The following is a 116,067-nucleotide window of genomic DNA, read 5'->3' as shown; positions in this document are numbered from 1 at the left end:
AGTGAGAGAGAGAGAGAGAGAGTGTGTGTGTGTGTCTGTGTGTCTGTGTCTGTGTCCCGGAAGTACTTGGAAGTAGAATGAAATCACCCTCCGCCCCTCCTGCCTTGTGGAATGATGGGAACTGGAGTCTCTAGACTTCACTTTAATCAGATCCTGTGATCACACTAATTGTCCTCTCCTTTCTGAAGCCTGAAGAAAGTCTCGTCCACTCGGTCTGTAGCCGACCGCAATTCCCAGCTGACACAAACCCCTGGGGTAGGACAGACGGTAGCGCTAAAGCCTTTTCAAACTGCATTAACCAGAGGGCAAAGCGCAGTCAGACTTCCGCTCTCTTCTCAATGAATGAGGCTGCATCACGCATAGCCCAGAGCGGATGCTTCTGGGAATTGTAGTAGTTTCTCAGTCAAGCAGTGTCTGCTGCCCTCTGGCGGCGGCTCGGAGTCCACAAGCAAAAATCCGAGTCAAGCCCCAAAGCCTGGGGAATCCTAAACTGGACCAAGAAGGTCTGCAAGGGCAGAAGAGCAGGGCGGAATAGCGGCGGTTACTTAATGGCCAGAACCCGTGGGACATGCGCAGTGGGCCGCGCGTGGGCAACCGCCAGAGGGGATTGGGGTCCATCAGAGTCTGAGGGCGTCAGTCTGAGGGAATCTTACCCGAATGTCTGTACGAGATGAGAACGTTTGTTGAGGGGTGCTAGAGCAGGTTGTAAGTGGTTACGAGGGGCCTATGGGTGTCTGGAGGTGCTCAGGGGAGTCTTTGAAGAGGTGAACTGGTCTTCCTGGAGACCAGTGAAGTCAGAGAGGACTTGGGGTGTCTGTATAAGGTCTGTGGGAAACTGAGAAACTACTGGTGACTGAGGGGATCTCTGAGGGATGGTTGAGAAGCATAAGGAAGGACCTTTGGGGGACAGTGGGAGTACTGGAGATTATCGGTAAGAAGCAGGTCTCTCATGGGGTTAATTAATTGATAAAAGTGTCTTGAGATCTATAAAGGGCTTTATACTTGGTTATCAGAGATCCCAGAGGATGTGGAAGGGAGCAAGGGTATGGTCTTGCAGAAACTGTGAATAGATTTGGGTGGGTCATTAAAGATTAGAGGAGCCGCTGGAATTTTCAAGACTGGATGCCACCTGTGACATCCCACTCAGCCAGAATTTGGGGCAGGAAGTCTGCTTGAGCTGTGGAATAACCTGGAGAGCAGTTCTGGAGCTGAGTGCTTTTAAATCCACGATAGACCCGGTTCAGAGGTGCTTTGAAGGCACTAGAATCAGGTGCTGAGACTACTAGTCAGGGTCCTCCCTCCTCCCTCCAATGATGACATCCCTCTTTCTCCATCACACCACCACCACCACCAACTCAGCTGCATCTATGTTGCCAGGAGACAGGCCTCATCCCAACTTCCAGAAATAGCCCAGCGGCCCCCACCCTAAGGGAGTGACTTACATCACCCAGGAGAGGGAGCAGTTGCCCATAGGCCGCCACGGGAGCCTCAGTTTCCTGCCAGTACCCCAACCCTGGATTGTCTCTTCACTGCCAGCGGGCATCATTTGGGACCACCCACCCTGGGCTGGCATGAAATGAGGATGAAAGGAGAGTGGGTAGGAGTTTCCAGTTCCTTCCCCCTCAGAGTTACACAGGGTGATGTTTCACGATGAAGCCAGTCCACAACAGGCCCTGAGCCCTCAATTCTCACTCTTCTCTCTTAGCAGCTGTGTGGCCTTGGGGAACTCCTTCCCCTCTCTGGGCCTCCAGCACCTCACCTGCACTGAACGGGTTGTGCTGTCCTCTGAGGGCACCTTTAGCTTGGATTCCTCCTCCTGATTCTTTCATCTCTGATTCAAGCTCTCCACCTTGGGCTTCTAGCCTTAGGAGCTCACCTCTCAGATCCTATGATCTTGAGATCCTGGTCTAGATCCAACGATCCTGGCTTTAGGAGAACTCGGTTGTTGAAAGAACATGGGCTTCAGAGACAGACTTCATTTAAAGTCCTAGCTGGGCTTAAGGTCTTGGGCAAGTGATTTAAGTGAGCCGCTTGCCCCTACCTTGCTGGATGTTGGAGATAAAGCGCTGCAGCTCCCAACTAGGTACCTGGCACACAGTAGGTAAATCAATAGCAACTACGATGAAGCCAGTCCCTTCTTTTTTTTTTTTTTTTTTGCGGTACACAGGCCTCTCACTGTTGTGGCCTCTCCTGTTGCGGAGCACAGGCTATGGACGCGCAGGCTCAGTGGCCATGGCTCACGGGCCCAGCTGCTCCACGGCATGTGGGATCTTCCCGGACCGGGCACGAACCCGTGTCCCCTGCATCGGCAGGCGGACTCTCAACCACTGCGCCACCAGGGAAGCCCTAGCAAGTCCCTCCTTAACTTGCTGGCAAAGAGTGTTTCCATGGTTTGATGAGATCACTAAGGTACCTTGCAAGGTCTACATTTCAAGAGACCCTGCAAGCCTGTTGCCAAAGGACTCCCAGATTAATTCATAAGCGCCTCTAAGGAGAGTGGTGTGTGGGAGAACACCAGATGTAGCGCAAAAGGAGCTCCATGGAGGCATGACTAGGAATTCACAAAGAAAGGCATTGTAGGCAGGAGAGCAAGGGCCATGGTGTGGTGTTGAAGAGCCTAAGGGGCTCCCAAGGATGAGCAGATCCCCCATGGAAGAGGGGAGCAGTCAGAGGGCCAGAGCATGCCCGAGACCTTCGTCATCAGGCCCAGGGGTTAAGTGCCGCCCCAGGTCAGGAGTTCATTTCCCAGGCCTGAATTTGCCCCATTCAGATGGGGTTAGGCCCTCTGGCCATAGGTCCATTTGGGGGTCCAGTCTAGGTCCCTGTCCTTAAGAACCAAGCAAAGCCTGTTGCCCTGCAGTGGCTGCACCCAGCACCCAGGACAGATCACTGCATCCAAAGGTCCAAAGTTTTATTGTTTTGAATACATTCTCCAGCAGCCCCCAACTTTCCCTCCCCCCAACCCTCCGTCCCCAATACAGAATAAGGCTTGACCACAGACCCCCAGCCCAGGGGCCCCAGCTGGGAGGCAGAGGGGGCTTCCAGTTTGGTTTCAGGGCACCCCCTTCCCACCTGCCTGCCTATGGGCTAGTCCTAGGAGCAGCTGGTGGTGAAGGGGTTGGACTGGCGCTGGGGTGGGGAGTAGGAGAGGGATAGCAGGCACTTGTAGAGATTTGTGGCCTATGGGCGGCACCCCTCACCCTCCTCCACCCCCAACCCCCCCACACAGAATTTTTGGTTCATCATACATGTTCCTCCCTCCTCTGCTGCAACCCTGTGGGGGGGTATGAGAAACCCAGGCACTCATGGCCCCTGGAGGGGCAGGGAAGGCAGGATCGGGGCTGAGGATGGCCGGGGGTGGAAAGGGAGAGAGGTACAGGAGGCAGAGAACGGGGAAGGAGACAAGGCTTTACTTCCTAAGCGATTGTAATAAAAAAGTTCCTGGGCTTTGAGGCCAGAGCCTCAGTTCAAATATAAATTCCCCAGAATGGAGGTGGCCCCCTTAACTCCCCCCTCCCCCCTACCACTCTGCCCGGAGCTTAGAAACCCACAGAGACAGGGGACAGCCCCCAGCCCTGGGCACCCACCCACCCTCACAGTTAAAAAAAAAACGAAATTAAAAGTTTTATACAAAACATGGGGGAGGGGAAAGGGAGGAGGCAGGGAAGAGACGAGAAAGCTGCCCTCACCTCCAGGGAATGGGGGGGGTTAAGGCAGCAAAAGGGGCATGGGGGGGATGGAGGGAACGGGGGTCCCCTGCCCACAGCCCTCAGGAATCTCGATGCTCCAGAGAGAGCTGGGCTGTAGCGTGCTGGAGGTCAGAACTCACCCGCCTTGGGGTGAGGGGCCCCCCAGCCTCCCCAGGCCCCTCCCCACGCACCTTCTTGTCCTCTCCCTCATCCTCGAGGCCCCCAGTGGGACCCCCACCCCCCTCCAGGCGACAGTCTTCACTCCAGCGCCGTTTAAAGCGCAACTTGAGGGGCATGCATTGGGCTGCCCCGGGTGCCTCGCCGGGGTCGGGCTTCGGGGGTGCAGGGGGGGCACGAGGTGTCTTGAACACTTCCCCGTCTTCCTCATCCTCGTCGCTGATGTCAGTCACCTCCACCTCCTCTGACTCGCCTTCCGAGATAGGCTCCACCTTGATCTGGGGTGGGAGGGGCGGGGGGGCGGGGGGGGCCAGCGCCCCGGCCCCCTCGGCCAGCCCGCCTGCGCTGCCACCACCACCGAGGGCACCGCCACTGCCCTTGTCAGCGCCCGCCAGAGCCTTCTCCCCAGCCGCCCGCTGCCGGCGTCCCAGTGGGGGCGGCTGGAGCTTAAACTTGAATGGAGAGGAGGAGGAAGAAGAGGAGGACGAAGCTGAGGAGGGGACTGGTGGGGTCTCGGGTGCCATGGGCGGCAGCGGGCACTTGTCAGCGCGCTGGGGCTGCGGCACCACCAGCCCGGGGTAGTGCAGGAAGGCGCGGGGGCTGAGGTGGTAGTTGTAGACGCTTTGGGTGTGGGCCTGCAGGTACCGTTTCATGTCCTCAGGGCTGAAGGAAAAGTGGGAGCCTCCCCCCGAGCCGCTGGGGCCCCCGCCACCACTGGGGTACATAGGGCTCAGCGTGGGTGAGGGCGTGTAGGCCAGGTGCGTGGGTGTCATGGGCAGAGCCGGTGAGAGCTGAGGGGGCAGCAGGGAGCCAGGCCCGGCTAGAGGCGACACGGGGAAAGGGCTGAGCGGCTCAGGGCCACCCCGGGGCCGGGGGTAGACACGGAAGACACCCGGGTCGTGGGGCAGGCGGGCCAGCGGGGGCCCGCGGAAGGCACCCAGCTCTGGGGGGCCAGGCGGTCGGGCCCGGGGGTCCTCTCCCAGTGGCTCTTCCAGCTCTGACGTGCCATCGCTACAGTCACTGACAGAGCCTCGGCCCAGGCGTCGGGCCACCACAGCCGAGAAGAGGGAGGATGAGGATGAAGAGCAGGCCGGTGGTGAGCGGGGGTCCTCGGTGGGAGACAGCACCTCGGAGGGCGTTGAGGGAGGGAAGCGGAAGTGGCTGCCGCCTGTCGGCACTGGCGGGGCGCTCTGGGGCACCGCACCCCCTGGCGGGAGAGGGGAGACACGATGTCAAGGCCCCCAGCCCCGCCTGGACATCCAGACAGACCCTGGCGTCCCTCTGAGGCCATGCTTACCGGCCCTTGTACTCACCAGCCAACCCCACATCGATGAAAGGGTAATTAACCAGCACCAGTTTGTTGAAGTTGAACTTGTAGGTGAACCGTTTCCCCTTAGTCTTATGCAGAATACGTTTGTTGTAATAATAGCTGTGGATGTAGAAACACCATCGGACGGTCAGTCACACGGGACCCAAGTCCAGACCCCGTACCTTGACACGTGTGAGTGCTGCTCGCAAAGGGTGACCGAGAAACATGGGCCACCCGAGAGAAATCAAGGTCCAGAGGGTGGAGACCAGCTCTCCCCTCAGTTCTGGGGCCAGACTGGAGGCCACGTCCCTGGCTGTATTCTCTCCTCAGGACACCTCGGTGTGACAAATGGTCTCAGAGAGGGGCTGGGACTTGCCCAAGGTCACGCAGCTGTGATTTGGACCCGGAAGGCAAACCCAAAGCCTATTCCCATGGGCCAGGGGCTCCCAACCAGTGGGGGGCTGTCCACATCTGCCCAGGGGCCTCTGCCCTCCTCACCGCAGGGCCCGGCTCAGCTTGTCATAATTCATCTGGGGCTTGCACTTGCGGACACCCCAGAGCCGAGCCACCTCGTCGGGGTCCTTGATGACGAACTCCCCGTAGTCCCCCTGCCAGGCGATGACACCCTGGTACTCCTCCTTCCGCAGCAGCTCCAGGATAAAGTGCCACAGCTGGATCTGCCTCGAGCCGGGGGATGACTCCGGCTTGTAGGCCCAATCCGGGAAGGCAAACCCTGGGGACAGGAGGCAGGGGTGCGGCCCCGGGTCAGGGCGCCAAGTCTGGGGCCCTGGGGCCCATCCCAGGGTCCACCCCCTACCCCACCCTTAACGTGGGGAAATCCGTCTCCCCCTGCCAAGCCAGGACCTGGTCAGAGGGAGACAGTGTGTGTCTGTCTGTGTGTGAGGGGGGCTAGACAGGAGCTGGGGGGAGGGGAAGCTGGAGCCTGCTCCAGCGACACCGGGAGAAACAGGAAACCGTCGGCGGCGGGTCCCGGGGCCAGTGCCAGGGGGCCAGGCACCAAGCCAGGCCGGCGGGCAAGGCTGCCAGTGGGGGAGGGGCAGGAAGGGGCACACGTGGCCAGACGGGTTGGGGCTAGCCCCCCCACCCAGCCCACCCGCACTCCCGTTCAGGGTCAGTCACTATCACGCCGGCCCCCCCCACCGCCACACGACCTTCTCTGTTCCCCTCCTGGGAACATACACAGTCTCCCTCCCAAGACCTACCAGAGCCCTTACTCCCACCCTAGGCCCCGAAAGGAGGATTTTTTTTTTTTCTTAAAAGGACCAGGAGGGGTGGGGTGGCTGCTTGACGATGAGGTCAGCGCTTGCACACACAGAGGCTTCTGTCTTCCCTGGAGAGTGAAACCCAGACTGTCTGAGAGAGCGCCCCCCCGCCCCCCCATCAAGCCCTGGACCCTCTGTGCTGCACTGCCCTACCCAGACCCGGGCGCACGGACCCAACCTGGCTGGAGGGCCTCAAGACTGCACAGGCACCGCTAGCTGTAGCCTGCTCCCCCTTCTGCCTTCTCATCCTCAGCTTCTTCCCTGCCCACCTACCTACCCGCCCCCAGCATTAACCTTGGGTAGAGGTTGGTGGTGGGCTGGCTGGTCCCTAGAGGTGGTGGGCAGCCTGGGGGGGAGAGTTGGGGGGGCTGCGGTTGTTGTCATTTCCCAAACCCCCGGGTAATCAGGGGTCATCAATAATTCAGCACTAGGCAGCCGGTAATGGAGGGGCGGGAGGAGGGGAAGGGAGGAAGAGAAGGGGGGAGTCAAGACAGAAGCCCTGGTGCCACTAGAGGGAGAAGGCCAAGGTGGACAGCTAAGGATGGGCGGGGTCCCAAGTCCCAATCAGGCTGCAAGGGTCAGCCTCCCTCCCCTGGCCCTGGCCCACACCCCAGCTCAAGCAGGTACCAACCAGGCCTGGGGCAACATGGAACCTCCCCCAAAGACTCCACCCAAGTCTGGAATCCAACAGGGGATCCTTCCCCATGGGGACACAGGGGATCAGCAGTCCCTACTCCCACAGGGGCCACTCACTCTAAATCAGAGCCGACTCTAACCTCTACTGGCACCCAGCTCCCTGAGCCCTGGCCTTGGGTAGACTGGGATGGCCAGCATTCCCCACCTGGTCCCTGCCTCATTCAGAAATTCCAGCCTCAAACCAGCCCCTCAGGGCTCCAGGGTTATGACCATATGACCTCCAGCTGGTCACAGACCCAGGGTACTATATGTACCAGCAGCCCCTGCTCCATTCAGAAGTGACAGCCCCTGACAACACCTTCCATGGACCCCCAGCATCCACAGCCCCATCCCTCTCTTGGGAATCCAGGTGTTCACCCCTCTATGCTCACCCTGCTAGAGAACCCAGGTCCGAGGGTCTTGTTCAGGGCCCAGAGGTCCTTGGGAACCCAAGAGTCCGCCCGCTCCATGTACCCTCCAACCTCCTCCAAACTCCTGTCTGCCTTCAGGGCACCAAGCTTTGCGCTCCCCCCCACCTAAACCCCAATCTGGCTCTCGGACTCGGGGTGGGGGCCGAAGCCCCTGAGACATCAGTCTAGAGCTGGGGTGTGTACTGATTTCCACCCTCCCCCCAAAATTAAAGCCACCCTTCCCAGCCCACCCGCCCCAGCCTCCTTGTCCCGGTAACCAGGCAACGTGTGTGCAGCGACAGTCCTGGGAGCGGGGGAGCAGGAGGCTAAAAATAAACTTTGCAGAAGAGAAGGAGTGAGAGAGACTACATGCAACACAAAGGGAAGGGAGGTGGGGGGCTCTGGAAAGGCCTCAAGCTGCATTCCCGGGACTGACCCAGGCCCCCTAGTTAAGCCCCCTCCCTGAACAAACCCCCTCCCGGGCCAGAACCCTGGCTCCCACTCGTGGCAAGGGCCCTCCCTATTCCCAGGCCCACCCCATAGCCAGCTTTCCTCATCGGACATGGCATACATGAGGGCCTGTTCCCAGCTTTGGGGGGAGAAGGAAGATGAGGGGTGACGTCAGGGTGTCTCAATGGGGCTCTGTTCCCCAGGCTTTGGAGCCAGGAGCCAGGCACGGGCAAGGGGAGCATGTGTGAGTGTGTGTTGTGTATGGGTCCACGTGCTTAAAACAGGGAACCACCCGGCCCGCACCAAGAAAGCTTGGGGGTGCAGGACCTCTGGAGCATGAGGGGACAGCAAGGCAGAAACAGAGCAGCTGACACGGAGAGAAGAGCTGAGGACATTGCCAGACAGGGTGGAGAAGAAGCAGCAGACAGGAAGGGCTGGGATGGCGGGGTCCCAGAAGGCACACCTGGGTCCCACGGAGGCGGGGTAGGGAATCTCCCAGACAGACTGTGGAAACCTGGGAGGGGGGTCTGCAGAATTCTTGGGCACCCCTCAAATTCACATAACTGCCCAAACTTTTTTTAAAAGGACTCTGGGGGTCGGAAGGGAGGGGTAGTGGTAGAGGAAGAACACGCCGGCCTCCTGGGGGGCCCCGCCACCTCCCCCAGTCCAGGCAGCCTTCGGTGGCGCCAGAGCCGGGAAGAAAACAGGAAGTGGGAAACAGCCGCGGCAGAGGAGAGAGGGGCCGGGATGGAGGATCGGATGGAGGGGCGCGCAGCGGCCAGCCAGGAGGCAGATGGACCCATGGACCGACTGGGAGACCAGTACAGGCCCCCGCCCCTTCCCCCAGCCAGAGAACACACACGGCGCGGCCCCAAGACTGGGTTGGGGGAGCGGCCCAGCCGGTCCCACCAGGCGAAGGCCCGTAGCAGGGAGGGAAGACGAGGCGGGGTTGTCTGGGTGCCTCGGCCCCCTCCTCCGGCGAGGGGAGGCTCCTGCTGCCCCCAAGGCCCAGCGGCCCTGGAGCCTTTGGGAGCCAGAGAGTATGTGGGACGCACGTGACTGACCCTACAGCACTCCGAACCCCTGCCCCACGCCCAGCCCCCTCCTCGGCCCCAATCCCCAGGCGCCGGAGCCCGGCTCGGAGCCCTTTAAGAGCCGCCCCCACCCGCCGAGCGACGGGGGGGCAGGGTGGGTGGGCCGGTCGGGGCACACACCCTCACACAGGAGCCCTAGCCGCGGCCGCCGCCGGGGGAAGGAAACAAGTTTGAACAGCGGCGCCTGGCCCCCTTCCCCCTCCCCCGTCCCCGCCCCGGGCCGGATTCCGACGGGGTAGACGGGCAGGGGGCGGCTGGGACCCCTCCCCCAGCGCGCTCGGGCGCAAAGTCCAGCCAGCGAGAGCCCGGGGGCGGCGGGGGAGGGGAAGGGGGAAAGTCCGGGGGGGGGTTAATCCTGCTGCCCCCCGCCCGCCGACCGGGGGGGGAGGGGAGCCTTGGCCCCTTAAGGAGGAGCAAGTTGGCGGGGAAGAGGGGGGCGGAGGGAAGAGACGGCCGGTTGAAAGAGAAGAGCTGGATGAGGGAGGGGGTCGAGGGGGGGAAGCCTCCGCGTCCACCCCCACCTTCCCCACCCTCCCCAACCCCGAGTCCCCGGAGGCTAGGGAGGAGGGTTCCCAGGTCTCTCCCGAGCGACCTTAAAGCCGCGCGTTCTAAGGTCGGAAACAAAAAGTTCCTTTTTCGAACGTTCGGGCTGCGCTTTGGAACTTTGCGACTCGGCGCGGGCGGGGGAGCGAGGAGCCGGCGGAGACGGGCGGGGGAGGGGCGGTGCAGCCCGGTCCCCGAGTCCCGGGCTCCCCACTCACGCCCTCCTCCTAGAGGCCATCCTGTATCCCCCTCTAAGCCGGTGCGGGGCACGCATCGCGGTGAAGGTCACGGGCCGGACCGCGCAGCGCGGAACCTGGGATAGCGGGCCCTGTGGACAGCCCCCCCGCACACACACACACCCCGCACACGTCCCGGCCCCCAGAGTGCAACGTGACAGAGCGGCGGGGAGGAACCCAGCCACCCCCGTGATCCCGGGAGTGAGGGAGAGCCCAGCTTTCGGGGTCCAGGCAAGGAGAGAACCAGGACTCGCAGCACCCATATCACTGCGCCCAGAGCCAGGAATTGGGGGTCCGGTGCACACCCCCGCTCGCGCCGCAAGAAGCAACAGGTCTGGAGTGCTTGGGGGTCCCCAGGAACTGGGGATCACTCGGGCTCCCCCAGAACCCTTCAGCCCCCCCCAAAGTTTCTCCGCCTGGTTTCCCGGGGCAACAAGTCTCCCCCACACGTGCTGCCCCCGCCCCCACCTGTGTCCGCCGGGGTCTTCATGCTGGGGGGCCCGGGGCGAGGCGCCCCGACTCCGGGCCGCAGCTCCCGGCGCCCGCGCTGCCCCGTCCCGTCCCGAGCCCGTCGGGCCGCCCTCGCCGATTCACCCGGCCTCGCCTCTCAGAGCCTCTCCCCTCCCCGCCGCCGCCTCCCGGGTTAATATCGCACTCCGGGGCCGGGACGCCCACGCCCCCCGGCCGGCGACGTCACCGCCGCGTCGCCATGGAGACACTGCGCCCGCCTCCTCCCCGCGCACTCGCACACACACACGCGCGCGCACGCACACGCACACACACACACGCACACACACACGCACACACACACACACACACACTCGTCGGCGCGCAGCCACTGAGGACCGGCCGGCTCTAGGCTTAAAGGGGCCGCGCGACGGGGGAGGAGGGAAGGAGGGGGTTGGGGTGGGATGGGGTCCGGGGGGTCATGACCCTTCTCTGAGGCTCCAAGTCTGAAGATAACTTAAGTCCTCAGGACTCGCGACCTGCCGCCCCTCCTCCTCTCCTGCCCACTGCGGGGTCCAGATTTTCTTTGGAAGCCTGTAAGAGGGGTTGGGGGGTACCTTCTGATGAGTGTCAGAAACTTTTGTGAGGAGGAGTATGGACCTTTTGGGAGGAGGCAGAATTTTCTCTGCAGGGGGGCCGGCTCAGGACCTTGGAGGATGATCCAGACCACAGCATTTCCCAGGCTGGGCTCACCATGTCCCCCCACCAACAATCCTGAGCCTGAATGGGGGCAGCTGTCCAGGGGTGGGGTGGAATGGGTGGTAAGCATTTCCCAGCATCGGAAATAGGGAGGCGGCTGTGCCCTCCGTTCCTCCAGGGATGGGGTCTTGGCCTTCCAGATAGCCCCAGTCCCAACTGGGGAGGAAGTGACCAGAGAGAATGCACGCGGTAGCCCGCCCCCCCATCCCCAGACTGCAGCTGTCCTGGGGACACGGCTGGCGCCGGAGGTACCCACACCTCCACCTCCAGGGCAGGGGGTTCCGGGGATGGGGTCAGGATGCGAGGGGGTGAGCAAAGTCGGAACAAATGTGCTCCCAAGGGGCACTGGGGGGTCGCCAGGAGAGAGGAAGGCAGGGCTTAAGGATGAAGGCCAGCGCGTAGGGCAGTGTTAAGTCTGTTCTCTGCAGCTGGGAGGAATGGATGGAGCCTGAGGCTTTGGGAAACAGGAAATCAGCAATGATCAGATGGCCAACAGTAGAGGGCAAATAGAAGCTGTATTCACAGGCTGATCCTGGAAACAGAGTCTCAGAAAAGACTCTGAGGTACCAAAGGAAACGAAGTGGGGAGGGCGGGGGGAGATGCTCAGAGAGAGTGAAATCAAGAAGACAGAGATGACCAGGCCATAGAGAGGGAAGGCCTGAAGGGTCAGGCTCTGGGTGCTTAGGGCTTCAAGCCCAGCCTCTGTTGCTGGGTTCCTAGCGGTGTTAGAGCAGAACCTCACCAGTGCCTCAGAAGTCTCAGGCCTCTTCCTCAGGGAGACCAAGGCCTCCCAGGAAGCATCACCCCCCTGGGGAATTATGTCACCTTGCCTACGGACAGTGCAGCTCCCCCATGGATATTGTAACCCTCTGGGAGAAGTGTGGTCCAGCAATGATAATCATCATCATTGTTATTATAACAGCTCCCTCCCGAATTGCTGAATTGCTCTCGCTCATGATGTGCCAGGCACTGGGCCAAGCATTGTCGGGACATCTTCTCATTCAATCCTCACAAAACCCCAAAGAAGGGAATTACTATTGTTAGCCCCATTTACAGATTAAGAAAATGAGGTTCAGGAAGTGTTGGAGCCAGGATTCAAACCCAACCTATCCAATTCAAAGTCACCACCCTTAACCACTATATTTTACCACCTCTTTTACTGCCCCCTTCCCTCAGAAAAAGACGATGCAAAGTTTAAAAGATAATAGGTCTATAACAGCTTCAGTGACCTCCATACTCCCGCCAGCAAGACAGAGGTTGGGGCGGCAACCCAAACTCTGCTATTTCCTGTACGTGACATAGAGCAAGTGAATTTATCTCTTTGAGCCTCAGCTTCCTCATCTGTAAAATGGAGATGTTAATAGGCCCTACATGATTAGGTTGTTGTGAGAAATCAGAGATTTGAGGTAAGTACACAATAAATACTGGTAATAATTATTAGCAGAGTGAACGATATACCCCGTGGATGAGGTGAGCACCCCCCACCCTACAGACTCCAACTGTTGGCAATAAACACACAGCACTGACAGTGACATTTCCTGTTTAATAGCATAATCCTACCCTGACCCAGCTGGATAATTCAATCCCACAGTTTCTGTGAAACACAATCATAGATGGTGGGTATGCCTCATGGGAGACTCTCAGCCATCCACAGAGAATGGGAGTGCCTGGTGAAAATGGTGTGTCCACAGATATTATAACCCCTCAGGGGTCTGTGTGGCTCCACCATAGAAGTGTGGACTGTCTTGGATACTTCAGTTGTCTTGTGAACACTGAAAACCACCCCCAGGGATGGTGAACCCCACCATTCCTATGTGAAACACCTAGATGTTGTGAACTTGTGATGGAAACTATCCATCACCACTGGTCATTCCTTGAACATATACCATCCAACCAAGGCCATGTGAACTCCAATGAGCAAGTTCACTATGGAAAGCCTCCACAAATGCCCCTGGGACTGGTAAAAAGCACAGCCTCTCACAGACCTAGGATGTGCCTGGGATGAATAGTGTAACACTCCATGGAGAAAACAACTCTGTCTGGACAGTGAGGACACCCCGACTCCCATGGACCTAGTAGTTGTTGTTCCAGTTTACTGTCCTGACACAGATAACATTTATCCTATTGTTGTCAGGCAAAGGCATGGATAGAACGTATCCCCACAGAAGTCACAACTCTTCACAGACTTCACACCTAGAAAGGAAACTGTGTGGACGACAAAAATCAAAATTGCAACCCACCCATTACCCATATAAGCAATAACGAACCACTACTACTCTATTGTCATTCCCTTAGAAATAGTGGGACCCACCCACACTGTTTAGAGAGCAGAGTCACCTAAACAGTGTAACCATTGCCAAACAGAAAATGTAACCCCTTTATAGTATCACCCTTCCTCATCTCCCTGACTTGAAAAGCTGAAGGGCCCCAGAGCTCAGTCCCAGGTCCTCTTCTCTTCTCCATCTACACCTATTCCTTTGACAATCTCCACCAGGACCACGGTTTCATATACCGTCTCTATGCTGATTACACCCAAATTTCTATCTCCATCTCAGGACTCTACCCTGAACTCCAATCTCACATGTTGAACTGCCTCATCAGTGTTTCCATTTGGATTTCTTGAGTTTTCCAAGTCATAATGGTCTTCTGGATCTCCCCCGGACTGTCCCCCCACCTCCAGTCCTCCCCATCTCAGGGAAATGCAGCTCCATTTTGCTGGTTGCTCAGGCTGAATACCTTGGAATCATCCTGAATTCCTTTCTCTCGTCCTACATCCAATCTGAAGGGAACTCCCATCCGCTAGCTCTTCCTTCAGCTGTTTCAGAATCAGCCACCCTCCCCTGCCACCACCATCCTGGTCTAGGGGCTCCTCACTGGTCTCCCTGCTGCCACTGGTCCCTATAGTTTGTGCTCTATCAGCAGCCAGAATGGTTTTAGTCAACCACATGACATCCCTTTGCTGCCCCAAACCCTCCAATAGCCCCTCTGCTCACTGGAAGTAAAAGCCAACGTCTTGCTTTTACAGCTCCCTGCCTGCAAGGCCCTTCCTTCCTGACCTCACTTCCCACCTTTCCCCTTCATTTCTTTTCCAACTACGCTCCAGCCTCTTTGCTGTTTCTAGAATATGCCAGGCATATTCCTCCCTCAGGGATTTTGCCCATGCTATTCCATCTGCCTTGAAGACTTTCCCCCCAGAGGTCTGCCTAGCTCTGTCCCTCATCCCTTTCAGGTTTTTATTTAAAAATCACCTTCACAGGAATTCCCTGGTGGTCCAGTGGTTAGGACTCCATGCTTTCACTGCTGAGGGCACGTTGGGGAACTGTGATCCTGCAAGCAACGCAGTGTGTGGCCAAAAATTAAAAAATAAAATAAACAAACCTCCTTCCCAATAAATTGGACTATGACCGCTCTACATACATATACATATATATATATATATATACATATATATATATATATATATATATATTTTGCCACACCACGTGGCATGTGGGAATCTCAGTTCCCTGACAAGTGATCAAACCCCTGCCCCCTGCAGTGGAAATGTGGCATCTCAACCGCTGGACCACCATGGAAGTCCCTGACCACTACATTTTATTTTATTTTATTTTATTTTTTATTTATTTATTTTTTGCGGTACGCGGGCCTCTCTCACTGTTGTGGTCTCTCCTGTTGCGGAGCACAGGCTATGGACGTGCAGGCTCAGCGGCCATGGCTCACGGGCCCAGCCGCTCCGCGGCATGTGGGATCCTCCCGGACTGGGGCACAAAGCCACGTCCCCTGCATCGGCAGGCGGACCCTCAACCACTGCGCCACCAGGGAAGCCCCACTATATTTTAAATTGGAGCCCCCTTCCTAGATCCCTGTGTCCCTCGTATGCACGATTTTTCTCCATAGCGCTTAGCATCATCTGACATAATGTATTTGCTTGTCATTTGAATCCTTCCTCCATAATATCAGCTCTAAGAGGGCACGGATTTTTGTCTGTTTTGTTGCCTATAGTATCCCCAGAGCATGGCAATCAATAATGAATGGATAAGCTCATCTTTGGACAGTGAACTCCCTTATGCCCAATGTAATACCAATAAAATGTAGCTCCGTACACACAGAGAAACCCTCCTGGACAGTCGATGCCAGTGCAACCCCCTAAAGAGTATGAATCCCGATGTGAATCTCATAAACAGGGAAACCTCCATAAAAGATGAACTTGTCCTACTCAATGTCAGTTCCACAAAGACAGGGACTTGATCCGTATTCTTCACATTCTTCATTGCTTTATCACCAGTGCCTAGACCAGGGTCTGTCATAGCGTAGGCTGGTGATATGTATTTGCTGAAGTGAACTGAGTCTGCATACAGCTGGTATAACCCCACAACCAGATCCCATACAGACAGTGTCCGTAACTGATGTAAACCCCATATACAGTGTGACTCTCACACGGATAGTGTAAACCCCCACTAGACAGTGTAATGCTTAAAAACAGTGTGAACCCCAACATAGGCAGCGTGACTCTCATAAACCTTGTCCAGATAGGCTAGCTCTCATAAATGATCTGAGCCTCATCCAAAAGTACTTCATAAACCGTGTGGACCTATATAACAGGGCAACCCACATAAACGGTGTAAACCCCACATAGGCAGTGTAACCCTCAAAAACAGTGTGAGCCTCATATAGATGGTGAGAAAGCAAATGAACGACGTGCACCCCCCCATACAAATGGCTTGTCCCCTCCTTTTTTTTTTTTTTTTTTTTTGCGGTATGTGGGCCTCTCACTGTTGTGGCCTCTCCCGCTGCGGAGCACAGGCTCCGGATGCGCAGGCCCAGCGGCCATGGCTCACGGGCCCAGCCGCTCCGCGGCATGTGGGATCCTCCCGGACCAGGGCACGAACCCGTGTCCCCTGCATTGGCAGGCGGACTCTCAACCACTGTGCCACCAGGGAAGCCCCTCCTTTTTTTTAAATAAATTTTTTTACTTTTGGCTGCATTGGGTCTTCGTTGCTACACGCAGTCTTTCTCTAGTCATGGCGAGCAGGGGCTACTCTTCGTTGCCGTGCATGGGTTTCTCATTGCGGTGGCTCCTCTTGTTGCGGAGCACGGGCTCTAGGTACGCAGGCTTCAGTAGTTGTGGCTTGCGGGCTCAGTAGTTGTGGCTCGCAGGCTCAGTAGTTGTGGCTCACGGGCTCTAGAGCACAGGCTCAGTAATTGTGGTGTACGGGCTTAGTTGCTCCGCGGCATGTGGGATCTTCCCAGACCAGGGCTCGAACCCGTGTCCCCTGCATTGGCAGGCGGATTCTTAACCACTGCGCCACTAGGGAAGCCCTTGTCCCCTCCTTAGTGTGTGCTACCACAGAGGAGGCATAACTTGTTCAACGTTGTGTTGTGTGAATTCCTCTAGCAGTAGGGTCAATTCCCACAACCGGGTAAACCTCACATGCATAGTGTAGTGCATATAAACAGGATTACCTCAATAAGCAGTGTGAGCCTTCATGGGAATAATGTAGCCCCAGAGTCAGCATGGCCTCATGCAGGACATTGTGCCCCTGCGTGGATAGTGCCACCTGCCTGGGTGGACCACTCTGTGAATAGTGTAGACTCAACCAATGGGTGTAATAAACCCCAATGTCACTGTCAGTTTTATTAAGTCATGGATAATGTAGCCCTTTCCCGTAGACAGGAAGAAATTCCCTGTTCCAGTTAAACCCTCTAGGCTCAAACTGAGGTGACCAAATACCACACCTGGCAAATAAGATGTAAGAAGTACGGACTGAGTGGGGCTTCCACAGAAGCTTCCAAAAGGTAAAAGATTCAAAGTGTCAAACCCTTATGTCCCATATCCCTGCTTGGAACTTGGAGCGGATGGCAAGAGCTCCAGCAGCCACTGAGGCAGAGGAGCTAAGTATGACTGAAAAGACCAGAAGGTGATTCAGTCTCTTCAGAGGTAAGAGAAAAGTACATCTCTATTTTATTTAAGCCACTGTTGTTTGGATTTCTATTACTTGTGTCTGAAGTGAAATCTAACTGATAATAGTTATAAAAAAATTCACTAAAGTTGAAAGACTGTTAACATTAAAAAAAAAAAACAACCCTCTGGGCTTTTGTAATTTTCATACAATTATACTAATCCCCCCCAACCCGGAAAGTCTTAACTCTCCAATAAAATGTTACCCAACTCCCCTTCAACACACACACGTATTAGGATAGCATGACTCCCTGAAGGGTGGTGTAACCCATCATCGACACTAGACCCCAAATAAAGGCCAAGAAATGGTGACTTCTTGAATGGCAGGGATTTCCCAGAGTCCAGTGCAGGATAGGGCATATAAAAATCACCGCTCCCATTTATTGAGCACTTACTATATGCAAGGCCCTAGATTCAGCATCTCATTTCATCCTTACCACAACTTTATGAGCTAGATATTCTAATGATCCCCATTTTTCAGATGAGGAGAGTGAGAATGAGAGAGGGTACAGGCCCAAGGCTACACAGCTAAAAACTGTTACAGCTGAGACATCAAGCAGTAGACCATAATGGCTCCTGATGGATTGATAAATGCCCCACAGATATGCTGAACCCTGGAATCCTTTCAAAAAGCACCACCACCAGCACCACTACAACACATACAAATGACACGGACAGGTTACCAGTAAGGTTGTGGCAGCATAGGCTCTTCAGGCAGTGATACGCACCTTCTGAGTAAGAATAATCACAGCAAGAGTTCACGTTTTTGAGGATTTACCCTGCTAGAGACACAGACCTAAATGCTTTGCACATCTTAACTCATTACGTCTTCACGACAACCCTATGCCATAGGATTAAAAAAAAAATTATCCCATTACAGATGTAGAAATTGAGGCATAGAGGGATTAAGTGATTTGCCCAAGGTCACACAACTGGGAAGAAGCCCAGCTCAGTTTGACCCTGAGCAACCTGGCTAAGCCTGTGTTATTCTTCTTCCTGAAACATCAGCCCCCACTCCACATGAAAGTGTAATTTCAATGAACTGTGTAAGTTAACTACATTTTATGTAATTCTTCCAGGGACAGGTGAAATAGGCCTGGGACAGTGTGGATTCCCACAGATGGGTCTCCTTTATGCATGGTGTAACTCGAATAGGCAGTGGGGGTTCCTCTGTGGACATTAAAAACACACCATGGGGCCTCCCTGGTGGCGCAGTGGTTGGGAGTCCGCCTGCCGGTGCAGGGGATACGGGTTCGTGCCCCGGTCTGGGAGGATCCCATATGCCGCGGAGCGGCTGGGCCCGTGAGCCGTGGCCGCTGAGCCTGCGCGTCCGGAGCCTGTGCCCCGCGACGGGAGAGGCCGCAGCGGTGAGAGGCCCGCGTACCGCAAAAAAAAAAAAAAAAAAAAAACACACCATGGCCAGAGACAATCCTGAACAGACAGTAGAGACCCTCTTTTACCCCCTGTGCTTCCTAGGCAGGGTGAATTCCTTCATGGAGAGTACAGATCTCCCCATTGAGTCTAATTCGCCCTCACACCTGACGTGAACTGACTGTGGAACACGAAACACCATCCCAATCAATGGAAATCCTCCTCCCCCCAACACAATGTAAGTTGTCAGGGCAATGTGAACTTTCATGCAGTGTGAGTCTCCCCATGGCCAGTATAATTAATCTCTTTCATATCTGTGACAATGTTAACATGGACAGTGAACATCTCCACGCATGGGGAACTTTCTGTGGCTGCTGTGAACCCCTTGTGGGACAGCACGAACCATTCTCCAAGGGTCTACCTAAGTGGGCTGCGGGAACTCTCTGACGAACATAAACTTTGTTCACACCCAACCCCTACCCAATGGGCACAGTATAAACAGCCCTGTAAAATTTCCCTCAACTCAGGGCCCACTCAACATGGAAGTGCAAACTCTCTTTTAGAATGATATTAAAATAGTAGTTATGACAGTATAAGATAATATGTCATAACATAATAGCATAAGTAACAGTGTAAGAGTCCTCTCCAGTGTGAACTTGTAGACAGTGAAATTTCCCCCCCTCTCAAGGCAAACCTTCTGTGGACAGTGCATAATGTGAATCTCATGGATAACGTGAATCTCCTTCATACTCAGTGAATCCCACTGGACAACTGATACTTCCCTCTAGCCCAGAGTGAACTGGCCACGTCACAGTATACTCTCTCACCGGTAGTGCGAATGTTACAGGCATTAAGAATCTGCAATAGGCTGGTGGCATTCTCCTCACACCTGGTGTGAATCCCTTGTGGATACTGCAAACCCATCAGACGCAGCAGGTGACTACGGCCCATTACCGGCTAGCCAGGGCAAATGCAATGTGCAGAGTACGGATGCACTGCCAACAGGTTCACAGCTGGTGTGAATCCCGTACCTGGCCAGGCGGAATCTACTACTGACAGGACATATTCCTCTCCTCCCAACCCCCAGTGTGATCACCCCACCTTAAAAAAAAAGAAAAAAACCTTGCTCCCGCCAGGTGTGAACACCTACAAAGCGTAGCTCTTCAGGGAATGCAGTGTGACGCCCCATGAAGCGCTGTACTTCCCCATCTCGTGCCTCCCCTCACCCCATGTCTAGGGGGGCTGTCAGAAAACTGCGCCGCCCTAAATGTCAAAGTCTTGGAGGAGGTGGCCTGTCCCCAAGGCCACCAAGCCCCAGGCCACGCGCGTAGACTACTCTGCAGCGCGCGCCACCCCTCAAGTGCTCGTTCTCTCCCCTCCCGGTGGCAACAGGGCTTTCCGCGGGGCCGCGCCAGACTTTCCGAGACTGTTGATTGGTTGTAGTCCCGGCCACCCGGCAGCCAATCAAGCGGGGGAAAGGTGACATCACTTATTCTCCTCCCCTCCCCCCCAACTTCCCTACTCCCGGCTACCGGCAGCAACAACCACGTGGGGGAGGGGTAAGAGAGTAGAACCCGGTGAGGTCATTGCGCCGCCCCGACCGCTGCTGATTGGCTGCGGGCCTCACGGGTGGCGGTTGGCTGCTCCTCGCACCTCCCCCTTGTGCCGCTACCGCCGCCACTGAGAGGAGCCAGCAGCGACGCCAGAGCCGGGAATCCGGGTGAGTCGGGGCCCTGGGTCTAAGATGCTCCTGGCGCCCAGTGAGACTCATGAGGAACTGCCCTTTCGACTTTTTCTCCTAGCACGGGTTCTTCGGAGCTCCAGGCACTCTGTCACATGGGAGTTGTAGTCTGCCATGTACTGTCGACTATGGGTCGGAGACGTAAGAAGACTACCATTCCCAGCAGGAATTGCGACTAGCCGGTCAACAAACGCTGAGGCCACGCCTTCTGAGCTTGCTCATTGGAGAGCCTGTCCCTTAGCCCCCCCTCCTTGCATTTCATTGGCTACTGTCCCTCGCAGAGGCTGGGTTCCGGCCTAGAGTGCAAGACGACTGGGTACTGTATTCGTCATTCTGCACTAAAGCGGACTGCGATTGGTCAATGCTGGTGTCCATTACTTATTGTAGGGCAGGACCCTAGGCTGATCAGGCGGTCGTAGGCTCAGGTTGGTGTCGGTCCCAGAGGGAGGCCGATCTTGGACTTTGGCCCCACCCCCTAGCGCTGCCGGGTGGGCGCGATTGGTTGTGGCAAACGTCGCTCGTCGTTGAGAGGCGGAGCCGACTAGGCTCCGAATATCTATTGGTCTAGGACGGCGCCGGTCAGCGGGGTTGTGGCCGCTGATTGGCTGGCTGCTCCAGCTGTTGCAGGTCCATTCACCATTTTGTGTGTTGGAGTAAAAAAAAAGGGAGAAACGAGAGGGAGAGCCGGAGGGGGGCGGGGAGGGACCGGACCGGACCGAGCCGGGGCCACGGCCCCCCGCCCCGTAACCCCGCTGAGCCCGAGGTGAGGGGCGGGGCCAGGGTTGACACGGGCAGGGGGGATTTGGGGTGCTGGGGGCCGAGAGGGGACAGGTGGCAGGGACGGGGAGGGGGTACAGGGGAAAAGGGGTGAGCGGGGTGGTGGGAAGGGGGGACAGAGTGGAGGAAGTGGTGGGGAGGAGGAGTGACAGAAAAAGGGTGACAAGGAGGGGGTGGTGGGCAGAGAATGGGTAACAGGAATGGAGGGGTGACAGGACTAGATCAGGGTGACAGGGAGAGGGAGGGGACAGAGTTGGAGGGGGTGACAAGGAGAGGTGATGGGGAGAGAAGGTGACAGGTCCAGAGATGGCTGACATGAGTGACTGGGAGGAGGAGGTGACAGAGATAGATGAGGGTGACGAGGGGGTGACTGAGGAGGGGGCCTAGGGCCTGTGAAGAGAGAGCTAGAGATAGAGATGGTGACAGGATGGGAGAGAGAGTGTCAGAGAAGCTGGTGCCAGGAGGCCTGTTGGGAACAGAGGACATGAGACCCTGAAAAGCCTGGGCCAGCCTGGGCTTCAGGAGTTACTGCTCAGATCCTGAGGGAGGTGAGGGCCCACAGGGCCTTGGGTGGGAGTTATCCAAAGAGGTGTGGACAGGAAGAGAGTAGGCCCCAGGGGAAAGAAAGCGGCTTGGCTTCTGGTGTGAAGAGGCTGGGCCAGGCAGCAGGGTCCAGGGGTGCCAGGCAGTGTGGCTGTAGGCCCTGGGTGGGGTATGCCCAGGATGGTGGCCCAGCAGGTCAGTGGGGAGAAGATGGTGGCGGCTGCCCAACTCCCGGGTACTTGGGTGCCTGCCCCAGTGTGAGAAGCCCCGGGCCCTCCAGCTTCTGCCTATGAGGACCCCAGGATTGGCTCAGAGAAGGGGCATCCTGGGACTGCAGGATCCTAAGGAGCAGCAGGCCCCAAGTAGGAGAGGTTACTCTCTCATGAGGTCAGGGGTACTATGGGAGCCTGAAGACTGAGTCGGGGTGCCTCTGATTGTGTTTGGCTTATGGTCCTGGATCCCCCAACCCTCCCAGAGGCCCTTTTTTTGTCCTCTCAGGTTCTCTTAGTCACTTCAGAGTAAAGTTTTTTCCCTTCTCTTAGGGCAGCTTGAAAGGGGGCGGGCAGTAATGACTGTTCAGGAAGTGGGTGAGGTTGGCCCGCTGGGCTTGTCCTGCTTTCTTTGACCTTCTCCCACTTACCCCACCTGGAGTCCGAGGGCATATTTGGGGGCCAGGGGGGCCCAGTCGGCTCAGCCACCCTGTCAGAGCCAGCCCAGTCAGGGCGGGGATGCAAGCAGACCAGGAGCGGGGTGGCTGGGCTGTTGGGTATCATGCTGGGTGCTGTGGGGGGAGGGGCAGGCTCCCATCCAGTGGGACAGTGAAACCCTGCGGTGTAGCTCTGTGCCCCACTGTGTGATGACGTGTTGTGTGTGCCGTGTGTGTGCGTGTGTGTGTGTGTGCGTGTGTGCTTATGCACGGCCCTGTCGTAGCACTGGGTATGAGCTATTGCCCCAGACGTGCCCCTGCCTGTTCCCTGCTGGGATCTGGGGAGATGGCTATACCTGGCAGGCCAGGGGCGCAGAGCAGAGTGGGCAGCTGTCCGCTGGGACTCTTAGCTGCCCACTCCTTCCCACAATGCCTGGCCATGCCAGGCTGCCCGGGCAGGGGTGGGGGGTGGCAGAGAGAGGCTCACATCACAGCCCGGTCACCTCCCTTTCTGTGACTGTGTGCCTGTGCATGTGTGTGTGTGTGAGTGTGTGTGCTCTCTGGACAGTGACAGTGCAAGGATCATGTGACAGGCGGCACACTGAAATGGTTAGGAGCACAGACTCTGGAGCCAGATTGCCTGGGTTCAGATCTTAGCTCTGCCATTTCCTAGCTGGATGAATTTGGACAAGTTGCTTGATCTCTCCGTGCCCCAGTTTCCTCGAGTGTAAATGGGACTGATAGTAGCATCTGCCTCTTAGGGCTGTCGTGAGGATGACATGGGTTAATAAAGGCAAGTTTAGCCCAGGGCTCGGCTCCAAGGGAGTGCTCCATAGACGTGAACCGTTAGTGCTTCTCGCGTCCCCTTGGGGCAGTCAGAGTGTGTGCATGCACCTACTGTCCTCTGCAGAGGAAGCAGATCATGTGAGGGTCCCCAAGGAACCAGAGTGTATAGCTCAGGGGACATGAGTGCCAGTCTGTGTCTGGGTGCTGGCCAGGGGCCTACGTGAGTTGAAGACAGCCAGGAAGGAGAGCTTGGGGACCGTGGCGCTGAGACAGTGACCTCAGCAAGTAGGAAGTCTTGGGGGCAGTGGGTCTGGAGGTGTTCCTGAGTCACTCCCAGTGACCCTTGTCTGTCCTCTCACCCTGCAGGTGGACGAAAGATGAAACCAATGAAGAAGGCGTGCGCCGGCCTCCCAGGTTCTGGCAGCGGTGGCAGGTCCCCACCAGCCACCAGGGCCAAGGCCCTGAGGCGGCGAGGGGCTGGGGAGGGTGACAAGCCAGAGGAGGAAGATGATGAGGCGCAGCAGCAGCAGCCGGGGCCAGAAGAGGCTGAGGAGGGTGAGGAGGAGGAGGCCGAGCGGGGCACTAGGGCTGAAGGGCTGCCCCCAGAGCTGCACCCCGACGACCCGGCCCCAGGCCCAGCCGAGGAACCCAAGGTGGAGGGGGAGGCAGGCCGCTGGGAGCCCTCACTCAGCCGAAAGACAGCCACGTTCAAGTCAAGAGCGCCCAAGAAGAAGTATGTGGAGGAGCATGGGGCTGGTAGTGGCAGCAGTGGGGCGGCTGGTGCCCCTGAAGAGCGGGCACGGACCCCCGAGGAGGCGGGCACCCCGGGGGTGCCTCCGCAGCCACCCACCTCTGCCCGCTCCTCCTCCACCGACACAGCCAGCGAGCACTCGGCCGACCTGGAAGATGAGCCGGCCGAAGCTGGTGGTTTAGGCCCCTGGCCCCCTGGCAGCACCAGCGGTGGCTATGACCTGCGGCAGCTGCGGTCCCAGCGGGTGCTGGCTCGGCGTGGGGACGGTCTCTTCCTGCCGGCTGTGGTGCGCCAGGTGCGCCGAAGCCAGGACCTGGGTGTGCAGTTCCCTGGGGACCGGGCCCTGACTTTCTACGAGGGGGCACCTGGCAGTGGTGTGGATGTGGTTTTGGATGCCACGCCACCGCCGGCTGCGCTGGTGGTGGGCACAGCGGTCTGTACCTGTGTGGAGCCCGGTGTGGCTGCCTACCGTGCTGGGGTGGTGGTGGAGGTGGCCGCCAAGCCAGCTGCCTACAAGGTCCGCTTCAGCCCTGGCCCCAACTCCCAGCCGGGCCCGGCGGCCGCCCCGCCGCAGCCGCCGCAGCGTGAGCCCGAGGACGCGGTGTGGGTGGCCCGCTCCAGCCTGCGCCTGCTGCGGCCCCCGTGGGAGCCCGAAGCCCTGCCGAGGAAGCCCCCGGCGGGTCCCGAGGAGGGGCAGGTCGAGCCGGGGGCCGCCCTTCCCCCCTGCCCTGCTGCCCTGGACCTCAAGCAGCCCGAGGATGCCGAGGTCTCCAAGATCAGCTTTGGTGGCCACCTGGGGGCTTGCGAGGAGGGTGAGGAGAAGCACCCGCCAGCCCTGGGCACCCCGGCCCTGCTCCCACTGCCCCCGCCCCAGCTCCTGTCACCGCCACCCAAGTCCCCAGCCTTCGCCGGCCCAGGCCGCCCTGGCGAGCAGCCCTCGCCCTGCCAGGAGGGGAGCCAGGGCGGCAGCCGCAGCAGCAGTGTGGCCTCCCTGGAGAAGGGGGCTGCACCGGCCGCCCGGGCCCGCACGCCACTGACAGCGGCCCAGCAGAAATACAAGAAGGGCGACGTGGTCTGCACACCCAATGGAATTCGAAAGAAATTCAACGGCAAGCAGTGGCGACGGCTGTGCTCGAGAGATGGCTGCATGAAGGAGTCCCAGCGGCGGGGCTACTGCTCCCGCCACCTGTCCATGCGCACCAAGGAGATGGAGGGCCTGGCGGACAGCGGCCCAGGTGGGGCTGGGCGGCCAGCTGGTGTGGCGGCCCGTGAGGGCAGCACCGAGTTCGACTGGGGTGATGAGACGTCTCGGGACAGTGAGGCCAGCAGCGTGGCAGCCCGGGGAGACTCACGCCCACGCCTGGTGGCCCCCGCTGACCTGTCACGCTTTGAGTTCGATGAGTGTGAAGCAGCTGTGATGCTGGTGTCACTGGGCAGCTCTCGCTCGGGCACACCCTCCTTCTCCCCCGTCTCTACGCAGTCACCTTTCTCGCCAGCCCCGTCACCCTCACCCTCACCACTCTTCGGCTTCCGCCCTGCCAACTTCAGCCCCATCAACGCCTCGCCGGTCATCCAACGCACTGCTGTTCGCAGTCGCCACCTGAGCGCCAGCACCCCTAAGGCAGGCGTGCTGACGCCACCGGACCTGGGCCCTCACCCACCCCCACCTGCCCCCCGAGAGCGCCATTCCTCTGGCATCCTACCCACCTTCCAGACCAACCTGACCTTTACTGTGCCCATCAGCCCTGGGCGACGGAAGACAGAGCTGCTGCCCCACCCAGGGGCGTTGGGGGCCCCTGGTGCAGCAGGCGGAGGAGCCGCCCCAGACTTCCCCAAGAGCAACAGCTTAGACTCTGGTGTGGATTCGGTGTCCCACACACCTACACCCTCCACACCGGCTGGCTTCCGTGCTGTGTCACCCGCCGTGCCCTTCTCCCGCTCCCGCCAGCCCTCGCCGTTGCTGCTGTTGCCCCCACCTGCCGGCCTCACCTCGGATCCTGGGCCTTCCGTGCGCAGGGTGCCTGCCGTGCAGCGGGACTCACCCGTCATCGTCCGCAACCCTGACGTGCCGCTGCCCTCCAAATTCCCTGGGGAGGTGGGCACTGGCAGTGAGGCACGGGCTGGGGGACCTGGGCGGGGCTGCCGAGAGACTCCGGTGCCGCCCGGGATGGCCAGTGGGAAGCCTGGCCTGCCTCCACCTCTGCCGGCCCCCGTGCCCATCACTGTGCCTCCAGCTGCGCCGACGGCCGTGGCCCAGCCGATGCCCACCTTTGGCCTGGCTTCCTCGCCCTTCCAGCCGGTGGCCTTCCACCCCTCACCTGCTGCCCTGTTGCCTGTCCTGGTGCCCAGCAGCTATACCAGCCATCCTGCCCCCAAAAAGGAAGTCATCATGGGCCGGCCTGGGACAGGTAAGAGGTTCAGGTGGATGGGCTGGGCGAGGGCTCATTTTGCACAGGGCCCCTTGCAAACTGGCTCTCAAGAGAGGTGAGCTCCCCACCTTGGGTGGGATTCAAGGGGAGGCTGGCCTCCTCTCTGCACAGATGTTCGGTGGGAATTCACGTGTCAGGCAAGGGTGTGGAGTTTTTCTTTTTTTTTTTTTTCCAGCCGCACCGTGCGGCAAGTAGGATCTTAGTTCCCCGATCAGGGATCGAACCCATGTCCTCTGCAGTGGAAGCGCGGATTCTTAACCACTGGACCGCCAGGGAAGTCCCCGGGCGTGGACTTTGAAGGCTCAGTGCAGTGTTTCCAGAAGCCTCCTGTTGGGAATGTACTCTGAAGGGGTCCATCAGTCAGCAAACCTTTCCTGAGTGCAGGCTCAAAGCCAGGCCCCCACAGAGCTGATGGGGTAACAGAGATGATAATCATGATGACAGCTCCCACGTCTGGAGGACTGGCAGGGGTATCACCATGATAAGCACTGCAAGTGGGTTATCGCACCTAACCCTCACACCCACCCCTTATCGTAGCACTCACAGCATACTGGACCCTGCTATGATTATGCTCATTTAGAGGAAATTGGGAATTTCCTGGGACTCCGTACTTCCACTGCAGGGATCTGGGTTCGATGCCCGTTCGGGGAACTAAGACCCCACAAGCCGTGCAGTGCGGCCAAAAAAAAAAAAAAATTAGAGGAAACCGAGGCCAGGTTAGTAACTTGCCCGGGGTCACATGGCTAGTAAATCCTGGAGCCAGCCTTCAAACCCAGGCAGGTTAGCTTGTGACCAACCTGCCTGGGTTACCGATGGGAAGACTGAGGCTCCAACAGGTCCTTCTGCCAGGCGGTAGCAGGACCAGGACTGGAGCCCTCGTCATCACCGCTGCACCTGGTAAATAGCACAGGTGTGGTCAGTGCCATGGCGGGGAGCTGGGCGTGTGCTGGGCATGCTTCCCGATGTGAACCTAGTCTGGCTGCCCTCAGGAAAGGGCGTGTAAGCTGAGTTGAAGGATGAGTTGGAACCAGCAAGCGTGGGACAGGGGAACCTCCTAGGAGGCCGTTGGGAAGGCTCCGAGGCCAGGAGCACTGCTGAGCACAGCCAGAGTGGCTAGAGAGCTGAGGCCAGAGGTGGGGGGACAGGCATTTCTGAGATGGTGCTGGAGAGCCAGCTGGCCTGGGCCTTGTCAGAGCAGCTTTCATGGAGGGTGACGGACCCGTCACCAGCCCCTTCCCTAGCATCTTTTTCTTATTTACTTATTAATTCACTGTTGACTGAGGCCCCCTCTCTGTGCCTGGCCCTATGCTGGCTGATGCTAAGGACACAGCCCTGTCCTCACAGGGCTCATGGTCCCTGGAGTAAGACAGACCTGTCCCCAGATAGTAGCTGTCCAGAGTGGTCAGGGCTGGGGTGGAGGAAGCCCAGGAGGCCATGTGAAGTCAGGGAGGGCTTCTTGGAGAAGGGGCCAGTGAGACCTACAGGGTCTAAAGTGAGACCTGAAGGGTGTGCAGAAGGGAGCCTGGCAAGGCTGGCAGGAGGACCTTCAGGCAGAGGGAAGAGTGTGCAAAGGCCTTGAGGCAAAAGCAAGAATTTGAAGGAAGTTGAATCTGCAAAGTCAGGGGCTCTAGACAGTGGGTGAGCTTTGGGATGTGTGGCTGTGTTGGCGAGCAATACATCAAGGGTCACATCATAGAGGGTCCTTCTAAGACTTGGGAACTTTATCCTGAGAGCCATGGAAGGTTTTGAGCCGACCCAACCACGGCTATACCATGAAGGGTGAGTTCCAGCCCCTGAGACCAGAGGCAGGGAGACCAGGGAGAAAAGAGTCTGGGCTGTGGATCTGGGTAGGAGCCGCTGTGTCTTGGGCTGGTGCAAAGACCAATATAGGAAGGGGCCCAGACCCTGCCCTCGCTGAGTTCCAGCCCAGACCCGGGCAGAGGGACACAAAGACTACGCTTGCCCCTCATGCTCATATACTGAGGTTGTGAGCTGTGTTTTTTGCTCCACCCCCACCATTTTTTACATTTGTCATCGTAGTTGATATGAGCAAAATTCCACAAAGTGGGCACAGCGGGGATTCCTATCCTTAGGCAGATGAAGAAACTGAAGCAGAAGGACTCCTACCGTCCCCCTCAGCCCCCACCCCCGCATGCCTACAGCCCCCGACATTGCCCTTATACATAGCCTCGGTCAGTCATGACCCTCACTGCTGCCTTGTGGGGAGGGATGGCACGATGCAGGTGACCTGAGACCTAGCAGGGTGGTCCGGGGTGGGGGGCGTTTCCTGCCACCGTTTTCCAGATGAGGAAAATGAGGCCCTGATAGAAAAAGAGTCCTGATTAAGGTCACCCAGCCAGGGAGGAGCAGGACTGGGCCTTGAACCAGGTCTCTCGATCTCTAGATCACAGGACTCTTCCTACTAGAAGTAACAGTAATAATAATTTATTGAGTACCACCCATGCATGTGCTTGGCACACTGCTCAGTAAGCGCTGACTGAGCCTTTACTCACTGAATCCTCACAACAACCCAGGAGATCAGCACGATTATTGGTTCCAGTAGACAGAGGAGGAAACTGTAGCCTGAGAGGCAAAGTGACTTGCCCAAGGTCACCCAGCTAGGAAGAGGGAGAGCCAGAGTGTGAATCCAGGCTGTCTGGCTCCAGAGCCCAGGCTCTTAAGCACTCTCAACTAGAATAATGAAAACAATAATAGTAGCCCACTTTATTGAGCATTTACCATGTGCCCAGCCTCAGGCGTGGGGCCATCTCATCGAAACTTCCTGATGCTATGAAACAGGGATTACCAGCCCTGTTGTCAGGGGGAGGGGGGGAACTGAGGTTCAGGGAGGGGAGGCCCCTTGCTGGAAGCCACCTGGTCGTCAGAACTTGTCCAGTGCCTGTCCTGGCGGTTCTGAGCAGCGCCTCCCTGACTACACCCATGCTGAGGTATCCAGGCTGCCCTCAGGTTCCCAGCCAGCAGGCCCTTTTGTTCTTCTCTCAGAGGCCTCCCTAAACCCTTGGGAGGTAGGCACCTTGGGGCCTTCTCCCTCTGAGGCCCAGATAGGGCAGACTGTGCCCAGTGGAAGAGTGAGGCTATAATCCTGGCCCCTTCTGCCCGCCCATGCCAGGGCCTGACCCTCAGTCAGGGCAGCAGGTGTGAGGGGGTGGCCCGGGGCAGCCTGCCTGCTTCTGCCCCCCGCCAGGCATTTGCTTCCGCTGGGGGACTTGCCGGAGCAGGCGGGCCGGCATTCTCTACATTCTGTGCATGGCCGGGCCAGCCAGCTGCCATTGCCACCTCCCTCTGACTCTTCCCGCCTGCTCCCCAGGAGAGGAAGCCGCCCCAGGGCCTGCAGCCCTGGCCCAGGAGGCCAGATGTCTCAGCCCTGTTTCTGGCATGGCCTCCCTTCCAGCTCCCACCTTCCGCCTGGTTTCGCCATATTGACAGGCAGTGCCCCTTCTCCTGGGCCTGTCTGCCCATCTGCCTATTTGAGCCACTGTATGTCTATCTGTCTCTCTCTTGGGTTCCTATGTCTGTCTCTGTCTAGGTCTGTTTCTGGCCCCGAGTCTCTCTCTCTCTGGACTTCTGTCTGACTTTCTCTGAGTCTGGCTCTCTATGCCTTTCCAGGTTTGTACCTCCTTAGACATCAGTTCTGGTCTGAGGCTTCATTCCACCTTCTTTCTGTTTTGATTCCCCCATCTTGGAATCCTGTCTCTGGTCCAGCCTTGGCCTCTCCTCTGGCCCTCCTTCTCCCATTCTTTAGACGGACATGTTTCCCCCATCCTAGCCCCCACCCCCACTCTGTGCACATCAGGCACTCTGTTCCTTTAAGTCAGTGGATAGTTGCTAAGCACCAGATCTCCTGCTCCTTGGCGAACAGGTGGGAGAATGGGGAGTGTTGGGAGAATGTCTAGGCCTGGGAGCCCCCGCTTGTCCCTTGACAAATTAAATGCCCACTAATGTCCCTGAAACCTGCTGAGAGGTGTTGGGACCCATCCTGCAGACCCATCAACACCCAAGCACCTGTTCCCAAGACAGGCAGGAAGGCGGGGGCTTTTTGGGCCAAGCTAGGAGATCCGGCTGTGGGGGAGAAGCAGGAAAGCAGCTCCTGTGCCCACCCACCTGCTCGAGGGCATGACCCAGATCACCCCTAACACCACCACCCCCATCGCCTTTCAGGAGACACTTTGGTGCCAGCTCCATTTAACTGAGTCCCACGTGTAGTCCACCCCAACCAGTAGGACCTCAGAGGCCAGGCAGCATCCACCAACTATGCTTGGGTGCGTCGGGAAAATGAGGCCCAAAGAGGAGCCAAGGGTGTCCTGACTCCCCAGATCCAGATCCAGATTCTGCCCACCAGAATTTGTTTTGTCTCAAACAGTGAACCCCTTCTCTCCCACCAGAAGTCACTCCTCATCCCTCTACCAGGTCCAGGCTGAGCAGCCCTGGGATAAGTGGGTGGGGAAGGCAGATGTGGATGCAGACACCGGCAAGGATGAGCAGAGGGAGATACAGAGCCTGGGGAGGCCCGAGGAGAGAGAAAACTCCGTGGCTTCATGCGAGGTGATGAGGAAGGTTCAGGTAGGCTTCTCACTGGAGGTGACATTTGAGCTGAAGCAAGAATGAGTGGATTTCAGGGTAGTGAAAGAAAGGGAAGGGCCATCCAGGCTTAGGCAGCCACAGGAGCAAAGGCCAGGAGGGGTGAAAGTGCATGACCTCTGAGTGGCCAGTTGAGGCTGGAGCTGACACGAGCCTAGTCTTGGCAGAAGGGTGCCAAGGAGGACAGGTCCAGCCAGGCCATGCTTGAATGTCAGCCTGTGAAGATCCGAGAAAGGGTTTAGAGCAGAGGGCAAGGGTTGGATCAGGGTGTCAAAGATCCCTGGAAAGGAAGGAGACCTAGGCTGGGAAGAAGAGGATGATTTGCGGGAGAGAGAAGAGGCTTTTTTGAGGTAGCAGGAGTGAGTCTTGGAAGAGCCCCCAGCGCCAGGCACTGCAAGGGGTCAGGCTGCCTCCTGCTGGCGGCGGGTGGCGGGGCTGCTGGCGCGCGCATGCGCAGCGGCGGGGTGGTGTGTGTGGCCCCGCAGCCCCCGGCGCCCGGCATTAATGGCTCCATTAGTGGCCGAGAGGGAGGCGCATTAGCGGCGACGACGGCGTCTGGCTCCCATTACCACCGGCGGCAGCGGCTGCACCGCAGGCGGCTGGACCCTAGCCTGCCGCGCCGCCGCCTCCGCCCGCACCCCGTCCCCTGCCTGTTCCCGCTCCGCTTGGGGGCCTGGGCCTGGGAACCCCCGTCTCCCCATTTCGGTGGAAAAGCTGACTTGTGAAGCCAGGCAGACCTGGGCTCGAATCTTGACCGTGCCACCTCCTGACTGCGAGATCCTACGCCCTTCTGAGCCTTTTTTTTGCGAAGCAGCCCGGGAAACAGGGTGTACCGGGGGCTTTGTGGATCCAGACGGGCACCCAGTGAGGGCCGCGCCCATTCTCGCGCCCCAGGGGGTAGGCCCGGGGCGTCGGGCCTCCGGCCTTCCCATTGGCCGCTGTCGCGCCCGCCGACGCCGATTGGCCGAGACTCGCTACCCTGGCCCCTGCGTCATTAACCCTTGCGCGGCCGCGTCCTCGGGCAGGGTGGGGGGACCCCACCCCCCCCGCAGCAGACAGTTCGGGTGCCAGCTGACCCGCGCACTGCCGCTGCCCGCGTGGGTGTCAGGCCGGCCGGGTGCCCGCCCGCCCTCCCAGCACAAAGCGGCTTTGTGGGGCCCGACGGGGGCTGGCTGGGGGCCAGGCGGCGAGTGGAAAATCTCGTGAGCTCGGGGGTGGGGAGGAGAACGCAGGGCGGCGCCCCCTCCTCCGCCCAGGCAGTGGCCCCTCCCTCAGCCCGCGGGGACCAGCCCTCGCAGCCCCGGCGCCTGTGCACTCTCCCTCAACCCCCTCTCCTACCCCCAAATCCGTATCCCGCCCTCCATCCTATCCCGCCCATCTTCCAATCCCTGGGGAGCCTCCCCCGCACCTCTCGCTTGCCTCTCTTTCCCTTCTGGTCCCCCTGCCTACCCCAGCCCCACTCACTGACTCACCCCGGCGCTATTTTTAGGCCCCCATCCCTCCCGAGCAGCACCAGTCCAATCCTGGGCTCGTTCCCCAGGCAACCCTGGCCGTCTCCGACGCCGCCCGGGGTGGGTGGGTGGGTGTGTATGTGGAGAGCGGGTGAGGGGAGCTGGGGACACTGGGGTGGTGAGCCGAGGCGGGGACCCGGGCCTGGAGAACAGGGTGGGGAGCCGCAGGCGGCAGGGCGCGGTGCCTCTCGGGCTCAGTAAACGGGGGCCCGTGAGTTCAGAGCATGCCTGCCTGCCCCTCAGCCTGTCAGCATCCCTGGCTGTGCGCCCCAGGCCTTTGGGCAGGCCTCAGCCTGTGCCACCCTGGGTGGCACTTGCCGTCTCCATCTGGGCTCCCTGTCCCCAGGCTAGGGTGGGGTGGTGCTGTGCGGGCTGTCTGGGGCCAAACCTTTTGTGGAGCTGGCTATAGGGTAGTGCAGGGGGTGGCTGCACCGTAGTTCTGCCTAGTACCTGCTCTGAGTGAAGGATGGTGATGCACCCCCTCTCTGATGGGGCTGGGGCCCTGGTTTGGGGAACCCCCTCAGACTTTTCCAACTAGGGAGGCCCCAGTTAGGGTTGGGGATGGCTAGAGATATGGAGCTGTCTGGGGACAGGACCTGTTCCCTCTTCTCCACTCCTCATCACCCCCACTCAGGGTTCCTCCATTCCAAACAATGGAAGCTAAGTATAGGGCTGGCCCAGCGCCCAGGGCAGGGGGGCCCTTCCTGCCCAGATTCCGGCCCCTCCTTGCTAGGCTTGGCCCCCACTTGGCTGTAGCCTGCCCTGTAAGGGGCCTCTTCCCATCCCTCCTATGTGGGCACTGTCTTCTACCAGATGTGCAACCCTCCCAGATGTCTGGGGCCCTCTTTCCCTACTGTGCCAGGCTTAGCTCTTTTTCTCACCCAACAGAAGTGGGGGGGCTGGCAGCAGGGTTCCTCTGAGCTCAGTCCCTGGGCTTCATTGCAGTGGGGAAGGGGTTAACTTGCCAGTAGGTGACTCACCGGTGGGGAGAGTGGGGAGAGGAGGGGGCAGCGGTAGGGAGATAGAGCAGGCCACATTGATTTCAACCTTGATTTCTGCTTCACATTGCAGTCCCTGGGGCAGTGAGGTAATGGAGGGTCTGAGTCTGGGGCTGCATAGGGAGGAGGGGGCAGTCACCTAATAGTCCCTCTGTTGGTCTCTCCAGGCTCACAGCCAAGTGTCTGGCCCTGTAGTCTCTGGAGGTCAGAGGGCTACAGACCTTCCCCTTCCCTCTGGGCCCAGGTTACCCGGGTTTTGCCCCCTCTCCATGCCTTCATCTCTGTCTGTAGCTGCAGAAGGCTGGGAAAAGGGTTTGTCTGTGCCTATCACTGGTCCCACCTGTGTAGGACCCCAGTCTTGGTGCATCTGAGCCTGTGCAATCTTTACCTGCCCAGGTATGAGCCCAGGCCTCTGCCTTTACTGGATGTGGCCTCAGGGCCCCTCTTGGGTGATCCAAGGCCTCTGCCTCTCTGCCTGGTGGGCCCCAGACCTTGCCTGTGTCTCCGTGTGTACCCTCTGACCTTTCTATAGTTCACCAGTCTCTCTGATATCATTGTCTGAACATATTCCCAGGCCTCTGTTGAGAGTCTCTGCCTGTGTCCACCCTGAGGTGAAATTTTCAGTAGTGGAAAGAGCACTTGAGTTGGGGTGCTGGGCTCTTATGTCCTGGCTGCATGATCTTGCACAATTTATTCAATTTCCCTGAGCCTCATTTTCTCATCTGAACAACAGGCATAATAAAAGTGTACTTCCCTAGTGGCTGTGAGGATTCAATGCACAGGGTTATACATACAAGCTCCCAGCATGTAGCAGCCCCAGTGTTAGTTTCCTTTCTTCCTCTTTTGGAAAGGGTGGCTCCCAGCCCAGAGTGGTGGCCCCCTGCCTTACACTGTGAGGTAGAGGGTCCCAGGTGGCTGCTAAGTGTCAGGCAGGGTAGCTGAATCAATGGGAATGGCCATGGCACTTTGTATACCTCCTGAGCCAGGGTACTGAAGTAGCTAGTGCTCACCAGGGTAAGTTTACATAGTGTTTGGGGTCAGTATGATGGCATTTGTGAGAGTTACCTGTGTTGGGGTTGGGGGTTGCCAGGAAGGCCATATGAGTGTGTGGTTGTGTTGGAGGGATGTAGGGTGTGTGCTGTGGACAAGCAGTGGCTGTGATGAGGTGTATGAGATAATTCTGTCTGTTTGATATGTTGTGTGTTTGTATGAGTCACATGGGCTGGTGGATGTGTATGAGGATATGCTTGATGAAGCACATATGACGGCATGTATGAAATGGGTGATGTGAAGAAGATGGGTGAGAACAAGTGTGTGTGATGGTGGGTGGGGAGTGATGGACGTTTAGTGTGGGAGGTAGTACATTTGTGTGAGGTGTTCCGGGTGTGTGACTTCTGACTTCGTGTGTAAGACCGAGGGTACATGTGACCCTGGATTGTGTATGAGATAATGGGTGTGGTAGGAAAGTCTGTCTATGAGGAGTGTGTGTGTGTGTGTGTGTGTGTGTGTTTGTGACTGCTGTTGTGAGAGTTGGTGAGGGCTCAGGGGTGGCTCGCCCAGCCCTACACGCAGTTTGTCTGCCCTGCGGGGCAGCGCGCGCCCAGGTGGGCGTGAGGGAGGTGGGCCGAGCCGCGCGTGAGCGTGTTCCTCGCGCGGACTGGACACACAAGCACCACCCACAGCCCCGGGCCTCTGCAGCGCGGCACCCCGAACCGCCCCCCTGGCTCAGTGCCTTTACTGCAGTGCGCCCTCCCTGCCGCCCTCCTCCCACGGTCCCGCCCCGGGCCGGCTTGGGTCCAACCGGAGCCCGCCCCGCCCTGCCCTTATTTGCATATGACTGACGTTCCCCCGGGGCGGCCAATGGGGGCGGGCGCGGCGGGGCCTGACCCGCGCGCGGCGGCGGCAGCCAATGGGCTCGCGCGCGGTGGGCCGGGCTTGCGCGGAAGGCCGCGGGGGAAGCGGGGAAGGGGCGGGGGGAGGTGCGGCGGGGGGAGGGGAGCGCGTAGTAGTGGCGGGGCGGGGAGGCGGCGGCGGTTCGGCGCGGGGCTCGCTCGGAGCGCACGGACGCACGCACGCTCGTCCGTCTGCCCGCCCGGGGCCGGAGGCCGACCCGGCGCTGAGCCGCGGGCCGCAGGCCCGGAAAGGCGGGGCGCGGCGCCGGCAACCGGGGCGCTCGGGGCCAGAGCCGTTACCCGCCAGAGCTGCGAGGGAGGGAGGGAGCGAGCCAGCGAACGGGGAAGGGAGGGGGCCGCCCCCGCGCACGCGCGCCGCGCCCCGCCCCACCTGCCCCGCCCGCCCGGCTCCGCACGGGAGGAGGGAGAAGGAGGGGGCGGCGCCGATGGCCTGGGTGCCGCGCGCCCCGTGACGGCCCCCGCGCGCGCCGGGGGGCGGGGCGGGGCCGGCGCGCTCTGACCTCCCCCCGCCCCCCGGGCGGCGGGAGGCAGGCGGCGTTGTGCGCAGGCGCGCCCGGCTGAGACCCCCCGCGTGGGGCGGCCGGAGGGGGGGCGGTGGGGGGGCATGCGGCGACGGCCTCCAGCTCCCCCCGGGCCCGAGCGGTGGCGGCCGAGGAGCCGGCGGCGGGCGGAACGGCGGCGGCCGCTGAGGAGGCGCGAGCCCCGGCCGGGCCACCCCGTGCCGGACCATGTACTCAGCCCACAGGCCCCTGGTGCCCGCGTCCGGCGCGGCCTCCCGTGGCCTCGGCATGTTCGGTCAGTAGCGCCTGGGCCCTGGGACTGCAGGGGTCAAGGTGTCGGGGTGCTGAGTGCGAAGTAATGGTGATGGGGTTATAGTAAGAGAACGGTGGAGGCAGAGTAGAGGGGAAAGTTATAGAGCTCGGCTGGGCTGAGTGGTTAGTGACGGCAGGTGGGAGTGTAGTGGAGGGATGGGAGTGCAGACTGGGGAGTAGCTGAGGAGAGCTGTGGTGTTTAGGTGTGGGGTGGAAGAGGTATGTTGTCATGGGAGGTGAGGAGGGGTGCGGAGCATGGATTAGAATAGAAGCAGCGTGAGACCTGCTGGTGCCAGGTGTGGAATAGAGGGAGAAGGGACTAGGGGCTGTGATTGAGTAGTGGGGCTAAGGACAGGTCTTGGGAAGGGAGTGAGGCACTGTTTGCTCAGAACAGAGTGACGTGTTGGTGGTTTGCTTTTCAGAGAGAGGAAGAGACCCGGGAACCTGGAGGGTAGTGCACTAGGGAGGAGTTCAGGAGGGACAGGACCAAAGGACTGTTCTCTCATTGTATACTGGGCCCCTTCTTTCCCACCCAGCAGAAGATGAGGGGGCCTGATGGGAATGATCCTTGTGAAAAGAGGGACAGGTCCGGGTCTCTGAGGCTGTCATGGGTTTGGAGGGCCCAGCAGGCTTTTGGGGCTCCAGTGCCCCCGTGGTAGTGGATGGGATCTTCATAGTGTTTTGAGTCCTTTTCCAGTGTGGGCTTCTTTGTTCGTCTCCTGTTGCCTTGATATCTACTTTTTTGTTTTGTCAGCACCTCACAGAATCAGGTCTTGAGGCCAGTGCCTCACATAGGGGCTCCCCTAGGCCAGCCTTCTGAAGACATTGGCGGGGGGATCAGCCTAGGTCAGATTGATCGAGATCAGGGGGAGCCTGGAATGATGGGGACCAGGGCTAGGGCGTTTCCCTCTTCTCTTCTTGGTCTTCCCCTAGCAGGGGCCTCCTCTGCTGCTTACACTTCCCCCAGGGAGCTGGCAGTGAGTAGCCCACTCCCAGCCTGGGCCAGCCCCAGGAGTCCAGCCAGGGGTGGGACTCAGCTGTAAGGGGTGGGCTGGCTCTCTTACCACCCAGCTCCTGGAGCAGAAGGTTGGACCTCTAGGACCAGCGCCCTGGTGAGGGAAGTACCTTCCTGTGCGTAGCCTTAAGGAAACACCTGGCCCCTTTGCCTTGCCTGGGCAGAGCCTTGTAATAATTCTCTCATCTGTCCCATTGTCTGTGCCTTTTTGTCTGAAGAGTTTACCACACCCTCCCATCTTTTTGGGCAAGGGCGCTGGACACTACACTAGAGATAAGCTCAGGGGTATAGAGTGAGGGAGGCTGGGAGGTCTCTTCATGGGCAGTAGATTCTCTTTGAGGAGGAAAGAGATGCTGGAGCCACCTGTGCCCAGCCTGGGAAAGGCAGGTCTGGCTCCCTGGGGTCTGTGGTAGGGGGAGGGAGGCAAGGAGAAAGGCCTGAGACCCCATGCCCTGTGAGTAGTGGGGAGGGGAGGAGAGGGTGGGGGGACTGGGCCATCTGCCTCAGGAAAAGAGAAAGGGAGTATGAGGCCAAGGTGAGGGACTCTGTCAGATGGCAACACGGTGATGGGAGTTGACTGAGGGAGGGTCTGCAGCCTTGCTAAGGTCTAGGGGCCTTGAGAGAGTGAGTTGGCAAGCAAACATGGCCTGGTTGGCGACAGGAGCCAGTCGTTTCTCTGGCCTGGTCCCTGGTGGCAAGGCTGGTGGAGGTGGGGGTGGAGGTGGGGGAGGGAGTGGGGTGTGAGGACCGTTTCCCTGCTTCTGTTTTCTCTCTTAAAAATCTAGAAATCTTTCAGGGAGGAGTTTTTCCTTAGTGATGTCGCATGCACGAGCCCAGGGGGCTCTGGGATTGAGGAAGGGGGTGTAAAGAAGGGGTGGAGCCACCTTGTCCAGGGTGGAGAAGAGTTTGAGTTGGGGGTCAAGGCCAAGCTCTCCTGCCGCACAGCTCAGCTGACTCCTTCCCACAGTGTGGACGAACGTGGAACCTCGCTCTGTGGCCGTGTTCCCCTGGCATTCCTTAGTCCCCTTCCTGGCCCCCAGCCAGCCTGACCCCTCCGTGCAGCCAAGTGAGGCCCAGCAACCTGCTAGCCACCTAGTGGCCTCCAACCAGAGCAAAGGTGAGGGCTGGGAGGCTGTGGGAAGGCATGGGGATGGGGTCGAGATGGCTCAGGAGCCCTCTGATCTGCCTGCCGCTCTGCCCCCAGAACCTGCTGAGTCGGCAGCTGTTGCTCACGAGCAGCCAGCAGGCGGGACAGGGAATGCTGACCCTGGGCGGCCCCCTGGAGCTACGTGCCCTGAGAGCCCAGGACCCGGACCCCCCCACTCTTTGGGGGGGGTGGAACCTGGAAAGGGGCCCCTTCCCACGACGGAGGAGGAGGCCCCTGGTCCTCCAGGAGAGCCCCGGCTGGACAGTGAGACAGAGAGTGACCACGACGATGCGTGAGTGCCCTGAGGCATGGGACTGGGGAGGAGGGTGGAGTGGCCAGAGACATGGCTCTCACTGCCCTGCCGCTCCTGCCACAGCTTCCTCTCCATCATGTCTCCTGAGATCCAGTTGCCTCTGCCACCTGGGAAACGCCGGACGCAGTCCCTCAGTGCCCTGCCCAAGGAACGAGACTCCTCTTCAGAGAAGGATGGACGCAGCCCCAACAAGGTGCCTCATCTCCACCTGTCCCGAGCTCACCCTGTGGCCGCCCAAGCCCGTCTCCCCAGTCCTAACCTTCCTGCTCGGGCCTGTGTCTACTGCAGAGGGAGAAGGACCATATCCGGCGGCCCATGAACGCCTTCATGATCTTCAGCAAGCGGCACCGGGCCCTGGTCCACCAGCGTCACCCCAACCAGGACAACCGGACCGTCAGTAAGATCCTGGGCGAGTGGTGGTACGCTCTGGGGCCCAAGGAGAAGCAGAAGTACCACGACCTGGCCTTCCAGGTAACTCCGCCTCCTCTCGGCTGCTCGGCTTCCTCCGGCAGGGTGGGTGAGTGAAGGGTCTCCCTGCCCTCTCCTGCCAGGTGAAAGAGGCCCACTTTAAGGCCCACCCAGATTGGAAGTGGTGCAACAAGGACCGGAAGAAGTCCAGCTCAGAGGCCAAGCCTACAAGCCTGGGGCTGGCGGGAGGGCACAAGGAGCCAAGGGAGCGGAGCATGTCGGAGACGGGCACCGCCGCCGCCCCGGGAGGTGGGTGAGCCCCTCGGCTCTTCTGCTCTGACACCGGCCTCCCCTTTCCTTGCTCACCCACTTCCCCGGAAGCTCCTCTCAGCTTTATCTGTTTTATCTGAGGACCCTTACTCACAAAGGAATTGGTACTTATCTCTTGTGAAGGGGTCAGGGAGGTCCAAATAGATGAGGTTTCTGAGCAGAAGTCTTATCGTCAAGTGCCATTTGCTGAGCATTTACTCTGACAGGCGTCAAGAAGAGCATAGTCTTTAGTATTCAGAAGCGTACCTACTTTTGCAGATGTGAGGAAACGGCTTAGAGAGACAAAAGCACTTGCTTGAAGTCACTGAAAAACTAGTAAGTAGCAAAGGTTGAATTTAAACCCCAGCTCATCTGGCTCTCAAGACCACAGTTGGAAGCCCCTCGTCGGCTGCTTCTACTGCCTGGCACCATTCTGAGGCGCTTCTCTGGAGTCATCCTGTGGGGGACTCCACGACTCTGTGGGGGAGGAGACGTTCCTTCTTCTCTGAGATGAGGAAGTAGAGACTCCGATAGTCCAGTGGGTATTGGCTAGGCGATGCCACACACACCTGTCTCCAGGCTCTCATGCTCTCAGAAAGGCTGCCTCCCAGGGAGCAGTGGGCTTGCTCCTCTCAACCCAAAAGGGCAGGAACCAGGGGGAATGCTGGCCTGGTGGGTGGTATCTCTTTTCTGCCAGGTGGCCCAGGAAGTCCAACCTGGCTTCTGCCTGGTATCTAGAAATATCTGTGGATGGCTTGGCCAGCCTGGGCACTGGGAGGAGGCTTCCTGACTGCGACACTTTTTTCTTTCCACCCTACAGTGTCCTCTGAGCTCCTGTCCGTCACAGCCCAGACGCTCTTGAGCTCGGACACCAAGGCCCCGGGGAGCAGCTCCTGTGGAGCAGAACGTCTGCACACAGTCGGCGGACCTGGCTCAGCCCGGCCCCGAGCCTTCTCCCACAGCGGAGTCCACAGCCTGGATGGCGGGGAAGTAGACAGCCAGGCACTACAGGAACTGACTCAGGTCTGGAGCACAGGCCATGGGGGTAGGGGCGCTGTGCAGGGAGGGCTGCCCACGGTGACAGCACTGGCTGAACTCTCCCTGCACTTCTGCAGATGGTGTCTGGCCCTGCATCCTACTCTGGCCCAAAGCCTTCCACCCAGTATGGGGCTCCAGGCCCCTTTGCGGCCCCCGGTGAGGGAGGCACTCTGGCAGCCAGTGGGCGGCCCCCACTGCTGCCCACCCGGGCCTCCCGTTCCCAGCGTGCAGCCAGTGAGGACATGACCAGTGACGAGGAACGCATGGTCATCTGTGAGGAGGAAGGGGATGATGATGTCATTGGTAAGCAGTTGCAGGGCTCAGAATCCTATCCAGGGAGCAGCTGGCTAAGGCTTGGAGGGTGGGCGAAGATTTGGTCCAGGCCCTTAGGCCCCTTCTTTTTCTTCCCTTCCACGTTCGTTTGTGATTGCGGGCATGCTCAGTTCAGGCCCTACTGAGTAAGCCCAGCTCTGCCCTCAAGAAGCCCCAAGCCAGACAGGAAGCTGGGAGGACACAGGCATGGCCGGGCCATTGGACACAGTATTAGGTGCTGTTACCAGTGTGCTCTTAGGGTCTGCTGGCGGGCAGGTGGGCAGAGCATTCCTGGACAACACTTGGGACAACACTTGTTCCTGGTGAGGAACAGCATTCCTGGACGGCACTTAACTGCTAACCCGGGGCCGAGCCGAGGCCAGAGCCAGGCTCCACGCTGTTCCTCCTGGGCAGCCCTGCACCCAGCCCTTTACCAGCACTGTTCCCTCTGCTCTCTCAGCTGATGATGGCTTCAGCACCACTGACATTGACCTCAAGTGCAAGGAGCGGGTGACCGACAGCGAGAGCGGAGACAGCTCTGGGGAGGACCCAGAGGGCAGCAAGGTGAGGGCTTGGGACTTGCTGCTGTCTGGTCTCATGCATCCTGGGAAGGGGTGGGGGGGAATGTTAACTTCTCTGTACCTTGACAGAGGGGGAGATGAAGGCGCAGAGAGGGTGAGCTACTGGCTCCATGGGGAACTGGGTCTCAGCCTGGATGAGTGGAGGCCTATGGCTAGCCTGGTTGCCAGGCGGGATGGGGAAGTTGGGATGGGCGGGACGGGCAGGGTGTGGGTATCCAGGCTCCCCTGACATGCTCGTGTCTCCCTTCTCCTGCCACTCAGGGATTTGGTCGGAAGGTGTTCTCGCCTGTGATCCGTTCCTCCTTTACTCACTGCCGTCCATCGCTGGACCCTGAGCCCCCAGGGCCCCCAGATCCACCTGCCGGCTTCGGCAAAGGCTACGGGCCCACCCCATCCTCCTCATCCTCGCCTGCCTCCTCCTCAGCCTCCGCAGCCACCTCCTTCCCGCTGGGCTCAGGGACCTTCAAGGCCCAGGAGTCAGGTCAGGGCAGCACAACAGGTCCCCTACGGCCCCCACCCCCTGGAACTGGGGGCCCAGCAACACCTAAGGCCACCCGGTTTCTCCCCACGGATCCTGCCACTTTCCGGCGCAAGAGACCTGAAAGCGTGGGGGGCCTGGAGCCACCAGGCCCCTCAGTCATTGCGGCACCTCCCAGCGGGGGAGGAAGTGTTCTGCAGACACTGGTCCTGCCCTCAAACAAGGAGGAACGGGAGGGCAGCGGAGCTCGCATGCCCTCGGCCCCAGCCCCGTCGCTGGCCTATGGGGCCCCAGCAGCCCCCCTGTCCCGCCCGGCCGCCACCATGGTCACCAATGTGGTGCGGCCTGTCAGCAGCACTCCTGTGCCCATCGCCTCTAAGCCTTTCCCCACTTCTGGCCGGGCAGAAGCGTCTCCAAATGACACGGCTGGTGCCAGGACTGAGACAGTCGCTGGGTCCCGGGCACCTGGGGGCTCCCCACTGGGCGTCAGCTTAGTGTATTCGGACAAGAAGTCGGGAGCAGCCACCTCAACAGCCCCACATCTGGTGGCTGGGCCCCTACTGGGCACTGTGGGGAAGGCGCCTGCCACTGTCACCAACCTGCTGGTGGGCGCCCCAGGCTATGGGGCCCCAGCACCCCCCGCTGTCCAGTTCATTGCCCAGGGGGGCCCTGGCAGCGGGACGGCTGCAGGCTCAGGAGCAGGTGCTGGGAGTGGGCCCAATGGGCCAATGCCCCTGGGCATCCTGCAGCCAGGTCCCCTGGGCAAGGCTGGGGGAATCACCCAGGTGCAGTATATTCTGCCCACGCTGCCCCAGCAACTTCAAGTGGCGCCTGCCCCAGCACCAGCCCCTGGGACCAAGGCAGCGGCTCCCAGCGGCCCTGCACCTACCACCAGCATCCGTTTCACCCTCCCGCCGGGCACCTCCACCAACGGCAAAGTCCTGGCTGCCACCGCACCCACTCCTGGCATCCCCATCCTGCAGTCCGTACCCTCTGCGCCACCCCCGAAAGGTGAGGCCTGGGCTGGGCAGCATACGGAGAGGGACCACAGGCTTATTCAACTCCTTTGTAACCACCTGCTCCCTTATCTCTCAACTTGCAGCCCAGTCAGTTTCTCCTGTGCAGGCCCCACCCCCAGGTGGCTCAGCCCAGCTGCTACCTGGGAAGGTACTAGTGCCCTTGGCCACCCCTAGCATGTCAGTGCGGGGAGGAGGGACCGGCCAGCCGCTGCCCCTGGTGAGCCCACCCTTCTCAGTACCTGTGCAGAACGGTGCTCAGCCACCCAGCAAGGTAAGGGCACCTCGGTGGTGGCCCGCCTGTTTCTTATTCTTCTCTTCCCGGGTGTTAGCCTCTATGTCCCACGGTTTCTGTGTCTGTTTTTTTGTATGTCCCACGGTTTCTGTGTCTGTTTTTCGTTCAGTCTTCTCCTTTTCTCCCTTTTTGTCTCTTGCCCCCCGTCTTGCTCGACATCTGTGCGTATCTTGATTCTGCCCTCCGTGTTTGTACCTTGTTCCTTCTCTGTGTCTCCTATCTCTCGCTGTCTTCTTTGCTTTTGTTTCTCCTTTCCCGTCCCCATCCCAATTCTCTGTCCTGTGTCTCTGCTGAGGTCCAGCCTCCGAGGTCTTGGTCCTCCCCTGCCCCACTCTGGGTCCCCAGCTCACCTCAGCCTGTGGTGCCCTTGCCCACAGATCATCCAGCTGACTCCGGTGCCTGTGAGCACACCCAGCGGCCTGGTGCCGCCCCTCAGCCCGGCCACGCTCCCCGGACCCGCCTCTCAGCCTCAGAAGGTTCTGCTGCCCTCCTCCACCAGGTAATGGCATTTGAGCCCTCATCTGGAGGTGAGTGCAGGGAAGGCGTTAGGTGGGGCCAGCCCGCCTACACCTTCCTCCTTCCTCTCCCTGCGGCAGGATCACCTACGTGCAGTCAGCAGGCGGGCATGCGCTGCCCCTGGGTACCAGTCCTGCATCCAGTCAGGCTGGAACAGTCACCTCGTACGGACCCACGAGCTCAGTAGCCCTAGGCTTCACCTCGCTGGGGCCCAGCGGCCCCGCCTTCGTGCAGCCCCTGCTTTCAGGTGAGGGGTGGCCTGGCAGGCATCTGGGGACCAAGGGTGGGGCTGAGGCAGCTACGGCCCTAACTCGATCTCCTGCCTCTTCTCTGTCTTTCTCTCTGCAGGCCAAGCCCCATTGCTGGCTCCTGGCCAGGTGGGCGTGTCACCCGTGCCCAGCCCCCAGCTGCCTCCCACCTGCGCAGCCCCCAGCGGTCCCGTCATCACAGCGTTTTACCCTGGCAGCCCCGTACCCACCTCCTCAGCACCCCTGGCCCAGCCATCCCAGGCTCCCCCAGGCCTGGTCTACACCGTGGCCACCAACACCACCCCACCTGCTGCCACCATCCTGCCCAAGGGCCCACCGGCCCCCGCCACTGCCACCCCAGCCCCTACCAGCCCTTTTCCTAGTGCCACAGGTGGGTGCCGGGCCAACCAAGGGTGGGGTGAGTGGGGAGACCCAGGGGATGGGCTCCAGCCAGGCCTGGCTCAGCAAATACTCTCTTTACCAGCAGGCTCCATGACCTACAGTTTAGTGGCCCCCAAGGCCCAGCGGGCCACCCCCAAGGCCCCCCAGAAAGTGAAGGCGGCCATCGCCAGCATTCCCGTGGGCTCCTTTGAGGCAGGTGCCCCTGGGCGGCCAGGCCCTGCGTCCCGGCAGCCGTTGGAGCCTGGCCCAGCTCGTGAGCCCCCTGCATCCGAGTCAGAGCTTGAGGGGCGGCCAACAACACCAGCCCCTCCACTGCCCCCAGAGACCTGGGCTCCCCCAGCCCGGAGCAGTCCCCCGCCGCCCCCACCTGCTGAGGAGCGGACCAGTGCCAAGGGCCCTGAGACCATGGTGAGTGCCCAGCAGGCCTGGGGGTTCCCTGCTGCTGGGCTCGGCCCCTCAGTCCCCTGCCTGCCCTTCTGTTCCACCCCTCTTCCATCCCTGTCTGAACCGTGCCCTTGTGGGTCCTCCTCTGTCCTGCCTGTCTGTCTGCATGACTGGGTCTTCCCCATGGCTCTGTGTCTTGGCCGTCAGCATTCATCTTTTGTATTTCTGGGTCTTGCCCAGGTGAGTCTGAACCCAGTGTCCTCCATCTCCCTGCCATCCTCACCCCAGGCCAGCAAATTCCCCAGCTCATCTTCAGACTGGCGTGTCCCTGGGCTGGGCCTGGAGAGCCGAGGGGAGCCTCCCACCCCTCCCAGCCCGGCCCCAGCTCCAGCCCCAGCCCCTGGTAGCAGCGGCAGCAGCAGTGAGGGCAGCAGTGGGAGGGCAGCTGGGGACACCCCCGAGCGCAAGGAGGCGGCTAGTGCCGGCAAGAAGGTCAAGGTGCGGCCCCCGCCCCTGAAGAAGACCTTTGACTCTGTGGACAAGTGAGCATGGGCTGGGGGACTTGGAGTGTGTGGGTTGGTGGCAGAGGGGGCAGTTGCAGGCTGGGGCAGAGGAGGTGACCCTGCCCGCTCTCCAGCAGGGTCCTGTCGGAGGTGGACTTCGAAGAGCGCTTTGCTGAGCTGCCTGAGTTTCGGCCTGAGGAGGTGTTGCCTTCGCCCACCCTGCAGTCTCTGGCCACCTCACCCCGGGCCATCCTGGGCTCCTACCGCAAGAAGAGGAAGAACTCCACTGGTAGGCGAGCGCAAGGCACCCAGGGTAGGTGGGACAGACTGGGGCCATCTTCACTGAGCCTGCTTCTGTTTGACCAGACCTGGACTCAGCCCCCGAGGACCCCACCTCGCCCAAGCGTAAGATGAGGAGACGCTCCAGTTGCAGCTCGGAGCCCAACACCCCCAAGAGTGCCAAGTGCGAGGGGGACATCTTCACTTTTGACCGTACAGGTGCTGGTGTGGTGGCAGGCAGGGCTACGGGGGTCCTAGGGCCTCCAAGAGGGGTGGGGGTCCCAGGAACGGGGTTAAAGATGGGAGAGGTGGGGTGGGTGTTGCCGAGAGGGACAGCAGGTAAAGGGTGGGTTCTGATATTCAACAGGCCTCTAAGTTGGTACGTGACCTTGGGTGGGTTCCATCTCTAAACCCCACTGTGAAATAGAATTCAGTGAGGGCGGAATGGCCCCCTCGGACAGTGGTGGAGGGCCAGGCTGCTGCGGAGGCTCGACTGTGCTCCCTGCGCTGCTCCCAGGTACAGAAGCTGAGGATGTGCTCGGGGAGCTGGAATACGAGAAGGTGCCGTACTCGTCGCTGCGGCGCACCCTGGACCAGCGTCGGGCCCTTGTCATGCAGCTCTTCCAGGACCATGGCTTCTTCCCATCAGGTAAGCAGGTGTGGAGTCTTGGGGGGCACTTGGAGGGGGCCTACCCACTCATCTCACCCTGCCCTCCCCACCACCCTCTGTCCACAGCCCAGGCCACGGCAGCCTTCCAGGCCCGCTACGCAGACATCTTCCCCTCTAAGGTCTGTCTGCAGCTGAAGATCCGTGAGGTGCGCCAGAAGATCATGCAGGCGGCCACTCCCACGGAGCAGCCCCCAGGAGCCGAGGCCCCCCTCCCTGGACCGCCCCCCACTGTCACTGCTGCTGCCCCTGTCCCCACTCCCAGCCCTGCTGGGGGCCCTGACCCCACCTCACCTGGCTCGGACTCTGGCACGGCCCCAGCTGCCCCGCCATTGCCTCCGCCCCCAGAGCCGGGGCCTGGACAGCCTGGCTGGGAGGGGCCCCCCCAACCCTCACCACCCCCCTCTGGTCCCTCCACAGCTGCCACAGGCAGGTGAGGGGCTCCTGAGAAGACCCCAGACCCACAGTACTCCCCTCAGGACACGGACAGTATGTAGGTGGCAGGAGTGGGGGGGCAGGATGGTTACCTCCTCCCCAGCAAAGCCATTGCGTCCTTTCCAGTTTGGGACGGAATGAGGCCTGCTCCTCTTGTCTATCCCCCTCCCCCCACAGCTCCCTCCCTGTGATGGGGGGCGGCTGAGGGGAAGCAGGGGGCACAGTCTCCCTCCACCGAGCCCCTGTACATAACCTGGAGTGTGTTACCTTCAGACCTTTTCACTTGTACTTTATGCAAAATGGCTCGTGTGAGGGCTGCAAGCTGGAGGGTAGTGTGGGCCTCGGGCCACAGGGAGGCGCCTGTGGAGTAGGGGGAGTTCATGTACCCCTTTTTTCCCCAGAGGGGCTGGACTCAGGTTAGTTTGGGGGTGGGGGCTCCTGCACTTTGCCACAGGCACGGGGAGGGTTCTCTCTCCCCACCCCCTCTGCCCTCCCAGCTTGGGTTGTACTTTCTAAGAAGGTGATTCCCCCACCCTGTCCCCATCCCCAGAACAAAACATGTTGATCATGTGCAATATTTCTTACTGTGCTGAGAAGCCGCGATGACCGAGATTAAAGCTGTTTAACACACCTGTGTGGCTGCCTGCTCGTAAGGGAGAAGGGATGTTGGTCGTACCAGTCCGACCCCGAGCTGGCTGTGGAGCTGGACTTCCCCTAACCACCGACCGTGAGGTGGGGGGTGCGATTCCAGGACCGTCCCTTCCCTACATCAGGGGGACCTGGTGGGCAGAGTCAAGATGCCCGTTCCGCCGTCCAACACACGCACGAGTTGGGGAAGGCGTGTGATGTGGTACTGCAAGAAGGACAGTTCACCTTGGACGTTCCAGCTGAACGAGAGAGGTCTGAGCCAGGGGTGGCACTGCGTGGGGAGGCCAGTCAGCCCAGAGTACTACGCTGTCCCCAGTGACCCCTGCTGCCCTTGTGTGGCCTGAGCCAGCACTGCAGCCAGGCCAGAAGGAACCTCTCCTGGTTTATGCCTCTGTCACAGCCTGTGGACAGTGCTTCTCTGGAGAGAAAAATACCCATACGCTGTGTGGAGGGATGACTGCTAGGGGTGGGAAGGTCAGGAAGCTTCCACAGGAAGTCACACTTAAGCTAGGACCAGAGCACCAGAAGTTCCAGTCGGGGAAGAGCATGTGCAGATTGGAGGGCAGCTTTGGGTGAGCTCTTGACTGTTGGGTCACCCAGAATTCTTGCTTGACCGTGATCCTATAGGGCCATGTTAGCAAGCCAGTTTCACTTCGTGTTTTACTGATTGGTCGTCCCTGCCTGGAGCACCACTGTGATGACTGAAATCTGCCTGACTTTACAAGAGCCAGAGTATCTTGATGGATTGGTGCGGCCTGCCTTGGGCAGAGATGCAGGGTCACAGACATTGGAGTCGAGATTCAGGTACCCACACGGGCTTGGCCATAAAGCAGAGAATGGGAGACTGAAGAATGAAAATTTAATGTTGCAGGAAGGCAGATGCTTAGGGTGTGGGTTCTGGCAGGGGAGCACCACCCTGTCCCTGGTCTTGGGCGAGCAGACGCAGAAGCAGGGAGTGCAGGGTCCGGCAAACAGGTGTGTACCCCAGCCGGCTGAGATGCAGGTAATCATACATGTCATGGTGGCTTATGGTACCATCTGAGTGCACAAAGCCAGGGTCTGCGTCCAGGAAGTGCGCCCGTGGGTGGCCAGCCAGTGCTGCCCGTACCAGCTCATTCACCTGTCGGTTTTTCTCACGAAGTGGGTTGGGGTGCTGGCCCCGAGGAAGCAGGCCCTGAGGAAGACAAGAAGAGTTGTGAGGAGGCATCCTACCAGCCTCTGGGTATCCTGTTCCCTGTGCCAAACTGTCCTCCACCCCCCACCAGTAAGTCCCCAGCTGCAGAATACACTAGGGATGGGAAGATGATGGTCTGAGACCTTATTCTAGAAGTGAGACCTTCTAGAAGTGATGGAGGCAAGATTAACCCTGGGAATGCCTGACAACTTTTGGCTATTTAAGTGTCTTGAATTTCTCAACACCCCGAGAATCTCTAGCAGTCTCTTGGGCAAAAGGGGCTAACTGGTCCCTGAACACGTCCTTAACCACAGCCCCTCTGATGGGTGTAGCAAGCTTCAACATGAGGTTCTGCCTTCAGCCACTGCACTGTGCTAAGCTGCCCAGAACTGTGCAGCTGTGGCTACACCTGAAGGGGTCCCAGAACACTGCCGTTCTTCCTTTCCCACCCTCCCACTCTCTCACCAGCACCACGACCCGGGCCTGGGGCTGCCGCTGGTTCACCAGTTGCACGATGGCCTTGATGCCTCCAGCCACCTGCTCTGCGGTGTGCCCGTGGTTATTGGTACCCACCCAGACCACCACAATCTGTGGAAAGAGAGGCATGAAGCAGTGGTGAGGGGGCAGGCTAAGGGTGCTCTAGCTGCCCATTCAACTGCTGCTCACCTTGGGCCGGATGTGTTCCAGCTCCCCGTTCTCCAGACGCCACAGCACGTGCTGCGTGTTGTCACCGCCAATGCCAAAGTTAAGTGCATGAAGAGGGGAAAAGAGCTCCCGCCAGATCTGTGGGCACGAAGTGGTGTGGGCACATGGGGCACTGTCAGCATGGACCACCACTCTCTATCCAAAGGTTAACCAAATATCATCATGGAAGAGCCTTGCTTTACGGAAGCAGTCTGGTTAAATCGCACCTTGAGCAAACCCCAATATGGTCAAACCTCACTTTATGCAAACCCATTACAGTCTCACTTTCACAAAACCCCATGGAAGCAGGACTCCCTTCACGGAAGCCTATTCTACTTGAGCCAGGCATCGAACCAACAGCATTCCAGTAGAACCTCACTTTGAGGAAAGCCATGGTTTAACGTCGCTTAATGGAAAGATATAATTGAGCCCCCTTAGTAGAGACATATTACCGTTGACCGTCACTTTGTGGAAATAACTATAGCTTTGTGGAAATCCATTAGGGCTGGGCACTAGTTTAAGCAAACAAAGAGCCTCATCCTAGGCAATCTTGCACGAAGCCTCATTTTAAGTCTCACTATACACAAACCCAGTATGACAAAGCCAGGACACACACTTCCTTCTCAGTAGAATGTGGCACATTATACTGAGATTCTGGGTGCCCGGCGCTACCTGAGGCTATTTCGGGTACCCCATACACCGCCTGGCCTGGGCTCTGGTCCAGGTCTGTCAGTGAGGGCACAGACCTGGGTGGGGCAGGAAGAGAGAGGGACGGGCCTCACCTCGCACTGGTGCATTAGCTGGACTAAGGAGTCCCCGATGAAGACGACTTCGGGTTCTTTATCTTTGCTGTCGGCTACGAACCGATGGTGCTTTGGGGACGTAAAGGGGAGTCAATGGCACGCGCGCTGCTGGGCCCGCCCCGCCCCGCTTCCTTAGGCGGCACCACGCCAACTGCCCTCAGTTTTCCAATCTCGTAATGAGAGCGGCGCAAACCAGCTACTCTCTCAGAGCCTCCCCCCACCCCCGCCCCCAGCCCCGGACTCCGGAGTATCGCGGGCGGGGTCGCTCACCAGGGACATCCAGCGCCCGTCGCCCTGCACGTCCTGCACCGGCGTGGGCTTGCTGGCTGGGTTCTCTTCTCCACTCATCTTGGCGCCGCGGCTCCAGCAGGATGAGCGAGCGCGGTCAGCCCGGGAGTGTTCCCGGAGGAGGCGGCGCCGCCACGCCCACCCCTACCCCTCAGGCAACAATGGACTGTCCCGAAGCCCGCACTCTAGCGGAGGGCGCGGCCGATCCCGGGCACCGCCTCCTCTCCGGGGCGGAAACCTTCACTTAGAGGAATTGGCCTTGCTTCCCCCACGGCGGCCGCGCAGTGGGCTCGTCCGGAGGTTCCTGCCCGGGCCGCTCACTCTCCGGCAGCGGCGGCGGCACGGGGCGTGGGGGGAGGCGAGACCATCCAGCACCCGTGGAGGGGAGGAGGGAGAAACCACCCTACCGTGAAAGCAGAGTCGGGGAAATCTAGCGCCCTTCCTCGTGGGAAGAAACCATTTGCTGTAGGGCGAGAAATGTGGGGAAGGAACCACCTACTGTGTGTGGGGGTGTGTGTCTGTGTCTGTGTCTCATTCACGTGGTGGTAGGGGAGTGAGTGGACGAGTCCATGCTTGGATCCTTGAGGGACGCACCTGGCCAGGAAGGGACGCTCCCATTTTCTTCTGACGTGGGGGACAGAAAAGGAGGATGGAAATGTGAAAATTAGAGGCTCAGCTGTAAGGAGACACTCACGCCAAGGCAGTGCCAGGACTTTAGTGAGCCTATCTGCTCATGGGCCTCCCCTGCTCAAATTATGCCCGTTTTTGTGGCATAATTTCTAAACTATATGTCTTTGCATTACAGACATTACCCTGCAAAGAGGATAGTAGAAGATGCAGAAAGGTAAAGGAAATTAGAGATGCTGCAAGGCCCAGGTCCAGCCTGGAGCCCCTCCCGCGCAGCTCATCTTACAGATCTGTGGCCTCTGCGCCCCTCCCTAAACCTAGGGCTGACCAACAGCTTCAGTTGGGTGTGTCTGAGCTCCAAAACCTACATCCACAGCCAAGGCCACCTAAGGTCCGCTGCCCCCCACCTCCTGCCCCAAATTTATCTCAGTCCTCAAGTCTTCCCAGATCTCCCTGTTCTGGGGGACCAGGTGGGGGTCCCACACCACCCTCAAAGTCCTGGTCATATTCCTGTAGCTCCACTCCCAGATGGGATCTTCCTATCTATTCATTCCTTCTAGGTAGGTTGATACTGAGATATAGAGATGAATCTTATTTATTGTGTTTGTGTTTTGCCTCAATCCACTTGTCTGGAACAGGGCCTGACTCACAGTATTAATAACAAGTACTATCTATGGCTGTTCACAAGTACTTGCTGAACGAGTATTAAAGGAATGGGTCAGATCCTGGCCTTGTCCCAGCGTGTTGGGGGGGGGCAGATCCAGACACAAAGCTGAGGGAGGGATCAAGGTTGTGATTAAGGAATGCACAGGGGACCTCTGTGGGAGAAGAAAGAGAAGGACTCAGGGTGAGGGATTTCCTAGAAGGAGTAGTATCTAAGGAGTTCGGCTTTGAAAGATAGTGAAGGTTGGGCAAGCAACATTACCAGGTAATACAGAATATAGCTTTTTACGGTATGGGGAATACCCTGGCATACCGTGATTTGAAACTCTGAGGGGGAATTCACTGGTGGCCTAGTGGTTAGGATTCTGGGCTTTCACTGCTGTGGGCTGGGGTCCAATCCCTGGTCAGGAAACTGAGATCCCGCAAATCACACGGCCAAAAAAAAAAACAAAAACAAAACAGTCCGAGGGGACAAGTGTAGTGAGAAACAAAATTTACAGGCATCCATTCACCAAGCGCTGTTTTCAAATTGTATGTTGGCTCATTTCATACTTACAGCAGTTATAAGAAGCGGAAGATACCAACTCCATTTTACAGATTAGGAAACTGAAGCTCTGAGCAGTTACATACTTTTCCGAGGTCACAGAGCTCAAATGTGCCTGGGCATTTGAACCTAGGTAGTGTAGCTCTGGAGCCTAGCTCTAAATGACGACACTATACTGACTCTCTAGGGATAAAGCCTGTGACTGCTTGGAGACTGGCTGTGTGTAGGGCTACCGTAGCCCTTCTCCCCCTTGGCTTCGCCTACACCTCGGCGCTCCAGAGAGAAAGTCCGCGATAGATGTCTAAACCAATCAGCATTGAGGAAGGGGGCGGGCCTAGTGGACCTCACAGCCAATTGGTGGATAGGAGGTGCCTAAGGACAAATGAAAGAGGTTTCCGGATGTGAGGTCGGGAGGGGCGCGGGGCTATAACCTGCACTCTGGGCAGCTGGCACGTGCCCCTGGGCCTGTGCCTCTTGGGGTGGGGGTGGGGAGCCAAAGGGCGTGGGAGGGGCACGCGCATGCGTGCTTGCACCGAGGCCTTGTGTGAGGCCCGGAAGAACATCAGGCGCGTCGAGAGCTAGGGTCACCGCGGAAAAGAAGCCATTGTACCCCACAGCCACGTGGAGTGGGCGTGGTTCGTTGGGGGCAGGAGAAGGTGAAGTGCCCTTCCCCTTCCCTGCCCCCACCAACTGTACTCCCTTCCCTACCTCATCTGCCCCACGAAGCCTTGTTTCCTACCCCCTTCTATGACCAGGCCCCAGTCCCTGATAGCTTCTCTGTTGCCCTTTCTGTCCTACCGAGTTATTCTCTGTTTCTCCAACTTCCATTCTCTTTCCTGCCTTTGTCTCTCTACCATCTCTCTCTGCTTTCTGTATTCTCCAGTACCTCCTCTACCCCTGGATTTCTCCTCTGTTCAAAGTCCCCTTCTGGTTCACCAGATCCCTCCAATATCATGATCCCTTTCCCATCTCCCATTTTATAGCTATTTCTTCATATCCCTGTTCTCTCTAACCCTTTCTCTATCCCCTGATAAATCTTCCCGTTCAGCATGACTCCCTTGACCTCATCCTACTCCTATGACCCTGCCTTTTTTTCTGACCTTACCCTGACCAAGCCTTTTCCAGTTGCTCTCCACCAATCCCTTTGTCTCATCTTGTGTCTCTAAATAGTACTCCCAGCTCACCCCAAACCATCTCTTCTCACTACTCACTTCTAGGTCTTTGACTTATCTGCATGCTGATGACCACCCTGTCTTTTATCTTCCAGGGCACCATGGACCCCAGGGGGCCAGCCCCCAAGCCTTTCCAGCGGCCTGAGAAACCTGGTCGTGTCCGCCGTCGGAAGACCAGGCGGGAGCTTAACGAGGCCCTGGTGGGCAGTCGCCGGTCATTGGCCCATCAGGATCCTGCTGTGGCCAGTCGGGATCCACATGTGGTCCTCCGGAATTCTGTGGCGCCTGCTGACCCCAAGCACGTGGTCATAACCCAGGGGCGCCTGAGCCGGGAGCACCGGGGTCTCTTCAACCACGAAGTGAAATCTCTGGACGTGGCACGGCTGCTTAGCAGTGGGTTCCTAGAGTCAGGCACCCCTGCACTTCCCACCAAGTCCTCCCCAAGCCCAGGCAGGGCCCAAGAACCAGCCCCACCGTCAAGGGGCAAGGAAAACCAAGTGCCTGGAGCCTCGGGCCCAGTCCCCCCCAGTCCCCCCCAGCTCCCTGGCTTGGGGCAGCTGCTGGGGGAGCTGCAATGCCAGCTGATTCTGCCACAGGCCTTCCCCAGGAGGAACCTAGTACAAGAGTCCAGGGATGCCATTGTGGGCACTTTACAGGCCTGCCATGGCTGCGTGCCTGACCTTACCCTGGTGCTCCGGGGCTGCCAGCCACACTTGCCAGGTGAGCTCACCTCCTGCCCCCTGAGCTTCCTTTTCTTTTGTCTGCTCTATCTCAGCTGTGCCCCATGCTTCTTTCCTCTGTGCCAGGGACCAAGCCTAGGGGCCCTACGAGACAAAGGATGACACCCTCCTGGATCAACAGCCCTGAGGAGGCCCCAGGGGAGGGGAGGCAGAGGAGGCGAGAGGGGACAAAGGAGCTCACCTTCGCAGTGCCTCACACCTCCAGCACTCCTACTGTGTACCCGGTGAAACTGGCACCACCTAAAGATCCCTGGCCACCCCCATTGTCCTCGTTGCCTTCACCATCTGGGGCACCCTGCGGCCCCCCAACAGCCTTTGATCTGCTGAAAAGCATCTGGCTGGTAGACACACCTCCCCCTCCCCGGCCTTGGGGGATTGGCTCACCACAACCCCTGCCTCAGCCACCATCACCCTTGTTGTCCCGAACCTCTGCCCTGGACTGGAGCCCCAGCCCCCCTGCCCCACTTCCCAGCCTCTCCTGGGTGGTGGCCCGGAGCAGCCCAGAGGCCTGGTGCTTTCCACCCATGAGACTGTACTGAGCAGGCTGAGGCTGGGTTGGGGGAAGGAATCCCATACTCTGATCACTTCAATAAAGTACCTTCCTCCTGATCCTCTTGGTTTTTAGTGAGTGGCTGGCCCAGGAGAGCAGCTTTTCCTAGCTCTGAGTTCTGGGTCCAGGGTGGAGGGGAAGGTACTGTCACTTGTCGCCTTCCTAGGGCCCAGGGGCCTTCAGTCAGTCTAACACATCCACCCACTGAGGCCAACTATGTGTTCAACTCTGAGCTCTGATAATGCTGGGGCTCCAGAGAGTGAGACTGAGGCTGTATCCCCAGGGGACTCCCAGTACAGTGGTGAACACAGACAGTTTCAGCCCTAGTGGTTGCATCTGGGGGAGAGAGAGGTGCAGGGGCTGAGGGAGTCCAAGGAGGGAGTCATGACTCTGCCCTGCTGATGAGGGAGTTGACATAAGACCCTTGTATTTTTTAAGTTTGGTAGACACTTGCTAGTAGAGAAGGAAAAGAATATTTCAGGCAATCTAGAAATGCTCTTCTGTGGAACAGCATGCGCAAGGCCTGGAGGAAGGCAAATAGGGGATGTGGGACCATTTTCATTCAGCCTATATCCCTAGGCCATGCTGGGATCTAGAGTGAGTCACGTCTGGGCTTTGCCTATGAGAGGCTTCTGGTCTGGTGGGCACAGGAACAGTGTGTGTGCAGCATCCGGGCAGGAATGGCACATGAGGCCTGGATGTGGCGACAGACTTTTTTCTTTGGGCTACAGTACATTTAACATTTTAGAATCAGTTATCTACTGTTACAAACCAGTGCGCTTGATTTGAAAAAAAAAATTTTTGGCTTCTCTCTCAAAAGAAAAGAAAAGAGAAAGAAACGAAGGAGAGAAGGAAGGAAGGAGGGAGGGGAGGGAGGGGAGGAGAGGGAGGGAGGGAGGGAGGGGAGGAGAGGGAGGGAGGGAGGGAGGGGAGGAGAGGGAGGGAGGGAGGGAGGGGAGGGAGGGAGGGAGGGAGGGGAGGAGAGGGAGGGAGGGAGGGAGGGGAGGAGAGGGAGGGAGGGAGGAAGGAAGGAAAGAAACCTGGCAGCAGACCCACTATCCCTCCTGTTAACAACTGGCTGAAGCCAAGTAGCAGAGGCTCCTTTTTTGTGGGGTCCACACTCTCCTTTGAAAGCATTTCACACACTTACGTTTCCTGCTTGGCCTCCTGACTTAGAAAGTTTTTTAAAATGATATTTTGAGGAGCAGCAGATTTTCTGCAGTGGAGGGGGAGGGATGAAGCTGGAAATGTGTTGGAATCTGATCAGGAAAATGAAGCTGAGGGGCTTGGACTGTTCTCTGTAAAGCTTTTCCAGGGCTCCCCATTGCCCAGAGGGAAACCATAAAGTCAGTACCAGGGTGTAGGGGACTGGACTGGGAGGTCACACAGCTGTGACTTGGCTGAGGTTTTATGGGAAGGAAGTGGCAATGCTGGGATTTGAGCCCAAGCAATTGATTTCAGAGTCTGCTTGTGGGTTTCTCACAATACCACCTCTTCTGCCTCACAGCAGCTGGTTTCAGACCCTGGCAAGCAGTGACAGGGCAGGGTCAGGCAGCAGGGTGTAGTGGTTGTGGCTGAGGGCTCTCTGCCCCATCGGAGCTGTGTGACCCAGAACAAGTGGTTTGCCTACTCTGTGCCTCTGTGTCTCTGTAGGCACTTCACAGAGTGCATGGGTTTTGTGGTGGTCACAGATGGTGATGGCTGTTATGGGGGCGGGGATGGGCAGTCAAAGAGCAGTTTGGGGACTAAACTGGGGGGAGGTTAGGACAGAACTGGGGCCTGGGGGTTGTGGGCCATCCTGGGATGGCAGTCTGGAGGAGGATACTGGGCTTGGGGGAATGTGAGTTCACTTTAGGACACGGGGAGCTGGAGGTGCCAAGGAGATTCCCAGAGGGGAGGACTGAGGCTGCGGAGGCGTGGAGAGGATGGGAAAGGGGCGTCCCCTCCCACGGGGATTGGGAAGGGTCCAGGCTGGGTCATCCTGGAGGAGGGGGCAGGGAACGCGGCTCCCGGCGGCCCCTTTAATCGGGGGCGCGCGCCAGCCGGCCCGCGCGCTCTCGCCGCCGTCGCCGGGCCGGAGTGGGAGCCGAAGCGGAGCCCGAGCTGGGGCCGGAGCGGGTGGAATGGATCCCCCGTGCGCGCCCGCTCTGCGCCGCCTGCTGCTGCCGCCGCTGCTACTCCTGCTGCTGCTACTGCCCCCCCGCGCCCGGGCCAAGTATGTGAGGGGCAACCTCAGCTCCAAGGAGGTGAGCGCGCCAGGCCCTCCCTTGCCACCCGCCGGGCCCCCGAGGGATGAGAGGGAGGGGAGGGGCAGGTCCCGCCCCGCCCCCTGCCGTCTCTCCCGGGCGGTCCCTGAGTGCTGCGCGGGGGGTGGGGTGGGGGGTGGGCAGGCACATTGCGGGACTGGGTCTGGGTTGAGGCTGAGGGGGGCCATTGGGTCGAGAGGAGACTCGGGGATTGTAGGAGGGACATTGAGGTCAGAGTTGGGCGAGGAGGGGGGCCGGGTTGGGAGAGTCGGAGTTTGGGGTGGGGGTGGGGGACGCCGAGGTGGTGCTGAAGGACAGCACTTTTCACTGCGCCTTGAGCCTGAGCTCACACTCCTGTTCAGGACCAGGAGAGGGCCGTTTGGGATACTCGCCAGCACCTAATGGTCTCTGGGACCACCGTGAGGGCGTGTGTGGATAATTAGGGGAAAGCCAGTGGGATGGTATCCCTGATGCAAGGTGTCCAGGATGGGGATCTGGCCCTCCAGGGTCTTTCTCAGGCGCCTGGCAAATGGGAGAAGTGTTTGAAAGGAGGGGAAGAAACCTGGGGGAGGGGGCATCTGAAGGAGGAATCCTGGAACCAAGGTGAAAGGATCACAGAAGAATTTTGGAGGTGACTTGGTCCCCTTATGCTTTCTGGGAAATCAGGTATTCCAGGGTAGGGAAGAAAAGTTGGAGGGGTGTCTTTGGAGTCGAGGAGAGTTCTCAAGGGACTCAGAAGAGGGTCTGAGTGGGCCCCTTTTCCAGGACTGGGTGTTCCTGACGAGATTTTGCTTCCTCTCGGATTACGGCCGACTGGACTTCCGTTTCCGATACCCTGAGGTGAGCCTTCCCCAAGCACTCACCATTGCTAAGGCTGGATGCTCCCTTGGCTTCCCAAGGCAAGGGTTACCCCAGCTCCCTGTGCTCCCCCAACCCCCCAAATCTTCGGGTCTGCAGGCCAAGTGCTGTCAGAACATCCTCCTCTATTTCGACGACCCATCCCAGTGGCCAGCCGTGTACAAGGCAGGGGACAAGGTGAAGTCTGTGAGGAGGGTGTAGGGGAGGAGGGATAAGGTCGGAGCTAGCCAAGGAGTGACCATGGCCCTGCCTCCCCTAGGACTGCCTGGCCAAGGAGTCAGTGATCAGGCCAGAGAACAACCAGGTCATCAACCTCACCACCCAGTATGCCTGGTCAGGCTGTCAGGTATGGGCCCAGCCTGGGGGAATGGGCAGGTGCTGGAGGTCAAGGGCCAGGGGGAGGTACAGGGAGGCTTCAGCCTTCTTGCTCCTCCCCAGGTGGTGTCAGAGGAGGGAATGCGCTACCTGAGCTGCTCTAGCGGCCGAAGCTTCCGCTCAGTGCGTGAAAGGTGGTGGTACATTGCACTCAGCAAGTGTGGGGTAAGGGGCTGGGCCGGCCACCGGGGCCTGCCTTCTCCTCCTTGCCTTCCTGCCGACCCCTCCCTGCCCAGGGCCCCTCTTAGGCCTCCACCCTCCCCACAGGGAGATGGGCTGCAGCTGGAGTATGAGATGGTCCTCACCAATGGCAAGTCCTTCTGGACACGGCATTTCTCTGCTGATGAGTTTGGTGAGCATATGGGGACCCAGGATCTTTTGTGGGAGCCCAGAGCTGGGAGCCTGTTGAGGGACACCCATCCTGACTGCACGGTTTCCTCCTCCCACCAAATTGGCAGGGATCCTGGAGACAGATGTGACTTTCTTTCTCATCTTCATCCTCATCTTCTTCCTCTCCTGTTACTTTGGATGTGAGTCCGGCACGTGGGGTGGGGGGGAGAGATGGGGGAGGGGAAACCAGCTTGGAGGAGATGATCTGCTCTTCCTTCCTGTCTGTGTACAGCCTCCCCCTACCCTCCTTCCAGATTTGCTGAAAGGTCGTCAGTTGCTGCACACGACTTATAAAATGTTCATGGCTGCAGCAGGAGTGGAGGGTGAGGTTTAGAGTATTCCAACTTTTGAGTTCTGTGGGAGGAGGGCCTTAGGGCTCACATACCTGGGCCTAAGCAAGGAGGGGCTGGGGACCTGGACTCCTGGGTCCTGGGAGAGGAGGGGCTGGAGGCCTGGACTCCTGGGTCAGAGGGAGGAGGGGTCTGGGGCCTGGACTCCAGAGTTTCCTCGGAGGTCAGTGAGACTAAAGGGTCTAGAATCCTGATGGGGATGAAGAAAGGGTTTTGGTCATCTGGATCATAGTGTTAGGGAACAGTGATGCCCTAAAGCTGCTTTCTGTCCTTTCCCCTCTCTGCCCATCCTGCCCTCAGTCCTGAGCCTCCTGTTCTTCTGCATCTACTGGGGCCAATATGCCACTGATGGCATTGGCAATGAGAGTCTGAAGATCTTGGGTGAGAATGAAGTGGGCCCGGGAGGGTGCTGGGGCTCCTCGCCAGTTTGAGCCTGTGTCTGAGCTGCCCTCCCCTCCCCCCACCAGCCAAGCTGCTCTTCTCGTCCAGCTTCCTCATCTTCCTGCTGATGCTCATCCTTCTGGGGAAGGGATTCACGGTGACACGGTGCCCAGGCTGGGGCGGGAGGGACCACTGTCGGGGGTGGGGGGTGGCTGGGCTAGGGAGCAGGGCAGAGATTGGGCTGGGGGGGTGGCTGCCCCCTCCTCTCTTGACGGCCCCCACCCCTGCTGTCCCCCCTCACGGCCTGCCGCCAGGGGCCGCATCAGCCACTCGGGCTCAGTGAAGTTGTCTGTCTACATGACCCTGTACACCCTCACCCACGTGGTGCTGCTCATCTACGAGGTCGAGGTGAGTCCTGCCTGCCACTGCTCAGGCTCTGCCCCATCCTGCTCGCCCTTCAAAGCTTTTGGCGGCCTCTTCCACCTGTCTGCTAGCCCTTCCCCACATCGCGCTCTTCCTGGCTCTCTCTCTCCCACTCTGTGGTTTTCCGCCTTCCCATCTGTCTAAGTGCGTTCCTCCCCTCTTCACCATCTCTGAGTAGCTCTCTTCCTCCTCCCTCTGTCTCTCACTGTCTGTCACATTTAATGCTTAGTGTCGTGATTAGGTTCAGGAGTCACACAGACCTGGATTCCGCTCTGGTTCTCCCACTTCCCAGCTGGCTAACCTTGGCTGACGGCCCTCCTCTCTGGGCCTGTTTCCTCTTCTGTAAAATTAGGAGGATCTTACCTACCCCAGGGGACTTCTCTAAGGCTTTATATCACCTTGACTTTGGCCGACAGTCTTCCTGCTTAGCCTCAGTTTCCCCTTCTGTGAAGTGGGGTGAAAATAAGACCTACTTCGTCAAGTTGATGCAAATGGAAAAGCTTACACATGGTGCTGTTCAGCCCCCTGTGTTGGGCCCATGGTAGCAGATATATTCTCTATCTTTTCGCCCTCTCTCTCTACTTCTATATGCTTTCATATTTCTCTCTCTCATTCTCCTGCTGCTTCTGTCCTGACCAAGTACCTCTGCACCTTGGGTACCTGAGGGTGGGGTCTGGGGTCCCTGTGTGGAGGGTTGGAGGCCAGGGCTATGACCAGCCTTCTCCCTTGGGTCCAGTTCTTTGACCCGGGCCAGGTACTGTACACGTATGAGTCGCCAGCGGGCTACGGGCTCATCGGGCTACAGGTGGCAGCTTACGTGTGGTTCTGCTATGCCGTGCTCATCTCCTTGCGCCACTTCCCAGAGAAGCAGCCCTTTTATGTGCCCTTCTTTGCTGCCTACACCCTCTGGTGAGACGTGCTGGGGCCCCAACCTGTCCCTGCCTTCCCCGGCTTCTCAAAAATGGCTGTTCCCAACTCAAACCCTCCTCTTAGAGGCAGACGGGCTTTCAAGTTAGGCAGCTGTCACCAGAGTCTGCCACTCACTCACTTTGTAACCTGCAAAGAATTACTTTCCCAAAGTGAAAAAAAGAGTGCCTCAGGTTACTTACCCATAAAGAAAGGTTGTCAGGGGCATCTCCTGTAAAGGGTTAACTTGAGCATGCATAGGGCAACAGACGAGGGCTTCGAGTCTGGCATACAGTAAATGTCCAATAAAAGCTAGTTGTGATATTTTTTATTCAACATAACACAGCAGTAAAGTAGATGGATTCTAAGCCAGATTGCCTGGGTTTAGACCCAGTTCTAAAGCTTGTAAACTGTGTGACCTTATACAAGTCAATTAAATTCTCTCTGCCTCGGTTTCCTCACCTGTTTAATGGGGATGGAAGTTGTACCTGCCTCATAGAGTCACTGTGAGAGTTAGATGAGCGTATATATGTGAAATGCTTAGAAACAGGTCTGGCATGCAGTAAGTCCTTAATTGTTTTAATCATATGTTAATTCATTCATCAAACATCTATAGATTTCCTATCAGGTGCCAGGATTGGGGTGGGATAGAACTGAGTTAAATTCAACCTACTCCTTGCCCCCCCCTCCCCAATTTCCCATGCCAGTGGGATTCTTGTCTCCTTTTAACCTCTGGCTTCTGAAGGTCACACTGGCTTCCCTCCAGTTTGGGACCCACTTGGGACCTATGTGTGTGCATAGCAGGGTATTTGGGGCCATGGGGTGGGGTGGAAGGCAGGGACAGTGTCTCTACAGACCCAATACCTCCCCTTCAGGTTCTTTGCAGTTCCGGTCATGGCCCTAATCGCCAACTTTGGGATCCCCAAGTGGGCCCGGGAGAAGATTGTCAATGGCATCCAGCTGGGGATCCATTTGTATGCCCACGGCGTGTTCCTGGTGAGGCTGGGCATCCAGTTGGGGATGGGAAACCAATGGGTGGAGGATGCATGAGGCTCTCCACGCCTGAGCTGCCTGAACCTTCTGTTCTGAGCTCTTGATCCATTTCCTTCACTTCATCCCTTTAGTCATTCAATAGACACTTATTGAGAGCCTGCTGGGTTCTTGCAGGCTATTCCACTGTATCCCCCAGAGTCCACCCTCTTCTATTCCTCTCTCCCACTTTTGTGTCCTGGCCTCTTCCCCCAGCCCCACCCTCTTTCTTTGCCCCCCTCCCCATTTCCATCCTGACCCTGGGTCCCTAGACTCTCACTCTTCCCTTCTGTATTCCCACTGCCTTCCCTAAGCACCTTGGTCTCTCCTCCCCCCACCCCACCCCCATTCTTCCATCTCTGCTGCTCTATCACAGGAAGAAGCAACTGGGGTGGGTCAGGCTGGGGCTTCAGGGGGCCTAAATCTGAATGGCAGCAGAGGGTTTGAGCACCAAACCTCTTCTTTGCCTTGGTTTACATCCTCTCTGCCCTTCTGGCTGACAGTTCTTCTGTTCATCCATCCATCCATCCATCCATCCATCCATCCACCCACCCACCCATCCACCATTCAATGGACACCTGTCTCGAACCAGCCTCTGTTTCATGTTGGGAACACTCACGTGCATTTATTTCGTCCTCTTGTTTAATTGGCAGAGCAACCCCAGACAGGATGGATAACCATCACTGAACCCAGTAAACAGAGAGGGGAAGCTAAAGCCCAGAGAAGGGAGGTGACCTGCCAGGCTCTATGGCCTTTGGTGGTGGGGGGCAGGGGGACTTTGAACCCCATCCTTCTCCAGCAGACCACAAGATCTGGCATAAGAAGGAATCACACAGGGAAATAGGCATTGCTGAAGACCCCGGCTCCTGACTCAAGGGGTCCACCATGTATTCTTTGCAGGGAATATACTGAGCCACTGAGGGGGCCAGGTCCCGCATGTTCTACCCTAGAACCTTAGGTACAGACTCACTTTCCCGGGACAGTCCCTCTTGAGGCTCTGTTCCAGGAAGTCACAAAGAGACAGAGAGAGGAGAAATGCTGAGAACCCACCATGTGCCAGGCTCTGCACCAGTGGTTTTCATTTCCACCCTCTCTTCATCTTTCCAAGTAGGCACTGTAACCCCTTTTCTGCAGTGAGGCTCTGGGAGTTTAATCAATGTGCCCCAGATCCCACATTCAGTGAGCTGTGGGGCTGGGAGGTGGGGTGCCCTTTCTGTTATACTTAACCTTCAACCAGTTTCCTTCCTAAAAATGCTCATGTTAGCTCAGCACAGCTCCACCTCTGGCACTCTACTGTTCTTCGGTTTCAGCTCCTTGTTCACTTATTCAGCAACCACCTTAGAGGGACTGTGCTGGCCTCCCGTGTTGCAGTGCTAGGGTCACACCCGGTCCCTGCCCTCATGGCCTGCCAGCTAATTCAGGAGACATCTCTGCATTCAACCAATATTTATTGAGACCTTGTATGTGTCAGGCACTGTTCTAAAGGTGTTGGGGATTCAGCAGGGAAGAGAACAGTCAAGTACCTGCCCTCATGGAGCTAACATTCTAGAGTCTGTCAGTTGCTGTCCAATTGAACTTTCTGTGTTTATGAAAATATTCTACAATCTGTGCCGTCCCATACAATAGCTACTAACCACATGTGGCTATTGAGCACTTAAATGTGGCTAGTGTGACTGAGAAATGAAAGTTTTAGTTTAATTTTGATTAATTTAAATTTAAATAGCCACATATAGCTAGTAGCTATCATACTAGACAGAGTAGGATGCTGAAGCTTAACCATTCAGTGATAACTGGCTGATCAGGGCTCTGATGGAGGAAGCATCGGCAGAGTAGTATTAAGAGTTGTGATGGACGGGAAAGGTTAGAGGCCAGGGCACTGCGGGGGGTTAGAGGAGGCGCCTAATCCAGTTGAAGGGTTTCAGGGAAGAAGGGATGTCAAGTGAAGGGGAATCCTCAGGGCCTCATGTTTATGGAGGCAGCCTGAGGCCTGGACAGTCCTTCTCCAACCTGCACCCCACCTTCGCCCCAGATCATGACACGCCCTTCGGCGGCCAACAAGAACTTCCCGTACCACGTGCGCACGTCGCAGATCGCCTCGGCCGGAGCCCCAGGCCCCGGAGGAAGCCAATCCGGAGACAAGGCCTTCCCGGAACACGTCTATGGGAACGTGACGTTCATCAGCGACTCGGTGCCCAACTTCACGGAGCTCTTCTCCATCCCCCCGCCCACCTCCTGCGTAAGCCCCGCGGCCCCGGCGCCGGAGGAGCTGCTGGCGCCGCCCCTGGAGTACTTGACCCCGCTCCCGGCCCCTCCACCGCCCTCCACGTCCAGGCGCCTGAGCCCACCCCCTGCCTTTCGCACCCCCAGAGCCCCAACGCCGCGCCGCGACCGTCCCCCGGCGCCCGCGCCCACCTTGCCGGACTGGGTCCTGGCGCTGTTGCGTACGCCCCCTCAGACACCCCGCGCGGTGCCCCCGCCGCCGGCGGCCTTCCGCGGTTCTCCCCCGCCTCCCCGGCCGCCGCCGGAGTTTGCCCGGCGCACCCCGACGCCGCCCCTTGAGTACCTGGCTCCACTGTCCAGGCGCCCCTGACTGACACCTGCGCCCACACCTCGGGAGGGGGGATCATCGGGGGAAGAGGGACGGGCCTTCGGGGCCGCATCTGCCCCCCGTGGGTCCTGGACGGCCTCTGACCCTGACCCCCCTCCCAGGCCGGGAAGCAGGTGGAGGAGACAGCGGTGGCGGCGGCGGTGGCCCCGAGGGGCCGCGTGGTGACCATGGCCGAGCCGGGCGCGGCCTCCCCGCCCCCTTCCTCTCGGTTCCCCAAGGCGGCCGACCCGAGCTGGGATGGCCCGACGCCGCCCTACCAGCCGCTCGTGCCCCAGACAGCGGCGCCGCACACCGGCTTCACCGAATACTTCAGCATGCACACGGCCGGGGGCACCGCACCCCCGGTCTGAGCACCCCTGCCCGCGCCTGCCCCATGGGCCGCGCGCCGGGCCCCGGCCGGGCTCCGGATCCCCACTCTATCCCGGCCCCAGGGCTCTGCCAACCCCGGCCTTCCCAAACCTCCCCACCCCGCGCGCCCAGGTAGGGGTGCGTAGTGTCCCGCTCCCGACCCTTCCCCCGACTCCTGTGCCAAACGGTCCCGCGGGAGCCGCTCTCCCCGTCCCCTCCCTCAGCCCCTGCCCCGAGCGGCACCGGATTCTGGGCTCCCGCTGTTCCGTGACCTTCGGCCCCCTGGCCCCCTCCGAGACCTCTGACCCCGCCGGACCCCGGACACCAGTGACGATCGCCGGGACCCTGCCTGTGACTCTCCAGGACTCCGCGACCCCGAGCCACCGCTCCCGGGACGGATGTTGTGAAGCTTGTCTCGACTCATACCTTCCCTTGGGATCTCTGTGACCTAGGACCCGTACTCTGTCCACCCTATCTCCATCCCGGAGGCCCTCCCTCAGGTCCTTGGCAGAAAGACCCTTTTCCCCTTCTTGCCAAAATAAAGAGGATTCGTTGAGTTTTTATCTTTAAGATGGGCTCTTTTACATCTTGACAGTGCTCAGACACGGGGCTGAGCAAGAACCGTTCCAGGCTCGGGACCACAGTGCGCCCAACTGTGAAATGGTATCTTGGAAGGGGCCTGCATAACCTGACCTTTTGTTGACCCAGAATCTGGGAGCCCTGAAAATATGAATCATCATCTAGCAGAGTCCTCTTATTGTACGGCTTCTTTATTTTTACCTTCTCTTCCCCAGTTAGAGGTAGAGGCGCCCTCCAGTGGCCGACGCTTCGCTCAGCCACCTGCGCCGGGAGTTCGGGTTACGATTTTAGCCCCGCGCATGTGTGATTCTCACTTCGCTAGCCAAGGAGGTCACTGCTGCGCATGCGTTTAGGAACAAATGGGCGGGGAAGTCTCCGGAAGTCTCCCTCTGTGGAGGGGTGGGATTGGGTGCTCCGCAATCATCCCAGGGCCGCTCTGACCTGCGTCTCCGCGACTCTCGCCTCCTCTCCGTCCTCCCTCCCATCGCGGCCACTCGGACCCCGCCCTCTCGCCCTCCAAGCGGGTCTTCCCGGGGCCGCTCTGGCCCGAGCGTCCCTTCATCTTTCTGATCTGGCTCATCCGGCTCGGAAGGGAGGCGCGAGTGGGTGAGCAAGGGAGTTCGTCTGTGGTGTCCAGGCCTGAGCCCCTGAAGACTGACTCTGCCCTGGGCACCCGCTCGCGCCCCTCCCCTGGCTGGAGGAGCGTCTCTGCCGGAGGACCTTCCGGGCCGGGCCCGGCCCGCACTCTATGTAGGCCCCCGCCGAGCTGTAGAGCCCTTCGCCCACTGGGGACCCAGTGGTGTATAAGGTCCATTTCGGCCTGCAGCGGCCCGTTTATGGGGTCAGCGAGCGTATGGGGGCCCATGTCTATAAGGGACTCCCGTGGCCCCTAGGGGTCTGCCCCGTACGTAACGACCCCATTTACAGGGTTTTCCATGGGTCTATAAGGGCCCACCCCTCGGTTTCCAGAGCCCATCCACAGCGGCGGTTCCCTTCGCGGGGACAGCGACTCCTGGACCTCCCTGGTCTACAAGGCCATGTCCCATCTATAGAGGTCGCATTTGCAGGTCTTCAAACCGGGTGGAGGGGCTTCTCCGGGTCTTTAGGACCCGTCCCTCTGTAAGGGTCAGTGCTGGAGGCAGCGATGGCCCTGGGCCGGGCTCTGGCTGCGGCGCTGGCTCTATCTTTGGCCGTGCTGGGGCCACTGTCCCCTGGGGCCCGGGCAGGGGACTGCAAGGGACAGCGGCAAGTGCTGCGGGAGGCGCCAGGCGTCGTGACAGATGGTGCGGGCAACTACAGCGTCAATGGCAATTGCGAGTGGCTCATCGAGGGTGAGTGGGGCCGTGTGGGTCACACACTGGCTGGTGTGCTAATTCATTCATTTGTGCAGTCTTGCATCCACTCACCATGTTCCCAGAACCGGTTCTGGTGCAGGCCCTTTGCTCTAAAGTGCAGCCAGCCTAGGCCTTGCCTTGGAAGGCCTTGAAGTCTGATGGGGGAGTTGCACCCGGACTCAGATGGACAATTACAAGCCAGAAGCATCAGTGAGAGGTATTCTGAGTAACCGCTAGAAACTCAGGCTCTGAGCCCAACCACCTGGCTTCAAATTTGGGTTCCACTTCTTACTAGCTTTGTGAATTTGGGCAGGTGGCTTCCTTCCTCTGAGGTTCGGCTTTCCCTCCCTGCAAGTGTGGATAGTAATAGTACTCCCCTCATAGGGCTGTTGGACTTGACTGAGAACAGGTATTTACTGTGCCTGGCACATAATAAATGCCCAGTAAATGGTCTTAGGATTATTAATGTTGTCCTTTTTTAAGTACTTCAATAAAAGCATTTTTTTCAGTCATTCATGTGCCAGACATTGTCTTTGCCTCTGGGACATAGCAGAGACCTCCACAGCCCCAGCAATCCCCGATGACTTGGGGCTTGGAATCCAGTGGGGGAGGCAAACATGTTAACAGACAGTCCAGTCCAGAGTGGTAGGGGCTGTGATGGAGGAACCCCACGGGCCTGGGGAGCCCAGAGGAGGTGCCTGACCTGTTGGGTAGGAGAGAGCAGAGAAGGCTTCCTGGAGGAGGTGTCTGAGCTGAGACCTAAAGGACCAATAGGAATCAGCCAGGAGGAGGAGAAAGTCATTCCAGGAAGCGGGAACAGCCTGTGCAAAGGCCCCATCTCTACCCTCCTGGGCTTCCAGTCTAGTGGAGGAAACAAACCCACCCCCAGGGAGTGGGAATCCCAGAGATGACATCTGACTTAGCCTGGGCTATACCCGAGACCAGAGGCGTGTGCAGGAGAGAGCAAAAGGGCATTCCAGGTAAGAAGAAGAGCCTGTGCAAAGGCCTGGAAACAGGAGGAGATGATGCTTTTGAGGAGCTAGAAATCTGTATGCTAGGACACAGAATCCAAGAAGACAAACAATGAGCCAGAGGCTGGAGGGTTGGGAGGAAGCAGGTGGTGTAGGACCTCGTGATTTTTTTTTTTTTTTTCGGTATGCGGGCCTCTCACTATTGTGGCCTCTCCCGTTGCGGAGCACAGGCTCCGGACGCGCAGGCTCAGCGGCCATGGCTCACGGGCCTAGCCGCTCCGCGGCATGTGGGATGTTCCCAGACCGGGGCACGAACCCGTGTCCCCTGCATCAGCAGGCGGACTCTCAACCACTGCGCCACCGGGGAAGCCCTGACCTTGTGATATTTGAGCTGTGTCCTGAGGGCAATAGGGAGGTGAAAGAGAAATCCAAGGCAGTGGCTGGAGAAGTCCAGGAAGGCTCCCTTGGCAGTGGATGAGGAGCTGGCCTCCAGGGAGAGGTGGGAGTCCCCCAGAGGAGGTCCTGGGCAAAGGCCAGAGGTGTGACAGGGTCTGGATCGTGCAGGGCCTCCTTTTGCAGCCTTTGGAGCTTGGTCTTTGCCTGGGGACACTGGGCATCTATGGAAGGTTTTGAGCAGGGGAAAGACATGATTTAATTTACGTTTTAGAAGATCGCTATGGCTGTTGTGTGGGGTATGGATGAAGCATGTTTTGGGGGGATGAGTGTGTTTGTCCCCATCTTGGGCGCCATTCCTGTCTAGGGGGTGAGAAGAGGATGGGAAGTGTGTGTGTGTGTTAGAGGTATAGATCATTCTCCGGCCTTTAAGAGCTCCAGCCTGGTTGGGGATGGACACAGACATTCAGCCCCCGGTGTGCTCAGGGCTGAGACCGAAGGAGGTGCAGGGTTGGGTAGTCGGGCCTAGAGGAGTGAGAAGACTCTGCTGGGGGTCACAGAGGAGGAGCCACCAGAGCAGTGTTCTGAAACATACATAGGAGTTTACCGGGTGAGAAAAGGGAACAGCCTCTAGGAAGACAAAAGAGGGGCTGGTGGGTCTCCGAGCCATGTCTAGGCTTGTCTGGTCTGGCTAAACTGTTGGCTGGGAGGAGCGGAGGGCACCAGAAGGAGGGGAAGAAGGGCCTTGAATGTCATGCTGAGCAGCTTGACTTTTCTCTTGGGATTGATGGGGAGCCAAAGGGGGATTTTGAGCAGGAGTGGGGCATCGCTCTCAGGCTGGGTGGGGGGTGGACTGGAGACTTGGTGTGCTAGTCTTGTGGGAGAGGATGAGTTCTGAACTGGGGCAGGAACTAAGGGGGTGGAGAGGCACGGAAAACACTGAGAGATTTGTGAAGTTTCACCAGTGAGACATGGGGGACCGATTGGCTGGATGTTGGGGTAAGAAGGAGGAGTCCAGGAGACTTCTGGACCCCCCTTGAGCTCCTATCCTTCCCAATGTCCATCACCTCTAAGAACCAACATGCTCCCCCATCTATTAAAAAATAAGCAACTGACCCACTTACTTTTGTACCGTGTTCACACTTCATTGTGCCCAGTCCTCATAACATCCTCGTGAATAAGAGGCATATGCCTTTGAAAAGCAAGGGCATTTAGGATCAGATCTCTGTCCAGGATGGCTTGGGGGTTAGGCCCATGTTGGGCAGAAACAGGAGGACTTGAACTTCAGGTGGAACTTGGGGAAGGCAGATGGTGAGCCGGCCCCTGGTGGGCACTTGGCAAAGATGTGCTTGTTGTGATTCTAGGAACAGAGCTTTATAGTTTGGTTGAGGCTGGTAAGATTCTGGGAGGTCTGGTTGCCTGGCCTGGCTGAATTGTTCTTCTGCGTTCTCCAGACCACAGCTCGGGGTCTGTGTGTGATGTTCTTGGGGGCTCTGGCCAGAGCCTGAGGGAGAGCTGCCAACTTCAGTATTCTGTCTTGTGCATCTCTTCCTTCCTTCATCCAGTATTTCCTGAGCCCTTGCTCAATACCAGGCCCTGTGCTGGGCAGTGTCGGGGAGGGATCCCCAAGACGAGTAGGCCCAGGCCCTGTCCTGTGGGCCTCCTAGGCTGCAGCGGAGACACACCTGGACACAGGTGGTCCTGGCCCAGAGGAATGAAGGTCATATTGGAAAGTGAGAACCTAGAGGGGCACCTAACCCAGCCAGGGGGCATCAGGGAAGGCTTCTTGGAGAAGGTGGGGAAGTTTGCTGGCAGGAAGGGAGAATGTGCTCTAGACAGAGAGAGGAACTTCTGCACAGGCCCAGCTCCTGATAGAGCTGTAAGCCGTGGGGTGATGTGAGACAAGTCGAGACTCCAAACACCAGGTTAGGGAGCTGGACTTTCACCCGGAGATGGTGGGGAGCCATGGAGGGCTTTTGAGCAGGGGAGGGTAAGGGCCAGATGTCGAGCTGGGGAGATCCCTCAGGGACCCATGTCAGCACAGGCCAGGAGGCCAGGAAGGAGGCTGGATCAGTGGTCCTGGTGAGGGAGGACAAGGCCTGGGCTGGCGTGTTAGAATCACCATGTGGGATCTTCATACCAGCCTTGGTGGCTGAGGAGAATTATCCCCATTTTACATCAAGGAAACTGAGGCCCAGAGAGGCCATGGAACTGGCGCAAGATCACACAGCTCGTGGATAGTGGACGAGCATCTCCAGTATGCAGATGAGTGTACTGAGGAGCATGGGTAAAGGGGCTGGCCTAGGGTCAGGAGCACAGCTGAAACCCAGGTCTCCTAGTCTCCCTAGCCCACAAGCCTTCCCTGAGCCCCTAGTGGGAGACGTGGGATGAGAGAACCTTCTGCAACCAGGACCTGGCAGAGAGCAAGAAGAGCGACAGTGCTAGGAGTAGGAGCATTACGGAGTGCTAGGCCCTATCATAAGCACTTTAGGTGCATTATCCATTATGGCCTCCCATGTGGTCGCAGTCAGACCAGTGGGAACTGCAGTCCTCTGAACACTCACCTGGGCCGGGCATCCAAGAAAGCTCCCTCACAGGGCTGGCAGTTGATGCCGGCTGTCAGCTGGAAGCTCAGCTGGGGATGACAGCTGGGACGCCTACACATGGCCCCTCCATGTGACTTTGGCTTTTCATAGCATGACAGCTGGGTTCTGAGGAGTATTCTACGAGGCCCAGGTAAAAATTGCAGGCTTCCTCTGATCTAGCCTCGGAAGTCCCAGAGCATCACTTCTGGTGTGTATTGGCCAAGGTAGTCTCTGAGGCTCTTCCCAGATACAAGGGGGCCGGGAGTCAGCCATCATCTCTTGATGGGATTAGTGGCCAAGAAGTCTGAATCGATCAGAGTGATTATATCCCCATTTTACGGATGAAGAAACAGATCCAGAGAGGTTAGCTGACTTGCCCAAGGTCACACAGCTAGTGGCTAGGAAGTGGCAGAGCCAAGATTGGAGCCCAGGCAGTCTGGCTCCAGAGTCTGTGCCCTTAGCTACTATTCAATACAATAAGCAGAGAGAAGAGACCCTGGGTGGGGGCAGAGAGGAGCTGTGGTGCTCCAAGTTTCAATCTTTGGCCAGGGGGAAGAAAGGGACCTCTTCCCTGAGAGCTCTGTTGAGCCTGGAACAGAGGACCCTCACAGAGGCCCTTTTCCATCTGGGAGTATGCCTCTCTGCTCATGCCTGGACTGACCCTCAGGCTTGGGCATGTCTGAGGCTCAAGAATAAATGGGGGGCTTCCCTGGTGGCGCAGCGGTTGAGAGTCCGCCTGCCGATGCAGGGGACACGGGTTCGTGTCCCGGTCCGGGAAGATCCCACATGCCGCGGAGCGGCTGGGCCCGTGAGCCATGGCCGCTGGGCCTGCGTGTCCGGAGCCTGTGCTCCGCAACGGGCGAGGCCACAACAGTGAGAGGCCCGCGTACCGCAAAAAAAAAAAAAAAAAAAAAAAAAAGAAGGAAGTTCTGTGTGACCACTGGGATGGGGTTCCTCTCTCTGCGCTTCAGTTTCCCCATCTGAATAGGAGGCGGTGTTCAGCTGTAATTTCTTCTTTGAGCTTCTGTCCCTCTTGCTGTCGCAGCTCTGACCTCCCTGGGCTGTGAGCCTGGGAGCCCCTTGAAGGCAAGGCCCAGGTCCGACTCATCTTTGGCCCCCCCATCCCAGCGTTACGAGGAGCAGGGCTTGGTGTTTGTGGGGGCGCTGCATGGAGGCCTGGGGAGAGGGTCCGCATCTGAGCCTGGCTCACCTGTTCTCACCGCTCAGCCCCGAGCTCCCAGTACCGGATCCTGCTGGACTTCCTTTTCCTGGACACAGAATGCACGTATGACTACCTGTTCGTGTATGATGGTGACTCCCCCCGCGGGCCCCTGCTTGCCAGCCTGAGTGGGAGCACCCGGCCTCCGCCCATTGAGGCTTCCTCAGGCAAGGTTGGTGGGGCCCGGCTGCGGGGCTGTGGCTGGAGGATCTGAGTGGAGTGTGCAGGACAGGGGGGCAGATACACAGAGGGAAACAAAAGGCGGGGGCACTTGACATCAGTCAGAAGGATACAGGGACAAAGAAAGGTGGAGGGAGACAAAGAAAGCAGATGGGGACCCCAGGGTGGGGTGGGGGCAGGAGTGGAGCCCCTCCCAGTCCAGCCCCAGAGCCCTTCCCACCTTGTGCCTGCAGATGCTGCTGCACCTCTTCAGCGATGCCAACTACAACCTGCTGGGCTTCAATGCCTCATTCAACTTCTCCTTGTGCCCGGGGGACTGCTACAGCCATGGGCAGTGCCAGCCCTCAGGGGTGTGTGTCTGTGAGCCGGGCTGGGGGGGCCCTGACTGCGGCCTGCAGGAGTGCCCAGCCTACTGTGGCAGCCATGGCACCTGCGCCTCGGTGAGCCTGCCCCCAGCTGTGTCCCCCTGGGGCCCTGCCCTGTGATCACAGCCACCACTCCCATGTCCTAGACCTGACTCTGCCCCTGCCTGAAACAACCCCTGCCATCCTATCCTCCCCCAGGACGCTGACCCCGCCAGGGACCCTGCCTCCTCCTACAGTTCTCCCTCTCCTTCCAGATCCCACTCCCCCGACCTGTCACTCCACTTCCACTCCACCTTCACTGGGGGCCCCTCCTCTGCCTGAGCTCACTCCCGACCTCACCTGTAGCCCACTTCTCACCTGTGAACCTGCCTGCCTTCCTCGTGCCAGGCCTGACTCCACCCTCCCACCCAGCCGCTCTGTCTGGCCTTGGGTCCCCAGCCATGACTTCTGACTTTTGACCACTGACCTTGGGCCTGAACCCTGCATATCCAGCTTTGGGACTGGATCACGCCTTGAGCCCTCTCTGCCTTGACCTCCCTGGATCTGAGCTCTTCCAGCCCAGGCCGACGTTGACTTCATCAGTTTTTTTTCCTCCAACCTGTCTATCTTGTCCTCATTTTCCTTTCTGGGTCTTTTTCTTTTTCCTTTCCCTTTTTCTGTTGGTCTGTCTTCGTTTCTCCTCTTCTCTGCCTCCCTCTGATTGTGTCTGTGTGTCCATCTCTGCCTCTGTCTGTTGGCCTGTCTCCTTCCTGTCTCTTTCTTTGCCTCTCTATCTTTATTTTTCCATCCTCTCCTTTCCTGTTCATCTCTCTCCTCCGTTTTGCTCCATCTGTCTCACTCTGGCTCTCTCTCTGCTCCCTGTCTGTTTCTTTCTCTCTCTCTCTGTCCCTGCCTTTGTGCCCCATTCCCCCCAGCCCCTGGGACCGTGCCGCTGTGAGCCTGGTTTCCTGGGACGCGCCTGTGACCTGCATCTGTGGGAGAACCAGGGGGCTGGCTGGTGGCACAATGTGAGTGCCGGGGACCCCGCCTTCTCCGCCCGTATCGGGGCGGCTGGTGCCTTCCTGTCCCCACCGGGGCTGCTGGCTGTTTTCGGAGGTGAGCAGATGGGATATGAGTCTGGGGTCTAGAGGCCTGGCAGCCTGTGGCCAGGGCCTGAGGCTGTCCACCTCTCCACAGGCCAGGACCTCAACAGCGCCCTGGGTGACCTCGTCCTGTACAACTTCTCTGCCAACACCTGGGAGCGCTGGGACCTGAGTCCTGCCCCGGTATGGACCCCACCTCTGCCCTGCCTGGAGGTGCCTGTCCACTCTGTCAGACCCAGCCAGGGCGCCCCAGAGCGACCCCATCACCCTGCACACCCCCAACTCCCGCAGTGTGATACATGACCACTACACCTCCCGCTTCTGCTTTTCTGTCTTTGATTTTCTTTCTTCTTCGTTTATCTTCCTTTCTGCATCTTACCTTTCTGTGTGTCTCCTGTCTCTCTTGGTCCGTCTTTCGGTTTTTGTTTCTGACTCTTGGTCGTCTGCTCTCTCTCGGTCTCTGTGTCTCCTTCTCTCTGGGTTATACCTCTTACTCTCTCTACTGGTTTCTGTCATTTCTCCCTGACTCCGCCTTCTCTTATTGTGTTTCTCTGTCACACCTGTCTTTTTATTCGCATGTGTCTGTCTTTCTGGGTCCGTCTCTCTTCTTTTCTCTCTTTGCATGTCTCTGTCTTTATCTCTGCCCCTCTCTCACCTTCTCTTTCTCTGTATCTCTGTCTCTCCATCTTGCCCTGTCTCTGCATCTCTCTTTGTCTTTCTCTTTCTCTGTGTCACCATCTGTTTCCCTCTCCATCTCTGTCTCCTGGTCTCTTCCTCACAGGCTGCCCGTCACTCCCACGTGGCTGTGGCTTGGGCCGGCTCCCTGGTGCTGATGGGTGGTGAGTTGGCTGACGGCTCCCTCACCAGTGACGTTTGGGCCTTTAGCCCACTGGGCGGTGGCCACTGGGAGCTTCTGGCACCAGCTGCTTCCAGTTCCTCAGGGCCGCCAGGCCTGGCAGGTCATGCAGCAGCCCTAGTGGACAGCATCTGGCTCTATGTGTCTGGTGGCCGCACCCAGCACGACCTCTTCTCCTCTGGCCTCTTCCGTTTCCGCCTCGACAGCACCAGTGGGGGCTACTGGGAGCAGGTGATTCCGGCAGGTGGGCGGCCCCCTGCCGCCACTGGCCATTCCATGGTGTTCCATGCCCCGTCGCGTGCCCTGCTGGTTTACGGTGGACACCGGCCCTCCACTGCCCGGTGAGTCACCTGCCCCACAACCCATGCCTTGCAGGGCCAGGCCTGGCCTAACACCCTGGGCCTTTATGCTTTAATGGTCTTTGCCCACTGATAGACCCCTGCAGTCATTCAGTCACCCTGTCTGTCATTCATTCACTCATTTGTTTATTCACTCATTTACTCCCCGACTCACACATTCTCTAGTCTGTCATTCAATCTCTTGGTCACTTGCTTCCCCACGCACTCCCACTCATCCAGTCATTTAACCAACCCCTGCTTGGTGTCTAGCCCTGGCTAGATTATGCAGGGAACCCAGAGATCAATCAAACCTGGGTCCTGCCCATGAGGAGCTTCTAGTTCTGAGGGGATATAAATCCAGTAAAGCCAGTCTCAGCTATGGGTGATCACCCAACTCGTAAGAGCCCAGAGGCGGGAGAGAGCCCCTTCCTGCCTCAAGCTCCTCCTCCACCCCTCCCCTGCAGGTTCTCTGTGCGGGTGAACTCCACCGACCTCTTCCACGTGGATCGGCGCGTGTGGACCACCCTGAAGGGCCGGGATGGGCTTCAGGGCCCACGGGAGCGGGCCTTTCACACAGCCAGTGTCCTGGGCAACTACATGGTGGTCTATGGTGAGGAGGCTCCCCGATCCCACCTACCTGCCTGCCTGCCAGAGGCCCAAGGCTGAGCTGAGGCTCCCTGCAGGGGTGTCCTCACCTCCCCCAGGCTTGCCAGCTGTGCCCCTTTCCTCCTTTCCCAGGGGGCAACGTGCACACCCATTACCAGGAGGAAAAGTGCTATGAAGATAGCATCTTCTTCTACCACCTTGGCTGCCATCAGTGGGTGTCGGGGGCCGAGCTTGCCCCTCCAGGAACTCCTGAGGGTGAGTGGCGCCTCTGTTTCCATGAGGGGCTCCTGAGGGTCACGCCTGCTCCCACAGTGATACTGGGCTTTGGGAAGGAGCCACCCCAGTCCTTTTTGGGGTGAGCCCAATATCCTACTGGAGCTGGCCTCAGGAGGCACACCTGCGCTAGAGATAGGACCAGGGCATTGTTGCTATGGAGATGGGAGACATTTTCAGAAGCATCAGATGTAGGTTCCAATCCAGGTTTTGCCAATTATCAGCTGTCCCAGGGGACTGCCTACACAGAAGCAACTTTTTCAAGGTCACTCAGTGGGCAAGTGGCAGAATCAGGATGGCCATTCCTAAACAACCTTTTGTACAAAAACCATCATTTAATCTCTCTGCACCTCAACTTCCCCCTCTGTAAAATGTAATAACACTTAAACCACTGGGCTGTTGTGAGAATAAATTGAGTAAAATGAAATGAAGAAAGAAGACAGTCCAGTGAAGGGCCCAACACATTGTCCTAATAGTGCAAGGCCAGAGGGCTCACCTGGAGGGGGTGTGGAGAAGCCTTTCAAGCTCATTAGATCAGAGACTGCTTTGTGAATGGGAAGAAAATCACAGGCCTTCTCAGAAAGACACTGTGTGCACAAACTGGGCATATCCTTTCATGGGACTGTGGACTTCCCAGAGGCCCATCTGTTCTCCCCACCCTTCTGAACAGAAGAGTGAGAACAAAGGACAAACATAAAAGAAGGGACAGTAACATTTAAGGGGTGGGCAAGAGGAAGGGTCCCCAAGGAATCCTGTTTGACCATCAGGAATGGGACTTCCCTGGTGGCGCAGTGGTTAAGACTCTGCGCTCCCAATGCAGGGGGCTCGGGTTTGATCCCTGGTCAGAGAACTAGATCCCACATGCATGCTGCAACTAGGAGTTTGCATGCCACAACTAAGGAGCCGGCGAGCCGCAACTAAGGAACCAGTGAGCCGCAACTAAGGAGCCCGCCTGCTGCAACTGAGACCCAGCACAACCAAATAAATAAATAAATAAATATTAAAAAAAATAAAAGGGAATAAAGCCTTAGCCTAGCATTGGAGGCCTCCAATCCAGGGCTCCACTGCTTCTCCTGTCCCTCCTTCAGGCCCCTTCACTGGGTAGGCCAGAGTGTGAGGTTTCTGGAGGCCTTCTCCTTCTTTGTAGATTTTGATCCCCTGGGCCAAGTCCCATACACTTACAGAGCATACAGGTCAGTAAGAGTGTGAGGGAGTCACCAATCTGTGACCGCTTACCCGTTAGTCAGGACTCTTGGTCATAAGTGACAGAAACCCCACCCAACCAGCTTAAGCAAAAAGAAGAATTTCTTGACTCACTTGAGTGAAAACTGGCTGCAGGCTGGATCCAGGTGCTCACATAATGGCATGAGCCATTTCTCTCCCCAGTTCTCAGCTGGATTTCCTTCAGTCTGTAGCAGGTTTGCCTTTTGTAGATGGTCACCAGCAGCTCTGGGATTATATCTTACCCGCTTTAAAATGCCCAGAGGGAAGACAGTACCTTTTTCCCAAGAATTGTAGCAATTGGGTCCCCTCCCTGAACTAGTCACTGACTCTGATAGGCCTGGGCTCAAGCCCTGCTGCTGCTAGAGGCAGGGACAGCTCGACTTGAGCCTTGTGGACTGTGGGTGGGAGGGGTGGTTGTCCAGAGGACAGTCAGAGGCTGTCACCAGAAGGGAGGCTGGTGTCAGACAGACAACAGCAGGTGAGAGCCAGGCGGCCTACCTCACCGCTCCCCGAGGGCAAGGTTCCACGCACGGAGGAGGAAACCAAGACTCAGAGAAATCAGGTCTCCTGCCCAAGGCCACACAGCTAGTCAGTAGTTGATCCATGATTTGAAACCAAGGAAATGGTAGATCCAGGATTTGACCCGAAAGATCATGCTCTGTCTGGAAGGTGACTTGGGCAGCAGTGTGGGAGGTCCAGGAGGTGAGAGAACTAGGACTAGAGCAGGGCCAGGCAGGCTGGGAGGGTTTCCTTGAGCAAGTGGGGTTGAGGCATAGGAGAGTCAGGGGTGGTCCTCAAGGTGGGAGCCACGAAGGGGGGATGGGGGGGTCACATGTCCTCGGGGGGTCTGTATTCTCCTAGGCCGAGCAGCACCTCCCAGTGGTCGGTACTCACATGTGGCGGCTGTGCTTGGTGGCAGCGTCCTATTGGTGGCAGGGGGGTACAGTGGCCGGCCCCGTGGGGACTTGATGGCCTACAAGGTGCCTCCCTTTGTGTTCCAGGCGCCTGCTCCAGACGTGAGCACTGGGGTGATAGGGAGAGGGTGGCTGGGGAGGAGGTAGCATGTTTCCCATGGTTAAGGGAGGAAGTTGGGGGGTGTCCCTGGGAGAAGGAGGGGAGGTCCCTAGGGCCATGAGAGGAGGGAGGTCAGTCTCCAGGTCCAAGGGAGGAGGAATGGTGGTCCCTGGAGCTGAGGGCAGAGGGGCAGTGGTCCCTGGGGCTGGGGGAGAAGTGGACAGGGGTCCTCAAGGTTCTGAGCAGTTGGGGTTCCCTGGGCCTATCAAAGTGAGCGAGGATGTGGGAGCAGGCCCCAGGTCTGAGGCGCCCCCTCCTCCCTGCCCATCTCTCTGCAGTACCACCTGGACTATTGCTCCATGTACACGGACCACAGCGTCTGCTCCCGAGACCCTGAATGCAGTTGGTGTCAGGGAGCCTGCCAAGCTGCACCGCCTCCTGGGACTCCCTCTGGGGCCGTGAGTGACTGTCCTAGTACTCTGCCCCTTAGCACGGAGACCTGGTCCTCAGTGTCTTCTTCTGCCCAGACCTGCACTTGGGAGGACTTTCCTGCGCTTGGGAGACTCGTTTTCACACCTAAGATGGGCGTTCCTGACTACTGACCCTTGAACCTTTGACCCTCTTCCCGATCCTTTTGAACTTACGTCTCTGTCCCTGGATCCCCCACCCCTGTCCTCTTGATCTTTCTTGTTCCAACCCAGCTTTCAATCCCTTCTCCAATCCCCTGACCTTTCCGCCCCAAGCCTCCTGAATCCACAGCTTTTCCCAGGTCCCTTAAGCCCCAGTGGATAGTGACACCTGTCTTTCCCCTCTCTGCAGTGTCCGGCTGCCAGCTGCCTGGGCCTGGGCCGCCTCCTGGGTGACTGCCAGGCCTGCCTGGCGTTCAGCAGCACCGCCGCTCCTCCCCGGGGGCCTGGCGCCCTGGGCTGGTGCGTACACAATGAGAGCTGCCTCCCTCGGCCTGGTGAGTGTCCAGTGGCTGTGTGGGAGGGGGCAGCATAGCACCCCACACCAACCCCCATCTCCCGACCCTCCTGTCCTCACAGAGCAGGCCCGCTGCCGAGGGGAGCAGATCTCAGGCACCGTGGGCTGGTGGGGGCCTGTACCTGTCTTCGTTACCTCCCTGGAGGCCTGTGTCACCCAGAGCTTCCTGCCTGGCCTGCACCTGCTCACCTTCCAACAGCCGCCCAATGCCTCCCAGCCTGACAAGGTGGGGAGCCAGGGGATGGGGCCCAGTGTGGAGTGTTGAAGGGCTTGGTCTTAGAGTTTTCATTTTTCAAATGGGTCTTTATCACTCTTGCGTTTACCCCTTAAGTCTTTACATGCAAGGGTCTGATTTTCCTTATTGGCCTAAGAAAGGTTTTAACTGTGGTGAAATGCACATAACATAAAACTTACCATTAGTGACATTTATCACCTTCACAATACTGTGTAACTATCACCGCTCTCTAGTTCAAGAACTTTTTTTTTTTTTTGGCCGCACCGTGCGGCATTCAGGATCCTAGTTCCTCAACCAGGGATGGGACCCGCGCCCCTGTGGTGGAAGCGCGGAGCCCTAACCACTAGACCACCAGGAAGTCCCCAGAACATTTTTTTTTTTTTCTTAAGCTGCTCCAGGTCTTAATTGCGACCCACGGGATCTTCGTTGAGGCATGTTTTTTTTTGTTTGTTTTGTTTTAAGTTTATTTATTTTATTTTTATTTTTAAACATTTTTTTGGCTGCGTTGGGTCTTTGTTGCTGTGCCTGGGCTTTCTCTCGTTGTGGCGAGCAGGGGCTACTCTTTGTTGCGGTGTTCGGGCTTCTCACTGCGGCGGCTTCTGTTGTTGCGGAGCATGGGCTGTAGGAGCGCAGGCTTCAGTAGTTGTGGCAGGCAGGCTCAGTATTTGTGGCTTGCAGGCTCTAGAGCACAGGCTCAGTAGTTGTGGCGCACGGGCTTATTTGCTCTGTGGCATGTGGGACCTTCCCGGACCAGGGCTTGAACCCGTGTCCCCTGCATTGGCAGGCAGATTCTTAACCACTGCACCACCAGGGAAGCCCTGTTTTTTGTATTTTTTTGTTTTTAGTTGTGAAATGTGAACTCTTAGTTGTGGCATGCATGTGGGATCTAGTTCCCCGACCAGGGATTGAACCCGGGCCCCCTGCACTGGGACCGTGGAGTCTTACTCACCAGACCACTGGGGATGTGCCCCCCCCAGAACATTTTTATAACACCAAAAGGAGACCCCAGATCCATTAAGTAATCACTCTCCATTCCCCTCTCCCCTTGGCCCCTGGCAACCACTAACATTTTTCTCTTTCTGTATCTGGATTTGTTTACTCTGGATAGGTCATATAAATGGAATCATATAATATGTAGCCTTTTGTGTGTGACTCCATTCACTCAGCATAATGTTTTCAAGGTTCATCCGTGTTGTGGCATGTGTCAGAACTTTGTTCATTTTTTTAAAATTAATTTATTTATTTAGCTGTGTCGGGTCTTAGTTGTGGCAGATGGGATCTTTAGTTGCAGCATGAGGGATCTTTAGTTGCAGCATGCAAACTCTTAGTTGTGACCTGTGGGATCTAGTTCCCTGACCAGGAGTTGAACCTGGGCTCCCTCCATTGGGAGCACAGAGTCTTAGCTACTGGACCACCAGGGAAGTCCCAGAACTTCGTTCCTTTTTATGGCTGAATAACATGCCATTGTATGGCCATGCCATGTCCATTCGTCAGCTGATAACATTTGGGTTGTTTACACCTGTTGGCAAGTTTTTCCTTTTTAAAAAAATATTTTATTTACTTATTTATTGGCTCTTGTCGGGTCTTAGTTGTGGCACGTGGAATCTTTTGTAGTGGCGCGGGGGCTCTTTGTTGCGGTGTGCGGGCTTCTCTCTAGTTGTGGCGTACAGGCTCCATAGCACGTGGGCTCTATAGCCCACGGCTTGTGGCATGAGGGCTCTCTAGTTGTGGCGCACGGGATTAGTTACCCTGCGGCATGTGGGATCTTAGTTCCCCAGCCAGGGATTGAACTGGTGTCCCCTGCATTGCAAGACGGATTCTTAACCACTGGACCACCAGGGAAGTCCCTCTTTTTTTTTTTTTTTTAATTGAGGTATAATTGACAAACAACCTTATATTAGTTTTAAGTGTACAACATAACGAATTGATATTTGCAGATATTGCAGTGAAAACCTATTTTCAGTATGAGTGGAATTGCTGGGGGAATCCTATGGTTAACTTATTGAGGAATCATCAAAGTGTTTTCCACAGTGGTTCCTTATTAATTTTAAAAATAGGTATTATAGTCACATGGTTCAAAAACCATAACAATGGAGACTTCCCTGGCATCCAGTGGTTAAGACTCTGAGCTTCCAATTCATGGGACAAGCGTTCGACCCCTGGTCAGGGAGCTAAGATCCCACATGCCGTGCAGTGTGGCTAAGAAAAATAAAATAAAATAGAATAAATGAAATCCTAGATAGTTAAAAACAAAAACAACAACACAAAAACCCCCCACAACAGTGTAAAAAGTTGTTGAGTGAAAAGTCTCTTCCATCTACCCAGTCCTCACCCCTCAGTGTGGGAAGCTGGCCTCAGCATCCCCTTAACTCAAGACCACCCTAACTCTCCCCAGAAGATCTATTTGGATGTCTTATATATCCTTCCGCTGTTTACCTATTCAAATACAAGTAAATGTGACATTTAATTATTTTTCTTTCTTGCACCAAAAGTAACATATTATCTACCCTGTACTACCACGTCCCTTTTTTTCTTTTTTCTTTTTTTTTGTCTTTTTGTGTTGTTGTTGTTTTCTCATTCTCCTTTTTTTTCTTAATGTATCCCGGCAAGCGTCCCGTAACAGAACTTAGGAAACACCCTCTTATTTTTTTTTAACAGCTTCATAAAGTTCCATTTACGTTCTGATGCCGTAGTGTTACAGTTTATTTAAACAGTCTCCCATGATGAACACTTGGGTTGTTCCACTCTTTTACAATTACAAGAACACATACTAGCAGGAAGTCACGTAGTATGTGCGTCACTTCAAACGTTGGATTTGGATCTGGACTCTTTTTTTTTTTAAACATATATACTGCCATTAAAAAACCCCACAAAAAAACATATATACTGGTTCATTATATAACGAAGAACATGGTACATGGGATGAGGTCCAGAAGGGGCCTGAGCTTCCGTCCCTGTGGAGTTGGGGTGTGACACCCTCCTGGCACATGAATGTGTTTACTAACCTGGAAGTTCTCCAAACCCCCTAGTTAAGGGATCTGGACTCTTAAGGGCTTAGGTGGAAAGATGGGGTGTTGAGGAAGAAGATGCTGAAAGGTCCAGGGTCTTGGAGTTTAATGAGAGGTGGAGATGAGCAGGGGCTGGGACCCTGTTGTCTGCTGTCTGAGTCGGAGTCCCAACTCTTCTCCCAGAGTGACCGTGGGCGAGCTATCCCCCCTGCTTCTGGCCTCAGTCTCCCATTTAGTAAACTGGGGAAGGAGATTGGGTTGCCTGGTCTTTTCTAGTTCTGATGTGGCTGGAGAGGTGTGAGGACCATGGGGCGATGCAGAGAGGTCCTCACGCACGCCTCCCTCCTTGGCTGGCACAGGTCTTGATTGTCCGCAGTACGACCATCACCCTGACACCTAGCTCAGAGACTGACGTGTCCTTGGTCTACCGTGGCTTCATCCACCCACTGCTGCCAGGAGGTCCTGGAGGGCCAGGGGCTGAGGACGTGGCCGTGTGGGCCCGGGCCCAGCGCCTGCACGTACTGGCCCGGATGTCCCGTGGCCCTGACACAGAAAACATGGTGAGGGTGCCTGGGGCACACAGGGGGCTGTTTATGGTAAATATGGGGGCTTGGATGCGTGGTGGGGAGGAGGAATGGGGAGAAATCAGAGGCATGGGATCTATCCTTAGTGGCGGGAGGGCCCTGGGGTTTTCAGATGTGAACAGAACTGGGTGAGGGGGGATTTTGACGAAAGGGGAAGGTCTGAGTTACCAAGTCAGACTCCCCTGAGGAGGAGGTGGGTTGCTGGGAGGTTTAGGGGCGCTTGGAGGTTTTGGGGGTCTAAGAAACTCGGAGGCCCTCCTGGGAAGAGGGGTGGTGCTAGGTGGGTTTGGGGCTCTTGGGGGTTTCAGGGGTCAGTGCGGGTGGAAAGTTCTGAGGCCCCTGTCTGCCCCTCACCCCTGCTTCAGGAGGAGGTAGGGCGCTGGGTGGCTCAGCAGGAGAAGGAGACGAGGCGCCTGCAGCGTCCGGGGTCCGCTCGCCTCTTCCCACTGCCCGGCCGGGACCACAAGTACGCGGTAGAGATCCGGGGCCAGCTCAACGGCTCAGCGGGCCCTGGACACAGCGAGCTCACCCTGCTGTGGGACCGGACTGGCGTGCCAGGTGGCAGCGTGAGTACCCAGGTCCCCAGCTCTGACCCTGCCCCAGCCCCTGGCCTCAGATGCCCTGGGCCACAAACTAACTCCCTTGACCCTGACCTCTTACTCTTTGACTCTTGAACTCTGGGCCTCACCTTGAACACTCCCTAGACCCCAACATCTGACCCCCAGAGTCTGACCTGATCTCATATTCTGACCCCTGCCCGCGTCTCTGACTCCTCCTGCCCTGATCTTGCTGACCCTGACTTCTGCCCTCCATACTTTGACCTCTCATCTCTGGATTTTCTCAAACCCTGATCCCCTTTTGTCTGCTGATGTCCTAAATCCTGACTTGCTACAGGCCCGAGTTCTCAACCTTGTCTCCAGACACTTAAGTCTTTAGCTCCAAACTCTAATCCCTATCCCAAACCTTGACTTGGAGCATAGAGCCCCGACCCTCACCTGACCCCCGCCCCCAGGAGATCTCCTTCTTCTTCCTGGAGCCGTACCGCTCGTCGGCCTGCGCCTCCTACTCCTCCTGCCTGGGCTGCTTGGCAGACCAGGGCTGCGGCTGGTGCCTGGCCAGCGCGACCTGCCACCTGCGCCAGAGCGGGGCCCACTGTGGGGACCGTGGGGCCGGCGGGTCCCTGCTGGTGCTGGTGCCTGCCCTCTGCCCACTCTGTGAGGAGCATCGAGACTGCCACGCCTGCACCCAGGTGCCCACCAGGCCATAGTGGGGAGGGCTCGGCATGGAGTCAGCCAAAGCAGGCGACTGAGCAAGGGGGTGGGCCCCCCAGAGCTGGCACGGGCAGCCGAGGGGCCCTGTGGGCGGCGGTGGGGTAGACAGCCGGGGCCCTTGTCGTTTGTGAGCTGTGGAGAGGGGCTGGAGAGTCAGCTCCTGGCAGGCATGACTGCATGCTGCAGGGGTCAGAAAACCCAGCTCAGCACCTCTGCAGCAGAGGGGCATTTACCCGCTTAGACACCAGAGTCCAAGAGTAGGTCTTTAGGCCTGCTCGCTCCAGAGGTTCAAACCGTGTAGTCAGCTGTTCACCTCCCTCCATTCCACGTTCTTGTCTTCCCTGGAGGTTCATTCCTTGGGAGTGGCAAGGGAGCCTCAGCGGCTCCAGACTTTTATCCCCCAACCCAGCCACTGGAGCCCCAAGGGGAAGGAGAGCACCTTTCTGTCCCCACCTCACTCTCACCCCTCAGTTCAACAGAAGTCTCAGAAGTGCCTTTCATTTGCTCTAGTTGGGGCTTGTGCCAGCTCCTGGACCAGTCAGTGAGGCCGGGAGGAAGGAGAGTGTCCCGCTGCCCACCTCTGGACCCCAGGGATTGAATCAGCGCCACCTGGACCACATAAAGTGGTGCTACTGCCCAAAAAGGGAGTGGGTGCTGGTCAGACAGAACCCACGGATGTCAGTGGCTGGAGGAAGGAGCTGGGCTTGGAACAGGGCTCTGTGGGCCCTGGCAGGCAAGGGAGGCAGCTGCCTGTTGAACTGGTGCTGGGAGACTGGCGCTGGGAGCCCCAGGGAGAAGGCTAAGCTGGGCTCTTATTCCTCCAACCTCCCAGGACCCCTTCTGCGAGTGGCATCAGAGCACCAGCCGCAAGGGGGACGCAGCGTGCAGCCGGCGGGGCCGGGGTCGGGGTGCCCTGAAGAGCCTGCAAGAGTGTCCCCCACTTTGCAGCCAGTGAGCCCAGCTGGGCCCAGGGAGAGGGTGTGTGAGGGTGTGTGGGGGCCAGGCTGTGGGGTGACCCTGTCGCTGCTTCCCGCCCCCAGGCGCCTGAGCTGTGACGACTGCCTGGCCAACTCAAGCCAGTGTGCCTGGTGCCAGTCCACCCACACCTGCTTCATGTTCGCCGCCTACCTGGCCCGGTACCCGCACGGGGGCTGCCGAGGCTGGGACGACAGGTGCGGTCCGGGTGGCAGGGTTCCAGGAGGGGAGGGCGGAGACCAGGGTAGGGGGTGGCTCTGACAGCCCCACACCCGTCACCCTGCAGCGTGCACTCAGAGCCGCGGTGCCGGAGCTGTGACCGCTTCCTGACCTGCCACGAGTGTCTGCAGAGCCACGAGTGTGGCTGGTGTGGCAATGAGGACAACCCCACGCTGGGACGGTGAGGCAGGGGCCTGGGGGGCGGGGCCGGGGCGGCGCTCCGCCCACCCTAGTTCTAACGGCCTCTTTGTTTCTCTGCCCCTTTGCCTTTTTCTTACCATCATCTCTGTTTTTCTCCCCCCTCTTCTCCTTCTCTGTTTCTCTCTCTCTTTTCTCCCTGCCAACTCCCTGTCTCTGTGACTTGTTTTCTCTCATCTTTCCTTCTGTTTTCTTTCTTCTTGTCTGTTTCTGTTTCTCTTCTGTCTCCCTTTCACTGTATCCCTCTCTCCTGTCTTTTAACATCTTTTTTTTGTCTGGCTTCTCTGGGTTTTTCTCTGCCTCTTTTCCATTCCTCTTTCTGTCTTTCTCCGTATTCATATTTCTTTCTCTCTCTCTGATTGATCTCCCCTCTCCCTGTTACTGTTTTCCTGTCTCTGTCTCTTGTTTCTTTATCATCCCCCCCCGCCCCCGCCCCGACCCAACCACCTTCTTCAACCTCGCCCCCCTCCCCAGTTGCCTCCAGGGGGACTTCTCTGGGCCTCTGGGTGGGGGTAACTGCTCCCTGTGGGTCGGGGAGGGCCTGGGGCTGTCTGTGGCCCTCCCTGCCCGCTGGGCGTATGCCCGCTGTCCGGATGTGGATGAGTGTCGCTTGGGCCTGGCACGGTGCCACCTGCGGGCGACCTGCCTGAACACACCCCTCAGCTATGAGTGTCACTGCCAGAGGGGCTACCAGGGTGATGGCATCACATATTGCAACCGCACGTGAGTAGGGCATGGGTTTCCATGGAGATGTCGCCCCAGGGCTGGTGCATGCAGAGATGTTGGGAGGAAGTGATCACGGTGCTGGGCTGCCTCCCATGGAGCCAGCCTCTCCAGTGAGCCTTGGGTTTTTACCTTGCAGAGCAGGCCCTCATTAGAGTGATAGGGTCCTCAACGTAACACTAGTTAACTGTGGAGACAGGTTGCCCATGGACTGCAGGCCACAGGCTTCAGCGTTGCCATAGAGATGGAGGAGGATCAAGTTGAAAGGGGTTTTCACAGGGACCAGTGGTGATACTTGGTTACTATAGAGACAGGAGTTACTACATGTGATGGGGTTGCCTTGGAGACACGGCCACCCATGGAGTCCAGGATCTGTGGAACAGGCAGTAGCTTATGATGGTGTTGCCATGGAGATAATTGGGTGGAGTGGGGTGAGGGGGGATACCTTGGGGGCTCCAGGCCTACCCAGTCCTTCCCCCACCCCTGCCACGCCCCCTCAGGTGCCTGGAGGACTGTGGCCATGGCGTGTGCAGTGGCCCCCCAGACTTCACCTGCGTGTGTGACCTGGGCTGGACATCGGACCTGCCCCCTCCCACGCCTGCCCCCGGACCCCCCGCCCCACGCTGTTCCCGGGACTGTGGCTGCAACTTCCACAGCCACTGCCATAAGCGGGGGCCTGGCTTCTGCGACGAGTGCCAGGGTGAGCAGCCCTCATCCTGAGCTCCTGGGGACTGGCCTCAAGGGAGCCTCCTTGGGGCTTCTGTTTTCTTTTGTCTGCCTGGGGTTCTGCGTCCCCTCACCCAGCTCTGAGTCCCTCTGTCCCATTGCTTCTTCCTCACCGCAAGCAGGTTTCAGTGCCACCCACCTCTCTGGCGGGCCTCAGTACTCCCTCTTGGGATTTGCAGTTGCTCCCCAGTCGGGGTTCCAGTTACCCTCCTTTGAGCCAGGTGGGGTTGGGGAGGGTTGGGCTCCTTCTCACCCTTGCCCCTGACTCTGCATCCTGGCTGCTGGGCCCTCCACAGACTGGACGTGGGGGGAACACTGCGAGCGGTGCCGGCCGGGCAGCTTTGGCAACGCCACAGGCTCAGGCGGCTGCCGGCCCTGCCAGTGCAACGGGCATGGGGACCCACGCCGAGGCCACTGCGACAACCTCAGCGGGCTCTGCTTCTGCCAGGACCACACTGAGGGCGCCCACTGCCAGCTCTGCTCTCCTGGCTACTATGGGGACCCCCGGTGAGCCAGGGGCCAGCCAGGCGGGGCAGGGTGGGGTTAGGGACATGGTGGGATAGGGCAGGACTGGTCTGACGCTGGCTCTCCTCCATCTCCCCAGGGCTGGTGGCTCCTGCTTCCGGGAGTGTGGGGGTCGTGCCCTCCTCACCAACGTGTCCTCCGTGGCACTGGGCTCACGCCGGGTTGGGGGGCTACTGCCTCCAGGTGGTGGGGCAGCGAGAGCTGGGCCAGACCTGTCCTATTGTGTGTGGGTTGTCTCAGCCACCGAGGTGCTACAGCCCTGTGCCCCTGGGACCCTCTGTCCCCCACTTACCCTCACCTTCTCCCCCGACAGCAGCACCCCCTGCACGGTGAGCACCAAGGGCACTGAGTACAGGCCCACGTCTCCCCCACCCAGTCTGAATCTTCAGACGGACCCTGGCCCCCATGTCCGTGGTTTTTCATCCATCAAACTCCCAGATCTATTCCTCAGACCCCATTTGTTCCTAAGCCCACAGACCCTCCCATTTCCCAGATTGCCTCCTGTTTCCTGGACTCCAGTTTCCCTTCCCCAGTCCAGGTATGGTAAATATTGGTACCTTGTGTGCCAACTCTGATCGATTGGTAGTGGCTGCCAGGATCTGTGTGTTGAGAAAGAGGCTCCATGCAAGAGTGCCTGGTTGATTAACCATGTCTGTTATGAACACAGGAGTGGGAATGGTGGCCTCCATGCCACAGTTTGACAATCTGCCCAGGTGGTTCAAGCAGCCTTTTCCCCAGTCTCAGATTGCCCTCTCTTCTTGAGCTGCACCTCCTCCCAGACCCCGAGCATTCCTCTTTCTCATCCTCATCATCCCCTGATCCTACTCTACACCTCTCCAGCTGAGCTATGTCCTGGCCTTTGATGGATTCCCACGCTTCCTGGACACTGGTGTCGTCCAGTCGGACCGTAGCCTCATTGCTGCCTTCTGCGGCCAGCGGCGGGACAGGCCCCTCACTGTGCAGGCCCTGTCTGGTATGGGGACTGGGGGAAGTGGGACCTCTGTCCTGGGCTGTCCTTTGTCCCTGTACCTTGCTACCTGAGGTGGGCTCAAAGCCCAGTCTGACTCTGCCAGCTGACTTGCTGGGAGACTTGCTGGCAGTCCCTTGCCACCTCTGGGTCTCAGTTTCTTCAGCTGCGAGGCAAATAGAGAGGATTGTACTGGCTGGGTTGTGTCTCTGGAAAGAAGGTCCACGTGGGACATGTTTTTGGGACACACAGAATGGAGCTGGTGCAAGGGCCCCTGAGCATCTATCCCCTCAGCCCGCTGGTTCTCAACCAGGAGTGACTTTGCCCCTTGGCTCATTTGGCTGTGTCTGGAGACCTTCTGATTGTCACGAGTGGGGCTGCTACTGGCATCTCGTGGGTGGAGGCCAGAGATGCTACTCTGCATCCTGCAGTGCCCAGGCTATAGCTCCCACAACCAGGAATTACCAGGCCCCATTGCGTCAGCTGTGCTTAGCTGATGGAGATGCACTAGAAATTATTTGTTACCCATGGCAGTTAAAGGGCCTAGGTTTGGAAATGCTTCTCTTCATATTGTAAATCAGAGTAGCTCCAAGGCTGTGAGAGAGAGGGCAGAGTTGTAGTTGGCCTGACGGCGATTGCACACAAGGCCCAGACCCTTCACAGTGAGCAACTAGAGCTGAGGGGCCCTCAATTTCATTTCACTCAGCAAATGTTTACCTGCAGTAAGCTGGGCCTGAGCTAAATTCTGGGCATGTAGCAGTGAACAAGGGTCACAGGCACTGCCTTCACGGACTCACAGCAGAGGTGGGGAGTGACAAACAGCAGGGAACAAATTGTCAGAATAGTGACACTTTTGGTAAGGGACAGGAGGAAATGGAAAGGAGTGGGGAGCCTGGCTTGTCTGGGGAGTTGGGGAGGGAGTCTTTGCAGAAGGGAGATTTCACGGTGTGGGCAAGGGGCAACTAGTTCAGGTGGAGGAATAGCAGATGCCCAGGCTCTGAGAACAGGAAGCGGGTCAGTGGTGCTGGAGCGAAGAGGGCCGGGAGAGTGGGAGGTGATGAGGTCAGAGGGTCTGCAGGCCACCCCTCTCTTTTTTTTTAAATAAATCTTTTAATTTTAATTTTTATTTATTTTTGGCTGCGTTGGGTCTTTGTTGCTGCACGTGGGCTTTCCCTAGTTGCGGCGAGCGGGGGCCGTTCTTCGTTGCGGTGCGCAGGCTTCTCACTGCAGTGGTTTCTCTTGTTGCGGAGCCTGGGTTCTAGGCGCGTGGGCTTCAGTAGTTGCGGTTCGCGGCTCTAGAGCACAGGCTCAGTAGTTGTGGTGCATGGGCTTGTTTGCGGCACGTGGGACCTTCCTGGACCAGGGCTCGAACCCGTGTCCCCTGCATTGGCAGGTGGATCCTTAACCACTGTGCCACTGGAGAAGCCCCCCCCCCTTTTTAAATATCACTTTACTGAGGCCTTGTGACAAGCCTCTGGACTCTCTCCAACAGGGCTGCTGGTGCTGCACTGGGAGGCCAACGGCTCCTCATCCTGGGGCTTCAATGCTTCTGTGGGCTCTGCCCGCTGTGGGTCAGGGGGCCCCGGGAGTTGCCCTGTCCCCCAGGAGTGTGTGCCCCAGGACGGGGCCGCAGATGCTGGACTCTGCCGATGTCCCCAGGGCTGGGCAGGCCCACACTGCCGCATGGCTCTGTGTCCTGAGAACTGTAATGCCCACAACGGGGCAGGGACCTGTAACCAGGTACAGGTGAAAGAGGGCAAGCTGGGCGGGACAGGGAGCTGGGTGGGGGTAATTAGGGCTCCCCCTGAGCTTCCTTCTGCTGTTCCCCAGAGCCTGGGCGTGTGCATCTGTGCTGAGGGCTTCGGGGGCCCTGACTGTGCCACAAAGCTGGACGGTGGGCAGCTGGTCTGGGAGACCCTCATGGACAGCCGCCTCTCAGCCGTGAGTTGTGGATGCCACTCTCCGGGGAGGTGCCACGCAGCCTGCTTCCTGGATCGTTCTCCCCATTCCACTCCCAAGACTACCCCCTAGACCCTAGACCCAGCCTGACACTCTGTAATGACCTTACCTGAGCCCTCATGTCTGCACCCCACACACAGGACACCGCTAGCCGCTTCCTGCACCGCCTGGGGCACACTATGGTGGAGGGACCTGAGGCCACCTTGTGGATGTTTGGGGGCCTGGGTCTGCCCCAGGGGCTGCTGGGAAACCTGTACAGGTGAGGACCGCCCTGGGGAGGTAGGATACCTGAATGCAAAAAGGTTACCTCAGGGGACACTGAGATGTCTCTCACATAAGAGTCCCCTCGGGGGGGTGCAGGAAAACGTCTACAGGTGAAGGATACCCCAAAGGATGCTGGGACATTTGTCGCAGGAGGCTGACCTCAGGGACCGGGATACTTATTTGGGTGGTGCTACCCCAGGGGATGGTAAGGTGATTGTAATAGGAGGGTCACCTTAGGGGTTTTGGGATACCTGCCAAGTGCGGGGGTGATCCCAGGGGATGCTGGGATACCAGTGTGTAGGGGGGTCACCCAAGGGCATGCTGGTCTGACTGTATAGTGAGGCTGCTTTTTTGCATCTTGGCCCCAGGTACTCAGTGAGCGAGAGGCGGTGGACACAGATGTTGGCAGGAGCTGAAGATGGGGGCCCAGGCCCCTCACCCCGCTCCTTCCATGCAGCTGCCTATGTGCCTGCTGGCCGTGGTGCCATGTACCTGTTGGGGGGCCTCACGGCTGGGGGCGTCGCCCGGGATTTCTGGGTCCTCAACCTCACCACCCTGCAGTGGCGGCAGGAGAGGGTGAGCATCTCTCCCCTCCGCTAGTCCCCACAACCAGGCTCTAGCAAAGATGACCAGAGCAGCTCCTGCCAGCTTTGCCCCCAGAGGAAGAGGCTTCCTCCCAGGGCTCCAGCACAAGTCCCAGAATTGAATTTCATTGGCCATTCTGGGTCACATTTAATTCCTGAGTCAATCCCTAGCCAAGGGGACATGAGGCTCTGGTCTCCAGGCTGGGGCACAGCCCACTGTGGAGCCGGTACAGTCAGCCCCATGCAGCCAGAGAGCAGAGGAGCAAGGGCTTCACAAAGGGTCCCCAGGCTACTCCTACCTGAAGAAGTGACACTGAGCAGGCAGAGACAGCAAGAGGTCTGCTGCTCACCTGCCGGGACCACGGCTGGCAGGGAGGCCTGGGGTCTGACCCGCCCCAGGCAGCTCACGACCTCCTTAGTGGTTCAAGGGGAGTTCGGGGAGCTCTGAGCCTTGCTTCTACCCACAGAATGACCCCTGACCTCTGCCCCCCCAACCCCGTGACCTCCACCCTTCATCCCCAAGGCCCCGCAGACCGTGGAGCTACCAGCAGTTGCTGGTCACACCCTTACTGCCCGCCGAGGCCTGTCTCTGCTCCTGGTGGGTGGTTACTCCCCTGAAAATGGCTTCAACCAGCAGCTGCTTGAGTACCAGCTGGCAACCGGCACCTGGGTGTCCGGAGCCCAGAGCGGGACACCTCCCACAGGTGGGCCTGGGGACGGGGCGTGGCGGGGAGGGGGTGCTGCGCTTTTGACTCCCAGCCATCCTCTCTGTCCACTCCTGTAGTCTGTGGTCACTGCCCCCCGTACCTGTTGTCTCCCTGTCTACCCCCATCACCCACCCACGTTCTCAGGATACCGCCTTTTGAGAAGTTCAGTTTCTCTATATACCCCTCGCAGACTTCATGAGAAGCTGCCTACCTCCTGCCCAGTGGCAGTGGGTCCCTGTTTCCCTCTTCCAGCTCCTAGATCAGTGCCCCTCAGGTATTTTCCTTTCTCTCTCTCTCCTTCTGCATTCTTTGATCACCGTCCGCAAGGTCATTCTGGTCACCCTGTGTCCCTCTCTTCTCTTTCCCAGAGTCTCTTTAATGGTTGTCCTTTAGAACCGAAGGGAGAAGGAGGGGTTGAGAAAGGCTTCCAGGTCTCTGGCATCAGGGCCTGGTAGGGTGGTGTTGTGGTCACGAGAGGGGGAGCCCAGGAAGATGGGGAGCGTTCCTGATCACCAGCCCTTCCCCCAGCCTCTGTGCTCACGCCTCCTCCGCCCCCAGGTCTGTATGGTCACTCCGCTGTGTATCACGAGGCCACTGACTCCCTCTACGTGTTTGGGGGCTTCCGCTTCCACGTGGAGCTGGCGGCCCCGTCCCCTGAGGTCTACTCCCTGCGCTGTCCTGACCGCACCTGGAGCCTGCTGGCCCCTTCTCAGGGGGCAAAGGTCAGGAGAAAAGGTCCAGACACATGAGTGTAGGGGGCAGGGGGGAGGGGCCCCCCCTTTCCCAGTGCCCCAGGGACTGGCTTGACCTTGGATTCCTACTCTGCCTCCTTCCCGGTACCCCAAGTCTCCCCTTCTTCTCTCTGTGACTTGGAGGAAAGAATCCTAGACCAGGAGGTCAGAGGCCTGGGTTCTGCCCCAGCTCTGCCACACTCTGGGCGTGGCCGTGACAGGTCCCTCCCCTTCCTGGCCTCTCCAGCTGTGAAACGGGACACTGAGGCTCCTTGTGCTTCTGCCTTCAAGGCCAAAGGAGACAGTGTGTGGGAAAGCATGAAACCCTGGGTGTGCTGATTAGAGACAATTGCATTTGCCATCCACAAACACGTTCCCAAGCCCTTCTTGGGGCTGGACCGCAAGGGAGATGGAAGTAAGGGCCCCAGCAGGATACGCCCCGGCCCAGCTGGCGAGGTCCTCCAAGAAATGTGGGGCTCATCTCAAGCATCTGAGGCTGGGTTCCTGAGGAACAGCATGGGGTTTGGGGGTTCTGGGAGTTCAGGGAAAGGAGATGGCTGTGGAGACAGCTCTGAGGAATGAGGGAGGCTTCCCGGAGGGAGGAGGTGAGATTTGAGGAAGGTTAGGATTGGGTGGGCTGGTAGGGGCTGGGGCGTGGGGAGGTTTGGAGTGGCGGGTGGGCTGAGAGGGAGCACGAAGAGCGGGCGACCGTGGGCTCTGACAGCCCTTCCTGTCGTGTCTCGCCATCAGCCCCGCCCCCGACTTTTCCACGCCTCAGCCTTGCTAGGGGACACCATGGTGGTCCTCGGGGGGCGCTCGGACCCTGACGAGTTCAGCAGCGATGTTCTGCTCTACCAGGTCAACTGCAACACCTGGCTCCTGCCTGACCTCATCCGTAAGTCCACCACTCTCCCTGGGAGGCCCCGGGACAACCAGGGGGAGCGCTGGCCCTGTCCTGCGACTCTCACTCACTAGGGGTCATTTGGGCCCCTTCAGGCCCCCAAGCGAAGCTCCTGTCCTCTCCACATTATCTAAGCACCCACAGAGACACGCTCCTTCTTTTTTTGTCTTAGAAAAGTTTTAAATTCTGTTGATGAAGTAATGATAGTCATTATAGATAATTTGTAAAATAGGAAGGAAAAAATCCCCCATAATCCCATTCTCTAGAGGCAACGACTGTCATATGTGAGGGTGCTTCCTTCCAGTTCATAGGCTGGAAAGGGATTGTATCTTGCCGTTTTATTTCATTTGACAGTCATTGTAAATGACTGTGTGTGTGTGTCTCTGGGCCTGTCTCCTTTGCTTTTTGTTTCTTTCTCTGACCCTCTGTCTCTAACTCTCTTTCGCTCTTTTTTTTTTTTTTTTTTTTTTTTTTTGCGGTAGGCGGGCCTCTCACTGTTGTGGCCTCTCCCCTTGCAGAGCACAGGCTCCGGATGCGCAGGCTCAGCAGCCATGGCTCACGGGCCTAGCCGCTCTGCGGCATGTGGGATCTTCCCAGACCGGGGCACGAACCCGTGTCCCCTGCATCGGCAGGCGGACTCTCAACCACTGCGCCACCAGGGAAGCCCTCTCTTTCGCTCTTAATCTATTTTTTCCACTATTCTGTGACTCTTTTTTTTTTTTTTTTTGAGGATTTAAAAAAAATTTAGGTGAAATTCACATAACAAAATTAGTCATCGTAAAATGAACAATTCAGCGACATTCAGTACCTTCACAGTGTGGTTCAACCACCACCTTGATCTTGTTCCACAACATTTTTTTTTTTTGACTGTGCCATGTGGCATGTAGGATCTTAGTTCCCCGACCAGGGATTGAACACACGCCCCCTGCAGTGGAAGCACAGAGTCTTAAGCACTGGACCGCCAGGGAAGTCCCCAGGTTCCACAACATTTGTCTCTGTTCTTATTCCACTCTTTTCTGTTCCTTTTTTCTGTTTATGTGTCTCTCTCTGTCTCTCTCTTTTGTCTTACTGTCTGTGTCTGATGCTCTTGTCCTATTTGGCCTTATCTGTCTTCTCTCTGTCTTTTGTTGTCTGTCTCTGCTCTCCTTAGACTGTCTCTCCTCTCAGCATCCCTCTCTGACCGGTACCTTTGTGTGAATCTCTTCCTCAAGTCTCCTGCTCTCTCTCTCTGAACTTTGTCTCTCCCCAGGCCCAGCCTCTGTGGGACCACCAATGGAGGAGTCTGTGGCCCACGCTGTGGCGGCGGTAGGGAGTCGCCTGTATATCTCAGGAGGCTTCGGGGGAGTGGCCCTGGGCCGCCTGCTGGCCCTGACCCTGCCCCCTGACCCCTGCCACCTGCTGCCCTCGCCTGAAGCTTGTAACCAGTCTGGGGCCTGTACCTGGTGCCATGGGGCCTGCCTGTCCGGGGACCAGGCCCATAGGTAACCATGGAGACTGACAGCACGTGGGTGGGTGGGTGGTACTGGTGCCCTCCGAAGTGGGTTCTGTGCCAGGCCAGGCTTGTGGGGGGAGGCCTCAGCAGGGTATGGTCTGGTCAGGAGACCAGCTCACATGGCAAAATGGGCAGCTTATCACAGGCAGGGGCAGGCTCGGGGACCTCACCGAGTGGGGAGCCCTGTTTGTGGGCTGGGGTTAGCTGAGTCTGAACTGGGCCCTAAATGACCAGTCAAGTTTAGACCATGAGGGTTCAGAAGTGGGGCTGTATCTGGTGTATTTTAGAAACCATCTGAGTTGGGGAAGAATGAGATTGGACAGGTGGGTGGGTCAGCTCAGAAAGGGCTTCCAGTGCCTGGCTGAACTGCGCTCCGTCCAGCTCCAGAGACTCCTTTTCTGGAGTTTGGGAATCCAAACATATCAGGAGGCTGAAGGCGCTGTCCTAGGTTTAGCACAAACTAACTTGACTGCGCAGTTATCCTGCACTGGTATGAGGCTACTAATGTGGTATGAGGCTACTAACGGGCTTTATTTTGTCCCATTAAATGTGTCACCATGTTTACTGCAGAATATTAAAGGGTTTGATTTTTAGGGTGCTCCCCCAGACTCTGCTAGGGGTATTATGTAACAGCGGGTACACCCACTGCTTTCCTGAAACCTGGAAAGTTCTGGAACAGGTGTGCCTTCAAGGGTTTTGAGTAAGGGATTATGGCCCTCCACTGTGGGTGATGGGGAGCCACAGAAGGTTTAAGCAGGAGAGGGCAGGGGCAGGCTTGTGAAGGAGGGGGTGGTGAGGGGAGGCTGCAGGTGGAGGCCTGGAAGGGGGAGGCTTGAACTGGGCGGGGGGCTGCAGGGGTGGAGGAGGAGGGGATGGTCAGAGAAGAATTCAGGAGGCAGAGGCCTCGATGGCTGGAGGGCCAAGAGGACATGGGATGTCGTCCAGTGTCTCTGGCCTGGGCGATAGGTGGACGTGGGACCATCACAAAGTGAGCTGGGGAGGAGCAGGTTTGGGAGGCCTGTGCTGAGAGCAGTTTGGGGTGCGTATGTGGGGCCTGCAGGACGGTGTCCCCGGGGCAGCAGGAAGAGGCGAGGGAGAGGAGGAAGGGTGGGGCCTGGCTGAATGTGGTGAGCCAGACCTCATGCCTCCCCAGGCTGGGCTGTGGTGGTCCCCCCTGCTCTCCCATGCCCCACTCCCCCGAGGAATGTCGACGTCTGCGGACCTGCAGCGAGTGCCTGGCCCGCCATCCCCGGACCCTGCAGCCTGGAGATGGAGAGGTGAATGATGGGGGTGGGGGTGGGGAGGGGGCGTGGCTCAGGCACCACTGAGCTCTTCAGCTGGGATTGGGTGGCAAGAGCTGAGGCTGGAGGGAGGCTGGGGGCCCTGACATCCCCGCTGAGCCCGTATCCCCCCGCCAGGCATCTGCCCCCCGCTGTAAGTGGTGTACCAACTGCCCGGAGGGTGCCTGCATCGGGCGCAATGGGTCCTGCACCTCGGAGAATGACTGTCGCATTAACCAGCGAGAGGTCTTCTGGGCTGGGAACTGCTCGGAGGCCGTGTGTGGGGCGGCCGACTGCAAGCAGTGCACAAGGGAGGGCAAGTGCATGTGGACGCGGCAGTTCAAGAGGACTGGTGAGCGCTGAGGCTTGCTCCCCGAGAGGAGAGTTTGGGGGCCTGGATTCCTGCTCCAAGGACGCAAGGGGCTCAGGGACCTGGTTTGAGGGAGGAGGAGGGGAGGGGGCTGGGGGCCCGGACCCGCTTCTAATCCGTGTGCCCCCAACCCCAGGGGAGACCCGCCGCATCCTCTCGGTGCAGCCCACCTATGACTGGACGTGCTTCAGCCACTCTCTGCTGAACGTGTCCCCGATGCCGGTGGAATCATCGCCCCCGCTGCCCTGCCCCACGCCCTGTCACCTCCTGCCCAACTGCACCTCCTGCCTGGACTCCAAGGGCGCAGACGGGGGCTGGCAGCACTGTGTCTGGAGCAGCAGCCTCCAACAGGTACTGACTGCCCCCAGCGGGGTGTGCGGTGGCCCTCCTCCCTGCTGCACACTGACCTTTCTCCAACCCCGCTGCCGCTGTCCTACGTCCGCCTCCATTTCCTTAGGGCTGGTCCCACCATCACACTTTCTCTTTCTTCCCACTTTCTCTTCTCTCGCCCCTTCCAACATCTCTTTCTTCCCTCTTTGCCTTGTTCTTGTTGGGTTTTTTTTGTTTTTTGTTTTTTGGCCACGTCTCACGGCTTGGGGGATCTTAGTTCCCTGACCAGAGATCGAACCCGTGCCCCCAGTGGAAGCGTGGAGTCTTAACCACTGGACCACCAGGGAAGTCCCTCTCCTTGCCTTGTGCGTCTCCCCATCATGTCCCAGCGCCCCCTTCCCGACTCCTCAGCCCTGGGTGTCTCTCCAACTCTCAGTTAAGCTCTCCTCGCCCCATCCTTCCCATTGACTCAATACCATCTCCCTTCTCCCTCCCACACCTTTCCACTTTCCTCCTCCATCTCTTTCTCTCTCTACTTTTAGAAGTTTTGGTTGTAAGAAACAGAAACCCACTCGAGCTGGTGTTATTATAAGGAACCGGGGGTATTTGATGTTGTCTGAAGGGAGGAAGTACTGTTGCTTCATCCTTCTCGGGCCGCCTGGTCTCTGATCTCAGCCGTTTTCTGCGCGTCTCCATCCTCTGGTTTCTCTCGGCTTGATCATCAACACACACTGCCTCAACTGGCAGACCTTGACCCTCAGTCTATGTGACTTCCTTTTTAAAAAAATTATTTATTTATTTATTTATTTACTTGGCTGCGTTGGGTCTTAGTTGCGGCCTGCGGGCTCTTTGTTGCGGCGCGCAGGCTTCTCTGTACGTGTGGCACACGGGCTCAGTCATTGCAGCACACAGGCTTAGTTGCCCCACGGCATGTGGGATCTTAGTTCCCCGACCAGGGGTCGAACCCGCGTCCCCTGCATTGGAAGGCGGATTCTTACCCACTGGACCACCAGGGGAGTCTCTATGTGACTTTCTGATTCCAGAGACCACAGTCATCTCTGTGTTCTTCTGTTAGTTCACATTCTCAGGGAAGACTTCAGCTCAGCTCACTAGTTAGATGTCCAGCCGTGGTCCAGTGAGACGTGGCCAGGGAAGGGAAGGAGCGCTGCTTCTGACACAGCCATTCAGACCCACCCCTCATCTATGGCTGTGGTCTAGAGAGATGATTCTTGAACATGGGCATGGTCTGGGGAGGTACAGTCCACCCCTTGGCTGCCCAGTGTGTGCTGTCTCATAAAGTCCATTCCAAAGATGCCTCTGGGGGGAATTCCCTGGTGGTCCAGTGGTTAGGACTCCGCACTTTCACTGCCAAGGGCCCGGGTTCAATTCCTGGTCAGGGAACTAAGATCCCACAAGCCGTGTGGTACGGCTGAAAAACAAAACAAAACACAAAAACCAGAGATACCTCTGCCTGGCATGATTTAGCTGTCCCAGTGGCAGACACGGGGTCAAGCCCAGCCCCACCCCAGCAGGAGATAAGAAAGCTTCAGCTACCGCTGTGATATCCAGAAACAGTGTCACTGGGCCAGAGCCGTGGGTCTGTCTACTCCTCATTCATCTTTATTGGGCGAGATTGTGCAAGACCCAACTGAGGTGTGATGACTCACCATCTCACAACCCAAGAGCCTGCACGAGTCTTTGGTAAACTAGGAGTGCTATCAACAGACCCTGTCTGGGGTGTTTTCCAACACCGACAACCAGTTCTCCAGTTCTCTGGACGCCGACTGTGTGTTCAACGATTCAGTTAATTTCTGACACTATCTACCTGAAATCAGAGTCAGGTCCCACAGGCTAAAGTGTTCAGTTCCACAAGACTGCTCCCACTTCAGATGCCAGCCACAAATCCAGGCTAACTGGCTGTAAATTGGGGGTTCCTACCACCCCCTCTGCAGGTTTGATAATTTGCTAGAATGGCTCACAGAACTCAGAGAAACATTTACTTACTAACACTGGTTTATTATAAAGGATACAACTCGGGAAGAGCCGAACAGAAGAGGTGAATAGGGCAAGGCCTGCAGTGTCCATGCCTTCACTGGACATGCCACCCTCCCAGAAGATGCATTCATCAACCTGGAAGCTCTCTGAATCTCGTTGTTCTTTTTTTTTTTGGCCATGCCGCGTGGCTTACGGGATCTTAGTTCCCCAACCAGGGATTGAACCCCAGCCCACAGCAGTGAAAGCACAGAGTCCTAACCACCGGACCGCCAGGGAAGTCCCCTGAATCTCATTGTTCAAGTGTTTTTATAGAGCTCAGTCTCTCCCCTGAGCCCCGGTGGGTGAGTGGGGCTCTAATCACTTGGTTTTTCTGCTGACTCCCCTAAGTCACCCCGTTAGCATAAACTCAGGTGTAAAAGGGGTTCCTTATGAACAGCAAAAGACATCCCCACCGCTCAGGAACCCCTATGTGTTTTAGTAGCTCAGTACCAGGAACCGGGGACAAAGGCCAGATACATTTTTGTATCATACCACACCGTCCCATAGGAAGGTCGTCCAAATTAGACGGGAGAATGTATGTAGAGCCTGGAGCCCGGCCTGCTATTCAGTAAAAACTCAGTAACATCCCCACGTTCCACCCACTGGGAGGATTGCCAGTCTCCGCTGTCTGGGACACACCAAGAGGGTCAGTGCAGCGGCTGGGAGTGGGGGGTGCTCCCCGTGGGGCTCTCAGCGTGGCTGCAAGGGCAGAGGTCCCCTGCGGTGGCACCTCTAACAAGCAGAGACCTCTCGTCCTCAGGCCGGGGGGCCTTCCGGTGATACAGGTCCTCCCTAAATATTATTGAGATTTCCATTATTTGTCTTTATTGGGATCCCAAGGACTGGAAGGCAACACCAGAGAGCCTGCAGGCAGCTCAGGAGGTGTGAGGCCGGAGGGAGTGGTGGGGCGGCTGAATGGGGAGCGCGGCGGAGCTGATGCTGCAATGGGCACGTCAGAAGGCCTGCTGGCCAGATCTTCTGATTTCTGGGAACATCAGTTGACACTGTTGGCTCAGGTGTTTTAAAAACGCAGATCAATCGTAACAGGTGCGCAGACCAGACCTGTTGTGATTTCGCTCAAGGGCGGCCTTATTTTAACAGTCAGGCATTGTTCTTCTGAATGCCTTTGGCCTCAGAGCCTGGGGCAGACAACAAGGTGCTCTCTTCCCTGGCTGGCTGGCTGGCTGGCTTCTTCCCTCCTTCCCTTTGTCCTCTTACGGCTGGCTTCTTCCCTCCTTCCCTTTGTCCTTTTACCAAATTCTTCATTGAGCACCTTCCTTGTGCCGGGCACTTTGCTAAGCTGTGGGCATATGTCAGCAGATGAGCTAGGATCCTGCATCTCTTCCAGGAACACAGGAAATGCAGTTTGTGGTATTGGGCAGCATCACATTTGGCCACTAGGGGGGTCCCAGCAGAAGGTGCTGAACAGACTGGAGCCTCGGGCTTCTCTTGGCCCCCTTCCAGATTGCCCCTCTGTTTGTCAAGGGGTGCGCTAAATTCAGATCTGGAAGCCTAACCTGGAGGAGAATTTGGCTCTGGCAGTTCAGCCAGGCTCGGCTCATCCCCGGCGTAACCTGTAGGGACTCTGAGCTCCGGCCACAGCTATCAGGGTTTTCTATTTCAGGACTGCATGGTTGCTTTGTTTCTTCCTAAGTGCTTCCAGACAGCCAGCCTAGACTAATCTCTTTCCTCTTATACTTCACTTAAGGCCCAAGCCGTAAATAAAATGCTCTCATACACTGAGGTAAGTTCCCAGGAGTGTGAACCTCGTTGAGCACCGTGTCTGGGTCCCAGGACACGATGAGTGATGGTGTGTGAGCTGCTGTGCAGCCCCTGACCACGGACTCCTCAGCTTCCCAGCCAAGGGCGGCAGGATCCTGTTGCCCCAGCAGCTGGGTCCATGTCCTAAAAGGCTGTGGCTGGCAACCCCCGTCCCGATGCTTGTTTCTTTTTCCGCCTGGGATCATTGCCTTTCTTTGATTGTAAGAAACAGCTGCATCCCAAGCCAGGTGGGTAAAGGGGCTCATGATACCAACACACTGGTGCCTCTTGTAACCCAGGTGGAAAGTGCAGCCAGGCCCTACCAGGGACTGGAGGTGGAGCCTGGAAAGCTGCCTTTCTCCCTGTCTTTGGGGTGTGTGATTCTCATCTCTGCTTCCTTCTGTCTCTGCTCTTTTCTTGCCTCTCTCTGTTCTCTTCATTTGCTGTCATTTGTTCATCCAAACGGCCCAGCCAGCCCTAGTCCACACACTCTAGTTTCAAGGATGTCCCTAGCCTGACTTCTGGTCTGAACTTCTAGTTACAAATGCCAAGGAGGGAGAATGTGATGGCCCCAGCTGATGTCCATTTTGGTCCACCCGGTTGTGGCCAGCAGGGGTGAGATCTCTGAGAAGAGGGTGCAATCCAGGAAGATACCCAGGAGGTGTTTGTTTGATCTTCTTTCTCTGCCACTTCCCCTCCCCTATAGTGTCTGAGCCCCTCCTACCTGCCCCTGCGATGTATGGCTGGAGGCTGCGGGCGGCTGCTCCGAGGGCCCGAGAGCTGCTCCCTGGGCTGTGCTCAGGCAACCCAGTGCGCCCTGTGCCTGCGGCGGCCCCACTGCGGCTGGTGTGCCTGGGGGGGCCAGGATGGGGGTGGCCGCTGCCTGGAGGGTGGACTCAGCGGCCCCCGCGATGGTGAGACGGGTTTTCGGATGGGGTGAGTGGGGCTGGCTCCTGTCTGCGTTCTGACGTGGGGTTTGGCGCAGAGAACGTGGAGGGGCGCTGGGGGCTCTCACAGGTGGCACTCAGGGGAAGGGGAAACAAGGGCCCGGGTGGCTAGGTGAGTGGTTCAGAGGCCTCCACGGTGAAGCCCTGTATCCTTGTGCCAGGGCTGACATGTGGGCGAGCTGGGGCCTCCTGGGCCTTCCTGTCCTGCCCCCCTGAGGACGAGTGTGCAAACGGGCACCACGACTGCAACGAAACACAGAACTGCCATGACCGGCCCCACGGTTACGAGTGCAGCTGCAAGACGGGCTACACCATGGACAAGTGAGCCTACAGGCCAGACGGGGGGGCTTGGGTGGGGTTGAGGGGAGCGGGGCCAGGCAGACCGTGGGGTGGGAGAGTCTGTGGGGAGCGGTAGAGGACGGGGCATGGATCAAAGTGGGACACAAGAAAACATAGTCCAAGGTGTGGAGGAGGGTGTGAGGGCGGGGGCTAGGTCGTGGAGGGCAAGGTTGGTCAGTTAGTTTAACAGGGTACCCTGGGAAGGGGGTCATCGCCCCTGGAGGAGGCGCTGGGCTGGACCCGGGGCAGGGGAGTGATGCAGCGGACCCGGGGGTGGACTAGTTGCGAAGAGGGTGGGCTGGCCGGTGGTGGCCTCAGAGGCGCAGCTGGGTGTGCCTTTGGGAGGGAGCGGCCCGCTGCCCTGCGCTGACTCCTGCCCCACCCCTGCAGCGTGACGGGCCTGTGCCGCCCCGTGTGCGCCCAGGGCTGCGTGAACGGCTCATGCGTGGAGCCCGACCACTGCCGCTGCCACTTCGGCTTTGTCGGCCACAACTGCTCCACGGAGTGTCGCTGCAACCGCCACAGCGAGTGCGCCGGTGTGGGGGCCCGCGACCACTGCCTGCTCTGCCACAATCACACCAAGGTGTCCGTCCGGGACCTCAGGCCCTCGCCCCGGGCCTCTGTGCCTTCAGCCTACACTCAGGCATCTTGAGCCTCCTTCCAAGCCCCAGTGAGCTAGGCACAGGGCGGAGGGGGCCTAGCCCTATCCCAGGGGAGCACGAGAGGACCCTGGGGACACCGTCTGGGTCTGTATCACAGGGGCCGCCCTGGATAGCGGGACAGAATTAGTACTGGACCAGGGAGGGGGATCCCGTGGAGGAGCATCTGGGATCCTGTGGGGAAGGGCTTTCTGAGCTTAACCCTTGGGGCTGAAGGGGAGTGAAACCCCATCACTGGAGGTGTGCAAGTGAAGGCAGCGGGCTAAATGGCAGATGGGCTGGGACTGCCCAAGCCAAATGTTGCTGCCCCCCACCCTGGTGCTCCCAGAACCTTCCCCCACTCTCACACCCACTGTGACTCTTCACCCCCTCTGACCGCCCTGTCCCTGGCTTCCAGGGCAGCCACTGTGAGCAGTGCCTCCCCCTGTTTGTGGGTTCAGCCGTGGGGGGCGGAACCTGCCGGCCCTGTCACGCCTTTTGTCGGGGCAACAGCCAGGTCTGCGTCTCCAGGAAGGAGCTTGAAATGGCCAGGAGGGAGCCGGAGAAGTACTCGTTGGATCCAGATGAGGTGAAAGAGGCTGGGGTCCTGAACTCCTGGGTCTGAAGGAGGAGGGGGCCGGGGGCTTGGACTCCTAGTCTGAGGGAGGAGGAGGCTGCTGGGGTCTGGACTCCTGGCTCTGAGGGAGGAGGGGCTGGTCCATGCCTTTTTGTGATCACCCTGTCCTTCCTTGGCCAGATCGAAAACTGGATGACAGAGGGTCCTAGTGAAGACGAGGCCGTGTGTGTGAACTGCCAGAATAATAGCTATGGGGACAAATGTGAGAGCTGCCTCCATGGCTACTTCCTCCTCGATGGGAAGTGCACCAAGTAAGTGGAAGGGGGGCCAGGAACCCTTGTCCCACTCGGTAGGAATAGCTCTGGGAGCCAGGCTCCTCTCTCCAGTCCTCTGCCCTCAGTCAGGAAAGGATGAGATCCCCTGAGGCAGGGGTTGGGGGCGATGAACTAGACTCAGGTGGGAGACCCTCTCCCTCAGGCCAGTGCTGAAATGCAGGCTACCCAGCAGCCCTGGTGGAGACTCTTGGGCAAAAAGAGAGAGGGCCCTGAGGGAGAGGCCTCAAGACAGCCTCCCCATTCCACCCCCTTCCTTCTGAAAGGTCAGTAAGCCCTGGAGTCCGTCCATCCTGGGTTCTAATCCTGACTCTGCCACTTAACAGCACTGTGGCCTTGGGGTAAACGGCTTGACCTCTGTGAGCCTCAGTTTCCTCTTCTGGCCTCATGGATTGGAGCTCACGTTTGCAGCATCCAGCCTGGGCCCCTGTAGGTCATGAGAGCTCTATAACCCCCGTCTTCTTCCGTCTCTTCAGATGTCAGTGTAATGGCCATGCGGACACATGTAACGAGCAGGATGGGACAGGCTGCCCATGTCAGAACAACACAGAGACGGGCACGTGCCAGGGCAGCTCCCCCAGTGACCGCCGAGACTGCTACAAATACCAGGTGCGGCTGGAGAAGCAAGTTATGGGCCAATGGCCCCATGCCCAGAAGAGGTCAGAGCTGGGATGAGGTAGCCTGGCCCGGGCAGGACTGACAACGTGGTTCCGATATCTGTGGTCATGGGGATCAAGGTCAACTTGATAGACTGTTCCTGAGCCTTAGTCAGTTTCAGGACCCGGGCGGTGATGCTGGGATCCCAGAATTGAGCCTCTTGTGGGCGGTGGAGGCGAGGGGACGGACTCCATTACGGATAGTCACAACTTAAAGATTGCAGATGCCAGGAAAACTCATCTCGTAGTAGCTTAAGCAAAAAAGAAAATGTGTTGGCTCTCAAAACTGAGGTCTGGAGTCCACTTCAGGAATGGCCAGATCCGGGTGCTCACACAATGCAGTCAGGAGTCCTTCTTTCCCTGGATCTTGACTCTGCTATCCTCTGGGTTGGCTTCATCCTCGGGCAAGTTTTCGCTCAAGTGGCGGCCCTCACCTGATCACTTTAGGCCAGTAGGGGATCTCATATTATTACTAATACCCATATGCAAATTCCCCTTGAGTCCATATCCCCTTTCTTCAGCTGGGGGGCTCCTGGAGCCCCGGTACTGACTGCCTGGTTGGTTACTGTGTTGCAGGCTCACCTCCCACAGAGGGGATATTCCATATTCCTTCCTTGGAGTACAGCTCCTACCAGCCCACCCACCTACCTTCTCTCTAGTTCCAGAAGGAAGAGAGAATCCCTTGCCTGCCTCAGTCTCCCTACCCATCTATTGGCAAAGATGCCACTACACCCAAATGGTGACAGAGCTTCACAAGCCTTACTGACCCCTAACAGTTCCATCCAAGACCAGAATTTTTTCTTTTTCTTTTTTTTTTTTTTTTTTTTTCCAGCCTTGCCGGGCAGCATGCGTGATCTTAGTTCCCCAACCGGGGATCGAACCCGTGCCCCCTGCATTGGGAGCTCAGAGTCTTAACCACTGGACTGCCAGGGAAGTCCCCAGAATTTTTGCTTGCTTGATGCATAATCAAAAGGCCCATTGGTCTTTGTCAAAACAGACAGCTTCAGAGCTTAATTCAGACCTCCTCCTCCAGCAGCTCTGTTGGTAGCTCTGAAACAGCCGTTTCTTTAGCTTCTAACGATAGCAGTAGTGGTTAGTATGTAAGGAGTGCCTGCCCTAGATACAGTAGAGACAGCACAGACATGGAAGGGTCCTGAAGGCTGTGCTGGGGCCTCGGTGAGCTGTGGGCGTAAGAGCAAAAGGAGGCTCAGAGACTTGTCCCAGGTCAGACAGCTGGCTGGGTTTGGAGCTTGGACTGACCCTGGTCAGTCCCAGAGATTGAGTGGTTTCCACTGGACTACAGGAATCAAAATAGCTGTTATCCAGCCAACTCATTCACTCAACACCTATTTACTGAGCACCTAATATACGCCAGGCACTGTGCAAGGCACTGGGACACAGTAGGGAACAAAACAGGCAAAATGTTCTGTCCTCAGGGAATTCATGGAGGAGTCCAGCAACCAACAAATGAATATGTCAGACGTGCAGTGTGTTAGTGATGCACAGTAAGGAGGAAAATTAAGCAGAAACGAGGGCTAGGAAATGTTGGGAGCGGAAATGGTAGATACAGTGGCCAAGGAAGGCCTCAGTGAGAATGTGACACTTGCGTAAAGACATTCAAACATGGGGGGCGGGGGGCCGGGCAGGCAGGAGAGTGAACCAAGCAGAGGCTCAACCAGTGCAAAGGCCCTGAGGCAGGACCTACCCAATATAGTCCAGAAAGAGCAAGGCTAGCAGGCGAGGCCGGCTCACCTCTGCTGGGCCTGTGATTTCAGTAGTGTTTGCTATCTGTGTACAGAGGAACAATCTCCAGTTCAGCAAGGTTAAGTCACTGTTCCCAGGCCACACAGCTAGTGGGGAGGTGGAGCCAGGCTTCAACAGAGCTCCTCATTGCTGTGCCTCAGAGTTCAGAGGCCTTGCCGTTAGGGCGCTGTGGTCACTGGGTTGACACCAGGGACAGCAGTGATGGAGTGTAGGATGCTGTTAGTGTCCACACTGTGTCAGGGAAATCCAGGGGGCTCACAAGGAAGCTGCTGGGACACTGTGGAAACCCAGGGCGGGGGCTCCTTACCGGTAGGTACAAAGTATCAGTCCTCCTTAGGGGAGGGCTGGACCCTGCGTTCAGCCCTGACGGCTGCTTCCCCCCCCGCCCTGCCCGCAGTGTGCCAAGTGCCGGGAGTCGTTCCACGGGAGCCCGCTGGGTGGCCAGCAGTGCTACCGTCTCATCTCTGTGGAGCAGGAGCACTGCCTGGACCCCACGTCCCAGACCAACTGTTTCCACGAGCCAAAGCGCCGTGCTCTGGGCCCCGGGCGCACTGTCCTCTTTGGTGTGCAGCCCAAGTTCACCAACGTGGACATCCGCCTGACGCTGGACGTGACCTTTGGCGCCGTGGACCTCTACGTCTCCACCTCCTATGACACCTTCGTGGTCCGTGTGGCCCCCGACACTGGCATCCACACCGTACACATCCAGCCACCACCGCCTCCCCCAGCCCCCCCACCCCCCGCTGACGGTGGGCCCCGGGGGGCTGGGGATCTGGGGGGACCCGGGGCCGGAGGTGGGCCGGCCACCCCAGCGGAGCCACGAGTGCGGGAGGTGTGGCCACGGGGCCTGATCACCTACGTGACGGTGACAGAGCCATCCGTGGTGCTGGTGGTCCGCGGCGTGCGGGACCGGCTGGTCATCACCTACCCGCACGAGCACCATACCCTCAAGTCCAGCCGTTTCTACCTGCTCCTGCTGGGCGTGGGAGACCCAAGTGGGCCCAGTGCTAATGGCTCGGCCGACTCGCAGGGCCTGCTCTTCTTCCGGCAGGACCAGGCCCACATCGACCTGTTTGTCTTCTTCTCCGTCTTCTTCTCCTGCTTCTTCCTCTTCCTCTCACTCTGCGTGCTGCTCTGGAAGGCCAAGCAGGCCCTGGATCAGCGGCAGGAACAGCGCCGGCACCTGCAAGAAATGACCAAGATGGCCAGCCGCCCCTTCGCCAAGGTCACCGTCTGCTTCCCACCCGACCCTGCTGCCCCAGCCCCCGCCTGGAAGCCGGCCGGGCTCCCACCACCCGCCTTCCGCCGCTCTGAGCCCTTCTTGGCACCCTTGCTGCTGACGGGGGCCGGCGGGCCCTGGGGACCCGTGGGAGGGAGCTGCTGCCCACCAGCCATCCCTGCCACCACTGCCGGCCTGCGAGCCGGGCCTATCACCCTCGAGCCCACTGAAGATGGCATGGCCGGCGTGGCCACCCTGTTGCTCCAGCTGCCTGGGGGGCCCCACGCACCCAACGGCGCCTGCCTGGGGTCAGCCCTCGTCACTCTGCGGCACAGGCTGCATGAGTACTGTGGGGGGAGCGGGGGTGCTGGGGGCGGTGGGCACGGGGCTGGTGCAGGCCGGAAGGGACTGCTGAGCCAGGACAACCTCACCAGCATGTCTCTCTGACCCGTGGTGGGACCCTCAGCCACAGCAGTCGAGTCCCCTGAGGGGGCCGCCCTGGACCTGGGGCCCCTCCACCTGGGACACTGTGTCCTCAGAGACCTCTGGCTTCCTTCCCCTGGGCGGGGTGGGGTGGGGTGGGGCGGTCCCCAGGCAGGGCCTTCTTTGTTCTGCATTCAACAATTATTTATTGAATACCTACTATGTGCCAGGCACTGTTGAAGGCACTGGGCAGAGCGGGAAGCAAGACAGCCAAGGTTCCCTGATCTCGTGGGATTTAGGTTCTAGTGAAGGGAGCCCGTCGGCATGCATGCACGCGCACGTGCACACACAGACAGATGAGTCAGGCCATTGCGAATGGGACGAGTGCCGTGAGGTAGCAACGGGACATGGCCGTGAGGAACCTTGGGGTAGTCAGTTGGTCACTGCGAAGCTAGACTTTAAGAAGGAAACTGGCTGTGGGAAGAGCTGTGGGAAGTGGGATCCAGGCAGAGGGAACTGCAAGGACAAAGGCCCTGAGGCGGGAACCAGCTTCTGTTATTGGAAGGATGGGAAAGCTGGCCAGTGTGACCCAGACCAAGTGTGAAGAGGAGATGAGGTCAGGGTCAGGCAGGGGGCGGATCACCCAGGGCCTGTGGGCCACACATAGGGTTTGGGGTTTTATTCTCAGGGCATTGGGCAGCCACTGGACAGTTTTAGGAGGGAGGATGACAGGATCCGATGTATTTAAGAGGTCACTCAGCTGTGTGGAGAGTGGACTGGAGACGGTGAGGGAGAGGCAGCAGGGGGACAAGAGACGGGCTTGGTCAGGGAAGTGGCCGCGAGAAGAGGAGTCGGGAACAGATGCAGGCTGTGGGTGGAAGGATGTGACGATGGTGTGGACATCGGAGTGAGGGAGGCAAGGAGTCCAGGCTGACCCCAACTTTGTGGCCCAAACTGTGGGTGGAAGGTGGGCTTATAAAGACGGGGCAGACTGGAGCTGTGGGGGGGAGACCAGGAGTCCAGCTTTAGACCTAAGATCCCCTTTAGAGACATCTCTTCGGGTAGGTCCACGCAGGGAAACAGAGTCACCCGGAGTATTTCAGCAAAGGGAGCTGAGTGCGGGGATTGGCTGTACTGGTGAGGGACGCTGCCGAGAAGAGATGGGACAGTGAGGCAGCCCAGGGGCGAGCCAGAGCAGGATGCTGCTGCCGCCGCCGCTCGGCTGGAGGGATGAGGCTCAGGTGGTGTTACCTGACCCCAGGACCAGGGTCACTGTGCTCAGAGGGGGCATAAGGAGACAAAGCCGCTGCCTGAGATGCCGCCCCAGGAAGGGCAGGGTTGGGTGGGGGACACCAGGGTTGGGAACAGAAATGGCAGAGTTTTCAACATACAGCTCTCTTCCCAGACAACGCTGCCTTGAAGCAGCATCTGGCCTTTCCCCAGGGCCTACCCTCACCCCAGCCACCACCTTGGACTTCGGAGCCCTTCTGCCCCTTGAGGACTGCCTCTGCCCCCCACCCCATCCTAACCATCTTGAACTTGAGACTCCTCCTTTCCCAAGACTCCATCCCTCAGCTGTTTTTTTGGACCTTGTGGGGGCTGGGCCCTGTGTCTTCCTCTCCGTCTGAGGCCACGTGTGCCATCAGAGGCCGTCTGAAAGAGGGGGAGCGATTAAAGCGACAGATAGTGTGGGGAAGATCCAGTGTCCAAGTGCTGTCTGTGTGCAGCAGCTGGGCCGTCTTGGCTTTCTGACCCAGCACCTGAGAGCTGGTTAAATCAGATAAATGTCCTTATCTTGGTGCCCCCCCCAAGCCACGTGGCCTGAGCCTGGCTCTTCACTGTCTCTCCTGGCGGGGGTGGTGCCACTACAGAAGCTCTTGTTCCCCAGGAGGGATGAACTGAGGTGACATGAGGGCAGTGAGGCCTTTGACCCTTGCCCAGATCCCTCTGCTCGTCCCAGGAAGGAAAACAGACTGCCTTGGTCCCAGGTTTGGGTTTTGTTCTGGCCCCTGACGTGAGAGAATTCAGGCAGCGCAAAGACTGAGGTGAGGCCCTAGCACAGTGAGCTTTCTCTAATTGAAGTAGATTCTCACAGCCCAAGCCAAAAGCATCATGGGAGCCTTTATCCGCCAGTCCCCCAACCAAGCAAGAGCCCTTTTGCGAGGGAAGGTGAGAGTGGGAGATCTCCATCCCGTCAGTGGGCCTCGCTCCGCGTGGGAGTCTTGCTGGGAGTGTTCCACAGTGTACTTACAATCCAGCCCCTAGGCACAGGCCGGCTGCTTCATCTGTTACTGAGCCAAGGACATGACGATGTGTTGGATTTAGGGGGCCTGTGAACATCATGGTATTTTCAGACTTTATGAGCAATTTAAGGGGTTTTCAGGGATTACTCTGCCCACACGTTTTGCCTTTATGAGCTGATAGCCGTACCTCACCTCCAAGACACGACTGAGAGCTTGCATTTTACTGAGTACCAGTGCTAGGGGGCTCGCTATCAGGATCTTCCCAACAATCACATCTGAGAGGTGGGTACCATGTAATCCCCATCTTGCAGATGAGAAGACAGAAGTCCAGAGACACTATTTAGCTGTTGAGCGACAGCTGCCATTTGAACCCAGACCTGACTCTCACATCCATGTTCCTGACCACCAGGCTCTTCCCCCTCCCAAGGAAGGACTGCTTTATTTAGCATAAGTTGACCTAGCTGTCTCAGCACAGAGTGGGCACTAGGAGTAGGTGTTCAAAATGGCCAATTTCTGCTCAGGATAAGGCAGAATTTCCCAACTGGGGAGCTAACTAGCAGTGGGACACGCTGCCTCAGGGAGTCCTGAGGCCAGTGGGGTCATCCCGCATAACCAGAAAGGAGTTAAGGTGGTTCCTCAAGACTCTTCCGTGGGGGCTTCCCTGGTGGCGCAGTGGTTAGGAACCTGCCTGCCAATGCAGGAGACACGGGTTCAAGCCCCGGTCCGGGAGGATCCCACATGCCACAGAGCAACTAAGCCCGTGCACCACAACTACTGAGCCTGCGCTCTAGAGCACGTGGACCACAACTACTGAAGCCCACGCGCTTGGAGCCCGTGCTCCACAACAAGAGAAGCCACCACCACAATGAGAAGCCCGCGCACCACAACGAGGAATAGCCCATGCTCGCCGTAACTAGAGAAAGCCCGCATGCAGCAGCGAAGACCCAACACAGCCAAAAATAAATAAATTAAAAGTGCTGGCCCTCTGCCAGGTCCTGCTAAATGCTTAGGGAAAAAAAAAAAAGAAAAAAAGACTCCTCCATGTTGTGTTTGGACCCTTTGATAAGGTCTCTTATTAGCAGTCACCCTGTGACTTTGCCTTCCTGAGCAGCGCATTTACACTCTGACTGGACTTTTCCTCTGGGGCACAGAGCCACCTTCCCTTCAGCTCCTGTCACTGCTATGCAGATGCCCTTGTACCAGTGCCCCACAGCATGTGTTCCTCCTTTTCCATGTCAGCCCCTCAGCAGTTGCCTCTCGCTGGTACCCACACACCCGAATGCAAGGGGCTTGTGGTGAAGTGAGAGAAAGCCTGGACACGGGATGATAGGGACCTGGATTCTAGCCCATGTGTGGCCACTGATGGCCTAGGGACTTCAGGAAAAGGGGAGAAATTTTACCAAGGGCCTATAGCACTCCAGCACTGTGCTGGGTGCTTGGCATGACTCTTTTAATCTTCCCAACATCACAGCTGGGAGGTATGGGCTTGTTCCCCCATTCTGCAGATTTGGAAATTAAGTCCCTTTCCTAAAACTCAGGGCAGATTAGTAGACGAGTCCAGATTCCGACACAAGCCTGTCTGACTTTCCATTGCCCCCACGTATTACCTCTAAAATCGCTTCCCTTTTCTAAGCCAACGTCTCCCACCTGTGATCACACATTGTCTCCACCTCCACTGGGCTCTACACTGTTCTGGACATATAGCCGTCAACAAGGTCCCTGCTCTCACGGAGCTGACAAGCCAGTGGGGAGCCAAATAATAAAAGATTCGGTATGTTGGAAAATGACCGGAAAAACAAGGCAGTGAAGGAGGGGGATGGGGAGGTAGGTACTTGATATTTAATGTAAGGTGGAAGGGTGGGGCCTCACTCTTTTTTTTTTAATTTATTTTTGGCTGCGTTGGGTCTTCATCAGTGCGTGCAGGCTTTCTCTAGTTGCAGCGAGCTGGGGTTACTCTTCGTTGCGGTGCAGGGGCTTCTCATTGCAGTGGCTTCTCTTGTTGCGGAGCCCTGGCTCTAGGAGCGTGGTTTTCAGTAGTTGCAGCACATGGACTCAGTAGTTGTGGCTCGCGGGCTCTAGAGTGCAGGCTCAGTGGTTGTTGGCGCACGGGCTTAGTTTGCCTGTGGCACGTGGGATCTTCCCGGACCAGGGATCGAGCCCACGTCGCCTGCATTGGCAGGCGGATTCTTAACCATCTGCGCCACCAGGGAAGTCCCGCGCCTCACTCTTAAGATGACATGTGAGCAGAAGTGAAAGAGTGAGCCATAGGGACATCTGAGGAAAGAGAATTTCGAGTTGAGGGAACAGCCAGTGCAAGGATCCTGATGTGGGAGCGTGCCTAACCTCTTAGAGAAACAACAAAGAGACTCATGGAGTAGAGAGAATAAAGAGGAGATAAGGTCACAGAGGGAATAAGAGGCAGATCGTGCAGGTCCTTGAGCCACCGTGAGGACTCTGGCTTTTACTACGTGCAGGAGGAGCCATCAGAGGGTTCTGAGCACAGGAGGCGTGTGATCTATTTCACATGTCCACAGGGCTTCTCTGTGGGGAAGAGACAAAAAGGGTGGAGTTTAGGGCAGGAAGCCCAGTGAGGAGCCACTGCATTTGTTTAGGCCAAAGAGGAGGGTGGTTGGAACAAGGAGACGCAGTAGAATGGAGAGAAGGGAGATTCTGGATCTGTTCTGAAAGTAGGACCAACAGAATTTGTTGACAGTTTGGATACTGGGTGAGAGCGAAAGTGGGCAACAGAAGGGATGGGGTTTGCTATTTCCTGAGATGAGGAAGACTGTGGGAAGAGCAGACTTGGGGCGGTGGGGAATCAGGGGTCAGGTCTTAGAAACGTTAAACTTAAGATGCTTATTAGACATTCCAAGTGAAGAATGTCACTCGATGGTTGAATACACACAGAGAGAGAAGAATAGCAAATAATACAAATAATATATTCATATTAGAATAGTTATAAATTATTACATAATATTAACAACAGTTTGTTAAATTGACTCTGGCCTTTCCGTCTGTTCCGTCTGTTCCATCTCTTGCTCTCACAGTAGCCATATGACATATTAGGGATTATCCTCAGAGGGAGAAACAGACTCAGAAAGGTTTATTAATTTACTAAGAGAACACAGCTGGTAAGTGACAAGAGTCAAGGTTGAATCCCAGGTCTGTCCAACTTTGAGACCCCAACATTTTCTAATCTGCTAGTTGCTTTTCAATAAAGGGGGTGGATTGAACTGTATGATCCTTGAGTATGCCTTTCAGCTCTAGAGAGTTTTAAACCTGACACTTCTGGGCTTTGAAGACAAAGAGCCTCCACATCTGTTAGGATTGTGTGCAGGCCAAGAGTGCATAGGTATTGAATGAGCAGGGGGGTTCTCCTAATTTTTTCTTTGAATGGTTAGTACCTGGACAGTCCCCAGACAACCTTTCTGGTTTTGCCTATTTTCAGGCTCTGGGCAGAGCTCCAGGTAGGCAGCTAGGGAGTTGGTGGTTTTACTTTCTCAGAGAGGACTCCCTGGCTTAGTGAGGGAAGAGACCTGCCCGTGTCGTACACAGCAGATCCGGGTCAAGCATCTGACTCGACTCTGGAACTCCTTCCACACCTAGGCATGTTCCCTGTGTCCCCGCCTCCCTCACCAAAGCTCCTTCTCCACACATATTCCTTCCCTGGGACAAAAAGGATGTAGGCGGAGTTGGGTTTTAGGGTTTTTATTTTTTATTTTTATTGTGGGTGCATTTCTGGTGGCGGGATAGGGCGGAGGGTTAGGACCTCTCAGGAGAAGGCAGAGGAGGGCAGGCGTGACGGGTGGAGGAGAAAGGTGAGGGGAACGTCTTTACTCTCGGATCTTCAGTTCCCGCGCCATCTGACAGAGGGCGCAGGGCAAACAAAAGGTGAGGGCCGCCCAGTCTTTCGCGATAGAGCCCTGGAGGGTGGGGAGAAAGAGGTTAGCAGCCCTAACTTGCATCCCAGGAGGCCCGTCCCCAGCCCTCGGCTCCTGCGGTCCCGGGCCCGGCGCGTACCTCGATGTGGTAGCGCTCGCGCATGCCAGTGCGCAGGGAGTTCAGGCTTCCGGGCAGGCAGGGTGTGCCGCAGCACTCGCCGAAGTCGTCGGAGATGCGGCAGGCGAGGCACAGAGGGACGAAAGTGCCGCACAGACCTGGAGGGGACGCGGGGCTCTAAGGGCGGGGCCCACCGGGTGCCACCGGCCGGCTCCGCCTCGGGGAGGGGCGAGGGGGGGGTGTCCGCTGCGCGCGGCTGAGGGGCCCAGAGCCAGCTGAGTGTTGGTGGAAGTGAGTTTCCCAGAGGGAATTAGGGGTCCGAAGAGTGGGGTTTCAAGATTGGGAAATAGGGTTTGAAGGGGGAGTTGGGGACCCAAGGAAGAGAAGTGAGGGTGCAAGGGGGACGTGGAGGGTCCCAGTGGAAGTTGGAAGGTGTGAGGCCGGGATCCTAGGGAGTGTCGGGCGTCCCAGGAAGGCATGAGGGTTAGAGACTGGGAACTCAGGGCCCAAGGAAGGAAACGGGGAGTGGGGTTAGTAGGGCGAGGAAGGGGCTGGGGGTGAGCTTCGCTCCCCTCTCGCTCTTTCCCCGGGCCTAGACGGGGAGCGGCGGGCACTCACAGATGGGCATGTCAGTGCAGCAGTCCATGAGAGTGGTGTTCCAGTCACTGAGCGGGGTCGGGTAGCAGCTGCTGGCACCCTGGGGCTGGCTGGTCACTGGGTAGGACATGGCTGCGGAGGGGAGAGGCGGGGGTCAGCGGGCAGCTTCGCAGCACCCCCTGGGTCCTTGCACCTATGCAGCCCCTCGCTCTGCCGGACTGTCCAGGCGAGGCCACCAGGCCGCCCACTGAGGGGACACCGCTGTGCCTCCCCCGTTCTTTATGTCACATCTGGGCATCGACACCCCAGTCTGTCCCTGTTGTTGGTGCCTCCTGCACAACTGGTTCGGCTGGGGGTGGGGTGGGCGGGGAGCCTGCAAGTCTAGGGAAGGTTGGCGCCACATGTGGGCAGGGCGGAGCCGTGCCACCGGTTCCTCCATGCCTGGGCCTGGGGAGCTGGGTCCCTGCATGTCGGGGCATCTGGGGTGCAAGCAGGCGCCGTCTGTCTTCGAAGCCAGGGTGCCCAGGGGAAGGAAGTGGCCATGTTCCAGGGGCTGGAAGGTTTGGGGTTCCATCCAGCGATCCCACCTTTGCCTTTCACGTTGTCGTGCCTCTCAGATTGCATCTTGCTGGCCCCGAGGAGGTGGCCGTTGGGGACAGCAGAGGTGGCAGTGGTGACAGCATCAGAATCTGTCCAAGGGACGCTGGGCACTGGGGGAGGTCAGGGCAAGGGGCAGGGGCACTGGGGGCTGGGTTCTCAGGGGTGAGGATGCTGGGGAGAAAGCCAAGTCAGCTTGCCGGCTAGGAGAGACGTGGGATAGGGTTGTATGGGGTTGGGGGCGAGAAACCCGCCCTTCTCTGTACAGCTGCCCACAGACCCCAGAGGACCCTCCTCATACCAGAGGCAGAGCTGGAGAGAAAGACCAAAAGACAGAGACAGGCAGAGTCAGAGAAAAGGGGAGAAAGAGATCAGGGGTAGGTGCCTATAGAGATGCCACCAGTAACACTCACACCTGCCCAGTACTCTTTTTCTGTAAGCCCATTTCACAGACAACACACTGAGGCTCAGTGAGCTGAAGAGATATGCCTCACATCTGATGGCCCAGCCAAGAGGGTTAGTAAAGGGGCTACTGGCCCCCAGAACTTCCAACTTCAACTCAGTGCCATCAGGTTGAGAAAGGGGGGTGGGTCACAGGGGGTATTGAGAAAGACAGGGATGTCCAGAGAGGTAAACAGTCAGAGGCATGTAAGGGGACAGAGAGATGTGAGTGGAGTTGGGTGGGGGGAGAACAGAGCAGAGGCACCAACCTTTGAACAGAAGTCTGCGGGCAGATGCTCCTACCTGCAGGACTGCTACAGCGATGATGGAGACAGAGGTGTGGGTGACAACTGGGAACCGAGTTGCTTATATCTGGGCGGGCCACCTGGCCCTGGGTGGGGCTCTGACACAGATGCCCAGGGAGCCAAGCCGGTCTGGCTGACCCTCTTCCCCACATTGGGACTTCCCCTTCCTCCTCCTCCATCCCTCATCCTCCTCTCCCACCTCCTGCCTGGCCTCAGAGGACCAAGGAAATCGTGGGGGAGGGGGTCCAAGGATAAGGAGCTGGGAGTAGAGATCTAAAGGGAAGTGGGCAGGGAGACCAAGAGATGGAGAGAGAAGGCTGAGGGGAGGTGCAAGGGGCACAGCTGTACAGACACCAAAAGAGAGGGAGAGACAAGAGAGATAGGGAGGGAATGGGAGACAGAGACAGAAGGAGAGGCCCAGAGGGGAGAGAGAGACAAGGAGATTCAGAGAGATGGAGAGAGATAAGATGAGAGAGAGAAAGAGATGCCGAGACAGAGAGGCACAAAGATCTGGGGAGAAATAACAAGAAAGGGGGAAAAGAGAGTCAGAAAAAAGACACAAAGATAGAAAGGTGGAGTGTCAGGTGAGTGGAGGCGCCAGCCACTGGCCACGCCAAGGCTTAGAGGGAAGGGAAACAGGCAGAGGAGAAAGGCCGGTGGTGCAGGAGAGTGCAGAGTGGGCTCCCATGGGGCCCTCTCCCACCATCCTTAGTGAGGCCCCGACTTCCCGGGGAGAAGGGGCTTTGTGCCCCCATTCAGGGCCACCGGGCACATGGGGGGCAGTGTGTTTTGGGGGTGACCCATGCTGGAACCAAAGTAAATAAACACACCTCAGCCAACTCCAAACTGGGAAGGGAGGAGGCTGGGGACTGAGAAACTTCTGGTTCCTGAGGGAGGTGGATGTGGTCTAGGACACTTGAGTCCTAACAGAGCAGAGGACTGGGGCCCTGGACTCCTGGGTCTGAGGGAAGACGGGGCTGGGCGTCCAGACTCTTGGGGTTGAGCTAGGCTGCATCCCTGAGTCGGGTAGGGGTCTTGGGATACCCAGACTGCTGTCTTCCTGGGAGATGAAAGAGCTGGGG

The 116,067-nt window shown here is 57.9% G+C and overlaps 7 protein-coding genes across 26 annotated transcripts; 4 read left to right on the top strand and 3 right to left on the bottom strand.

Annotated features, from left to right (window-relative positions):
• Positions 1-2,897: 2,897 nt before the first annotated feature.
• On the bottom strand, positions 2,898-10,493 carry ERF (ETS2 repressor factor). The gene is made up of 4 exons (XM_081217411.1): positions 10,335-10,493; positions 5,674-5,908; positions 5,180-5,295; positions 2,898-5,073 (listed from the first exon to the last, which is right to left on the bottom strand). The coding sequence occupies exons 1-4, from the start codon at positions 10,354-10,356 to the stop codon at positions 3,770-3,772; spliced, it is 1,677 nt and encodes a 558-aa protein (XP_081073537.1). The 5' UTR covers positions 10,357-10,493; the 3' UTR covers positions 2,898-3,769.
• Positions 10,494-20,060: 9,567 nt separating this feature from the next.
• On the top strand, positions 20,061-46,888 carry CIC (capicua transcriptional repressor). 12 transcript variants are annotated; one of them, XM_081215671.1, is made up of 21 exons: positions 20,775-20,906; positions 23,262-26,054; positions 37,891-38,040; positions 38,128-38,362; positions 38,447-38,576; positions 38,672-38,854; positions 38,935-39,100; positions 39,921-40,123; positions 40,216-40,441; positions 40,911-41,014; positions 41,293-42,520; positions 42,612-42,799; positions 43,198-43,319; positions 43,417-43,583; positions 43,685-43,975; positions 44,072-44,394; positions 44,611-44,912; positions 45,011-45,162; positions 45,240-45,371; positions 45,670-45,801; positions 45,889-46,888. In XM_081215671.1, exons 2-21 carry the CDS (start codon positions 23,273-23,275, stop codon positions 46,254-46,256), a joined length of 7,584 nt encoding a protein of 2,527 aa, XP_081071797.1. In that variant the 5' UTR covers positions 20,775-20,906; positions 23,262-23,272; the 3' UTR covers positions 46,257-46,888. The 12 variants fall into 12 exon arrangements, with proteins under 12 accessions (XP_081071798.1, XP_081071797.1, XP_081071800.1 ...); XM_081215674.1 differs by having other exon boundaries at positions 45,008-45,162; XM_081215678.1 differs by having other exon boundaries at positions 44,069-44,394; positions 44,659-44,912.
• Positions 46,889-47,744: 856 nt separating this feature from the next.
• PAFAH1B3 (platelet activating factor acetylhydrolase 1b catalytic subunit 3) lies at positions 47,745-50,340 on the bottom strand. 2 transcript variants are annotated; one of them, XM_081216360.1, is made up of 5 exons: positions 49,834-50,333; positions 49,543-49,632; positions 48,743-48,859; positions 48,542-48,664; positions 47,745-48,076 (listed from the first exon to the last, which is right to left on the bottom strand). In XM_081216360.1, exons 1-5 carry the CDS (start codon positions 49,909-49,911, stop codon positions 47,786-47,788), a joined length of 699 nt encoding a protein of 232 aa, XP_081072486.1. In that variant the 5' UTR covers positions 49,912-50,333; the 3' UTR covers positions 47,745-47,785. The 2 variants fall into 2 exon arrangements, with proteins under 2 accessions (XP_081072486.1, XP_081072487.1); XM_081216361.1 differs by lacking the exon at positions 48,542-48,664 and having other exon boundaries at positions 49,834-50,340.
• A 2,618-nt stretch (positions 50,341-52,958) lies between these two features.
• PRR19 (proline rich 19) lies at positions 52,959-54,136 on the top strand (the record flags this gene model as incomplete). The annotated part of the gene is made up of 2 exons (XM_081216803.1): positions 52,959-53,577; positions 53,664-54,136. The coding sequence occupies 2 exons, from the start codon at positions 52,959-52,961 to the stop codon at positions 54,134-54,136; spliced, it is 1,092 nt and encodes a 363-aa protein (XP_081072929.1).
• A 2,083-nt stretch (positions 54,137-56,219) lies between these two features.
• On the top strand, positions 56,220-64,617 carry TMEM145 (transmembrane protein 145). 6 transcript variants are annotated; one of them, XM_081216595.1, is made up of 15 exons: positions 56,220-56,393; positions 57,159-57,233; positions 57,351-57,428; positions 57,511-57,597; positions 57,690-57,791; positions 57,894-57,978; positions 58,085-58,156; positions 58,271-58,339; positions 58,667-58,747; positions 58,834-58,912; positions 59,062-59,155; positions 59,907-59,924; positions 60,952-61,072; positions 63,135-63,341; positions 63,815-64,617. In XM_081216595.1, the coding sequence occupies exons 1-15, from the start codon at positions 56,271-56,273 to the stop codon at positions 64,195-64,197; spliced, it is 1,674 nt and encodes a 557-aa protein (XP_081072721.1). In that variant the 5' UTR covers positions 56,220-56,270; the 3' UTR covers positions 64,198-64,617. The 6 variants fall into 6 exon arrangements, with proteins under 6 accessions (XP_081072721.1, XP_081072723.1, XP_081072720.1 ...); XM_081216597.1 differs by having other exon boundaries at positions 59,907-60,079; positions 64,286-64,617; XM_081216594.1 differs by having other exon boundaries at positions 59,907-60,079; positions 63,815-64,193.
• A 450-nt stretch (positions 64,618-65,067) lies between these two features.
• Positions 65,068-106,943, top strand: MEGF8 (multiple EGF like domains 8). Of its 3 annotated transcripts, none has more exons than XM_081217583.1 (41): positions 65,068-65,971; positions 71,151-71,314; positions 71,556-71,672; positions 72,602-72,782; positions 72,864-72,952; positions 73,551-73,966; positions 74,428-74,573; positions 74,702-74,824; positions 76,928-77,082; positions 77,419-77,538; positions 77,900-78,044; positions 78,127-78,290; positions 81,667-81,867; positions 82,257-82,457; positions 82,904-83,140; positions 83,995-84,113; positions 84,203-84,334; positions 84,424-84,537; positions 85,029-85,277; positions 85,778-85,977; positions 86,300-86,510; positions 86,608-86,857; positions 87,369-87,501; positions 88,988-89,235; positions 89,326-89,436; positions 89,595-89,713; positions 90,087-90,294; positions 90,826-91,006; positions 91,568-91,731; positions 92,491-92,635; positions 93,891-94,122; positions 95,287-95,410; positions 95,552-95,765; positions 95,920-96,134; positions 100,615-100,822; positions 101,017-101,176; positions 101,585-101,777; positions 102,251-102,421; positions 102,590-102,720; positions 103,218-103,350; positions 105,559-106,943. In XM_081217583.1, the coding sequence occupies exons 1-41, from the start codon at positions 65,785-65,787 to the stop codon at positions 106,825-106,827; spliced, it is 8,280 nt and encodes a 2,759-aa protein (XP_081073709.1). In that variant the 5' UTR covers positions 65,068-65,784; the 3' UTR covers positions 106,828-106,943. The 3 variants fall into 3 exon arrangements, with proteins under 3 accessions (XP_081073709.1, XP_081073708.1, XP_081073710.1); XM_081217582.1 differs by having other exon boundaries at positions 71,556-71,762; XM_081217584.1 differs by lacking the exons at positions 86,300-86,510; positions 86,608-86,857; positions 87,369-87,501 and having other exon boundaries at positions 71,556-71,762.
• Positions 106,944-112,748: 5,805 nt separating this feature from the next.
• Positions 112,749-114,996, bottom strand: CNFN (cornifelin). Its single transcript, XM_081215204.1, has 4 exons — positions 114,950-114,996; positions 113,664-113,774; positions 113,067-113,203; positions 112,749-112,969 (listed from the first exon to the last, which is right to left on the bottom strand). Exons 2-4 carry the CDS (start codon positions 113,770-113,772, stop codon positions 112,880-112,882), a joined length of 336 nt encoding a protein of 111 aa, XP_081071330.1. The 5' UTR covers positions 113,773-113,774; positions 114,950-114,996; the 3' UTR covers positions 112,749-112,879.
• Positions 114,997-116,067: the final 1,071 nt, after the last annotated feature.

The sequence above is a fragment of the Mesoplodon bidens genome, assembly GCF_964165515.1.
Source record: "Mesoplodon bidens genome assembly, chromosome: 18".
NCBI classification, from domain to species: Eukaryota; Metazoa; Chordata; class Mammalia; order Artiodactyla; family Ziphiidae; genus Mesoplodon; species Mesoplodon bidens.
Note: the sequence above shows the minus strand (reverse complement) of the source record. Positions and strands in the feature narration are given on the sequence as shown.

What these genes read in the sequence shown, in the direction of transcription:
- ERF (XM_081217411.1), bottom strand. Translation starts at nt 10,356, where the DNA reads ATGAAGACCCCGGCGGACACAG. An exon ending in GAAGACCCCGGCGGACACAG is followed by an intron (nt 5,909 to 10,334) that starts GTGGGGGCGGGG and finishes TCCTGTCCCCAG; the next exon opens with GGTTTGCCTTCCCGGATTGG. An exon ending in AAGCTGAGCCGGGCCCTGCG is followed by an intron (nt 5,296 to 5,673) that starts GTGAGGAGGGCA and finishes CTACATCCACAG; the next exon opens with CTATTATTACAACAAACGTA.
- CIC (XM_081215672.1), top strand. Translation starts at nt 23,273, where the DNA reads ATGAAACCAATGAAGAAGGCGTGCGCCGGCCTCCCAGGTTCTGGCAGC. An exon ending in ATGGACGCAGCCCCAACAAG is followed by an intron (nt 38,577 to 38,671) that starts GTGCCTCATCTC and finishes TGTCTACTGCAG; the next exon opens with AGGGAGAAGGACCATATCCG. An exon ending in ACCACGACCTGGCCTTCCAG is followed by an intron (nt 38,855 to 38,934) that starts GTAACTCCGCCT and finishes CTCTCCTGCCAG; the next exon opens with GTGAAAGAGGCCCACTTTAA.
- PAFAH1B3 (XM_081216360.1), bottom strand. Translation starts at nt 49,911, where the DNA reads ATGAGTGGAGAAGAGAACCCAGCCAGCAAGCCCACGCCGGTGCAGGAC. An exon ending in TGGAACACATCCGGCCCAAG is followed by an intron (nt 48,665 to 48,742) that starts GTGAGCAGCAGT and finishes CTCTTTCCACAG; the next exon opens with ATTGTGGTGGTCTGGGTGGG. An exon ending in AGGCCCGGGTCGTGGTGCTG is followed by an intron (nt 48,077 to 48,541) that starts GTGAGAGAGTGG and finishes TGTCTTCCTCAG; the next exon opens with GGCCTGCTTCCTCGGGGCCA.
- TMEM145 (XM_081216592.1), top strand. Translation starts at nt 56,271, where the DNA reads ATGGATCCCCCGTGCGCGCCCGCTCTGCGCCGCCTGCTGCTGCCGCCG. An exon ending in TTGCACTCAGCAAGTGTGGG is followed by an intron (nt 57,792 to 57,893) that starts GTAAGGGGCTGG and finishes CCCTCCCCACAG; the next exon opens with GGAGATGGGCTGCAGCTGGA. An exon ending in TTTGCTGCCTACACCCTCTG is followed by an intron (nt 60,080 to 60,951) that starts GTGAGACGTGCT and finishes CCTCCCCTTCAG; the next exon opens with GTTCTTTGCAGTTCCGGTCA.
- MEGF8 (XM_081217582.1), top strand. Translation starts at nt 65,785, where the DNA reads ATGGCCCTGGGCCGGGCTCTGGCTGCGGCGCTGGCTCTATCTTTGGCC. An exon ending in ATCACATATTGCAACCGCAC is followed by an intron (nt 85,278 to 85,777) that starts GTGAGTAGGGCA and finishes ACGCCCCCTCAG; the next exon opens with GTGCCTGGAGGACTGTGGCC. An exon ending in GGCTACTATGGGGACCCCCG is followed by an intron (nt 86,511 to 86,607) that starts GTGAGCCAGGGG and finishes CCATCTCCCCAG; the next exon opens with GGCTGGTGGCTCCTGCTTCC.
- CNFN (XM_081215204.1), bottom strand. Translation starts at nt 113,772, where the DNA reads ATGTCCTACCCAGTGACCAGCCAGCCCCAGGGTGCCAGCAGCTGCTAC. An exon ending in CTGCACTGACATGCCCATCT is followed by an intron (nt 113,204 to 113,663) that starts GTGAGTGCCCGC and finishes CGTCCCCTCCAG; the next exon opens with GTCTGTGCGGCACTTTCGTC. An exon ending in GCGAGCGCTACCACATCGAG is followed by an intron (nt 112,970 to 113,066) that starts GTACGCGCCGGG and finishes CCCACCCTCCAG; the next exon opens with GGCTCTATCGCGAAAGACTG.